General features: G+C 42.3%; 2 protein-coding genes across 3 annotated transcripts; one reads left to right on the top strand and one right to left on the bottom strand.

Moving 5' to 3' along the window:
* Nucleotides 1-19,534: 19,534 nt before the first annotated feature.
* Nucleotides 19,535-22,548, top strand: C7H5orf58 (chromosome 7 C5orf58 homolog). 2 transcript variants are annotated; one of them, XM_032803682.2, is made up of 3 exons: nucleotides 19,535-19,627; nucleotides 21,205-21,298; nucleotides 22,210-22,548. In XM_032803682.2, the coding sequence occupies exons 1-3, from the start codon at nucleotides 19,619-19,621 to the stop codon at nucleotides 22,368-22,370; spliced, it is 264 nt and encodes an 87-aa protein (XP_032659573.2). In that variant the 5' UTR covers nucleotides 19,535-19,618; the 3' UTR covers nucleotides 22,371-22,548. The 2 variants fall into 2 exon arrangements, with proteins under 2 accessions (XP_032659573.2, XP_074924169.1); XM_075068068.1 differs by lacking the exon at nucleotides 19,535-19,627 and adding an exon at nucleotides 20,391-20,462.
* A 1,766-nt stretch (nucleotides 22,549-24,314) lies between these two features.
* LCP2 (lymphocyte cytosolic protein 2) lies at nucleotides 24,315-80,017 on the bottom strand. Its single transcript, XM_075068067.1, has 20 exons — nucleotides 79,706-80,017; nucleotides 75,044-75,106; nucleotides 68,666-68,712; nucleotides 46,437-46,499; nucleotides 44,236-44,267; nucleotides 41,405-41,442; nucleotides 40,144-40,327; nucleotides 39,151-39,251; nucleotides 37,749-37,818; nucleotides 36,499-36,582; nucleotides 36,336-36,361; nucleotides 36,225-36,244; nucleotides 36,016-36,120; nucleotides 34,942-34,976; nucleotides 32,389-32,524; nucleotides 30,528-30,577; nucleotides 29,154-29,257; nucleotides 27,567-27,650; nucleotides 25,985-26,140; nucleotides 24,315-24,987 (listed from the first exon to the last, which is right to left on the bottom strand). The coding sequence occupies exons 1-20, from the start codon at nucleotides 79,781-79,783 to the stop codon at nucleotides 24,865-24,867; spliced, it is 1,599 nt and encodes a 532-aa protein (XP_074924168.1). The 5' UTR covers nucleotides 79,784-80,017; the 3' UTR covers nucleotides 24,315-24,864.
* Nucleotides 80,018-123,913: the final 43,896 nt, after the last annotated feature.

Raw genomic sequence — 123,913 nt, 5'->3', positions numbered from 1 at the left:
CCTCAGTGTATAGCGGCCCCACTTCTTCTCTCTTTGTTTTCTTCTTATTTATGTGGCTGTAGAACCTTTTACTATTGGTTTTGATTCCCTTTGCAAGGTCCAGTTCTACGCGACTTTTAGCCTTCCTCTCCAGGAACTTCACAAATGCTAAAGTCAAATATATGTTAGTGGAAAAACTTCCAAACTATGCATGGCAGACCCGACTTTGCTGTCAGCCACACAGTACAAATTGAGATGTAATCAAAATCAGGCCCATTGATTTCAGCTGCTCAAGCACCCTTTCCCAGAATGCCTCTGTAAATGAGCTTTTATCATGTTGAGCCTGTAGAGTTCAGCTCTTTTGAACTCCTTACAACATTTACTCTCATTTGAAAAGGAATCAGAACAGATTCAAGCTCAATATTAACGTACCTTATTTAACCAAAGATCATGGCAAATCCAAGAGCTTATAATATTTTATTTGAAAAACGAGTTGTTTACTAAATAATTTATGAAGAATGAGTTTTACTTTCTTAATTTTTGCAGTTGAAGGCTTCAGCTGAAAATTCATCCCCCTTAATCACTCAGAGTGTCTTTGCCTCTTACCCTTAACCTCTTAACGCCCCACGGCTCACTCTCCCCCACCCTCACTCTCACTTTCACTGTTGGGGCGGGGGTTGCGGTGAGGGTTGTGGGCTCCAGGGTGGGGCCAGAAATCAGGGATTCATGGTGCGGGAGGGGCCTCCAGGCAGGGGCAGGGAGTTGGGGTGCAGGAGCGGGTACGAGTTCTGGGCTGGGGGTATGGGCTCTGGGGTGGGGTCGGGGATGAGGTGTGCAGGAGGGAGCTCCAGGCTGGGGGTGGGCTGATGGATTCAGAATGTGGGAGGGAGCTGTGGGTTGAGGCAGGGGTTTGGGGTGCAGGAGGGGGTATGGGCTCTGGGCTGGGCGTACAGGGTCTGGGGTGGGCTGGAGATGAGGGGTTTGGGATGTAGAAGGGCGCTTCAGGTTTGGGGGGGGCTCAGGGATGGGGCAGGGGGTTGAGGCTTGGGGCTGGGGCACGTGCTTACCTCAGGCAGCTCTCAGTCAGAGGCACAGTGAGGCCAAGGCAGGCTCCCTGCCCGTCCTAGGCCCACATTGCGCCCTGGAAGCAGCCGGCAGGTCTGGCTCCTAGGCAGCGAGGGAGAGGGGACATATTCTGTGTGCTACTCTTGCCTGCTCCCCAGGTCCCATTGGCTGCAATTCCTGGCCAAGGGAGTGCAGAGCCGGGGCTTGGGTCAGGGACAGCACACGGAGCCCTATGGTCCCCCTGCCTAGGAGCCGGACCTGCTGGCTGCTTCCAGGGCACAGCACAGTACCAGGCAGCTAGCGACTAGCCTGCCTTAGCCCTGCAGCACCGCCATCCAGAATTTTAATGGCTCAGTCGGTAGTGCTGACTGGAGCCACCGACATCCCTTTTCAACCGGGCATTCTGGTCGAAAACTGGACACCTGGCAACCCTACTCTTAACCCCTCAAAAGTCTCCCATTTTATTTTTCAAATATCCAATTCCTTACTGAAGTAGCACAGTATTTGTGAGTAAACAGTTCCTTCTGCATTTCTTGCATCACATTTTATGTTAGTCGAGCCAGGGTTCTTATACCTGCTGAGATAAAAAGCTGCACAGAAGATTGAGGAGGAAGAAAGAGAGAGAATCTGATGAAATTGCTTACCCTAGCTGGAAGGGGAGAAAGGGGAAACTCCACTTGCCTGAGGTATTCATGTTTCTAAATTTCTTTTTTAAATAGAAAAGTTGTATAATGTAGAGTTGTCCTTTTAGCCAGGGCCTTATGTAAAAGACAATTTAAGGGAAGTTCAGCAAAACAGCTCCCCCTTCTGGCATTATTGTGAAATTATTACTTATTACTGTACTTAAAATAATTTGATTTTGAGTTTCATGCAGGGATATTACAGCACCTTCGCCTCTGCCCCAGTCCAGAGGGCGCATTGAATATTTCATTATTACCCAGAATCTAGATGACGCAGAACCTCGCCCAAGGCACTGTAGCATGCCATTTAACTGCATAACTATTTTTCTCCTCAGCAAACTGATTCTTGGATCTTGTAGATAATTTATCATTAGAAATCAAATCAACAAGACTTGTTATTATGGAACATAAATGCTCTTTACTCACTGTGTGTGTACAAAAGATATCTGGATAAAATGCTAATCTATGCTGCATTTTCTGAGGCTTGTTACAGGAGGAGTGTAGGAACCTATGGGCCTAAAACTGGGGAGTGTGACAGACACTGCTTCCTCATTACCACCCATGGGCCCAGGTAGGGTTGCCACCAAGAAGTACTGAGAGGCTAAGCCGTGCAGGAAGTCCTGCCCTCAGCAGCATGAGTGACAGTCCTCCAGGATTCCCTGTTCTGCTGGCACTCCCCATGTAAACCAGGAAGCTATGTCTGGGAGTTGACTGGGAAATAAAAAGCTTCAGTGTGCTTTTCAGATGGACCCTGTCTTGCTGCTGCACACTGCAACTCTCCTGGATCCTAGCCTCTTGGCTCTTGACCTGACATGGCTCCTGACCGTGATCTTGATTTACTCTCTTTGGACTATTGCTAACCCCAGGGCAAGACCTTGGCTTGGCCTGACCCTAAACTTTGCCTCCCACTCCCAATTTGGCATTGGACTTGTGATTTTTAAGCTTCATCTTTGATGCCAATACTGAGCAGTTTGTTCCATTCCTCAGTCAACCCGTGACCTGGCCCTGACAAAGAGCCTGGGGAAACCTTACTTTTAGTGTTGCTTGTCTTTCTAAATGATATTCTCTATTTGAATCCCACATTATTGGGTTCAACGCCTGAATAGCTCAGTGAGGTTCAATGGCCTGCACTATGCAGCAGTCAGATGATCATAATATTGATTTCTGGCCTAAAACCTATGGTTGGGGCTCAGTGCTGCACCACTTAGAGGTGCAGCCAAGAACTCAGTCCAAAGTGATGATGGCTAAGATGGCTTTATACCTTTCCACCTTCCTGATCCTGGGCTGTTATGGGTGTTGGAGAGACCCAGGGCAGAACTGGGCCTGCTGTTGGGCACTGCCTAAATTACAGCAACCTGGGCTTCCTTATGGTCTGCTGCACTGCCCAGATTTTCCTCAGAGCTAAATACTTCAGTCTCATCCTTAACACACTGTTTCTGCCCCCAGACCTACTTTTAGTAAATCTCCCACATCAGAGTTTGGAAGAGAGTCTTCTGAAGATAGTCTTACAGATATCTCTGCAGTGCCTGTGCCAGGGGAATTTTCCCTGGTCTAGGTATATGGCTGTTAGGCCCCATCTTTACTCCCCCACCCGCCCCCCGTTTATACCATTCTGATCCTTCTACCTGGTGTAAAGGGGCTGAAGCAGGGGGGAGGGTCTCACCTCCTGAGTCTAACACCTCTCCTAGTGCACCCATGATTTTCCAGAAACTGAAAAGTTAAAATGTGGGCATGGGGGGTGTCACTATGCAGAAGGCTCCAACATTTAACTAGACTCTATCTAGCAGTTACCAGCCTCAACCAAAAGCATATGTTACCGCTCCCTTTAGCTCCAGAACAACACAATGCTTTGTACAGCACATCCTGCTTGCTTTAGGAACCAGATTAGCAAAACTCTTTACCAGATCTGGTTCATAAAGCAACAGTGACATACGCTATTTATTTAAATCCATTCCCAAGAGCACATATCTGGCCTGCACATTTCCATTCAGGACTCCTGAAGTGTAGAGCATCAGAACCCAAATCTAAAACAATCACATTTTTATCCTCCTCCCTGTTCTCTGAGGTCATAAATCAAGGGCAATAATTGTTGGTTTGCATTGTGCCACCAATATGAGGCGAGTTTGCCATTCTTCTCATATTCTACTCTAATGGTTAGGATTGGTTGGGATGTGTGAACTGGGAGCCACAGATTTTACATGATAGATGGTAGCTGCATGGCTTTTCATTGAGAATCTTGGATTCTGGAGCTCACATTCCCCCTCGCACCTCATTCCAGCACCGTCGGAGTTTGTTGATCTTAAGGCCTATAAATAAACCTATTTATTTAGGTCTGAGGTTCTTTTTTCTTGGGGTGCATGTTTAAGTCCTTTAAGTGACAACAAGTTACCTGATCAATTATTAATGTTGCTTAATTAGCATGTATCTTGTATTATTATGTATGTGCTGAATGATGTGATCAGTTAAATGAATCTCAGACTAACTAAATGAAGAAGTTGGAAAGTTGCAATGCAAACCTAAACAAGAAATTGCACAGTTGAGAAGGAAACAAAGCACATTCTCTTCAGTATCTCTTTAGTAACTTGATAGGCCACATGTTCCTAAGATAGTGGAGAATATGGATTGACTCATTCTATTTCTTCTATACTTAAGGGGAAATTCTGTTATCTCTGATACTGTAGTGTGGCAATGGGGGCATAGCGTGATGTATTGATAGTGGCCACTGGCCCCTTTAAAATATGGTGATGTGTCAAAATAAGGGCTTTGATGAGTATGCTGTACTCCTAACTCTTACTGATGCCTATTGAGGAAAGAGGGTTAAAGCTGGGCCTGAAAGGGAGTACGCTTCCACTGACATTTTCCCTACTCTAAGCATTGGACTAGTGTGTTATAACCTCCCTTCGCAGTGTATGGTTCGTAACTTTCAAAATGCAGTTTTCTTCCTTAAAGTGATTCTAAAATGTGGCGTTCCACATTATTATCTCTCAAGGACTCCACATCAAATATGTTCATCAGCCAGAAGCTGGGATTGGGTGACAGGGCATGGATCACTTGATGATAACCTGTCTGTTCATTCCCTTTGGAGCATCTGCCATCGGCCACTGTCAGAGGACAGGATACTGGGCTTGATGGACCCTTGATCTGACCCAGTATGGCCGTTCTTATGTTCTTATGTTCTTGCAAGTAAAAACATTGTTTTCTGCCCACCAGCCCTGGAAACTCTGACTGGAAAATGAGAGTCAATATGGGTTCTTTTTAGCTTGCACATCACCAACAATAAAGACACTACCATTGGAATTTAATTAATAATTCTGTTGGTGATTCACAAATAAATCCACCTCCTGTGCTGGCTCTGCAGAGAAAAAATTGTAATAAAATGTATTTTAATAACTAAAATGAGTAGATATGACACTGAGTAACTACAGGGAGCACATCTATTGAATAATAAGGTGCAATCTTTGCAGAATAGAACCACGCTTTAGGGGAGTTTTTGTTTGAGCATAGTCATTTGGGATGCCTTGCTGTAATGGGGTTTTAAAAAGTATAATTAACTTCTCACGGTGCCACTAACATAATGCAGATCCTTTTCATCCTTCCTTGCTCTCTCCCTTGAAGAGACAGGTTGAGTGATCACTATTATGCACATTCTTTCAAATACAAGCATGCTAAAATAACTAAGTAGTCTGTTACCATAACCTTCTCTTTCACGAGTGCATAATTAATAGTCTCCCAGAAAGATTTAAGTCCACACCTCAAACCAATACCTTATCTCAACCTTTAACAAGGGTCATAATTTGCCCAAGTTATTAATTTTCATTATTTCTTGTGTTCTATTTAATCTACTTTCTGACCAAAAGTATGGGTGCTTGTATAGATATGCAGACAGACATGCTAAGGAGAACAGTTCCAGCTGCAGTTAAATTAATTCTTGAGCTGTCCAGTAACAGTGCTTCCATTTGCTCATATCTGAGACCTGAAACAAAAATTAGCAATTAAAAAAATATTATGGGATTGTTTATGCATTAAAGAATATGTATGATTGGATAATGCACAATATATTGATTCATTATATATATAAAAACCTCATGCCAAGATTTTGTACAAATTCCAAATTCAAGCAAATAAGTAGAAATATCTTTTCGTCATCTTTACTTATGGCTTCCTCCTTCAGGAACCCAGGACTACCACAAACTTTACCACCTTCTGTTCCAAGCACAAGGTGCATTTCTTTGACCCTGCCTTCTCTGGCATAAACACATAACAACACGTATATTTTTTCTTTAAAAGCCTACCAACACAAAATTGTCCACTACATATGCATCTCAGCACATAATAGTTATTAGCCATAATGCATGACTGGAAGGTGCTCGGATACTATGAAGATAAGTTCTAATGTCATTTCATAGTACTCAATGAGTACATTAATTCCATCATTTCATTTTCTTTCACCTAAGAAACTGTTATTCTTTAATTCTTTCTGATATGTCTTATATGTCTTTGGCTTCTGAAAATCAGAGCTGCATTGTACTGGCTAGCTACAACTATTCTAGTAATTGGAACTGTCCCTTGGGTAGGGCCAATCAGGGCGACTGCTTTGGCCCTGCACTTTGGGGGGGCCCACCAGCTGGTGCGATTGGCTGGCGTGATCAGTCCCAGAAGAGATGAATCCACCACTTCCGCCCCAGGCCCTGCACTCCCTTACGGATGGCCCTGCTAGTAATGAAGTGATAATCCCTCTGCATTCAGTAAAATGATTTATTATTAATAATATTAACCTCCAGGTTGCTGCTCAAATCTTAACCTCATTGATAGTATCCAAAATTACTACCCATCTGACTGCTGTACAGAGGTCTATGTGAAATGAATGTGTGTTATCTGTCTAGTTTCTATTTTATATGATTGTCCATTTAACACTGGGAACTCAAGATATGATGGCAAGCTAAGCACAGAGGCCAAAGATGGAATTCTTTCAGGGACTGAACTACATATCCTCTCATAGTGATGATCCCAACTAGGGAAGCACATTGGAAGGAACAATGAAGTGGCTCCTGCCACTGCCTTACCTCTACTGGGTCTGTGGATAAATAAGACTTAAATTTTCAGTCCTAATCAAAACCTTTGGAAAGCCGTAACTGGTCTATATGCTATAGCAGCAGCAGAAGCAGTTGCCAATGTATCACTGGGGATTTGAGCAAAATATCACAGATGAACAAAGGAATCAAAAGCTGATTCTTGCAGCTCTTTCAAAAAGTGACTAGAGGCATGTGTATTACATAGTAATATGCAACTGCTGATAGACCTACGCATCAGAGAAACTGCTGTGGAGGAAGTCATATGTCATCCTTATGTAAAGTGTCTTTTTGTGATTTGGTGGTTTGGTTTGTGATTACATTTATAGCTCTGTTGGCCAGTCCTCAATGGAATAGGAATGATGTGTGCATAATAGTTAAGAGACAGACTGCTAGTTGTAGTGCAGCCTACTGGCATCGCTAGGAGATGAGGATGATATACATAGACACTGATAAGATATGCTTCTGTACTGAGAGCCAGTCAGTCCTACAAGTAAGGAATTTCTATTGCATTATTACTGATGAGACTTAGGAAGTACTGAGGAATTACATTTCGGCAGTGTAATGAGATTAGGGGAATAGGAGAATCATATTAGGAACTTGCAACCAGGAATGTAGGTAAAGAATACACCTCTACCCCAATACTACGCGACCCAATATAAACGAATTTGGATATAATTCAGTAAAGCAGCACTTTGGGGGGAGGGAGGGCTGCGTACTCTGGCGGATCAAAGCAAATTCAATATAACGCGGTTCACCTATAATGCGGTAAGATTTTTTGGCTCATGAGGACAGCGTTATATCGGGGTAGAGGTGCTTATTAAAATTATAGAAAGGAGTCTTGTATTGGCTATGTGTATGATGACATGCTGATTATTTAGGAGAGGGAGGGAAGTTGGTCATAATAAAGTCTTCAAGGCAAAAGGGAGAGCTTGGGATTTTATACTTTTTGCTTCTGGTTTTTAATTGTATATGTTAAAGAATTGACACTGAAAATGGTCCTGACAGGAAATCTGGGCACCTTTAACATTAATTCCCTCAGAAAATATATTTCAGATATCAAATCCTGAATGTCTTACTTAGAAAATTAGCTACAAAAAGTAGCCATTGAAACAAGGGAGATGGATTGGAAACAGCTGAAGACAAAACTGTCTTCATATGCTAGACAATACAGAGGCCTTAAAAGGTTAAAATATGATAATTTTTCTTCCAAAAGTGCTTTCAGGCCTTTTCAGAGTAGAACCCTCACTCCTTCTATTTGATAGACAAAGTCCATTGAGTAAATAAAAAAAAAGCAGTAAAATGATAAGCAGAGAGCTGGGATATGTAAATTGCTGAAATTCAGTGATAAGCTCTTAATACTGAATGTGGGTAGGAAACTGGAAGGAATAAGATAAAATGGGCTCCATTTTCCCAGACTTTTCAGCAGGACTTCATGCAAAGAGACTGAACTTTGTAATTACACTGAATATTTCTGTACTGAGAGATGTGTAATAGAACAAATATCAGTCTGAGGATATTAGAGCCCACTTCTTAGCCAGAGGTTATGTGAAGCAAGATGCAGTCTTTGTGCCAACCCCTTTGTGGTATGGCATAATACTGCAGATACCCAACCTCTGTTTTCTCTCCTGGGTCTTCAGTGATCCACACAGCTTTCATCACTGTTCAGTTACTTGAGGGATTTAACCCTCCAGACAGTCATGTAGGAGTCCACTCCACTTAGGGTGACCAGACAACAAGTGTGAGAAATCGGGACAGGGGGTGGGGGTTAATAGGAGTCTACAGTATCTGGGTCTACAAAGAAAACAAACTGAGTATCTCAAATCAAGATTAACTAAAATAAAAATAAAAACCCAGTAATCTCCCTGTTTAAAGGAAATATAAATAAAAATATTTAGTAATAGATTAGCCAAAAAACTAAATATTTGACATGTAAAGAATTTGAATCTCATAGGTCACTTTGTTTATATAGACTTAGCTCTTACAGTTATCAACTACAAAAAGCTACTACATTAGTCACAAATTGACAATTAATTAAAAATATTCTTACTATTTCTGTTTGATTTAATTTAAATACTTTCATTTAGCTTTAGGAGGAAATGAACAGAGATGTACATGTCCCAGTAGTGCCAAGAGACTTTAACTGCAGCATGTGTAGTCATACCCGAACTAGCTTTGATCTATCTAGCTCAAACAATAGCAGTGAAGTTGTAGCAGCACAGGCTGTATAAGCCCATGGGCACCTTGGTGTGTCCTCAAGCAGCTAGGCTGTGCTGCTGCACCTTGTCTTCTATCGTAATTTGAGCTAGATAGATCAAAACTTGCTTAAGAACATCTTCACATGTTGCAGTCACATCTCTGAATGCAGTGAAGGCACATCCTCACTGTCAATATCTTGACCAGCTTCAGACATTGTGTAGTTTACACACCATTTTCCACCCTTTTTGCCCAGCATATAATTTATCATGCTTTTGGAACATATATATGCTTTAAGCTCACCTGTCAATTTGTCACTTTCCAGATACCCAAACCTAAGAGGAGAAACTCTAAATACATTAAGCAGGACAGCTGTATGGGTGTTCCAATGAGTGACACAAAGTCCCAGTTATCTGCTGCTGGTGTGGTAATCTGAAGCACACCTTTCTGGGCAAGCAAGCTTCATATTAAGTGGAAGATCAGTAATGAGACTATTCATAGCGTAACCCACCAACCACATCCACTAGTTCTGGTTTGATTTTGGTGGCTTTCTTGGGTCACTGATTTACCCATTTTCAATTATGGAGTACACTGGCTCCCTCAGACAGAGTAGTGGACCAAATTATTGGTACCTAAATTGGTGCATAATGCACTCTTAAACTGGCCTATTCAGTACCCTCAGTGGTTCACTTGAGGACCAGGGAATGTCTCAGTAAAAGGCACTAATGCAATAGCCAGTTAATTTGGCTCTAGTTATGATTGATGCCATTTCCAAATTTTTAATAAGTATAATGATAAAGGATCTTGAGACCTTTCTCTAGGTAAATGTCAGAACAGTCTGACACATCCATGTGAATAGAAGTGGATACTGCACGTAGTGATAGGTCATTGCAGTGTGCTGCATATACATCTGCTTTGTCCGCTCTGTTTTGGTGTGGTTTTAAGGAGACCTAGAAATGTCATGAAGCACTGTTGGAGGCAGCTTAACAAGAGATTTCAGCTGTTTAGATTTTAGAAGAGGAACCCTCAAACTGAGTCCAGGAACATTCTACCACATTGTCCTTTGTGCCTTTTCTGTTTTGCCTTTCTACTGGATAGCTCAGAAAGCTGCAATAGACAAAAAAATACCATTTGACCACAAGAAAAGTCTTTCTAACAATTTTGTTGGAGGAAAAAAATTAAAGCAACAGGAATTGCATAGACTACATCTGACCATAATAACCACATTTTGAGGATGAGCACAACCTTCATATTAATTTTTACTTTATTTAATTTATTGGCCATAATTTAATGTTTTAGGGGATTGTATTAGCATATTGCAAATATTATAAAAATATTGCCAGTAAGTACTTTAATTACTGTCTTGACATCTTAGATTGTGAAGAGACCTCAGGGGGAGCTTAATTGTGACACGTTCAAACATATATTACATGCTTATCTCTACAGTAGTACTCATCAGGAAAGTTTAGAATATAAAGTTAGCTTGTGTATCAGCTATATTTCTGAGTAGTTAATGAGCTTGTCTATCCTTTGCAAAGGAATTAAGACTTGACTAGACTCTTCAGTATTTGAAAGGTCTCATGTGTGTGTAATTATGCTGAGCTTTCCATTGTCATGTTGAAATCCTTGCATGGTAAACAATTTGGCAGACTGCACTCTCAACATACAGCAGACAAACCTAAGTTTTTCACAAGTGATTGAAGTATGTCTGTACAAAGCACACTCATACTGTATACCCAGTGGGAGAAAAATGAGTCCTCACTCTGAGTTTGAAGCAACAAGCCAGAGGTGGCTTTATTTTCGAGCAATTGCAAATGCATGGGAGAGTACTCACGGGCAGAGGTTCCCCTCCTGAGGCAGGTAGGTAAACAATTAGGCAAGCTTTTATACCTTTCATTACATAAAATAATGAGCAACAAATGTGTTTTGTAATACATTTTCTTCCTGATATCGCACTTTTCTCATTAATTTCTGCCACAGTCTACGTTCCATTCTTATTTAACACAACGTCAAAACAGTATCTTACAGTCTGTTCCCATTCGCTTTCTACTCGCCTAGGCCTTCAAGTCTTGCATTATTAGAGTCAGTGTCAGCCTGACTTTGTTAGCCTGACTCTTGCTATATTCCTAGAGACTAAGATCTCTATGTTCAAATTCCCTTTATCCCTTTCTCCACTTCCACACCCCTTTTCACTACTTGTTACCTTACTTCCTCTGTCGCTCACTGAAGATGTGTTTCTGACAAAGATTGACTGCCTTGTTCCTACTAATGTTATAATTTGTACTTTCATGTACTGTATTTGCTACATGTTAACAAGTGAACCATTTATATTTCTCCTTGCAGTATGCCTGGCTTTCTTGAGTTGACTTGACTACAACATTACTGCAGCAGTAACTGAATTCAGATGAATTCAGAATATAAAAGGATCTATCGAAATACAGCTTATAAAATCCTAGCCTTTGGGTTTGCGCAAATGCTAACAAAATGATCACAGCTGTATACTTAATGACTGATTTCATATTAAATCAATGTGTGTGTATGTGTATATATAAAATGTTAAATTCAGTCACGGAGGAACTGGCTTCAGCTGTCCTCTACCCCAATAAGATAAGACTCAAGATTTGTTCCAGATTTCATGCAAGTGTAAGTTCAGGGTGGGATGCCAAAGGACCTGGCAGCTAGATAAGTCATCCCAGTGGCCAGCTAATGATATAATTTGGCACTATGTACTGGAGAAAGAACCCAACACTTTGGCTATGAATGTTTAGCAGTTGTGTGGCATGAAGGCAAAAGGGAAAATTTAAATGCAGAAAGAACTGAACGGAGGTGCAACTGCTAAACATGACATTTTTTACCAGTTTGGGAGTGTCCTGAAAGCCCCTCTCTAGAAATTCTTATTCCAAGGCATGATTTAGTTTCCTCGGTTAAATAAGAGGGAAAACCATGGGAGTCTGATTTTCAGCATTTAAAGAAAAGGAGATCATAATGGGTAGGCACACATTTCCCTGCAAACAAGAGCGAAATAGTAGAACATCACTGAATAAGAAGCAGATAAGATGGTCCTAGTAAGACATTGGCACTACTTAAATCTGATATTTATTACATACTTGCATGATTTCACTTTTGAAATAATTCCCTACATGTTTCATCCAAGCACATTCATGTTGTTCAACATGCTATTACTCAATACATTGTAATTATGGGATAAAGATCCTTTAGTGACTTTTCTTTTGCTATTCAGCAGTTCTACCATTCACGTTTTCAGAGATCACACTACTTGCTGAGAGTGCATTACTTGGAATTTGTGACATTGTTTTATTTACACAGCCAGGATGAGTGTAATTGCAGAGATTATATTTGAGTTATATTATAAATGTATTTATTACTCCCAGTTTATGAGAGATCCTAATTACAAGGAAATGACACAGGGTAATTGCTGAGGAAGAATTGCTTCAGTATCTCATGTTATACCTCCTGTTGGATATTTTATCATTTTACAAAAACCAATTATTCTGCCACTATGGCACAAACAATTACACATGAAATTTAAAAATCATATTGATACCTTCTCACACATTGTTCATTTTAGACAGATTGCTACGTGTACTTTTTAATGATTCAGAGTTATGATATATGTACTGAAGGGTGTAGGGCAGTGAATGAAAAAGTCATGTAACAGCTGGAAGTTTCTGTTCTTTGCAACCTGTAATATATCCAGTCTGTCGTTAGCCATTAAGTACATGGCATAAAATGGATTTTAGCAAAGAGGGAAACACTTGCAGTGAAACCATAACTCATTGCATGGACCCTGGCAAGATCCCCTATCAGTGAATATGCTGTTATTACCATGAATACAATATCATTATAATGAGATTGCTATAATAATTGGGTATAGGGCAAATCTTGAAATGTCCTCAACTCTCTTTGAAGTCCACTGAACTGAGGGGCGTTCTGTGGCCACCAAGTACCATGTGGGATCCAGCAGTAATTGAAGACAGCTAGGTATCTGATGAAAGCTTAGTATGCAGATGAAGGGCATTAAGTAAGATTTCAATGTGATCTAAGAAAAGATTATGGTTCGAAAGAGAACTAGAAGTTGTGCTATTAATTGAACCATGTGGCACTGCTTATTATTTTCCAGAGAGCTGAATTCAAATGGTTGCAAGACCTCATGGGACCTGCAAGATCTCTTCCAATAAGCTTTTTTTTTATTAAAGGTGTGGGAAATAATGATAAAATTGTTCAAAATTTAGTCAGAAATTATGGGGAAAAGATTAACCCTAAGGAGGGGAAGTCTCTTCATGATGGCTTAGTCCTGGCACCATGACTTCCAAATGTATCTGAACTTGACTCAAAAGAACGTGAAGTTGGAGTTGTGCCTCCAGAAACCATGGGCAGGAATTGTGCAATAGAAGTGCAATTTCTGTTTTCCCAAGGCCAGTTAACACTTACAGCCTGCCACAGGAAAAAGGGACATGGCTAGGATGTGATCTTGCTATGTGTTACTTTTTGTATACCCTTGTTTTCTGACCTTAATAAATACAACAGTGTCTTAGTAATCAGAGAAACTGCAAATCCACTGTGAATTTTCATTCTGACTTCACAGCCAAAGGGTTACAGTGGTAATGTGAATTTGGACAATTTTGGGGTATTTGTGAAAATGTTTGCAAATTCTGAAAGTTGTCAGAATTCCAGCACTCATGATTAAGGCTACATCTATACTCTCTCATTTACTTATGCTGCTCAGGCGTGTGAATAAGCCAGTGTGATATAAGTTACTCTGACCTAAGTACTGCTATGGACAGTGCTATATTGGTGGGAGAACTTCTCCTGCCAACATAGCTACGGCCGTTCATTGAGGGCTGGATTACGTTGATGAGAGACCTCTCTCCTATCAGTTTTGAGTGGCTATACTAGAAAGCTTACAGTGGTGCAGCTGTATCGGTGCTGCTGCACTGCAGTAAGCTCTCTAGTGTAACCATAGCCTAAGTATCCAAAATCTCATTCTGGGAGTACCTTGTTGGTTATTAACTGTTCTTCTGTTTAAAAAGTCTGTCATCTGATCAGGGAGCAGAAATAATACTATGTGACTTTGCTATACAACTAAACAATATGAACAGTAAACATCAAATATCTGAAGCAAACAGCCCTTAGCCTGAAAACTGTTCATCTAAGATATTCAAATTCATTCTAAAAAAATCTAAAAATTTGTGGGCCACCAAAAAAAAAGAGCTAAACTTGTATTGATTACTGTTAATAACAAACAGTTTTGCCAGTTTTCATTTTTAGCACTAACATAGCTCAGGTCTGTGTATTATTATTCTTATAGCATTGCCTAAGGACTAACCAAGAATGGAGCTCCATAGTGTTTGGTACTATAGAAACAAAGAGTAATAGATAGGCCCTGCCCCAAGGAGATTACAGTCTACATAAACCAGACACACACAGGATGGAGAAGGGGTAGAACACAGCAGCAGAGTGAAGTATATGAAGGCAGCAAATGGTAGCTCAAGAATTCCTTTGTGGGCTGGATTTAGTTGGAGGGAATCAACTACATGGAAACAAAAGGGAAGAGTGAGAGGACATTGAAGGGAGGATGAAAGGGTCAGAGGAGCAGATATGGAGTGATGCTAAGGTGAAGAGATGGTGGGGGAGACTTGGACCAAACACTAATCAGCACAGAGGAGGTTCAGTCAAAACTACAAACTGAAATGCCTTTGCCAGTGTAAAGCTTCATTGTGTTTAAGAGGAAAGGGTTAAAGTTAGTGGGAACCAATGACATTTGAGAGCCTAAATAATGATTTCAGTATGTCTATGGATTCAGTGGAAAAATAATGTATAATCTTCCTTGATATGGAAGTGCCTGAAGAGGATTAGAAGGTACTAGGGTAGTGAACTCCAAAATTGAGTCCTTTCACAAATATTCTTTAAACAGAAAAGGAGGAAGTGGGAATTGTATATCGAGGAGTTAAATATAAATTTAATACGTGAGGGTTTCTTAAAGCTGTTTTATCCTTTAAATATCTTCTGCTAAATTTAGTGACTTATTAGAAATCATTAAGCTTGTTCAAAATCAAGTAAAGACTTCCTTACAAAACACTAAGTCACATCTATCTTTATTTATTTATTTATTTATTTAGCTGAGATTATAGTATAGACACAATTAATTTGTTGCTGCACAAGTGGAACTCATCTGATTGGTGGAGAGGTGTGAACGTAACACAACATACCAGTCTATGAAGTTAATTTCAGAGGAGTAAAGTGCTCCTATTGCTAAGGAAACAAAGCTTACAGTGGCTTAATACTAAGACGGTTTCCTGTGCAGAATATACTATACTTCCTGCTAATCATGGTGAGCCATAGTTGCTTGCCTGAATTAGTACAAGGTAAAAATGAAGATACAGCTAGCAATGCTACTGCAAAGTAAGTGAGATTATTTCTGTCCTACATAATTTTGTGTAGTTGGCGGAGAAAATATTAGTAGGCATTTTCAACTGAAGATTACACCCATAGTTAAATATTACATCTTTCTGTCTTAAGATGCATTAAATATTTACACATTAGTGCCAGATATTTGTGAGCCTAAATTACAATATATCTAAACTGAAAAGTACAATTTAAAATATAAAAGCAACTTCACAACAGCTTTATATGCAACTGCTGAGGAATCCACAGACTACAGAACATAAGCCTGCGGTACTGATACTGTTTAAAAAATATTTTCATATAAATGAAAACAGTCTATTGTAATGCAGACACAGAATGTTTCTAATGTAACCTGTTTAGGTGGAGGTGCAGAAGTAAATGAAATTGCTACTGATATTGTAAAGCCTGATGTTACTGTGGACTTAGAAACCACCTTTAGCCAGACAGACCGCAGTAGCCAGACAGTATTTGCCTAGCAGTGGGCGGGTAAAGGCTTTGGACAGTCATTTACATGTTTTTTTTCACTCACTGGCCACAGCATATTTTACTAGTGGTTTGTTTGGTCATATCATTCAGATATCAAAATAGAGTCCCAATATTCTTCATCATATACTTTTTTGTTATTGTTCATGGTGTCCTCAAAAAGGAGTTAATGTTCAAACTGGCAGCCAGTTCTCTGTCTGAGGTTGAAAATTAGAACTTTTAATTGCCAATTAGCATGGCAATTAAGATGAGCACCTGGTGCTTGATTTCATTGATCTCAACATGAGTGAGGCATCTAAGTAACTTTGTGAATCCCATCTGTCATGAATAAATGGAAAATCCAGCATGATCTAAACAATTTGTTTTCTAAAAGGGAGCACTTCATGTCAGGAATTCATAATAGCAACATGGGCATTAATGTACCTTCATTTTAATTATGTTGCTGCATTGAACCTATCTGTAATGCATTTTACTCTGGAAGTGGAATTTTTTCAAGTTCAAGCTTTTAAGTGATTTCTGAATGGATTATTATTAGAATGAACATTTTCAGCATTGTGCTATATGTCTTGTTAAAGAAAATATTATAGCTGTAAACCATTAAAAGAAATTTCAGAATCCCACATCACAAATTTGTATTGTATTTGAGGTTTTGCTCACTGAGATCCTCACACATTCTATTTGCACCTATATTTTCTTTGCACACAGTAGATAGCCACACTCACAGACCCTTCCAGAAAAATCACCAACTTCTGTAGAGCCTGAGTTAAGAAGCTGTCTTTTTCCATACAGATCCACAGAAAGGACAAAACTAATTTACTTGCACGAGTGCTTCTGTGGGACCTTTGAGGACTTTGTAAACTGCATGATTGTAGTACCGGAACTGGTGTATATATGAAGTGTTTCCTCTTTTGCATTTCTTGGCTTCAAAGAAACCTCAGGCTGAGCAGTATAGGGTGTTGTCTCTCTCAGTTACATTAACAGTTAACTTGTTCCTCAACACAAAGAAGTGGGGTTCTAACCTGTACTATATTTTAGCTTTCACTGCTGTCATGAAATGTTAAACCTAGGGCACTTTCATTACAAGTTAAAACTTTGTGTAAACATGCAGCAGAAAGAGGAAGAGAGAGAGTAGAAGTGTAAATAAACCACAAACAAACTGCCTTTTCCTCTCATTGTATGTCTATTTACTATACACACGAGAAATTCCACAGGCTCAATCTCCTCTGAGGTGCCAGTGATCCCTCTTCCCAGTAATGCCCAAGCAGGAAGCCTGACATGAAGATGAACATTGATCGGCACTAGTGCCTGACATATGTTGAGCAATACTGCTAGCAACCATTTCTCTTCAAAGTGATTGTGCAGTGTCACCAGCCACAAGTACTACACAGACGATGTTTACCCGTTCTTCAGAGAACAGCAACTATGAAAGGATGAATCGCTCTATACTTAATGTTTCAACACCATTTGCAACGCAATATTGATTGAACCCTCTTTGCTCTGTATCTTCTGCTCTTGTGTATCTGCTTTAGCAATTCTGGCTGTTTTTGGTGGAAGCCAGGTATTTGCTATAACCAGTATGGATAATGTAGCAAAGTGCCTTCCTTGTCCTACTCCAAGCCAGGTCCTTGACAAGGTCTGAAATCAGTATAAATGAAATCTACACACCTCTGTTCATGTGTAGAGAGGAAAATAATTAGTTATCGCTAAGGAGTCAGTTGTTGTACTGTGCAACAACTTCCAAATCTCCAGAGGCCAGTCTGGTTTTCTGTATAAATAATATCTCGATACGATGAGATGAACCCTTTTCAGTAGACATTAGTCTTAACACAGTTCTTTAGTTGCCATCTCTATTCTGTTTACCTTTCCTCCTCCCTCTTTAATCCTCCTGCAAACGATGTTGTATTCATGGTAATAACAGCATATTCACTGATCGGACACAGAGAGTAGGGGACCTTGCTAGGGTCGATGCAATGAGTTATGGTTTCACTGCAAGTGTTTCCCTCTTTGCTAAAATCCATTTTATGCCATGTACTTAATGGCTAACGACAGACTTTAATCCTCCTGCAAAGCTTGTTATTATTTCCCTCCTCTCCAGCCCCTGTAAAACCCCATCTCTTGGGTCATCTGATTTAAGTGAAAATTTCAGGTATTATTTACTTAAAAATAAATGTCTGGCCTTCATGGTTATAGAGAACAGCTTGAAAAGATGTCCCCTAAAGGCTGTGTATGTAGGGCTGTGTTCGGACTCAGCACAAGGTATAAACAGGGTCTTGTGCAGTTTTGGGGAGGGGCAGCTGCTCGGTGCCCAGAGGTCACCAAAACTGCTTAAACAGCTCACCAGGGCTGTCAGCTGAACTACAGTTCCCAGCATGCCTTGCTTTGGGCTCACAGGAAGCCATGGCACTTCCTGTTTCCAGCGGCAGCAGGTTTCTCTTGCTTTTTGTGAGGGGAGGCCCCGGCGTGCTGGGGAGCTACAGGGCTCCAGTAGGGTGTACAAAAGAGTGCAGATTCCGTGGTGGAATGCTGAGGGGCCCTGCACAGCCACCTCCAGAATTTATTTGGTCCAAACTGGGCCCTCCTCAGCGGCATAAAATTCAGGCCTGAGGGTATCTGATTCTGGAGAGCCAGCCCTCAGGGAGTTGTGCTGCACCTTAGCTTCTGCACGTGTGCGGTGGGGTTGTGTCTGAGTTCCCTGCAGCTGCACCTCACTGATTTCATTTGTATCCCACAGTCCTGACTAGGAGACCCCCAAACCAAGACCATACAGGTCTTGAAGGACTCCCTTCAGGCAAACACTGGTGTTAGGGTTTTCGTGTTCATATTAAGCCCTCTGCAAACACTCCACAGGGCTCTCATCTCATTATTGTCTGTCTGCTTCTTGTGACCATCAAAATGGCTGTATGCATTTTGGCTGCCCTGAGCAGATCAAATCCAGGTCCCTTCACCGTGTACAGCCTTTGTGAATCATACAGGCACCTCATGAACATCAAAACAGGCCCGTTCCCCCCCTACAAGATCATGAAACTTTCTGTTTCCAGTGATGACACATGACACAAACTTAAATGTCAAAGTGAGGGAGTGTTGTTTAGTGGTTAGACCAGGAGGTTAGGTATGAGGCAATCTGGTGGTTATTCCCAACTGCCACGGACTTGCTTTGTGACACTGGATAAATTACATAGTCTCTCTGTGCATTAGTTTACCCATCTGTAAATTGGTGATAATTATCCATTTGGGTAAAATGTTTTTAGATTCTTACATGAAAGGTGTCATATAAGCACAGACTATTAGTGTTTTATGATTTTGTAGGAGGAATTGAAGGCCAACCTTCAGAATGTTTGTAATTTTGATCTTAGGGTCCTGGCTGGAACTACTGCAAAGATACCTTTTCAGTAGTTTGTGGTCAGTCCTTAACTTGTAGCACTTGAAAGGAAGGCCAAACATCTAATAGAAACATTTAGATTTAGACAACTAAAAGATTTCTTACTTAAAAAATGCACTCATTCATTTGAAATACACTAATGAAAATAAAAATGTAATCAATGTTACCCAGTCCTACATTTTAATTTGTGTCTGCAATGCAAAGATATTTTTACTTTACTGCAAAAGTATGAGGGACACTTTCCCCCTTCTCTTTAGGATCTCCTTTATCTCTGGTTAATGACGTTTACATGATAAAAAACCCCAGCAGCTTGCGGGAATAAGAAACTGGACAAAACATCTATGTTCAAGGTAAGTTTGATTTTATTGTTGCAACTTATCACCTAAGAAGGCTTAGAGGCATAAACATATTGCTCATTTAGGAAACTTCACAGAGCTTTTCCAAATAAATTATTACACTTTGTTACACTTCCAAGGTGAGTCTCACAAACTATATATAAATTTACAATGACAAGAATAAATCGATGCATCTGAAATTTCTTTTTGTGTATGTTTTTCTGGAAGCAGCTCTGTTTTAAAAGAAATACAGGCAGTTAAAAATTGGAACAGTCTTAAAATTTGCTACTTGCTTTCAAATGATTTAATGCTCTTATTTCTCAAAAAATGCCTCCCCTACCCCCTCACCGCCCCCAAAACTAAAAAAAAGAAAAAAGAAAAGTTTGGTCAGGAGATGAAAAATGATCAGTAGGATCTTAACAATACAATAAGAGAGTACAATTGTCAGGATATTTATATGTATTAATAAGCCTCTGTCATCTGTCATATGGTATAACTTTTCATTAATATATTTAATTTCTCTTTCTATATTAATTTTGTAACGGCTCCATCTTGTGGCTAATATGTATAATTGAGGATTAACTTTGATTAGAAGTTTCAGAGTGGTAGCTGGCTAGTCTAAGGGCTGGTCTACACTTAGGAGGGGGTCGAAGTAAGACATACAACTTCAGCTATGAGAATAGCGTAGCTGAAGTTGTTGCATCGTATTTCGACTTACCTCTCGTCCTCAAGGCGGGGGATCGACGGCCGTGGCTCCCTGGTCGACTCTGCTTCCGCCTCTTGCCCTGGTGGAGTTCCAGAGTCGACGGGGAGTGCAGTAGGGATCAATTTATCACATCTCGATGAGCGGGTAATGTGGATATACCATTAAAAAAAACACCTCAACCAGGGGCGTAGCTCTGAGCCTGGGGCACTGTTTACACTGGCGCTTTACAGTGCTGCAACTTGCTGCACTCAGGGGGGTGTTTTTCACCCACCTGAGCGAGAAAGTTGCAGTGCTGTTAATTGCTGTTAATTGCCAGTGTAGATAAGCTTATGCCCAAATAAATGTATTAATCTCTAAGGTGCCTCAAGGATTTCTCGTTGTGTTTTCATTACAAGCTTTGTTTCAGTGTATTAAGTATCTTTTGGCATTGCATTTTCTCATTCTTCTTTTAGAAGCTCACAATGGGGTGTTTTTAAAACAGACAAATGAAAGTGAAAACCTCATAAGAATCTTGCTGATTTTTAGGTGTTTTTGCTGCTAAGCTGCTTTAATTAAAATAATAAAAAGGAGTATTTTTTTTTCTGAACATTTAAGTTAACTCCATTTAGGGGGAGGAGAGAGAACCCTGGACAATTTTCATTCTATTGCATGCAGTTGTAAAAAGGAATAAAAGAAAAAGTGGTATTGCCTGATGGGAAATAAAAAATAAAACCAACATTTTTGGTTTTGATGAAAACTGGAACATTTAAAAAAAGATTTTTGTATGTCGCTCATTTTCAAAAATGCATTTTTTTAAAAAAAAATTGAATGAAAAATTCAAAACTACTAATGCTCAAAGCTTGCACATATATAATACCAATTCTGATGTTATTTGTCTTTCCTATAGATGTTTAAGAGTGATGTTGCTGACAAGCAGTTTAACCTGGAAACTGCAATTAAAAATATTGATAAAATGTCCAGTGAGTTGAAGAAACTAAATGGTAATTCTGAGTGTATCTATCATCAGACTAAAGGGGAAATGACTGAATTGTTTGATGCAATGTTGTTGTAGATGTGTCAGTCCCAGGATATTAGAGACACAAGGCGGGTAAGATAATATGTTTTATGGCACCAGCTTCTGGTGATGAGAGAGAAGCTTTCAAGCTTAGGCTTTGGCTATACTCACACTTTACAGCGCTGCAAGTTTCGCGCTCAGGGGTGTGAAAAAACACCCCCATGAGCGCTGCAAGATGCAGCGCTGTAAAGCGTCAGTGTAATCAAAGCGGCAGCAACCCAGAGAAAGGGGAGCCAGCGGTAAGGCAGATCACCAGCCTGCAGGGGGCACTCCAGGATGCTGGAAGAGCTAATTCCCATGGACGACCAGCAGGAGGCACCGCAGGGGTGAGTCCACTCACTTACAGGCCACTTCACCTTGAGTGGTCCCTTGAAATATATCTATCTACTTATCTAAACAATTTGTTCTCTTTTTAATTTAGCTCTGAGTACATTTCACAGCTGCTAATGAACTCATGCAGATTTTGTGATTATGTTGTTCCTTCTATATAATGAAACAAGAATTTGTCCCCTTATGGTGAAAAATTAATAAAATCATACTTACTGTGCAAAAAATAGGATCATTTTAGTCAAACATGAAAAAATCCTGCTAGATAACAATTAATTCTTCAGCAAGTACATATCATAGCTTCCTAACAAAAGATATATAGTAATACACTAATAGCAAATTGTATTTAAATGCCTTGGAAAATTGCTATCATCCTTTTAATTTACGGAAGAGTTAAATGTAGATACAGTAAAAAAACCAACAAACCTCTGCAGTAAATTGCCACACATATAATACCAATTATACAGTAAATGTTCATGATTGAAGTTCATATTGTACTTTTTGCAACAGTGAAAAGCCAACTGCTGCTCTGTGACCTTACTTTGAACTTCAGTCATCCTGTGAAGACCACAGTTTCAAGGGAGGTAGAAGAAAAGAAAACAGATTTTGAGGAATTACATAATTCCATCAAGTTCCATGCTGATGCTTCCATTAACAATTCTTCTCTTTGAGCCATTAAAATTTCAGCATGGTTTTCTGCTCTGGTTGAAACTTTTATATTATGACATTTTGTGTTATCAGAGTATGAAAAGTAGTATCTGAAGAATGTATCAATATGTGAAAAACAAATATTTTGAATAACTCAGAAACAACTAAAATAATAAAAAGGCAAATAATTGGTCCATAGTCTATACATTTTCCAAAATCCCCCTTTTTATTAAACAGCTGAGTTTGCTGAGAACAGTGACATGGGAAACTAGTTAGCTCAGGAAATTGTTTATGGAACATGACGTCTTTCATATCAAGTTAACTGATCTGAATCAAGACCAACTGGTAACAATTAGAAATATTTACTACCAGCTAGATCATTGTTTCCCAACTGGGAAAGATGGTGCTAAACCCAGATGAGCTCAAGGGCAAGAAAACAGCACTGGGAGGGAAGAAAATGGCATGACCCTCAATTTGTCCCACTGTCTTCCTCCTACAAACTTATAGCTATGAGTAAAATAGCAGATGACTTCTTGAAAGCCATTCCTCTGCATGTAGTGACCCCCTAATGCAGCCAGCTACAAGATACTAATGGAGGGGTAAGGCTGACAAACTTAGATGCAAGACTCAAACCACGAACATGCCAGAAAATGGAATTAAATATAAGACAGGCAAACAATGGGACCAGTCCTGTTCCTTATTAAGTCAGTGGGAAAAACTCTGGGCCCTAATATTTTTAACTGATTCTGAATTATAGTTTATATTTTAAGACAGAAAATATGCACCTATCCCAGGCCTATCAGCCCTACCCTCTTAGTTATCTGCTTCCTGGGTAATGAGTTGGAGTGTAAAGCAGGGTTTCTCAAACAGGGGTCGCTGCTTGTGTAAGGAAAGCCCCTGGTGGGCTGGGCTGGTGCGTTTACCTGCCCCGTCTGCAGGTCCAGCTGATCGCTGCTCCGGACCAATAGGAGCTGCTGAACGCCCGGAGCAGTGATCCATGGCCAGTGGGAGCCACAATCGGCCGGACCTGTGGATGGGGCAGATAAACACACCGGCCCGGCCCGCCAGGGGCTTTCCCTACACAAGCGGCGACCCCTGTTTGAGAAACCCTGGTGTAAAGCCTGTGGCTTGGTCAGGTGACTAAACATCACATGATGGTAGCCGGGGGTTGTACTTTATATAAAAGTGAGTCTTCTCAGAATGGAAGGAGACAGATCTCCAGGAAGGAGGTTCCTGAAGGCTACCTAACAGCAGAGGGACCTAGGTCTGGGTTTGCTGCATCAGCTAAAGGTAAAGGCCTGACTGGAGCTACCTGCACTAAAGAACAGGAGCAAAATTCCTGAAGAGGGAATTAGGAGGTTCCGAGGAAGAGTAATCCTAGAAGAAAGTAGTCTGGATAGGCCAGTGCAGGTGAGTATTTGAGGGGAGATGCTATTTGCACTTCTTTAGGGGTCCAGCCTGTGGTTCCTACTGATGGTCAGAAGAAGTTAGTTTTCTCTTGACCTGTATCAAGAGAGTACAACTGGTGGCTGAGCCATGTGATCTCACTCCCCGATCAAACGAGGTAAGACCTGATGCTAGGCGTTGGATGTCCGTCTTTGTTTGTTGAGCTCTTTTCATGTACTGGATCCTGGGAGGTATGTTTATTGATATGCACAAAACTCAGGAACAGTTTTTGAGAGCTCTGAGAATAGGGAAACTGAGATAGAGACAGGGTCTATCACCAGATGAGATGAGACCCACTTACACTGCCATTTTCAGAGCCTGTTCTTTGCAGAAAGGAGTGGGTGCAAGGTTATGCATTGTTGGGACCCAATATATGCAGGGACAGATTTGGGAATGGAAATTGTCTCTAGAGGATGTAGAAGAGGGAACATATACCGTATAGACCATTAAACTAACAAGTCACATAGTTCCTACCATTATAATAAATGTAGCCAGAAAGTGCAGGTCTCTATTGAAAAGTAGACTGTGACATATGGCATTTTTATTAACTCAATTTACACAAGGTTTTTCCAATTTTCTATCAACTTACATAAAATATATCAAAGTAAACAATACAATCTTTCAATACGGATAACAGTCACTAGAATTTACTCTGTACAGTACAAGCATTATACAGATATTAATTGATTTCAGTTTGCAGCTTAATGTAATTGGTACCATAAACTTGACATGAACAATAGTTTGCACAGTTTTGCTTTATAAGAAAGCAATGTAATTCTCTGCTATGTAAACCACATGTAATCCTATAATATCGAATGGAGAACACTTCACATGCGAGATGGATGTTGGAGAATGACATGCAGTGTATGAACAATGGAGAGTAATAAATACATTGTAGAAAGTATTTTCCAAATCTGTTTTTTAAAAACAGACTTTAAAATGAGAGAATTATATTTTCTCATTAAAATCAAAAAAAATTAATTCATAATTTCATTTCACTGAATACAAATGGAAATATCATGAGGTTTGTATGCTCTTGTAGACCGTTGATCACAGACATTAAGCTTTCTACTAAGTAGATCCTGCAGCATATGTTAACTTGCATTGGTTTCTTGAACCTCGATCTTTTCCATCAATCAGCAGAAGGGGCATTCTTTGAAAGTAATCAATAATATCTGCCACTGAAGAAAAATCCTGTGGATTAAAAACAAAGGCGGGGGGAGGGGTGTCATCAGGATTCTCACTACTTCTCAGGGTAAAGCAATAGTATTTATTTAGACTGTGACTATATCATGCTCTCTTGTGACTAAGTTTTGGATGAATTGCTGTACTGGAATAGACCGTGAGGTCATCTACCACAGCATCAGCATTTGCTTCCAGTACTGATCTTCCCATCTTGGATATCTCCATGGGACATTCTTGTCCAAAATTTCACCCACCCAATGAAGTTGTGAGGTATTATAAGGCAATCAGTTTTTCTTGAATTTGAGTCACTGGGCCTGATTCTGCTCTTCGTTACAACAGTTTATATCTGGAATACCTTTAGTCAGGGCTGGCTCTGGCTTTTTTGCCACCCCAAGCAAAAAATAAAAATCAGAGCGGCCAGAACGGCAAAGCAAACGAAAATCCTTCGGCGCAGCCGCAGCTGCAAAACAGGGAAAAAAAAAACAAAAAAAAAAACTGTGGCGCAGCCGGAACCAGAGTGCAGGGGGACTCCTTGCACTGCAGACGTGCCCTGGCTAGCGGGGGGAGAGAGAGAAGGGAGGCAGACAAGGCTTCAGCGGGGTGCTTGCCACGCGGCCACACCATCTGCCAGGAGGGCTCCGCGCTGCTCCGGTCGGCGGGGAGGAAAGGACATGGGCTGCCCTGCCAGGCTTGCTGCAGACCTGGCACCAGCAAGGGCAGATGGAGCATGCAGTCCGCTCCCAGCAGGGTGCTCCCCTCCTTCACGCCGCCACCCCCTACAGGGCAGCCAGATCGGAAAACAAAACAAAACAAAAAAAGCAGCCGTGCCGCCCTAGGATTGGGCAGAATGCCGCCCCGTAGACTCTGCCACCCCAAGCACAAGCTTGCTCGGCTGGTGCCTGGAGCCGACCCTACCTTTAGCGAACTAAGCGACATTCTTCTTGGTAAAGCTGCTGGAGATTGGTAAAGGGGGTGGAGGTGATGCAAAGAAAGAAACATACTGTACCTCTTTTCCTTTCAGGCCAGTTCCTAACAAGTAAACTTGATTTTGCTCCTGGTAACGAATCTGAATATTATATACTTTATCTTTGTATAATACCATCAGTACGTATGGATGTGTATTAGTTTTTCTTGAGCTGTTTCTCACCAAGAATGTTCCGTCCTAAGAGAATGCACATGAAAATCAAATCTATTTTTGACCAACCACGTGAGTAGAATGCTGAGTTTGTTTCTAAATGCACATTCATTCTGGGTTCTAATTGTTCAGAAAGAGCACAATTGCAACCACAGCTTTGAAGAACTTGTTAGACTTTCTTAAAGGAAGAAGCAAAACACAAACAAAACCTTGCAATCTGCTATTTTAAATATTCCATTTCAAAGGTTAGTTCAGATGCAGTAATAGCTATTTTAGAGAGAAAAAATACTCTAATTTTGGGACACTTAGCAAAATGTTATGGGTGAAATTCTGGCCTTATTGAAGTCACTGGCAAAACTTTCATTGACTTCAGAGAGGCCAGGATTTCAGCCCGAAAGGTGAAACCCATTGGTGTTTTGGGGATTTTTGTACACAGCTGGAAGGGGTGCATGCAGTCTGCTACACTTAGAGGTTTAGACAATCTTGGAATGTTCTAGCTTGCTGCATAAGGGGAATTGGGGCCTACTGAATCAGAGTGAATGGGAGGGAAATGAGGAAATGAAATATGCCCCTTCCAGTGAGTGCTGGTTTAAAATATCTTTAGGAAAAGTGGTTTAGCTAGAGGGGTGCAAGTTTCTTACATAGACGATCTTGTCTCCTGGAGACAGAAGTTTCTATTGAGCTCCCTACCATGTGAAGCTCTCCCCTCATTACTCCATCTTACATATAAAAGTTATAGTATCACTCTTGTCCCCGTGGTCTGTGCTGTTTCCTGCAGCTCCCATTGGCTGGGAAGTTGAACCACAGCCACTGGGAGCTGCAAGTGTCCGTACCTGCAGATGGTCAATGTAAACAAACTGTCTCGCAGCCAGTCAGTGGATTACCCTGAGAGGCCCCGTGCAGCCCACGTTTGCCCACCAATGATCTAGAGTATGGTTTAATAATCCTTAAGGATCGGCTGAGCCTGGATCTGAGCTGATCTGTGGTTTTTGTTGTATTCTTTGTAATAAGCCACACCCCCAAGAAGTTCAGACTTTGGTATGTGTGAACTGTGGTTTTAGAATACTTTAAGAAAGGTGCCCATTTGTGCTTAGTCTCTTCTATACTGATCCAAGTTTTTAATAGCCTTCTGATAATGCACTGCCAATCTGAACACTGTATGCTTAATCAGGCTGTGTAAGTAATTTTTGTTTGTGTAAGTGTGTGTGTGTGTGCGAGCGTATGCACCACCACTACCTCTCCCCCTCCACACACACATATAGGATGTGCCATGACATTTTGCAGGTACATTGATAGTGGCTTGGAGAAAATCTGGACTAGAATCTCTTTATGCGAAAGTTGTGTTCATTCACTTTTTCTGTATGAATGCAAAGACATTTATCAGGACACAAACCATTTAAACAATGTGCCAAGTATTTTTATATCCATTTAAGGGTAACTGCTAACACTGTACCTTATTTATATTCCTAAGAGCTGCTTCTGCTTCCTGCCGGCTGATGTCTCCAACATACCATTGTGCATTCAGTGAATCTTGAAACTTTTGTTTTATTTTTTGAGGGGGAAAGAGGAGAAAGTTGGCTGTCAGTGAATTAATGTATACAATGTTATAAACATACATGCACAGAAGTAGAGAAGAATTTAAATGGGGGAGGGGAAAGCGAAGTACTGTATTTCTAGATGCAGGGATGAGCATTTTTAGTTCTGACCTTGTTAAGTTGATCTAATCATTCCAATACTCTCTGAAGGCGTTTGCACATGCTGCCACCTTGCAAACCAGAAAAGTGAGGACTCCAGGGTTTTGATAAACATTCTATTTCCTGTGACATTTCTTTGTTATGTCCAGATGAGTCACAGACATCTTAGGTCTCTCCTACTTTTACCATCAGCGGAGCCTTGAACTGTGGCTTGCTGTGGGCTCCCAAGCACTAAACACACGCACACACAAACCTGTCTTACATGACTATTCAGTGTATTAGCAAAAATCAGGTGCTAAGTGGAGGTGGTCTTCAAAGAAATATGGAGTAGAACTGTACTCAGAGACCAAATTTTCTTCTCTCACCCATTTTAGATTGGTTTATTTGAGAGAATTGAGTCCAAAGCATCTGAGGGTACTTCAGGGCAGCTTTACAAGACAGGAAGTGGTCTAGTAAACTTCACCATACCTTCTGACTGTTTCACTGTACGTGTTTTGCTGTATTTTCACTCCTCTTTTGCTTGGTGAAGACCAAGTAAGGAACAAAGGTTGGACATCACAAGGGAAACCAACAGCAAATGCAAGAATATATACCAAAGAATAACTGACTAGAAAACCAATTTAGGAAAAAAAATTGTCTCACATTTAGTTGATTTGCTATTACAGACATTAATCCTAATCACTTTGCACATCATAGATGATTCATTCTTCCCCATATTGGGGGCCACAGTGTAAAGGGGATGACGTGTGACTGCCCCACAAGTCTCCTCTGGCGAGCGAGCACCCCCACCCTGCTCTCCCTGCTCCACCAGCGTTACCTGAATGGGAGAGAGGGAGGGTGCTCTGTCCTTCTCCATTTTGCCTTCCCTCCAGCATGTTTGGCCGCTCTCCCTGGCAACCAGGCCTATGTGAGGAGCAAGATGGAGCTGCTTCTCATGTGGCTGAAGCCAGTCGCTAACGGTCACTGCTGCATGCAGCACGGCAACTGCCTGAGAGACAGCCCATCTGGGAAGTGGGGGCAGTGGTGGGCTGCTCCCCGCCCAGGCTCAGCACTGTGGGACAGGCTGAGTGAGCCAGAAATGGGCTGTGGGGAGAGGGGCTTTCTCTCAGGCAGCCACACTGCACAGAGCAATGAGACCCTGAGTGGACAGTGTGAGAAGTGGCTGGTCCCACTCCTTCTGCTCCTGGCCTGAACTGGCTCTGAGGGACAAGGGCCAAGCATGTTGCGGGGCAGGTACAGCCAGAGAAGGGAGCCCCTCTTCCTCTCCCCCCACAGGCCAAGCAAAATCTGGGGAGGGGGCACTTGACTCCATATACCACCCCCACCTCTGAGTCATATTATTATACCTCATCTTCCTCCATGCTTGGTGGCTGCATAATCTGCCTGTTAGGAATTGGTAATGGAGGTCTGCCATCTGCTGGGCCTTTTGAAGGAGTTCTATTGATGTTACCTTTAAAGTTCCAGAACAAATTTAAATTAAAAACAGAAAGATAAAACTTAGTCTATGCAGCAGATATTAGAGTGTAGTGTAGGACTTTGATTCTCACTTATACCAAGGCCTCTTTATACCACTCAGGCAGCATAAGGGGCCATACAGCGGGTGAAAATTATGCTCCCACTTAGTGTAATTGAGAATCTGACCTAGATTTCTTTATGTAATGGGACAATTCATCCTCCTTATACATGAGGATCACTCCCATGGACCTTAAAGGAACTTCAGTAGCTATGGATGCCTCAAAGGCAACTATATTTGAAATAGGAATTACAGATGATGAACTGTATCTCAATAATTTAATTATGACTGTATCTTCAGTTACCCTAATTACACCTAACCTGAACTTCTACAGTTACAAACCACAAGGTCGCCCTGCTAGAAGTTTATAAAATTGTACTGGAGAGACGAAAAAAATTGCTGCTTTTTTTCCTCTTTGTGGAAACTTTGAACAGTTTAAATGGTAACAGCTACCAGTGTTGAACATTGTTGAATGTTATGCCAATAGATTATGATTTTCAATGTTGCATATTTTTAATTACAGTATTTTTTGCCAATTAAATATGTAGCTGAGACAAACTTAATTTCACCTTGGAAATGTTTTTCATACCAGCCAAGGTATTGGTGTAGTATTATTCATATCTGAAATATTCATTGCTTTTCCCTACCATCACACAAATCATTATTGGAATGATATAATCACATTGGACTTTCAGAATGATTATAGTCAATGGATAGTAATCTGAGACTAGTGCTCTTAAATTGTAGCTCTAGCGAAGCAAATACTTATATCAAATTTTGTCGGTGCCTTAACTAAATAGACAGCAGTGCCAAAATTTAACAAGGCAAAAATCCCCACCTTAAACATAGACTAAATGAACTAAAAAAGTTAACTAACCAATGCTTAAAGTGAAAAAGTTAGAGGTCTATCGTAATCTAGGAGTAGCAGTTCTGGTAAAACGATGCTTAAAGTGTTCCCTCCAGAGACCCTTGTGGTGCTGCTGCTGCAGGAGTAAAGAGACAGACCAGAGCATCTAATATGCAAATAAAATGCATTCTTTACTCCTGGTTGGGTAGGTATGCTCCTCCCCACACCCACCCACTTTAAGCACTGTACTTAATAGTTTTTTATTGCTATTAAATCCAGAAGCTGAACGTCCATGACAGATATTATCCGCTGCAACTTCATTATGTTTGGAATGGAAATCCAGGCTCACAGAATACAAACCTAGCTGAAAGCGTGGTGGTAGTGATCCGCTTGAAGAAAGGCTGGTAGTACTGTTAAAGAAATCAATGAAATTGAAGTTTAGCACACATAGGGTATGTTGCTATAATTATATTATTTAATGTTTATACTGTGGCAGCTTCCAGAGGCACAGATCCATACCATGGTAATTAAGGTCAGTATTAACTCTTCTTGAGACCTGGCACTTGGAGATAAGGGGCAAGGGACAGCCCATGGCACTATTACTCCTATAGGGACCATTTCAGGATCAGTACAGTTGGAACCTAATTTCCCTCTAGAACCTATATCTCTGTTGGATTTCCAGCCCATGACCCTCTCCCAAGCCCTTTCCTCATAAGGGGAGTATATGAAGCAAAATTACAAGCTGTTACTCAGTCTGGAATTTCCCCCAAAGTTCCCTCCTTCTGTGTGTGTTCTTCCCTTCCTCTTGGCTGAAGAACAAGCATCACTCAAGCATTCAAGTTCCAGGAAGTGCAAAAACTTGACAAGAGCTGTACTAGTGACTGAATTCACACTTCTAGCCTCATCTATGCTTAGTTTGTTTGTTCTGCTCTTGCTGAACTATTCAGCCCCTCTTTATAAGCTCTATAGGTGCCTTTTCTGCTTCCTGTTAGAAATTTCTATAATTGAAACCAGCTCTCTTGGCAGTCCCAAAATGACAGCAGCCAAAGGCAACAATGAGTTTATCAGATCTTATCTCTTTTTCCCCAGAAAGTTTCACCTCACTAAGACCCCACTGCCAAGGTCTCCTCTTTTCCAGTGTTGAAATGAACCTCTCTTTGGATGTACTGCAAAAAAGGCTCTGACTAAAATGTATATTACCATAGCGTCTCAGGCTATCCTTTTAAGAAGAGGCATCTAATTTTTGGATGTCCAGCTGTAGACACCTAAGGTCTGACTTTTTTTTTTTTTTAAAAAAAAACAGAGACTGAGTATCCACAATTCCAGCTGAAATCAGTGGGAACTGCAAGTGCTACAGTAATGCCTAGAATCCCCCTTCTGGGATCAGGACCCCATTGAGATAGGCACTATACAGATGTATAATAAGACAATCTCTGCCCCTAAAAGAGTTTGCAATCTCTATAGACAAGGCAGACAAAGAATGGGAGAAATAGATAAATGTCTTTAGTGGGGCACTCAAAAATTGAAGGACCCAAAATTAGAGTCTAATTGTAGTTCATACCAAAGAGGTCCTAATATAGTCCTCTTTTAATGTACAACTAAGAGTATCCTAGTGTATCTGATATGTATTGTCTATATCTTTGGATTATATACAGACTTAAGGCCTTGGGTAAGTTGGCTTTACAGAATTGGGGGATTCCCCTAAAATGGTGGAAACTGCCCCAAGCAAGCAGAAGGGAGCTAAGGTTCTGGCCTGTAGATGATAAACTCCTTGGGTAGTAATCATGTGTTCTTTTGGGTCTTGTACAGCACCATATACACCAGTGTTTCTCAAACTAGGGCTGCTGCTTGTGTAGGGAAAGCCCCTGGCAGGCCGGGCCAGTTTGTTTACCTGCCCCGTCCACAGGTCTGGCTGATCGTGGGTCCCACTGGCTGCGGTTCACCGCTCCAGGCCAATGGGGGCTGCCGGAAGCGGCGCGGGCCAAGGGACTTACTGGCAGCTGCTTCCAGCAGCTCCCATTGGCCTGGAGCAGCGAACCGTGGCCAGTGGGACCCGTGATTGGCTGGACCTGCGGACGGGGCAGGTAAACAAACTGGCCCGGCCTGCCAGGGGCTTTCCCTACCCAAGCAGCAGTCCCAGTTTGAGAAACACTGATATACACTTTCATTCTTTAACAAGTAATAGATCAAAATAAATGAGACAATAACTAGTGCAACAAACCTTTCTGCATATGATCCAGACATACTGTTGGATCCTGAAGGACTGTGTTTAGGTGGTGGCTTGACAGACCTTGAAGGAAATGTGTTGGAGTTGAAGGGAGGCAAAGATAGCTGTGGTGCTGATCTCTGGGGGATTGCTGTGAAGAGGAAAAGTAAAGCTAGCTAAAAATATTGGCATGAGGTTACCATGGGTACTCGTAAAATCAGCTGGTAAAGAGGGGTGAAGTGAACTAATACTATCACATTGCAGAGGGCCATCTAATCAGATGCAAGCAATGGAGCAATCAGTCATTAAAATGACCTTCAGAACGATATACTGGGTCTTAAAATATGAACTTATTGATGGTAGACAGTTTATTCTTGTGCATTCATTTTAAAGGTGGAAAATTCAGTAGAAAATTTGCAGGTTTTTTTAATCTTGTTTGTTTTTGAAACATTAGATAAGCTATAGTCCAGCTTTAGAAACCCCATTACCTAAAATATTACACTAAAATTAAAGACAAAGCCCCTAGTCAGCTTTCTCTCCCATGGCATTGCTGACCATTGGATCTGAGACTTCTTTATTGTGCACCCTTCTCCTCAGGGATTTGTGTTCTGACGCCATCTTCATTGTATGGGTCAGCATACAATTGGGTTACCACGCCAAAGATCCACAGCATGAGAAACTTGCTGTCCTTTGGGACTGCTCTCAGCCTGGGTTGAACTGTCAGTAGGGGTGGAGGTTCAGAATGTGAATTCAAATCAGAATTGTGTAAATGGCCTCAATTTTTAATGGGATGAACCAAAACTCTGATATAGTCAACCTTAGACTTTGGCATGTTGGAAAGCAAGAAGTGAATTTTGCAGCTTTGGTTCATATCCATTATTTTTTTAATAAAGCATTATATAGCATCTCAGGGACTATGAGGTCGGGTAACTTATAAAGGCTGTTATTATTATTTGAGTCAAATACTACTCTCTTTGCTCTCAAGTCATTAGGAGTATCCTCACATGAAGTTGATAGCACTATATGTTGGAAGAATACAAGCAGGGTTTGACCAATTATCTTATAGTAGATCAAGAGGTCACTAGGTTTTCCTTCCTGCTTTTTAGGTGCTCAGTGGAAATAACTGTACAGATATATACTAAGTTCATGGTTATAAAATTGTAATACATTTAGATGCACGTGGGAAATACTGGTGTCTTGTAACTGGCTGACTGGAAGAAATTGTTGATATGCTCCAGCTTCCTGTCTTTTGTAGCCTCATTACTTAAGTTTGTGTGATATTTTTGAAGATTTCTACAATCTGTCAAGTTATGCAGCATTACCTTTTTTATTTTATAGTAGTAACTATAAATAGATCTGCTCAGTGTTTCATTTGAGCTTTTTAACAGAGAGAAAGAATGAGACAGAGAAAGAATGTAAAAGTTTTTAAGCACTTACACTCATCTTCTTCCTGGGGGGAGAGGGGAAAAAAACAACAACAATGAACATTAAGAGGTTTATAATATCATAACTGTTAAAAATATTATCTATTTACAAAAGCTACAATAGAAAAGCCAGTGATTTTTGAGTATGCAGGTAATTCAAAATGGGCTGACTATATTTACCAAATACATTGATATATTTGTCTTTGTGAAACATCAAATTAATTTTTGTAATTGTGGTACTGAGGCAAGGAAATCATGGGTCTAGATTTTCAAAAGTGAGTAGCGATTTAGGTGTATCAATTTTTGGGCACCTAAGTTGAAACAGCTTAAAGAGGTCAGGAGGCAGAACTTCAATGGAGGTAAATTGTCATAGCTTCCAGAGCAGATGTTCAACACTCTCCGAAAATCAGATTCCTTTAAGATATATCAAGTCAGGGAGCTCAAAACTGGGGTATACAAAATCACTAGTAACTTTAAAAATAAAAATCTGGGCCTTGATCTCTGCCTTTTCTTTATAATGCCCCTAATATCTAAAATAACATATCCAGTGATTAAACTGTCCTGGAGAAAATTTGTGTGGAGGAAACTGACTGAAAGTGAAGCTCTGTGGTAAGAAGGAACTACAGGAGAACCTCAGTTATGAATAGCTTGAGAATGGAGGTTATTCATAACTCTGAACATTTTGTAACTCTGAACAAAACATTATGGTTGTTGTTTCAAAAGTTAACAGAACATTGACTTAATACAGCTTTGAAACTTTATTATGCAGAAGAAAAATGCTGCTTTTAACCACCTTTATTAAATAAAACAAGCATAGAAACAGTTTCCTTACCTTATCAAATCTTTTTTAAACTATCCATTTATTTTCAATAGTTTACATTTAACACAGTAATAAACTGTACAATATTTTCTTTTTCTGTCTCTGCTACTGATTGAGTCTTCCGATTCCAAATGAGATGTGTGTGGTTGACTGATCAGTTTGTAACTCTGGTGTTCGTAATTTCGAGGTTCTACTGCATGAGTATTTAAAGGAACTAGTCCATGTAAAACAGAACTACCAGCTTACCAGCAAGTTTTGTAATTCTATTGTAACACATACTTTAAAATCTTCTAACTGTAAAATAGTGTTTGCTCTGAAATATACTTACATCATATCTTCTTTCTGGTGCCCAACTTTGCCTAAAATGAAGTAGGTGAAGAAACCAAATGTGAATTTTAGATGTAGAAAGCGTGGGAAAAAAGTGACACTCTATCCATATGTATAGTGGGCCATGTTTTCAGTTGAGACTTAAGCTGATGTCAGTTTTTGCAGACACAAATAAATATGGGTATCAGTTTTAATCAGCAATTTCTTTTGCTCCTTTAGCTATAAGTTCTTGATTTGCAGCCACAAGAAGGTATTTGGATGTCTAAGCCCTGATCCTGCAATGAGCTTTGCAGAGATTCAGTGGTCCATCTGGAATTTATTGCATGGTTGGGGCTTAATTGATCTACATTTCAAGTGAAATAGTGCACCTGCTGTGTTCGTCACACAGAAATGGAGTTTGAATATCTGGCTTTAAACTTCAACTGAATGATGAAGATATTAATTGTTCCCATGGATATTAATTGTCGCTGTCATAGCTGAGGGCAGGCTTGTATGAAGATATCTGGCCTCCTTCCTAGTATTTTAACTGCTGGTTGGTTAGCAGACCTCATAGTATGTTTCTCTTATATGGTGCACAGCCCTATCAAGAAGCTGCCTAAGAAAGGCCAGCTCTTGCTAAAGATTTTTGCCAAGAATTCAGGGATTTGCAGGGTGGCTGAGCTGGCCTAGTTGTGGGGAATAAATGAAAACCTTCTCCTTCCACCATACCATAAAAGGGATATAGAGCTGGGGGTTGAGTTTAGTAGTCAGGATAATGAGAAAAGAAGCTTTCTAGGAAGAAAGCTAGAGCTGATGGGAGAATCATGGATAACATTCCTCTTCCCTTCTAGAACTTGGCTGAAGTGAGTCATACTTTGGGCCTTAACTGTGGCCTTTTGGATGAGGTAAGCCCTGCTGTATTTGTGTTTGGCCATTAAAAAGGCAGGGCTTTTTCACATTACAATAAAGTAGGCATCTCTGCAACACTCTTAGGCAGTAGTGTCTCTGCTGACATTGACTAATTATGTTTTCCAGATTGTTGTGGAAAATCGTTAAAAATAGTTGTGTTAACATTTAAAAATAAATGTTTACTTTACGGGTGGTGGCTTCCTTCCAGGGACTGGATTGCCTCTTTCATGTTTATCGGCGGGTGGTATGGGAGGCTTCTGTATCTTTGCTAACTGTTCTCCAAGAGATCTAAAATACAAGAGAGAGATGGTTCAGCAAAGGTCAAATGCTCTTCACTGCAATATAATTTGGTAGCACTGATAGTGTATGTCACCCAGAGGCTAATGTCTTACCTTAGTTGTGGTGCCATGAGCTGTAAAACAGTAAGGAAAAGTTACAAGAACATATAAGTATGTTTTAAAATAGATCCAGGTGCAATAAAAACCAACCAAATGGCCTCTTACCTTGTCAGGAAACACTGCCCTCTTCCCTGAAAAGAATAAAAAACAACACTTAAAAAAAAATTAGATAATTAATTATAAGTTCTGTGAAATAGTGGAGGCTCGCCAGGCCTGGCTTTGATACCTTTTCTGGTGCAAAATGAACTTAGCATGAACAGATACTGACCTGTTGCTGGGCTGTCTCTTTCAAACGGCGGCCCAGGACGATCCAGTGTGGGTTTTGTACGTCTGTCTATAGAAGGAGCTGGGGCTAAACATAAATACTGTGTAAAATATTGTGCTAATACAAGTAACACAACTTTATTTTGTATTGTATCTGTCACGATCTGATGTCCCTTCTTAGAGTTGCAAGCAATATAATTAAAGGTCATAAATAGTTAAGGTTGGCTGAATTTTGCCTTTGCTTGTTTATAATGTTGATGGACAATATTAACATTTTAAAGCATTTTAAAATATTTTATTCTAAATTTTCAGTTGCACAAAATTATGGGGAATGTCAAACAATGGTGGGGTCAGACTAATTATTTAATGATAGTAGACACTGACATTCAAAAAGTTAAATCTTTGTAACCATTAAAACACAAATTGTCAAAATATACAAAATAAATATCCTTAAGTCAAACTTTAAGTTCTTAGACAAAGTAAGAAATTCTGCTTATCTATAAATGTCGATTATTATCAATGGAAATATTTTTTCATTGCTTTTGGGGAGTTGGCAAGGGGGGTGTCCACCCCACACAAGGCCTGAAGGAGTTAAGGTGATCAGGTAGGCCAATTAACTGCCTAGGCTGCACCTGGAGGAGGAGCCAGGCAGCGGGGATTAATTAGAGACAAGACTCAGCTGGGCAGGAGTAGAAGGAGCCTGCATAAAGCCCAGAAGACTGGGGGAGATTTTGCAGGGAAGTAATTTGCACTTACTTCCTGTAAGGAGGGAATTTGGGCTGGCAAATCGGGGGGAGGGGGGAATCAGAAAGGTAAGAGAGACCTCGGGGAAAGCAGCATGGTGTGGGATAGGGCATACCTTGATTGCTGATGAGATGACCCCTGGGAAGGAACCTGGAGTAGAAGATGAGATTGGGTTCCCCTCCCAGCCACTGGGGAAGTGGCACAGACCAGGCAGTGAAGAGCGATTTGCCTGGGATAATTTGTGCTAGAAGACTTTGATACCCCAGAAGAATAAGCAGGAGCTCCTGAAGCCAGAGAGGGGCTACAGGCTAAGAGACACAGAGTGCAGCTGCAGAAGGAGCATTGGCCTGGCAGAACAAATTCCCAGCACTACCAGGAGGCAGTGCCATCCAGCGGTGAGTAGAACACCCCATCACAGGGAGATAGAGACACTAACAGCTCTAGCTGGAGACTGTGAAAATATGCATTATGCTATAGCTTAAAAAAACCCAGACAAATATTTTCACTTACGTTTTAAAGGCTTGGCACTTTTATCTCTATTCACATCATTATTGCTTGATGGAGGAGGGTAAGGTGGCATCTAAAACAAATGTTTTTTTCAAGTGAGTAAAGTCTTCTCTAAATATACCTTCAAGGATTTTCATCTTATCCTCTTTGGCCACTGAATACATCACCAAAATCACCTTGCCACAGCTGTCAACGTGTGCATCTGTTAGAGCCCGAAGGGCCATTAGGGTGTCCCCCCACACACACCCATTGCAGAATACTATCAGGTAAAAGGCCTTTTCTGGTAACTGCATCATTGGCTCTGTCATCTCTCTGCCCCTTTGCAGGAAACCCTTAGTGCAGAGTTCATTCCAGGGTGAGTTGGGAGCATGTCAGGGGCAGGAAGGAGGAGTAGCTAGAATAGTCTTGCTTAACTCCTGATGCAGAGTTTTGTGCATATAAATTCAAGGTCAAAAGGGATGCGCAGACCGAGGACAGCACAGGAGCCTAGCCTTGCATTAAGGAGAGGGCTGCACTATCAGGGGCTGTCAAGTTCCTAGTGGCAGGACTGAGACCAAAGAGAGGAATGTGTTGCTGAGTATCTCATGAAAACGAAGAAGGTGATTGCACTTAAACTTGTGTTTCCTCAGACACACCTATTCTTGCTGGAGTTTCATTATATGGTCTTCCAAGTAATGGAGGCGAGAGGTCCAGCAGACTTCATACCACCCAGTAGGTCGTTTGGTGCTTACTGATTAGCTTTACTTGTATCCATGTATAGCTTTCATGCACATTTGTGCTGGAATACAGAGAGTTTGTATAGCCAACTCAGTGCTTGCAAGATCAAAGCCTTAATCTGCCAAATTAGGAAAAGGGTAGTTCTGTTAACTCAGTGGATGTTAACGAATTCTGAATGTATCTAAGAAAACTGTCCAACCTTCAGCAGGGGAGGGCAATGACACTTCTTTATCCTTAACTTTGCTTATTGCCTTTGAGTCATTTCAGTGCTCTTACCTTTCCATCTCATTCAGCACCAGATCCTGTAAACCCTTCCCCCTCCATGGAGAGCTGCCAAATTTAACGGGACGGCCAATGGAAGTGAGGGTTTTCAAGATCAAGCCCTCTTGGGGAAAGCTAGAGTACTGCTTAAACAAGGTGTTCAAAGGCTACACTTTTCCTGAGAATTAGCAAATGGTCACTAATTGCCAGTGTATATGGCAACATTGCAATATGAAACAATTTCCACATATTTGTTTCACAAAAAAAGTCGTCATTTTAACAAAAAATAATTATTCTTACAGCCAAAATAATTTTCCTCCTCTTTCTACACATACAATCATTATGTTGGATATGGAATTATACTTGGGCCTTCTAGGAGATAATGCAAAGGAAACAAATGAAGTATTCTTTAAGAAAAGAAACATACAGGAGTGCCTCTACCCACAGATGATGCTGGTACAGGGGATGGGCCAGGTCGCTGTGGTGGAATAGGAGGCTGGGGAGATGGTCGAGTAGTTGTAGGTCTATCTAAAAAAATAAAAATAAAAATCACAAACTGAACAGTTAAACACACAAAAAAGGTTATTTTCTGTCTCTCTCATTAGATTTTCATTCTTAAGTTTAGTTTATGGTTATGTAATTTTACATTACATGAAGAATCTAATTTTGCTGTGTTACATCTCTGTAAATCCATAGTGACTCTGGCACGTTGTTTTACTTTGTGTCCTTTTTACGCCCAATGACTTGAATGCCACTCTGGTATTACGTGCACACATACCAGGCTCAGTTCTCTGTCGGTCTGCACTTCATGTATTCATTCACACCACTGCACAGTAAGTATAAAATACACCAATCCAGATGGTAGTGTTTTGCACTGAAGTAAATGACCTCACAGGTGTAAGCCAATGGAGAATCAGAACTAGAAAATGACAAATGTATGCACGATATGCTCTGGGACCAAGTCAACTCCACACAGAAGTGGTATTTTGGGTTTTTTGGGGGGTTTGTTTGTTGTTTGTTTGTTTTTGTTTTTAAAGACAAACAAACCTTCTGGCATCTTTCTTTCTATGACTCATTTTTTAGCATGTGCTTAACTTAACATGTATATTCATTAAGACTGCTCATGGGCTTAATTTCTAATAAGGCCTCTATCCAGCAAAGTGAACTCCTAAGTTGTCCCTTCAATATGCCTAAACCTCAGTGTGGTAAGACCAGAAATTTAATGCTTTTTCTCTTAGTTGCCAGTCTTAGAAGACATTCCAGAGTTTTCACAAATTTGTATTTTTCAATACAAATGCACAAACAGGTCTAGTGAATGCACAATACAATGCACAAACAGGTCTAGTGAAAGGCTCTATATTCTATTACCAATTCCCTAAAATATCCCATCCCTTCCAAAATTACATTTTGCACTAGTTACCTATGTACTCAGTGTTGCTCGGAATTGACTTGGCAGGAAATATGACATTATGGGGTGCCACGTCATTGTTGGACGGAGGAGGTTCATAATCGTCACTGTCATGTCCTGGTTCATCAGTTGGTGATTCATAGTCGGCATCTTGTTCCTGTTCCTCATCTGGGCTTTCATAATCATCATCTTCTTCCTGCCATATGCAAATGAAAAACAGACAATTAGATACTACATAACTTAATGCAATGAGATTGTGTTTTTTATATGGTAGTGTCTTTCATCGTGCAGGATACCAAATTTTATCACCAGCGCTCAGGGATTGTTTCATCCCGTCATCAAATGAAATGATGGAGTATGTCAATATTTACATAGAGCATGACACTGCACAGCAGTTTAGGACAGGAAATGAATATCTTTTTACAATAGGAACTCCAGAGGAAGCTTAACAAGAGAGAACGTTACTTAGCTGATTTTTTTATTTTTTTTTGTCTCTCTAGGGTCTCATACCAGACCCATCTCCTAAGCCATTACGATTAAAGAAAGTCAGAGGAAGTACAGGACTTCAGTTTTATATCTCATCCAACTGATGTCAAAAGGTGCCTCCTAGCACCAAGCTGGGGCAATCATTCAGTGGTGCACTCTTCCTTAATGCTCCTTCCTGAGAAAGCAGGTCTTTGTCAGGGGCTTTGGAGCCCCTAATGCAGGCAGTTATGTGGTTCTGACCCAGCCCAAATAGGTATAGCTTGTGAGATCTGATAGGACAGTGATGGGCAATCTGCAGCCCACAGGCCACATGCAGCCCATCAGGGTAATCTGACTGTGGGCCACGAGACATTTTGCTGACATTGACCATACACAGGTACTGCCTCCCGACAGCTCTCAGTAGCCAGGGTTCTCTGTTTCCAGCCAATGGGAGCTGTGGGGAGCGGTACCTGCAGGCAAAGGGGCCGCAGGGATGTGCTGTCCCTGATCTGGAACTTGTCACTGATTTGTAAATGGTGTAATATTCAGTGTAATTTCAAACTAACCTAGAGGGTGGAAGTTTCAAAAATGCTGAGGACTGGGCTAACTCTGCTCCCACTGAAGTCCATGATAAAACTTCCACAGACTTCAAGGGTGTAGAATTAGGCAAGCACTGGATGCTTTTGAAACTCCCAGCACATTCTCTTCTTTCCCCTTCTGTTGGGAGTAGACAGCACAGGAACTGATAGCGCTTAAGGGAACAGAGAATCTGCTTTGAGTGTTAAGTGATCTAAAACATGATTCTTACAAATGAAGACCAGCCTTCTTCCTCTTCTTGACAGTATCCTGTGTAAGAAAACATAACCGTGGATCTGTTAGTACATGTTGGCTTCCGAGTACCAAAGCCTCCTCAGGTAAAAAGGCACTAAGCTTCACAAATAGCCACCATTAGAGAATCAAAATAACAGACCAGTTTGCCCAAGGCGAGGGATGTGTCCAGCTCCCATGGCAGCCAACAGGAATTACGTGCACATATTTGCAGTCACTTTCTGGTTGAAGGGTATTAATTGAACATCGCTTTTGTGTCATGATTTCTGCTGTGACCAAGGCTATGTCTACACTGCCAAGTTTTTTGACCAAAGGTTATATTACTTTTATTAAAGTGTTTTAATTAAACCGCTATTGCACATCCTTGCTATGCTCCTTGTATCATTGTAGTGCATCCACACTAGAAGCTCTTGCAATGACACAGAGCAACGCACTGTGGTAGCTATCCCACTCTGCATCTGGTCTCAGGGTGCTTTGGGAAGGGTTTGTAATGCCTCATGTGGCAGGTACAGCATCACATGAGGCAGGTTTCTCAATCCCATTGTTCCATGGGCATCCTACTAGATTGCTAGCTGCTTTTCAACTGAAGTGTGTGGGAAAGAGTGTGTGACAGAGAGTGTGAGTATGGAGGGGACAAGGAAGAAGACAGACAATGTATGTTGCGGGAGAGTGAGTGTGTTAGTCACTAAGGTGCGGTAAGTACTCCTGTTCTTTGTGTCGGCATGCTGTCTCCTAAATTCAGACAGCTGTCGAAAGCAACCTGTTCTGAGGCAGGGGGAGGGGAAAACCCCAACATCAATCCCCTCCTCCCTCCCTGGCTCTGCACAGCACAGTGTGTGTGTGTGTGAGAGAGACACACACACACACATACATACAGAGTTTGCCTGCCTGCCATTATATTCTTAGTGGGGGAGACAGCAGGAGCATTCCATGTTAATGATTTGCTTTGTGTCCCACAGCAGAACATCACTCCACACCAGCTGTCAGAATGAAGCTTTGAAAGGGGAGGGGTGCATGCCTGCATGGCTGCTGAGTTAAAAACAATGAGCAGAGAGCTCACTGCAGGCATTGTGGAACACCTCCAGAGGCCAATTGCAGCAATAAAAGCAAGCAAGGCATTTACACTGGCACTTTGGAGATGAAATCTTTGCACATACTTGTGGAGAGGGTTTTATTATAGCGCTTTAATTGAGGAGTTTCCTCTCAAAATGTGTACACCTCTGCTGTTTCATGACCAAAAGCTGCCTTTTGGCAAAAAAGCTTGGCAGTGCAGACCAGGCCTGAGATGTGTCCTACCCTTCAAGATTTAAATGCTAGTTGAAGAATAAAGCATTCACAACTGACTCAGCTGTTAACCTCTCATCTCATGCTTTATCTTGTTGCTAATATGGAATATTGGGTGCAGAGCTGGGCAATTTTTTTTCCAAATACTAGTTTTTTTCAACTGAAAAGAATTTTGGGGGTCTTTGCAGATTGGACCTGAATACACAAATACATAGAAATAGTTTTGGCTGAAGGAAAAAAAAATTAATGAAAATTGTTTTGCGTCTGCAAAATGAATTTTGACTTTTTTATTTAACAGAATTTTTGAAGAAAGATTTAAGTTTCAGTTCAAATCTGAATGGATTTTTTTCCAGAATTCTTTCAGTTTGTTCCCTGAATCAAACAATCCATTATTGGCTCAGCTTTAGTTATGTGTCCTTTTTTAACCCATTTGCAATAGGACCAATGGGGGAGTAGTAACCTGTGGAAGTACAGGTGCTCTTGGCCCAGCTAGTAAAATGTTTAAAATGGAAGCTCAGTGCAGAGAAGCCATGTGGAAGCTGCTTAGACCCTAATGAAGTCCAGCTGCAAAGAGGACATTGTGCCTTAGAGGTTCAGTAGTCACATGAATGCTCCCTGATTGCATCTCTCTCTCTCTTTTCTTCCCCCCATTGTTCCTCCATCCCTGCTATTAAAACATCTTTTTGTTAGCTCTCCAGCTTGATGTTTCTCCTTTCATTCCCTCTCACACCTTGTGCTCTCTTGGCTTGCTGGCTTTCTCCTCTTGCTCTGAGCCCACTCATCTTCCCTTCTCCTCACCTTCTGCTATTCTACTTCCCTCCCTCTCTGCCTTTCACACCTTCCTCTTCTTCTCTCCTCACTGTCTGCTTTATCTCCCCCCTTTGTTGTCATTCTCTCCTCCCTTCCCTAACGAGCACTGCAGGTATGGTGGGGGGCAGCATGAAGAGCACTCCCAGCATCCTAGGTAGGCAAGGGGAAATTTGGAGCATCCCCCTGCCAAGAAAATATATCCAAGGACTTTTCTGGCCCAACTGTACCTGTTTATAGATCCTGTTTCACTCAGTCTAAGAACCTTATTGAATTAAGGTATCAACTAGTGTAATGTTCCTTATTTGGTAACAGACACAACCCAAGCAGTTCTAACATGAAATTGCATCACTCTGCACACACCCCACCCACATCCTGCTGGCATGTGCTACTCCCAGGTCTATTAAAGGCACCATCTACAATAGCTCCCAGCATTTGCGTGTGTTTGGATCTAACGTTTTTCCTTCATGCTCATCTCTAATATCAACAATAATTTAGCTCATTAAGTTGCAATTAATCCTGGAAGTTCTTGGACAGATGTATTATTCAATGTAGAGCTAAATTCAAGGTACATGAGATCTATTAGCATAAATATTTATGTGAGAATTTTTGAATGAAGACAATTGGATGGCAATGACAGTAAATAGACTGTGCAAGCAGCTAATTAATATTTTAATCTTTTTTAAATACTATGTATTTAGATAGCAAGTACATATTTACCTGTATTGTCAGCAAACTTCTGTGTCTGGGTCCTGTGATGACATAAAAAATAGGTTTTTCAGTTTTAATGATTGTGAACTAAATGTGTCTTAGTAAAAGCTATAGCGTAATTAGTTGAAGATAGTCTTCCATTATACAAGTGAATTTAATTTTGACCCTCTTCCCTACTAACTCTGCCAATAAGCTAAAAAATAAACTTCCTGAAGTTTCATAAAGCTGATCCTAATCCAGGCTAGATTATTTTGAAAAAAGTTTGAGGCAAATTTGTGTGTGTGTGTGTGTGTGTGTGTGAGAGAGAGAGAGAGAGAGAGAGAGAAATGTTTGAGAAGTTTGGCATCTCATCTCACTTTCTGAGCCTTTGTCTATATGGCCCCATTCTTGCAAAGACCTGCACATAGTTTTAACTGAGTAATTCCATTAATGTCAGTGGGGACTATTCACTGTCATACGGTTAAGTACATAAGTGCTTGCAGGAGTGGGGGCTATTCTGGTTATATTTAATTTTGATCCAGTTTGGCCTAAAAACTCCAGACTTGCTCATGTGGTTGATTGCACAAGTAGTTAGTTACACATATGCAAAGTGGTTGTAACACCATGCTACCCAGATCATAATGGTAATGCTCTATAGTCATTTTGCATAGGTGACAATGACTACAAAAGGTGTAGGGCAATGGGAAGGTAGCAGGGGTGTCTCTATATATTTTGACGCCCCAAGCATGGCAGTCAGATGGCTTTCGGCGGCATGTCTGCGGGAGGTCCACTGGTAACGCGGATTCAGCAGCATGCCTGCAGGATGTCCTCTGGTCCTGCACCTTCAGCGTACCCGCTGCTGAATTGCCTCAGAAACTGCGGGGCTGGCAGACCTCCTGCAGGCATGCCGCCGAAGGCACACCGCCTCCGCCACAGCTTGCCGCCCAGGCATGCTTTTGGTGAGCTGGTGCCTGGAGCCACCCCTGGAAGCCAGGGACTCCAAATGTGTGTTAATCTGTGGGTTTTGGCAAGGACCAGAGCATTTTATTAATTTCAACCAAGGTTTATAGAATAAATAATTTAGTTATTAATAGTGGTTTATGTTTATATTGTGGTGCCTACTGCATTTATAAAATCTGTACTGTCTAAGCGGGTTCAGTGTCAGTGGCTACTCTCATCAGCTGGGGAGCAGGAGAGAGACACCAATATGTAAGGCTGAAGGGATTAGTTTGGGGATTAAAGTTTCCATTGTGAAGTCTGTAGCTACTCTTTTACCTATTGTAGCATAGCAGTTGTGTTTTCATAATACTCCTTTCTTTATGGTGACTGCAGTTCAAAAGGTTCCCCAAATGACCTAATAAGAAACTTTTCCTGAACTTTCCATCCTAAGAATCCCATCGTGGATGTTTAGGGACGGTGACTTGAAAAATAAAATTCAGAGAGAAATTCAACCAAATTTATCATAGTAGCTGAGATTTTTCAGAGCTCTGTAGAACATTTTGACAAATTATCTATTAAAATATTTATAAAATCACCTGAGCAGCTTAGAAAAATCTGAAGCAAATGAATGAGAGATCCCATATTTGATTAAAATAGAACACAGAATCTCACTATATTAATAACTTTGCTAATTTGTGAACCTGCTGATGGTCATTCAAAAATATTCAAAATAAATCTAAAGCAGTCTCATGTCTTTTCTCACCAAAGATTTAATATCAACATCCTCTATTAAGGTCTTCTTAATTTTATCCATCTGAAATATAGTATACTGATATACATATACTTGTATATTAAAATGTATTGTAATTTTTATTTTGTTTTATTCATTACAATTTGTCTTTAAAGCACACCTCTGATAGTATACTAACATTAATATTAGCACTATAAACAGTAATAAATAAATGTAATTAGCTTAACTTGCCAAAACGTAACCCAGTATTATAAATACTTATGCACAGGAGTAAATTTGCTCACATGAGTAGTGTGACTGAATTCAATTGGATTACTCAATCTGAAAGTCACTATAGGTTTGGGCTCTTAATGAAGTACTGCACTAACATGAATAACAGTAGAAAGAAATAAATTGAAATTCCTTTTTTATCATGTTTTCTGAGACGGATTTTGCTATTAAATAACACTGGAGAGCTTCTGTTAGCTCAAATGGAAATCATTCTGAAAAGTTTTGTCTTAAAAGTTTGAAAAAGAAAAAGAGGATTGAAAGGTTTACTTACCGTTTGGGGAAGAAACTTCTTCCTTCATTCCTATTGATTTCTTGACTTAACTTACTTAGAATTCTGTTTTAAAATAGACAAACAAAAAACCTCTTACACAAAAATGACTTCCTTAATACCTATCTGCTCTTCTTTTAGTTCAGTGCTTCTTTGTTTTTTTCACTTATTTGATTTTCCTTTTTTTTTAAAGAAAATTTTCCTTCTCCTTCCTTTTGGATAAATATGTGAATGCAGGGTAGCATATTCTGCTGCATCACTCGAGTGGTTGATATCTATTCTCATCTCCATACCCAATGCACTATAGTATTTTTGTCAAAAACAAAATGGCCAAAAAAATTGAAACTTTGGGATTAATCAATTGGGTGATTCATGAAGAGGTGAACAGCAAATGCTTCTGCAGAGAAACTTGTGGAGGGGCCCCTGTGGCAGAGTGATGGAGTCCTAGAGGGGCTTTCAATGGACCAGAGGAAATAAGAGATGAATGTGAAGGAACTGCTGAGGCTGGTGACATCACAAGAGGTGGGAGAGCCTCTGGCAGGGGTGGTTGGTCCAGGCGAGAGATGGAGAGTGAATCTCAAAAGAGGGAGATCTGGGAATGGTGATGGGGCAGCATAGGGAACAGGGAGCCAGAGGGTCAGAAAGAAGGTCTGGCTGGACTTGCCTGGGGGTAGAGGCTACCTGAGGAAGGGTTAGTAGAGCTCCAAGGAGGGAACCTGAAAAGTCTGAAGAGTGCTCAGATTGCAGTTCGACCCAGAAGCTTCCCACATAATCGATTGAGGTGGGCTTTGGGAGTGCTAACTTTCTCCAAAGAATCTCTGCCCCTCCAAAGACATTCCAGTGACTCAGAAGCAGGGTTTTGGGGGGGAGAGGGGGAGAGAGGACACTGGACATGCACAGGTTGCAGCGCAATATGTATGTATATTTAGAAATAATTAAGAGGCTCCAAGACAGACTTACAAAGTCAGGGTAAGATCAGCAATTTCTGTGTATACAACTATTTCTCTAATGCTCCCAGTTCCATTCTAGATTATATTTGTTCTTAGTGAAAAATAAAAATAATGTATTTATTACAATAACTGACTAAATCTGATAAGGTATTTAGACACCCACCCAACTACCACTTTTTGAAGGGATGCTACCTAATAATTACCACATACAAGAGTGTTTCTCTGGGTTTCCAGTTCCTGGGGAGAAAGGGTTGAAACCTTTTAACTTGAAATCTTAAAAAGACAAGAAGTGAATACTGGAGGGTGGCAGCAAAGGTACCTGATAGACCAGGGGTTCGCAACCTTTTCCTTTCCCCCCAATATACTATAAAAACTCCATGGCCCACCTGTGCCACAACAACTGTTTTTCTGCCTATAAAAAACAGGTCTGGCCTTAGGGGTTAGCAAGCAGGGCAATTGTTTGGGGCCCCACAAAGCTACGCTGCTCAGGCTTAGGCTTCAGCCCTGGGTGGCAGGGCTTCAGCTTTCTGCCCTAGCCCCAGTGAATCTAATACCAGTCCTGCTTGGTGGACTCCCCTGAAATCTGCTTGTGGCCCCCAGGGGACTTTGGACCCTTGGTTGAGAACTGCTGATGCGGACTACATGAAGTTTGCTTGAGTTCTGCCCCCTTCCCTGCTCATAGTGCATAGTTGCCACATATGTATGTAGCAGCCAGGGACGGCTCCAGGCCCCAGCACGCCAAGCATATGCTTGGGGCGGCAAGCCGCGGGAGGTGCTCTGCTGGTTGCCGTGAGGGTGGCAGGCAGGCTGCCTTCGGTGGCTTGCCTGCGGAGGGTCCGCTGGTCCCGTTGCTGCCCGAAGGCAGCCTGCCTGCCATGCTTGGAGCAGCAAAATGCCTAGAGCCGCCGCTGGTAGCAGCAGTTCACCAGAGGGGGAGCAGGTCTTCAAATTGTCGAATAATCTCTCTTGATTCTTCTATCCTCTCCTTTTTCAGCCAGATTCACTTAATCGGGATCCCTTCCACAAGCAGAAGCAGACAGGATAATCTAGCCTATGTCATGCCCAGCATTTTCAGGCTGTGCCAAAAATATTCATATATATTCCATATTTTGGGGACTGAGACACCATGACTTATGTAATTTTTCAGTAGTGCATGTGTGCAGAAGTAGGGATGGGTCACATGAGTGACATTTTACTTGGGAGCAGATATGCAAATATTGCTCGTGATGTAAAGTAAACAATAACCCTAGAATCCATGGACGCCAAGAGACTAATTTGTACTTGCTGCCTTTGCAAGAGGTACCCTGAGACTCAGGGCCAAATTCACCACCAATGTAAGCGGATGCAACTCTGCTAAAGTCAACAGAGCTGTGCTAGCGAACATCAGTAGTGAACCTGCCCTTCAATGTTTTATTTTGTTTTAAAGACAGTTGTACAGTTGTGATGAGTCATGGCCTTATTTTTAATTCCCCTTATGCCTTTGGTCAGGAAATAACCTTAGGAAATTCCCACAAATGCTGAAAACACTTCTTGATACTTGAATTTCGATATAATTTAAAAACATCCAACCTACTTCTAGTTCTTTTTTTATGTAGGTGTCAGATATAACAGTTATGGAAATAAAATATTTGACTGTAAAAAGTCAAGATCCTGTTTGGTTGGTGCCTGACAAAAACAACCCTTCTGACTTCTCTAATATGGTACCATCTTTTCTTACTGTACAATTACACCACAGGCCTTAAGCAGATCAGTGACTTTGGGATCTTTCATATGTCAAATTCATTGATTATGGCTAAGGTGTAAAATAAATTGACTATTTTTATTTTCCTTTTTCTCTGTTTTTTTTTCTCAAAGGAGGACCCTCTAATTCCTTCTGAAACAAGCAATAACATTAAATATGTGAGCTCTTTGGGGCAGGAAATATGTCCATCTCTATGGTCCTAATCTGTAAAGACTTCTGCACAGGCCTCATTTTATGGACTGAGAGTAGTTGCACTAAAATCAAGCACATGCTTAAGCATTTTGTTCAGTTAGGTTAGATTAACTGAAATAAATGCAAGCTATCAAGCACTGCCTATCAAAAAAAAAATGAACTAACATATTGCATCCTGTACCACCCTAGTAATGTTAATCTTATTCTCAGTATTCCTTTCTCTAGCCTCCTTGCCTCTCTTTTCCCCCGGTCCTGGCCCCACAACATAGTGTCTTGCAGTACTCAGTGAAACTAGAAATAATTCAAGGAAAGGATTATGTCCTTACTCACTGTGCAAAGTGCCATGGTGACCTATCATTTTGTAAGCAACTGTCAAATAATAACATAGGATAATTAATATTAACTTTATCTGAAATATTAGAAAATGGAGTCATTTGAAGTCCTGGACACCCAGCCAACCACCCTGCTACAATGGGGAAGTGGGAAGAAGGATTCCAGAAAGCATTAATATTTTCAACCTTCCTTTTCTGCAAGCACCAGTTTGGAGTTCTGATTTTTGTGCAGATTTGACACTTGCCCTTTTTAGAATCCCACAAGCAATATCCTTGTTTAAAAGGGATTCAGGTTGGATGGGTCTGACATCCTCCCTAACATAAGCTCTAAAAAGCAAGGAAATACCAAGTTTCGGAAAACCTCTTAATTATGTCAAACAGCCTGCCTCCATGGAGTGACAGACTCTACATCTTCACAAGCTACTTCCTTCTGCTGCAACTGATAAGGAAACTGACGGCACCCAGCCTTCTGCTCTCCCTTAGCATATAACACATGCAACTTTGCCTACAACCTCAGCAACTATTCGGGGGTATTGTATGTAGACAGGGTAGTTGTGTGTTCGCAGGGAACAGGATTTGAAAACTCATTAGTATGGCAAACTTTTTTTTTTTTTTATGAGCAGTTCTCTTTTTTTATACCCTCTTTGGGAGTAGTTTATATCTTCTACTTCTTTTCAGTTTAAGTAGCAAAACAAAGCATCCAGTCTAGCTCCAATAATCTGTATCCAGTCAGAACATCAAAGGTACTGGGATTTCTGGCCATGGAGAGCTTGCAGCCCTGACCCCCACATTGGCTGCAGAGGGAATTTTCACTGAGCAAAGATTGCAGGACTTGGTGAGCAGTTTGCTCATCTCATCTTGCTGGAATAAATTCATTACTTGCTGCTTCAAACACTTTCTGCTATATCGTTCTTCTCAGATGAAAAATATTTTTCCCTAGATATAATATTGACAGATGATCTTTGCTTCTTTCCTTGTTTCTTTGTAGTCCTCCATCTGTTTGTATCCACCTGCTGTCACTTGTAAACTCTGAGGTAGGGACAGTCTTTGTTCTGAATTTTGTACAGTGCCTAGCACAATGGCCTCTTGGTCCATGACTAGAACTCCTAGGCATCGTAAGAACAGAAATAATTCCTATATCACAAGCCTTCAGCCAAGGCTTAGGAGTGAAATGAGCAAAGCATTGCTTGCTTGCTTTTTCTGAGAACCGTGTGCCCTTAGCAACAAATGTTTTTATAGAACATTCAGGCACGGAGACAGTTGGGTCTGCAACTAGGTAAGGAAGGAAGTATCAAAACCACACTGCTTTTTGAGATGGGAGTAGTGGGTGATAGGACAGGATAAGGCCATGCAGCAACACTTGCAGAAAATGTTACACTCGGACCATTCTCTCTGCCTTCATCACCGGCCGCTCATCTTAGAATCGGAAGGAAGTTGAAATAAAATCCTCTCAAACAAGCTTGTTTGCCTAATTAACTTCAAACGTTGTGGGTATAAGCAGAGTCCACTCCAAGAATATTGGGGCCAGACGTAGGAAGATAATTGAGGGAGCTGGGCGCAAAGTGCTACACTCTGGAAATCCCGTTCCCTGGGTATAGTGAAGGGAGTATCTGATTGTCTTGTGGCAACTGTGCTCTGCCCCTGGATAACAAGTTCTGCAGGGCAGACGCAATAACATCATATTGAGTTCAGAGTTCACTGAAACTCCCAGCTAAATCTCTTCTGTTTCTCCTGCTTCTAGTGAGCATACATGCACGTTCATCCCAGAACATCCATTTTAAAAAGAGATTGGTCTTTTTTGGTCCCTCAATTTTTGGCACTCAACTTCAGACCCTATGCAGGGGCCTGCTTTGATGGACAGTCAGCACTTTCTGAAAATCAGGCCACTTTAAAGTTTCTCAAGTTGAGCACCCAAAAATAGAGGCATCCAAAATTACTAGTCACATTTGACATGTAAGGTATATTTATACAAATATAAATTCACATAGGTGAAGACCTTCTCAGGGATTCTGAAGGTGCTGTGGGATTCTGTGTGTGTTAATTGAGAAGAGACTAAGCTGCAGACTTCAAATCTGGGTTTTGATTCAGCCTCATATAGGGACATCAATCGCCTCCCACCCCCCCCACCCCCCGAAAAAATGTAGCTGCATCTAAACTTCCTCAAACTTCCAGAGTGTTCAGATCTGTGGTGATGGTTTAACCCATTATAGAGAGGAAGGCCAAGTATAAAGTTGGATCTCAGTTCATATTTTGACTACCTGCCAGGGCTTGGAGCTGTTCTGATCCATTTCTTTTTCTGACCACATTGTATTAACCAAGGCATGTTTGCTGAAAGTTTGCCTCAAAATACTATGTAGCATTTACTCACACTTGACACAGAAACAAGAGCCTTGATTATCATTTGTAAGAGTGAACAGAGACACTGAGTAGCAAAATAAAGCAAGTGATAGTGCTGCTCTTGTGACTGAAGCTTTATGATATGAACACCTTGTCCATACTGTATGTTCCTTGCTATTTACTCTGCAGGCACCAGTTGCAGTCCCATGATTAATGATGAGTCGAGTTTGCACTAAAGGAGAGATTCAGCTTCTTTGCTCTGTATAAAATGCAGCATATCCTTCCCAGTCTTACTCTGAGTAAAGAATGCATTTTCTGAGCATTTTCAAGTAAATCTGCCAATTCGTTTGAAATTAATATAAAATCGGTCTATTCACATTATTCTGACTGATACTAAATTTTTTAATTATCTTAAAGAAAATAACACTTCAAATGTCCATATAATTAAAATTAATTGAAGTGTTTATGCATAGGGTATATTCATAGAAATTACTTTACAACTGAGCAAAGTTATTAATGATTTTATGTAATTCTTAGGATTTTACAGGCTACAGACAAAGGTAAGTCAACAGCTTGGAAAACTCTTAAGTAGGACCATCGTGACATCATTGGCAATTGTTTGGGTTGCCTCTCTTCCTTTTCTGTTGATTTGCATGCAACAGTTCTATTCCTTGTAATGAGTTAGTGGCATGAGGCAGACAGAATATGTAGCAAGAGTTCTCACAAGCACATGACTTGTGGCTGACAGTTACTTTTCCTTAAAGGTTCCATGGCTGCATGCTAGCTTAGGTTATCTGCCAGTGGCACTGATGCCTCAGCTTCACTGCCCATTGAGGCACTTCTGCAGGGTAAACTGAGGCAGGACACTAGTGGAAGACGTTGATGTGCTGAGACATTTTAACCCAGGGACTGGTCTCCTACATCTCCTTTCACTTAATACCCGCCTTTACAACATAGTCTTATATACCACTTGGTTATCTTTCACTACTCTGGTGTACCAGAGAATCTGCCCTTAAAAGTTAACATCTTGAAAAAAGATGTAAAGTTGATACTCCATAACTTCAAATCATTAAAAATATCACATGCAACATTCTCTTGGGTTTCTGGTTTAGGGTTCATGTATGATATTTTAAAAAATTATTAAAAAGCCAAGGAAATTCTTAGACAGCAAATTACATTAACATGTGACTATACAAAGGTAACAAAATTATAATTGTGTATATATACATTGTAATATCCCCAAATTGAACATCATAAGCTGGAAATTGAGCATTAAGGTTACTTATAAAAGACATCTAAATATAGTACAGTATAGAAATGCACAGTGAAGGCATCCAAACAACTTTTGCTCTGCCATGTACTGAGGCGGGGGAAGGAATATAACAATAGCTAATGTCTTTAAAAATTAACTTAATCAAATTGGGACCACAAATAGTAAAATACCTTAATCATAATCACATAGTTATTGCATGACATCACTGCAGGCCAGGGTTAAGGTTATTTGAATGCCTCAGCTGAACATTTCTTGCTTTAAAATGTTTTGGATTTCTTTTATGTGTAACCTGAACTCTCAATTTCCTGTTTGGAATACTTGATTTAGGGATGATTACAACATCCCTGTAACTTTTTTTTTTTTTTTAACTGTTATGTTACTAATATGCACTCTCAACCAAGTCAAGTCAGGAAAATTCTCTGCTGAGAATCTTTGACCTCTTTGTAAAGAGACTCAGTACTGCCATAGAATTGGCAGAGGCAGCTTAGCCTTCTCTACCTGCCCAGCATGAGGTTGGCAGGCCTGGAGGAAGTTACCAGGATCAGAGACCTCTGGACTACAACCAGGAGGACTGGATGGATCCCTATGCACTTGGCTGGTGCATGGGGCTGTCTGCCCTTGGCACCCCCCAGCACATACTTCAGGAGGTGGAGGCAGCCTTATTGCCCACTTCTCGGTCTTTCCTTGAGTGGGTCCTGTGAGAGGGTATCCCGCACCCACCCCTCACCTCAGGCCCTCTGGGCCTCTTCATCAGGCCTCTACCCTGTGAGCCTTCTTGGCCCCCACCACTTTGTACCCTGAGCCAGCTGCATGATTTTCATCCGAACCGCACCACAAGACCATCTCTACACGTTCGCACTCCACACTCATTTCCCCAGCCTTGTGTCCCACCCTGACACCAAGTGGCAGGACATTCTACCAGCTGCAGAGGGTGAGAGATCTTGGTGGGCCAGCCTATATTCCACCTTGGTTCCACGTTCTGGCGCTGTTCACCCCTCTTCCTGACACCTGCCCTTTTTGTGGTGTGAGGGAGATCTTGGCATATGTCTATCTGCAGTGTGCCAGGTTGCAGCCCCTTTTCCGGCTCCTCCAGAACCTCTTGTTGAGATTGTGGCTGCACTTTCCCCATACCAGTTTATATATGCACACTCAATACATGGCCCCACAAAATTGCAGAACCACCTCATCAACCTCTTCCTAGCCATGGTCAAAGTGGCCATTTTAAAAATGTTATTAAGATGTTTAAAAAAAAAAAAGTGAATGATACAGAGTTTAAGCATAGAAGTTTCTGGTTATCAGGGAATAATGTATAGATTATCGAGGGTGCAAAGTTTGGCTTAAGATCAGGTGGCATAAGGAAAACATAATCTGCAATATCCCTGATTGGGGGTAAACGGTTGATGGATCAAAGTACAGACATTGAGATATGAGGGTATAAAGTTCATAAAGTAGCTATGTTCAGATGTGGAGTATAATGAGTGGATATGATGATGAGGATGAATTGATATTACATGAGGGAGAGGAGGCTAGCTGAGGGGAGAGGCCTGCAACTGTGGAGCCTATTTTCATTCTTTTATCAGTTCACACATCCAGGCAGAGTTTCTCTGGGCGGCGTCCGGTGGCTCCTTGGACACTTTTGAGGAGCAGTGGGCGCTGTCCATTGTTCTCTGCTCCGTGTCCCCTTCTGGTTCCTTAGTTTTGGCCCTCTGACCCCCACACCTGTTCCTGTTATTTTTTTTTCTTCGTTGTCCCACATATTTAGTTGAGCACTGGGTTCAGTAGCTCCTCCCCAGGCTGGAGGAGGGGCCACTAGCAGTGGGTGGGCTTGCATCTGCCAACTTCCCAGTTGTCAGGAAGGGGTGTGGTGGATGTGAGCACAGCTACACCCAATCCTATGCAGGCATGCAGAACCTTACCCTAGCAGCCTAATTAGAGTTTTGATTCAAGAAGCACCTTAGCCACATCATAGAACTAAGGCATATGTGTCTATGACCATGAGACAAAGGGCTTTTAACAAAGTTAGCTTTTATAAATTATAGAATATCAGGGTGGAAAGGGACCTCAGGAGGTCATCTAGTCCAACCCCCTGCTTAGAGCAGGACCAATCCCCAACTAAATCATCCCAGCCAGGGCTTTGCAATGCCTGACCTTAAAAACTCCTAAGGAAGGAGAGTCTACCACCTCCCTAGGGAACCCATTCCAGTGCATCACCACCCTCCCAGTGAAAAAGTTTCTCCTAATATCCAACCTAAGCCTCCCCCACTGCAACTTGAGACCATTACTCCTCATTCTGTCATCTGGTACCACTGAGACCAGTCTAGATCCATCCTCTTTGGAACCCCCTTTCAGGTAGTTGAAAACAGCTGTCAAATTCCCCCTCATTCTTCTCTTCTGCAGACTAAACGATCCCAGTTCCCTCAGTCTCTCCTCATAAGCCATGTGCTCTCCAAGTCAGGTTTTACAGTAACAAATACAATAGGCTTCAGGATTCTGCAGGGTCCTAAAGTCACCTGATTTTACATTGACTTAAACTAAATATTACATCATTAGAAATGTAAATAGTTTGAAAGCCAATATATATTGGTCTAAAATATATAAAGTTTGAGGTTATCAGCCCAGCAATTCTTCCAATCAAGTACTCAGGATTGCGTTCATACAGTATAATTTGCTTTATATAGTGCCTTTCATACTTATGGTGTCTCATATCATTTTACAAAGCATGGGGTAAGATATGGCAATGGGGCAGCCATAGGTTTGACAATACTTTACAGCTAACCGTAGGTGTTAGAACTTGCTTTGCAAAGAGCTACACTTTTAGCCAGGATGTCTTGGTTATCCCTTGCATACACAAATACCAGGACTATCGTCCATTTTTCCCTGAAGAGCCACCAGGGACAGGTAGAAGGATTTTGCTAGAATAGTTCTCCTCTATTAGTGCATCCCCTAATAGTACAATGGTTTGGTAATCAGGAGGTCAAAGATCCATTTTTAAAAAGAGCCTAGATGCAGCAGGAAATAACAAATATTAAATATCACTTAAGAAGCCTGCAGGGCTTTCAAATGAATAACAAAGCAAAACACAAGAGCATTATTTTAAGTTTGTCTAGAAAAACTTTTTGGGAAGACCACCAGAATTTCTTACACAGCCTTACAAATAATGGGCCAGAAAAGTCTTTGCTCCTTTCAGGGACTAAGGGAGGTATTATTTCTCATGTACTCCAAGTTATTCTGTCTACACAAGGTGGGATTCCTCAGCAAGCATGCTGCATAGTGCACCTTACACCTGCCAGTGAAAGGTATTTTGCCTAGCCATTGCTGTCAGACCCTGGCAGGCATGCAAGCGGGTTGGATGGTGGTCTGGTGAACATCCCTTGAGGGAGGTAGACTAGCCAGCCCATTTAGTGCTCACATAGTAAGTGCCAGAGGTCTGCTGCAGGTGCAAGGGGAGAAAACCTGCACCCTCTTCCCCATAATGTGCATTCCGGAATTGGACTAACACAATGACCTATTGGTACCAATCACTTATTAGTGGCTGAATATTTTAACAAATTCTTGACCACCTAAGGCTACAAACTTGTCAGTACACTACACGCTATGGCCATTAGGAATGTAACATGACAGGGGGTCAAAACTGCACCGGAGAAAGGAGATCTTTGTTAATGCTGTTTGCTGAATAGGGTGACTAGGAGATACAGCTGAACAGTTTCAATTCCATCCAGTAAAGCACAGTGGTATGCATACACATTAGCCAATAGGGTGCATAAGAGTTAATATATATTTACTCAATAGTTTGTTTCATAAAACTATTTTAACAAGGTTTATTTTATGTTTGAAGATGGGCCACTCGAAGACAGATGAAGATATGCCTGGGTGACACAGGAGGTAGATGTTGTTCCCCAAAATAAGAGATTGCCTTGTAACCAATTTCAGTAAATTGCCTGTCATATTCTGTAAAGACAGTTGTGACCTAGTTAGCCACTGCTAAAGTTACAGAAATATCCCAGAGTAATGACCTTGTAATTTTCAAATTTGAGCACGTAGGTTTCCTCAGATGGGTATATTTAGAAAAACCACATGCTCAGCCCATTAGGTTTATATTGCTGTGGCCTGTGGGTGACGAATGTAGCACAGTTACGAGTGTTGGATCACATTTGCTGCTGGTGTAATTTAGTGTAGCTCTGTGATGTTAGTAGAGCTACCCCAATTTTCACCAGCTAAGGGTCTGGCTGAGTACATATAACTTTAGTAGTATGCTTACAAGGCTGTAGACTTGCAAAAATGCATGCTTCATTTAGTGATGAGGCAGGTCAGATTTATATTTGTAGTACATTAATGTGCATTTCTGCTTACAGAAAAAACTTATGGCTTAAAAAATAACAATAATTTAAAAAAATCCACAACTTCATCCCAGTTTTTAAAATGGTCATTATCTCTGCTTCCGCTACTAAACACCAATATCCAGTAGTAAATTGTTGACCTCAACTACTCTGGATTGGTCTGAAATCAACAAAATGAATTTCAATAAAAATAAGAGAAAAGTTGCCATACTTAGTAAGGGCAAAATCAAAAGCACAAATACCAAATGGGAAATAACTGGGCAAACAGCAATACTGCAGAAAAGAATCTGGGGGTTGTAGTACATCACAAATTGAATATGAGTCAAGTCTGATCTGATGCAGTTTCAAATAAGGCTATTATCAAGTGGGGATGTATTACAAGAAGTATTATATGTAGGACATGAGAGGTAAGTCTTCCACTCTACTCAACACTGGTGAACTGTGTCCAGTTCTGGGTTAAGAAAGATGTGAACAAATTTGATAGTCCAGAGGCGAGCAATAAAAACGATAAAGGGTTTAGAAAACATGACCTATGAGGAAACGGTGAAAAAATTAGGCATGTTTAGTCTTGAGAAAAGAAGGCTGAGGGGGGATATAACAATAATAACATAATAACAGAAAATGTGGAAATGGCAGAGATGCTTAATGACTTATTTGTTTTGGTTTTCATCAAGAAGGTTGGTGGTGATTGGACATCTAACATAGTGAATGCCACTGAAAATGAGGTAGGATCAGAAGAAGCTAAAATAAGGAAAGAACAAGTTAAAAATTACTTGGACAAATTGGATCTCTTCAAGTCACCAGGGCCTGAGGAAATGCATCCTAGAATACTCAAGGAGCTGACTGAGGAGATATCTGAGCCATTAGTGATTATCTTTGAGAAGTCATGGAAGATGGGAGAGATTCCAGAAGACTGGAAAAGAGGCAAATATAGTGCTCATTGATAAAAAGGGAATAATACAACCCAGGAAATTACAGACCAGTCAGCTTAACTTCTGTATCTGGAAAGATAATGGGGCAAATAATTAAGCAATCAATTTGCAAACTTCTAAAAAATAATAAGGTGATAAGTAACAGTCACCCTGGCTTTCTTTGACAGGGTAACAAGCCTTGTGGATGGGGGGGAAGCAGTAGACGTGGTATATCTTGACTTTAGTAAAGCCTTTGATACTGTCTTACGTGACCTCTCATAAACAAACTTGGGAAATGCAACCTAGGTGGAACTACTATAAGGTGAGTTCAAAATTGGTTGGAAACCCATTCCCAGAGAGTAGTTATCAGTGGTACAGTCAGTCCTTCAGGGATCAGTTCTGGGTCTGGTTCTGTTCGATATCTTCATCAATGATTTAGATAATGGCATACAGAGTATATTTATACAGTTTGCAGATGATACCAAGCTGGCAGAGGTTGCAAGTGCTTTGGAGGGTAGAATTAAAATTCAAAATGATTTGAACAAACTGGAGAAATGGTCTGAAGTAAATAGGATGAAATTCAATAAGAACAAATGCAAAGCACTTCATTTAGGATGGAACAATCAGTCGCACACATAGAAATTGGGGATTGAGCTGCCCAAAAGGGACTGCAGAAAGGAAATCTGGGTCATAGTGGACCACAAGTAATATGAGTCACATGTATGCTGTTTCAAAAAAGTGAACATCATTCTGGCATGTATTAGCAGGATGTTGTAAGCAAGACACAAAAAGTCATTCTTCCCTTTCTCTATGTTGATTAGGCTCAAATTCTGGAGGTATTGTGTCCATTCTGCGGCACCACATTTCATGAAGATGTGGACAATTAGAGAGTCCAGAGAGACAGACTAAAATGATTGATGAAGGGTGTCTAGAAAACACGATCTTTGAGGAAAGATTTTGGAAAAATTGGTTTGTTGATCTGGAAAGAAAGCGAATGAGGGGACATGATTACAGTTTTCAAGTATGTAAACGGGTGTTACAGGGAAGAGGAAGAAATTGTTTTTCTTAACCGGTTCGAAGATAGGACAAGAAGCAATGGGTTTAATTGCTAGCAGCGGAAGTTTAGCGTTGACATGGGGAAAAAACTTTCGTAATTAGTCAGGGTGGTTAGCACTTGGATACTTGCTAGAGTTTGGGGAATCTCATCCTTTGGTAGAGATTTTAAGAACAGTGTTAGACAAACACTTGTCAGGGAAGTGGTCTAGATCATTAGTTCATGGCACCCGTTGCAGGGATGGATAGATGACCTTGCTCGAGGTCCCTTCCAGTTCGACGCAAGAAAAGAGAATAAAATTCTACTGATATAACCATGAGACAGCTTAATATGTTAACAGGATGAGGATGAGCTTCTTATGTTTGAGCCAATTACTTCCTGTCCTCCCTCAATCGCAACAGGAAGATGGTTTTAATATTAGAAAGAGTTCTAATTTTTAAGAATAGGTAAGAGTTACTGGAAATATGTTGCCATGGAAGCCTACAACTGAGCATTTTAGAAGGTTGGTTCCAAAATATCTGTTAGCTGACCCCAATCTTATCTCAAGTGAGAAGGGTTGGACTAGATTGCTCTGGAGATCCTATTCTAGCGGCTTTAAGTATCAGAGGGGTAGCCATGACTCTGGATCGTAAAAGCAGCAGAGAATCCTGTGACCTTATAGACTAACAGGACTTTTGGGAGCGTGAGCTTTCTGGGTTGAATACCACTTCGTGGTAGACGCAGGAAGTGGAAATTCTGCCAGGGGCAGTATATATATGCTAGCAAGCAAGCTTAGAGATAACGAGGTTAGTTCAGTCAGGGAGGGTGAGGCCCTGTTCTGAGCAGTAGAGGTGTGAAAACAAGGGAGGGAGAACTGGTTCTGTAATGGCAAGCCATTCCGTCGTTTGAATGAGTCCGAGCTATAGTGTCAAATTTGAAAATGAACTGAAGCTCGCAGTTTCTCTTTTAGTCTGTCTGAAGATTTCTTTTGCGGAGGATAGCCCCTTAAGGGTCTGCTATAGTGTGGCCAGGAGAGCACTTCAACCTCCCTGGCACAACATAAGCAGCCTTAGGTGCTATCCTGCAGCAAAAAACTTCGGACCAGATTCAAAGGAAAACTGCTGAGATTCAGTTCATGTGCATTTTGACACCTCAGCTCTGGACTGCAACAAAGACTCGTGATGGCTTGCCATTACAGAACCAGTTTCTCTCCCTGGTTTTTCACACCTCTACTTGTATTAGAAACAGGGCCTTCCCTCTGACTGAACATAACCTCGTTATCTCTTAGCTTGTTGCTAGCATGTTACTTGCCGGAATTTTCCAATACCTGCGTCTGACGAAGGGGGTATTTCACCATGAAAGCTCCGCTCCAAAACGTCTGTTAGTCTATAAGGCCAACAGGATTCTCTCGCTGCTTATCTAGCCCTAGTGCTCTGATTGTAAGGCTCCTATGTAGCATTTATTCCATTCTCTGGTCATAGCGGATTAGTATACAGGGGCACTGCTTCCCTGTGGGAATCACTGATGGAGAAGCAGACGGCAGTACGTGGGAGAATTCTATGGCCTGTTCACTTACGTCGTTTTAACCAAATTAGCGCCTCAAACGTATTTAACCCTGCCCCCGTCCATATCAAACGAAGCCCTTCATCATGATAAAAGAGCTTTTAAACCAATGTCGATGTAACTCTCTCCACGACAAGGGGGAGCACTGAAATCGAGTTATGCATGGCGGATGAGGGTAGTTGGGGCCGCAATCCGATGGCTATGGCTCCGGCGGTATGCCCACGTGGACCATTTGTAGCCTACTTTGGAACAATTTGATAGGTAGCCCTGGCAGGGTAAACAGCGAAAAGCCCCTGACCTTTTGAAACATTTTCCGTGTTTGCAAAGCGTGGAGCTCTGATCAGCACGGGTGGCAATGCAGTGCCAAATCCAAAAAGGGCTCCAGCATGGACCGTACGGGAGATACTGGATCTGATCGCTGTATGGGGAGACAAATCTGTTCTATCAGAGCTCCGTTACAGAAGACAAAATGCAAAGCATTTGAAAAAATCTCCAGGCTATGATACAGAGTCCACAGCACAGTGCTGTGTGACAAGTGTAACGGAAAGCCAAAGAATCAAATGGATGCTCATAGAGGGATGGAGGAGATACTGAGGACTCCAGCTATCCCACAGTCTCCGAAAAGCATTTGCATTCTTGGCTGAGCTCCCAATGCCTGAAGAGTCAAAAACATTTTCCCGAGCGTTTCAGGGTATATGTTGTCAATTTACACCCTTCCCACCCCCTGAAAGAAAAGGGAAAAAAATCGTTTCTCGCCTTTTTTCAATGTTACCCTATGTCTACGCATGCTGCTGGTAGACGGGGTGCTGCAGCGCTAAACACCAGCATCCCGTTCCCGGTGGCAGATGGTGCAATATGACTGATATCCATCTTCATCATCAGCCCATGAGTGCTCCTGGCTGGCCTTGGTGGACGCCTGGGTAAGAATGGGAATAACTCCCGGTCATTCCCAGCAGATGGTACAAAACGACTGGTAACCGTCCTCATCACAGCAACTGGAGGCTTAGCTCCATCAGCCCCTCCCCCTTCATGTCTAAAGAAAAGATTCTGCACTGTCTGGACTATCACAGCAGCGGGAGGCTTTCTCCCCCTCATTTTATCTCACTGAAAAGTCAGTGTTTCTTATTCCTGCATTCTTTATTACTTCATCATACAAATGGGGGAACACTGCCATGGTAGCCCAGGAGAGTTGGAGGAGGAGGGAAGCAACAGATGGGGTTGTTGCAGGGGCACCCCCTAGAATGGCATGCAGCTCATCATTTCTGTGGGATCTCTGGGGCTCTGACACGGAGCGGCTGTGCTCTCTGGTTCTCTAGTACACTTGCCCCATATTCTAGGCAGGACTGACTCTATTTTAGACAAAACATAAAGAAGGGAATGACCCGGGGAGTCATTTCCATTTTTGTCCATGCGCCCCGGGCCGACCTCAGCGAGGCCAGCCAGGAGAATCCATGACAGCAGCAGACGGTACAAAACAACTGATAACCGTCATTTCATCGCCATTTTACAATGGCAGATGGTGCAATAAGGATGGTAACTGTCTCTGCTACCTTGCAAAGGCAAATGAATGCTGCTGTGTAGCACTGCAATACCGCGTCTGTCAGCAGCATCCAGTACACGTACAGTGATAGTGACAAGGCAAAACGGGCTCCATGGTTGCCATGCTATGGCGTCTGCTAGGGCAATCCAGGGAAAAAGAAGGCGCAAAATAATTGTCTGCCGTTGTTTTCACGGAGGAAGGACTGAGTGACGACATTTACCCAGAATCACCCGCGGCACTGTTTTTGCACCATCATGCATTGGGATCTCAACCCAGAATTCCAATGAGTGGGGACAACTGCGGGAACTATGGGATAGCTACGGGATAGCTACCCACAGTGCAACAGTCCAGAAATCAATGCTAGCCTCGGTACATGGACGCACACCACCGAATTATTGTGCTTTGTGTGGCCGCATGCACTTGACTTCATACAATCTGTTTTACAAAACCAGTTTATGTAAAATCAGAATAATCCCGTAGTGTAGACACACCCTATGAGTAGGATGAGAGGTGAATCTGAATAATCCAGAGGAGAGTTTGGCCCCTGCTATCCTGCAGTCTCTTATGTTGGTCTCTCTCAAGTCAAACTGCTTCATTATAAGTGGTAAGATGTTACAAATGCTGCCAAAAATTCCCCTCTCAGACTCTAAATACATGACAGATTACTTAGGTCACCTTCACAACACTGTATTTAGTACAGAATTCCTACTCTGATACTTATTTTTCATTGTGGTCTTGCTCCCTGAGATGATGATTGAAGAAATAGGAAAAACTGAATCGTACCTTCCTCTAGAGCAGGGGAATAACTGCCTAATTTCATAGTGTAGAAGCATCATTAGAACTGAATTAATTTCTACCTGTCTTTCCTTGGCTGAATGGATCACATGCTGCTTTGAACCATCTCCCATTGATGCTAATGTGTCCTTTCACTGACACTGATCAGTGGAACATTTGCTTGTAAACAGTAGGTCAGAGGGGGGAAGGTTGCTCTACTGGTTAGGGCACTGGCCTGGAACTAAGAAGCCCCACATTCAGCTCCCTGCTCTGCCCTGTACTTCCTGTGACACCTTGGGCAAGTGCCGTAGACTCTCTGTACCTCAGTTCCCGATCTGTAAAATGGAGACAATAGCACTGCCCTACATCAGAGGCGTCCTCCTAGAATACAAACATCAAAGATTGTGAGGCAATCAGATATCCCACTAATGGGGGACATATAAGTAACAATGGTAAAGAATATCAGAGGGGTAGCCATGTTAGTCTGGATATGTAAAAGCAGCAAAGAGTCCTGTGGCACCTTATAGACTAACAGACGTATTAGAGCATGAGCTTTCGTGGGTGAATGCCCACTTCGTCAGATGCATGTCAGAGGATGAATGATAGAGAGGCATAGATAGATCTGAAGTAATTGCTTTTGATCTCCTTTGTTTTAAAAGCCAGAAAAGATTTTACACTATTTAAGATGCCACTCAGGCCTGCCTATGGGATTGGCAATCAGAGTTGATTATAATCTACAAGATCTGATTTGGCATTAAAATGACTAGAGTTTGTGTCCTTGCAAGATGGAGATTTAGAGTGTGGGGAAAGGGTTGGAGAGAAGAGGAACTATGGGATTACTTTTAATTTTTATTGTTTGCATAGCCTACTAGGCATTTTTTACAAACAGGTAAGAAGGCAAGGCCACAAGGGATTTGTAATCCAAACAGAGAACAAACCAATGAAGTTACAGTGAAAGAAAGAAATGGAAAGCATTATGACTGAATTACAGAAAATGTAGGTCTGGAAGGGACCTTGAGAGGTCATCTAGTCCATCCTCCCATTCTGAGGCAGGGATTCCATAATGTCCCTTGGTTACATATTCTGGTATTTACCTATCCTTCCAGTTGGAACAATTTTCTTCATATCTAACCCAAATCTCCTTTTTTGCTGCAGATTGAGCTGATTACTTCTTGTCCTACTTTCAGGCATATAGAGAACAACTGATCACTGTCCTCTTTATAACAGTCCTTAAGATATTTGAAGAATATCAGGTCACTGCTGTCTTCTTTACTCAAGACTAAACATGCCCAGTCTATTTAACCTTTCTTCAGAGATCAGATTTTTCTAAAACGTTTATCATTTTTGTTGCTCTTTTCTAAACTCTCTCCAGTTTGTCCACATCTTTCTTAAAATATTGGACACAATACCCTCAGATGAGGTCTGACCAGTGCCAAGTACATCAGAACAACCAGCTCTCATGTTTTACATACAACACTCCTGTTAATACATCCCAAATGATATTGGCCTTTTTAACAACAATACCACATTGTTGGCTCATATTCAATTTTGCTCCACTATATTCCCCTAGATACTTTCTGCAGTATTTCTGCCTAGCCAATTATTTCCCATTTTTGTATCTGTGCATGTGATTTTTTTTTCCTTTCTAAGTGTAGTAATTTATTCTTCTCTGTTAAATTTCATCTGGTTGATTTTTACCAATTTTCCAATCTATCAAGATCCTTTCAATTTCTAATCCTGTCCTCCAACATGCTTGCAATCCTTCCCAGCAAATTTCATAAGTATACTCTCCACTCCATTATCCAACTCATAATGAAAACAGTAATCCTGTCAAAGAAAGAAATTAGGTTTGTTTGGCATGATTTGCTCTTGACAAATCCATGTTGGCTATTTCTTATCACCCAGTTATCCTCCAAGTGCTTACAAATTGATTATTTAATCATTTGTTCCCAGTATCTTTCCAGGTATCAGTTAGGCTGACGGGTATATAATTCTGTGGGTCTTCTTTGATCCCCTTTTTAAAGATAAGTACTATGTTTGCCCTTCTCCTGTCCACTGAACATCTGTCCTCTAGGAGTTCTCAAACATAATGACTAATGACTCTGAAATTGCTTCGGCTAGTTCTTTAAGTACCCAAAGGAGTTTTTCATCAGGCCCTGCTGACTGGAAACATCTATCTCATCTAAATATTCTTAAATTTGTTTTCTATCCTAATATTAATTTCTACCCCATTAATATTAATTGTGTTATGCTTTTTGTCACAATTAAACTTTTAGCGAAGACTGAAGCAAAATAGGTATTAAACACTTCAGCCTTCTTGTTGTTGTCCATTATTAGCTCTTTCCATGCAAAGTAGTGGACTTGCACTTTCCTTCATCCTTCTCTTGTTCCTAATGTATTTAAAGAATCTCTGCTTATTGTCTTTTATGTCTCTTGCCAGACGTAACTTATTTTGTGCCTTAGCCTGAGTTTGTGCCTACATGCTTTGTGCTATTCTTTTCTACTCATCCTTAGTAATTTTTTCATGTTTCCACTTTTTGTAGGATTCCTTTTTGATTTGTAGATCATTAAAAGCTCTTGATGCAGCAATATTGGACGTTTACTGTTCTTCCTGTTTTTCCTTCACATCAGAATCGTTTGCTGTTGTGCGGCACAGACAGCTGCAGCAGCACAGGAGCCAGCAAACAGAGCTGTGAACAGGGGAGTTTGAGTTTGAGTTCTGTTGGAGGAGAAGAGGTTGGATTCAGGTAGGAAGCCTATGACAGATACAAAGTCAGCAGTGGTAGTGACCCAAGCAGTGGAAGACACAAGGGAGACTATGCCAGGCTGGGAAAAATGCTTAAGGAAATTGAGGCTCAGGTGACTTTCTGCCTATTCCTAGAAAAGGGCAACAAAGGTGTGACAAGATTATGACGATCTATGAGAGGCATTAGTAACGTTATACCAGGCACTGGTGAGACCTCATCTGAATACCATGTGCACTTCTGGTCTCCCATGTTTAAGAAGGATGAATTCAAACTGGAACAGGTACAGAGAAGGGCTACTAGGATGATCTGGGGAATGGAAAACGTGTCTTATGAAAGGAGACTCAAAGAGCATGGCTTGTTTAGCCTAACCAAAAGAAGGCTGAGGAGAGAGATGATTGCTTTCTATAAATATATCAGAGGAATAAACACCAGGGAGGAAGAGGAATTATTTAAGCTCAGTACCAATATGGACACAAGAACAAGTGGATATAAACTGACCATCAGGAAGCTTAGACTTTGAAATTAGATGAAGATTTCATTAGAGAAGTGAAGTTCTGGAACAGCCTCCCACGGGGACCATTGGGGGCAAAAGACATATCTGGCTTCAAGACTAAGCTTGACAAGTTTATGGAGGGGATGGTATGATGGGATAGCCTAATTTTGGCAATTAACTGATCTTTGACTTTTAGCGGTAAATATGTCCAATGGCCTGTGATGGGATGTTAGATGGGGTGGGATCTGAGTTACAACAGAGAATTCTTTCCTGGGTGTCTGGCTGTGAGTCTTGCCCACATGCTCAGGGTTTAACTGATTGCCATATTTGGGGCCGTGAAGGAATTTTCCTCCAGGGCAGATTGGCAGAGACTCTGGGAGTTTTTCACCTTCCTCTGCCACATGGGACATAGGTCACTTGCTGCAGGATTCGCTGTACCTTGAAGTCTTTAAACCATGATTTGAGTACTTCAGTAGCTCAGAAATAGGTTAGGGGTTTGATACAAGAGTGAGTGGGTGAAATTCTGTGGCCTGCGTTGTGCAGGAGGTCAGACTAGATGATCATAATGGTCCCTTCTGTTCTTAGTCTATGATTCTATGATTACTTAATATTGCTTCTTTCTGAAACTCCTAGCTTTCCTGACCTCCTTCCATCCTGAGATTTTCTTCCAATGGGACCTCAGCTGCCATTTCCCCAAAATTTAACCTGTTTTTTCTTAATTCTGCTGTCCTTATTCTGTTGCTTTCACTCCTTCTGTTACAAATCTTGTTAATTCTACAGTTTTTGTTTGGATTTATTATTTTCAAGAATTTTTAGCATCAACTTTACTCACTTCTCTGAGCTTGAGCACTGGTGTTCACAGCTCTTTTTCCACTGTTGCCAGATTCAAGTCCTTAGTGAACAGCAGCAAGTGATCATACAAGACAAGTTTGCTCACATTCTATCACAGGTAAAGTGAACAAAGAAAATACAGTGGACATAATTTATCTTTTCAAAATCAATAAAGTTTTAGGGGGATCTGGCAATAACTCCTCCATTTAGGTTGCCCATGTATATTACTCACATAAGACACTAATATATCTGTTTGTATATATCTCCATTATTTTTTTCAAGTCACTCTTAATGACCAATATTTGAAAGAGAATAATCCTGAAGCCCTAAAATATAAAAAATGTGTAATTTAAAAGAAAACAAAAGAAGATGAATGCAAGCCTAGGGGATCAACAGAACACATGAAAGGGAAAGATCATCAAATAACTGAAAACTATTTATTTCATGAGACCAAAAGAATGAGAGGTATCTTACAGAACAGACAAAGAAACTCTTATCTTTCATAGTGACGTCTTGCACACAGCAGAACTCACTGCTACTCAGTGTTAATTTAATGCAAATATAATTTTAATCAATAACTTGCTATGATGAATGGAAAATATATAAATTGGTTCAAATTACCCACAGCTCCACAGGAAAGCTGTTCCAGTCTTAAGTCTGATTTATCTTTAATGAGTATCTAAACATGATAGGGCATGATGAAAAACATTAAAAAAGTAACTAGATTAGATGAAGTGTTCAATTTGACATATTTCACATGTTTTCAGGATGGAAGTCCTCTATCCAACTGAGCAATGAAATCACACTCGGCAGGTGGTACTTTCAAAAGCACTCAGCATTGGCCTAACTGCTTCCACTGAAGTCAGTAATGAGTTCTGTCATTAACCATAGGAGCAAGGTGAGGCCAGTTACAAAGATTTCTGAATATTTCCCCAATGGGTTTTTTAGTCTGTATCTAGTTATCTTCCACACAGTGACAAATGCCATGTTTTCCTCACTTCTTGTTTTTCTCTAGGAATGTGTCCTTTCCTTTCCTGAGATAACACAAACAGCAGGTCTCTAGATCAACATTTTAGAGGCCTCACTATCCATTTTCCCTGTGCATGTCCAGGAGTTATATCTCCAACTCATGCAACATATCCATTTTGAAACACGAGATTTGGTTTGGATTTACTTACGGCACACTCAGTTTGGGAAATTTCTGAATATCATTTTCAGACATGTTCTGCAACAGAAACACACAAGGTATATGTTACAAAATTGTCCATGTGACAGCTTGGGAGATAAGGAAACTTTAATATTCTTTCATGTGTCAAAACATTATAATTAACAGGACTGCATGATAAGTAGAAAACGAATGAAGAACAGGTACAAACCTAAGCCACTGTTCAGCATTTAGGATTCGATTCAACAAAATATTAAGCATGTGCCTAACTTTAAGCACTAACGTGAAGTCAATGGCACTACACATATGCTTAAATTTAGGTGTGTGCTTAGGTACCATGCTGTGCTGTGTTGTAATTGGGTCTCTGCTGGTGCTATGCTGCTCAACTGATACTGTTTTACTGTGAGATTTAAAATGTTGAACTGCTGCACCTAGGGGCAATGTATAAAAACTTTTCATCCAACAGCCTTTTCCCTGTAGCTTGTCATAGTTACTGGAATTATATTGAGCAAACAGGCAAAATTTCAAGCATACACAAGAATGCATTTCAAACTATAACCACGTGACCCAAAGGCTCATCCCATGGTCCCTAGGGAAATGTACAAGCAGCTTAAATCAAAACAAAGATGGACACACATTTTAATGAAAACATTTTCTATTAGTTCTTCTGTCTTCTCCCTTTCTCTCTCTCTCTCTCTCTCTCTGCTTTGCTAGATCTTGATCCTCACTTAATGTTGCCCTAGCCCTGGACGCATCTAGCCCACTAATTAATAAATCTCTGGTGTCATGGTGTCAAGGAAGTGAAATTTCCTGTGAGATAATACATCCCATCTCTATGCACCAATTCACGCAAAGTGGAGATCCACCTCCCCTTGAGACCTAACCCTGATGAGACTTGAACTCCAAACACAGTTCATAGAGTCTACTGATGTCTTCACCCATGGTCATAACACTTTTGTTGGCAATACGTGAATTCTCTGCTTCTCTCAGAGAGCTCTACAGAAAAAGGTGGGGGGTTTTCCACAACATTTTTTTTAAAACCGTTGCCATTTCAAAAGCGCTGTGTATGTGTTTAAATGAAAAGATCTGTTCCTGGTTGTGGGAGGCAGAAATGGGCAATGCTCTGTGGTTTTGACTCTCAAGAGTTCTCTGATTCAAATTGCATTCACACCTTTTTGTTCTGCAATGAGCCTGGGTTGGAACGAACTCAAAAACTCCAGGTTGCCCTCCTTTGAAATCACCCAGTTTCTCCAAGCTGCACAGCAAAATCATGAGAAACTGTAAACTTCACAATGTCAATATGAAACCATGAAATTGGGGCCAGGTTTTCTCAACTGGGTCAGGAGGCTTATGCTGGCAACACACTCTGAAGCCAGGCAAGCTTTGCACTATGGTTTTTCAATGAAGTTTTTACACAGATATATTTGTTACCTGCCATGACCAGATGTTTAGCACAGTCCTAAGGGCACCACTGGTATCATGTGTTTGGAGGACTCATTGAACATGACGTAATAATCAGGGATAGCATACTGTGGGTTACACAAGGAAACTTTAATGTATGCAGGGGTTTAAGGCAAAAACTCATCATGTTTTGCACATTTTAGCTGACTTTTAATTTTTGTGTTTGTTTAGGAAATGGCTCATGGATTTTTTTCATATACTTACAATTAAAGAGCTAGCTTGTCCCTGGCCTAGCTCAAATGTGTGGGGGTGGGGAGGCGGGCACAAGGAGCCTTGCCTTTGCTTCTTTGCACACCTTGTGCAACGGCCAGCGACTGTCATAGAAACAGCTCCCTCCCCTACATTGTGCCAAAGGGGGTAAAGAGGAAGTGAGTGATGTCTTCCCCTCCCCCAAGGAGCTGGCCTCCTGCACCAGGAGAAGCAGATGTATCTTCCTGAAGTGCCCATCCCTCCCATCAGGTGCAGTTCCACGTTACCTCCAACAGGGTCCAGTGTCTCAGTGGCGTAATTTGGCTCAATACGAGGGAAGTGAAAGATGTGAATGTTATATGTGCTTTTAAAAGGACATGGTAAACAACTTTAAAATGGCATTGTGGGATTTCATATATGAGTGTCAGCTTCAGACCATATCTGATCAGTTTTGAAAGTAAAAATGTGTTTTTAACCTGCCAGCTTTCAAAACTCCTCTTGGAACCTGAAAGTCAGGCTGAGATATTCCTGGCTCATCTGAGCAATAAGTGGTCTCTAATTAAACGTAGTGAACAGGGGCAGCTCCAGGCACCAGCACGCCAAGCACGTGTTTGGGGCGGCAAGGCACGGGGGGTGCTTTGCCAGTCGCTGCGAGGGCAGCAGGCAGGCTGCCTTCGGTGGCATGCCTGCGGAGGGCCCTCTGGTCCAATGGCTTCGGCGGACCTCCCGCAGCCACGCCGCCGAATCCACGGGACCGGGAACCTCCTGCAGGCATGCTGCCGAATCCACGGGACCGGGGACCTCCCGCAGGTGTGCCGCCGAAGGCAGCCTGCCTGCCGTGCTTGGGCCAGCAAAATACCTAGAGCCCCCCTTGGTGGTGAACAACTCTATTAAAGAATATTCAGCCTAGAGCAGAATCAAGCTGCTGTCTCCAGGGGTGTCCTTGGCTCTGGAGAACTAACATTAGTGAAATGTGGTGAAATATATATTTCTCTTAGGGAAACATCCTATAGAATCATAAAATTTAAGAATACATTTAAACCAACCATTAGGACTCTATTAAAGGAATGTGGTTGTCTGTTAAATTCAGTAGCTTGGGTTAAAAATTCTGTAGGAAGAACATGTCTCTCCATTAAATTCTACAAAGTTTTAATTTCTAAATAATCCTATTGATTTAATCCCTAATATACTCTGTAGGACTTTTCCATGCAGGTAGTCAGCAGAGTAAAAATCATTACTCAAACTAGGGAGTGGATTCATTGGGACGGTGCCATTTTTTTCATTATCATGTTGCTTGCATGGCTTTGTGAGTGAACACGAAACCCACAAACATTTATTCCGAACAGTATCGGGCTATCCAAATGTAATTTAGCAGTTTCTACATCTTACAAAAGTCGTTAGAAAGACAATTACCCTAAAGAGAAGCAATTAATTTCTTACAAATTGCTCTGCAGGCTAGATTTTTCCTTATCACTTCTTCCCCATTGTTACGCTTGTGCTTTGCATCTGCAGTAAGCAGAAGGTTTTCTAGTATACAATGGCCTAGTAGGCAAAAAGTTAAAAACGAACAAAAATTATATTGGGAGAAATGAGGAAGCAGCAGCTACTGGCCTGCCTAGTAAAGGTCAACCATTGAATCTGCTAGGCCATTTCTGCATAAAAACATTCTAAACTGGTTAGGTATCATAAGCACTTGGTAAACAATGCAAAAGTCAAAGATCCTTGGCCACATAGGTGTTTCAGAAATGGCATTATGCTGCACACCATGATCACTGAGGACTTCACAGTGACAGCGGAGCTAGAACTCAGATCCTCCTTTTCTTAAACACACGTATCTCATACAGCTGGTTAGGAGTTTTGCAAGGAAAAGGTTTTTCATTCATCACAAATCGTCTTGGGGCCAGAATAGAATGAGTAGTTCTGATTCAGAACAGGGGCTTGAACATGTGTCTCTCAAAGCCCAAATGAGTGCCTTGCATTCCAGATTCTCTTTATAGTCAGTGTCTTTCCATATCAAACCAGTCACTAGAAGCTAGCAAATGATGTTTGGAGGAACAGACATTACTAACAGTGAATGCCTGTAGGTGTCACGTTCACTCACGTAGCCATACAAAGAACCCAGCAATACAAAAATGATACCATGTTACTCAACAGATCCAGAGTTATGTTTCTTAATTTACAGACTTATCCTTATCCAACATTATAAGATATTTGGATTCTATATAAATTACTCTAACCACTGGACTACAGAGTTATTTATACAAAATGCAATAGCTTCAGCAGGAGCGACTGTGAGCCTGGTGGTTAGGACACACACTTGGAAGATGATTCAGAGCAGGAATTTAAGCCTAGGGGCTCGTCTACATGGTGTGTTAGTGCACACCAGCTGGGGTGTAAATTTTAGTGTGCACTAGTGTGTTGTGCACTAAAACTTCCCTAATATGCATTGACATAGTCCCAGACTACATCAATGCCAGCAGGCTCCACATTGACAGTTAGTGCACAACATGCTGGTACACATTAGAATTTACTCTGAAGCTGGTGTGCACTAGCCATCAGGCTATTGCCTATTCTGGGTGGGTTTTTTTTTTCCTGTGTATTTTTTTTTTAATGAAAGTTTGAAAGGTCTCAGTTTTGTTCTGATGCACACAACACACTTTTGAAATCTTGAAAATTTTCACAGGATAGGAAGAATGTTTCCTGCCTAACTCTAGTTCTAGTGCTTGAGCGGAATAAAACCTATAATGTACAGTAGAGCAGTTTTCATTCTATCCAGCAGAAGGTGGTATCCTGGTGGAATACTCTTTCATTTTTAGCAGACGTTTTGAATTGCAAAAATTTGATGGATTTTCAAAACTTGTCATTTCAAGCAAACAAAAAAAACTAGAAGCTGGGAAGAACTGTAATGAAATTTGTGGGAAATTTTCCCCTTAACTAATTACAGAGCTAGTCCATAATTAGAATTTTGAAGGGAAAAAATGAATTTTTCAGAGTGGAAAATTGTGAAATTACTTCCTTTTTTCTCAACTAGCTCTACTTGTAGTCAGTTTATTACTTTGTGTACATATGCATATACCCTCACACTGATTTACAGGACTCTGTAATTCCACTTAATGACAGTGAGTAATTATTAGGCTAAAATCTCTGTGTGCTACAATGTATAAGGCACTGAGTGAGTTTCAGGAGACAGAAGTTCTATTCCTGGCTCTATCACTGACCTACTTTGGGTAAATCCCTTCCCTTCTCTGTGCCTTAGTTTCCTTTCCTATCCTTTGTCTGTCTTGTCTGCTTAGATTATAAACTCTTTGTGACGGGGCTGTCACTAAGTCTTTGTGTGCTGATTATCACGTTGGGGCCTCTAACATACATAATTTAAGGTACATTTCCCTAGAACACCAATCTTATACTAATGTTCAATACCCCCCATATTGTGTAAATTTTTTTCTGCAACAAGGTTTTTAATAAGAGCCAGATCCTACCACCAGATCTGGGCTGTCCATCTCTGAAATTTGAAATAATGTATGCACTTAGGGGACTGAGAACAGCCCCCTTGTTTAATGACTGACCCATTACGATTCTGCCATTTCTAGAGAGTCTAGATTTCATCCAGATAATTATGTTTATGATGGGATCGGATTTTCAACAGTGGAGACACTAGGTAGATTATGTTGCTTGAGGAAAAGGCATGACTTTCTAATGCCACTCTTTTACATGAGGGCAGTCACAGTACGTGTATAAAACTCTGTTTCTGCTAGCTAAAAACTGGGACCTGAATCCTGACTACCAGGAGGATCTGTGCATGCGAATATGCAAACATTCAAAGGACAAAATTAGGTTCTGATTCAAGGTTCACTTGCAAAGACCCACTGTGCTTTGAGTCCTGTGCTCTTTTCCATGAAAGACAAGGGCAGATTGTACCTTAGGATCATTTCCAAATTGAGTTTTAAAGAAAATTATGACATTTTTATCAAAATAAAAATGTCAACCTACATGCTGTCAACTGATGTGGAATTAAGACCAGATAATGGTGGCTGTACAAATGAGAAATATGGGTTTGTTTGAGCCAGATGAATTGCAGGGATAAATCGAAGTATATCTATTAATTTCAGTGCAGCAGCACTGAATTATATCCCTGGTGAATCTGGCCTGTTGGTTGTGGTGATTTTAAATACTATTGATTATACATACAGTTTCAGAAAACAATCATTTTTTATCCATAGGGGCTTAAAATGGCAGCCCTTGGCATAAGTAGTCTCCAGCAGAGGGTTAGCTTTTACAGGCAAGTGGGTTGCACTGTTCTGCGAAGGTAGGTGGAGAAATCTGACAAGCTGTAGGTTACTGCTAATGCATGAAAAACAAGCATTTCCTATAAATGACCAGAAAGAAGGTAAGCAAATATTGCTGCTGTGAACCTTCACTTTCTGTTTAAAAAAACAATGTCAAATGGATTCAAGCTAAATGCAGCCATGGGGGTCTTGGTGTTCAGTGTTCATGTTTTAAAACAATGATCTTTGGTGTAAAACCAGGATGTCAATTTTAAGCCCAGATCCTTAAGAGTATGTAGGCATCTTACTCCCACTGATTTCCATAAGAGTTAAGTGCCTTTTTTGAATATCTGGAACTTAATATGTAAGCAACTGTGTAGAGGCACAAAGAACACAAGGAATGTCCTTAATTGCAAACCCAACGGCAGCCAAGTGACGATTTTATTGTAAATATGGAATTTTATTGTTGCACTTACCAAAAACCTTTGTCCACTTATGCTGTGTTTTCTGACGACTTTTTCACAGTCCTTATACTTTAACTGTGAATGGAGAGAAAAAGATTGTTGTTACACACTTGGTTAAATCTAAGATTAACGTTAAGGTTTCAATTCGGCAAAGCATTTGTGCCCAAGCTTAGCTTTAAGCATATGATTCCGTCCCAAAGCAATCTAGCATATCTTGAAGTCTGCACAACCTTGTCTAGAGATTTTAGCTAGACTGTATTAGCTATATTTGTGTCGTAAATAAGACAAAGCTATCAGGGCCAGGCAGAATTGCTGCCCCTATCCTCTGCTGCACCCACTTGCATGGTGCAGATCTAGGCTGCTCCTTACTATGGCCAGCACACCTGGCCCCTTATTTATGTACTGATTTATTTTTCTTGAGAAATGTATGAAAAGGCCCCGTCAGACAATCTCTGCACACATTTTAAAAAAAATACACCACTCCTGCCCTTCCCTGAAAAGAAGCTGAACAAGTTCCCTGCAATCACCTTGTCCAACAAAAGCTTTGGAAAACAGATGAGCTTGACACTGCACTTTCAAGCTGCAGGTATCTTGGACTTGTATGGCACAGAATGTTCAAAGCCAAGGAGTACAGAGCAAGGGTGTCCTGCTCCCAGCTACTAGACATTCAGCATTGTTATAGCTAACACGTCTCCTCTAAGCTGAAATGGCACACCTGTAACTTTGTACATGATCTGTTAACTTTCTTCTCTTCATTATTAAGATTATTGGCAATAAGGAGTTATCTCGGGGCCCACCTAGAATGGGATGCTATTGTGGCAGTTGCATCCATGCACACAATGAAAACGCTGCCCTTGTCTCAAAGAGCGTGCAAATTAAATATAAGACAGGAGATTCCAGGTTAACCCAGCCAACAGATGGGGGCACAAGGTCACAGAGGATTGTGATCATAATCATCAGCAGTTGCAGCTGCCTAGCTATTGTTGAGTGTTTTGTAGGTATCATGGAAGAGGAGTATTTCAGGAAAGATTTGAAAGAGAAGAATGTAGTGGCTTTGTGGATATTTACAGAGAGCTCCTTAAACTTTGTGTTTGAGTATACCTAGGGTAACATGAGAGCACAGCGTTAGATTTTACATGTCCAAAGAGTTAATGCTCAGTTTTAGTTACAGAAGATGGGAGGCTTTCCACTGACTTCAATGGACTCTGGATCAGGTCCAGAGCTGGTAAAGCTCAGATTGGGGGAGCACAAAGGTGGCTTTTTGCTGCCTTTGCACACTCCAAACCATGATTTGGCTAGGGGCTTGTCTGGACTGTAGTAGTCTGCTTTCCGTAGCCACTTATTCTGCCCTGTGCCACTAGGAGGACACTCTGGCACTGGGGAAATTCCCCAGGGAGCATTCTATCGCCTTTATACGGCTCCAGAACAGGGAATATGATCTAAGCTTGTAACTGTACTGTTTTAAGGGCTGATCTTGAAAACACTTATGCATAGGAGAAACTTTACTTGCATCAGCAGGCTCCATTTACTCATGTATTTGCAGCAACGGACCCTAACTCTGGAAAGCATTTTAGGATTCAGGTTGTATTAAAGACTTCGTACAAATGAAGGATCCAATTCTACAAATAATTCCTCCCTGGCATAGTACTTACTACCATGACACTGGCTGCAATGTGGTAGGAAGTGCTATACCTTGTAGGAAGTGTTTTGTATGACAGGGACCTAAGCTGGTTTTCTTTATGATTTTGCCAATGGCTGAAAATTCTATTTTCTGGTTTTAAGTGAGTTTAGACATTTACAATTGTGAACTTTCTTCCTTTTTCTCAAAGTCTGAGAAATTAGTTGTGAATGGTGGCCCTTTATCACTTCCTTCTGAACACAGGATGTTTTGGGGAAAGCCTTTTAGTTTAATAGCCCTGTTAATTAAAAGCTTTAAATGTGGTAGAGTTATGGAGTCAGGAGACCTGAATCTCTTTCTGTTGACCTACACTCTGTGTGGACATTTACACTGACGGAAGTGATTTTATCTGGATTTGGTATTGCTCAGAGCCTTTGAAAATCCTCCCCATGGTATCTCCATTTTGGCAGAGAAAATTAGTGACCGCTTTTGAAAAAGTGGATCTCAACCTTTGGAACTCACTGCTGCAGGATATTTTGAGGTAAATAAATGAGTAAGATTCAAAAGAAGATTTACACATTCCTAAGTATAACAAATAGCATCCTGAATTACAACTCTATATGATACAAATTGTGAGGGCTAATGAAAGAGGAGGTGGTGAGGGCATAGGATTTGAGATACTTGGATTCAGATCTATGCTCAGAGTTTGTGTGACTTTGGGAGAGATCCTCTGCCTCAGTTCTCCATCTGAAGAAGAGAATGTCATTGAGGATTAATAGGCAAAAGAGTGTGAGGTTCTCCAATACTACAGTCATGGGTGGCCATATAAATATGAAGGATATGTATCATATCATTCCTTGCCCCTTAGAGAATAAACTGATCAGTAATTCATACCAGGAACCCATTTCACCCCACTTGGTGTTTCCAGTTAATGGTGATCTAAAACCCTGTGCACCAGTTAAAAAGTGTGTGTTCCTTATTAATCTGCTGAACTAGGATTTAAATAATGTAGTTCTCAATTACGATAAATTCTGTCTCATTTAAGATATCTCAAGATCTTGGTTTCATTCTACTACACAGCTAAGCAGGAGCAAAACAGTTAGGACCAGAGTACTGCAAAGTTGGCGGTTTCACTTCTCAGGCAATCCGGCAAGCGTTTGCTTTGGCTTTGATCTGTGCATCTTTGCTACCCATGAACTTCACTTTGCATTTTGGTTTTGAACTTGTCCCAACTCCCCCAAATGAAACCCAGTGAAAGCTGTTGAAACCATGAATTTTGCATGATTTCAATACTAAATAATAAACTGGCCTAGGTTTCTTTGGCATTAGTCCCATATCCACTTGAAACTGGTTTCCTGGAATGGATTAAAAGCCTTGGCAAACCTTTTGGGTTTAAATTTCCAGACTGTAATGGAAGTTTTAGAATTTGTTGTGAACATGCACTATAGCCAGAGCGGAAACATATGGGAGGTATTGCTGATTATTTAAAAACCTGGGGGAAATTATGGAAAATATAAGTATAAGTGATTAGAGTTAAGATTCAGTAAAAATGAACCAAACTCAGCATTGACACACATCCCTTTGCAGTTTTCTTAGCATCAGTGAGGTTGCAGGGGGTAAATCAACACTGAGTTTTGCCTATTCTTTTAAATTTGTCGTGCCCCTCCTCGTGTAAAATCCTCCATTCTGCAAAATGAAATTTAAGAGCTCATCGGGGCTAAAGAGGTATCAAAAGGTGTGAAAGCCCCAGCAATGTCCAGGTTAGTGCATTAGGGGAAAAGCTACAGCAGGTTAAGGGGGGATGTGTAGGAAGCCTGATGAGACATCAACCTCCTAAGCAGGGGAGAAGAGATGAGGAAATGAGGAGATGGGGAGGGTGAGGAAGAAGGTCAGTTGGGATCCTGAGGCAGGGGGGAGGAAATGGGTAGCAGGATCTCTTTTTTTATTTAAATCTTCCCCTCCAAAGAATTACCGTCACTATTTATATTATTATTGCCAAATGCTTTTAATTTCAAAGATGAGGTGTCAACATGGGCATTCTACAAATAGGAGCAGCTGCTAAGAGGTGGGGAAGGGATAATATTCTATACATTGTATTTATTTTGGAGGAAAGAATGTCTATCATTTCTCTCCCTCCATCTAGCCCTTTGCTGTATCCTGGAGTAATTTTCCTTAGGCATAGATGCTGCCCTCAACCCTGTGGAATCTCCCAAGGAAGTATTTGGCGCTGTTTATGTGAGTTCAGACAAAAAATCATTTCAGGTCTCATTTTGGGGCTAGCATCGGAACTCAGTTCATCATGTCCCTTCAAAAGGCCTGATGTGGCGTCCAAGGCTCGGATTTAAGCACCCAATGCTCATTGAATCTGAGCACCTACTCCCTTTTGAAAACCCCAACTCAGATACTGAAGAACTCTTTTGTGTGTCAACCTAAGCAAGTTTTCATAGCCCTTTTGCTCAAACATCCTTGTTCAAAAGATTGGAGCTTATGAGGTGATCTGTAGATTGAGAATCTGTTTTTCCCTTCTACTAAAGACAAGGTACTGTGGATTCTAAACCAAGCCCTGACATATAACAAGCTTTTGTAACACTAATTAGGAAAGCAGTTCAGTCCAGATCAGAGATCATGTGTGCATCGTGATTAGTAAGGATCTTTAATTTTGAAAGTCACAGGAATTCTCATTGGAGAGGCCTTACAAGACCTGCATATAATGCTTTTCTACCTTAAAAATAGATTTAGAATCCTTAACTTTTACAGATCCAAACCAAATGTTACATCAGCAAGACATTAGTACCAAAGATAAGGTGATTTTCTGAGAAGCCATCACTTTCTCTTCCTATTGATTTAGAATACACTTTTCAGGATTCGTCAAGGGCTTCAGGATAGGTATAATCCCTTTCTGAAGTGGCATCTGCTGTGATTATTCAAAAAGATAATTTTATATTATTTATGCAACAAATTCTGCTCTTGGTGTAAAAGAATATTCTTTTTTTTAGCACAGAGGTGTTAGTGACTTGCTACTCCATCATACTAGGACAAAACACAGCAAAACTTACTTTTCTGAAGTAGTCTGCCAGGTCATCTGGGCTCCAAGCGACCACCACTGAGCGATAGGGAATGTTTTGTAAATCCATTTCAGCTCTTTTTTCCTAAGCAGTTACAGAATCTTCATGCCAGTAGTATTAATGAAACAGGCAGCCATAGATTTCCTGCCTGTGGCTACTTGCAGCAAATTCAATAACCCACTTGCCTATGAAATGTCCAGATCTTTTGTTAAACCGTTTTACTTTTCATTTCTGAGTTATGATGCAAGAATATCCAAGAGAGCAAGTGCTTCCTCTAAGTACAAAATGGTCTCTTCTCAGAAAACTTGTCAGCTATTCAGCCTCACCACTTCCTTTATCTGAATCTAAATAAGTAAACAAGGAAGCACAGCAACATGATTAAAGTATTCTGCCTACTGCATGTAACTGTAATCCTTATGAGCCCTATTTAACAGTATTTAAACTGGAGAGAGTGTTTGTTTACATGATATTTCCATGTAACTATTGGCAATATTTAGATAGACTGGTACATTGGCTGCACAGAATTTTGCACGTATGTGCACATGCATGTGCATGTGTATTCCCACCACCAAAAAAGTCGCTGGCTTTGAATTAAGTTTAATTACTTGCACATCTAGCTCGTTCAATCCCTGAAAACCAAGAAAATGCCTAGTTAAGAAAACCTTTAACATATCTCAGGGCCCCATATGTGATATTGATTCCTGACACTGAAACTCTGCCTTACACTGCTAACATATAAAAATAATACAATGCACACAGATTCCTCTGGCTGCCACCCTTATGCAAACTTTTAGCAATGTCTGTGCAACATTCCCATGTATTTGCTGCATTTTTTTGGTATAAGGAATATGCAGGATTAGTGCTAAGGTTTTGCTTTACAGTATATACAGGAACTCAGATTTAACTATGGAGCTGCAGCCAGCACCTGCATAATACCCCTTATATAGATTGGGGATTTTGGCTAAATTTAGGTTTAAAAAACAGCACCCACCCCAAATTCCACCCTCCCAAAAAAACTTTGATTACATTTTCGCTATTCCACCTCCCCATTTTTCATTAGATCTAGTGATGATAAATTCTAAACTATGGAACTAAGATAAATGAGAAAACCATGTAAAAAACCAGAGACCATAAATTATGCACTTTTGACTAGTTTACCTGCACGCTGCTCATTATTCCACCTCTGCTGAGACTACTTTCAAACTTCCAGCAGCTTCAAATGCTCAACATTAAAAAAAGAGAACTTGACAAACTTTGTCCTCCCTCCCCCCAAAATTAACATGGAATTGACCTCCCGCCCCTGGAAATTATACTGATGGGCAATATTCAGTTCTGGTTCAGAGACAGGGATAAAGTTTACTAGTTTGTGGACTTTCTAGGTTAGAAATAATAGTTCCATACCACTAGAAAGGGGAGTTTCCCATGTTTCCAATGTGATATACAGTCCCTGTAGCTTTTAGTCCTGTTTCAGAGGTCATTAATATAGATACTGTATGACACTGATTATTAATTATTCTTTATTTGTTTGATGGATCCCGTGATCATGAGAAAATATGGACCATGATGACGTCTCACACTAGAGTAAGGTGTTACTATAACTCCACAGTATGCAGAGACAAGGTGGGTGAGGTAATATCTTTTGTTGGACCAACTTCTGATGGGGAGAGAGAGAGTTTTCAAGCTTACACAGAGCTCTTCTTCAGGTCTGGAAAAGAAAGAGGGGGAGGCAGCTATGGGGAGTGTTGTTAGTGGTTTACGGCTGGTTGTAATAAACCATAAATCCAGAGTCTTTATTCAGATTTTTAGGCTATGTCTACACTGTCAATTTGTGTTGACAAAAGTGGTGTTGATGCTCGAAAGTTGACATAATAATAATTGCAGTTTCACGTTCACCATCATCAACAGTGTGATCAATGCACTGTGGGTACCTATTCCACAGTCCATCTGTCACTAGGTGTTGTGGGAAGGCAGAGCGAATAGCAGCACATCTTGGGATCGGGATCAATGTCCCGTAATGCATTGCTTTCTGTCCCAGCACTCGATAGGCTTCTGGCTTTCTTTTGTGGCATTTTTTAATGGCCGTTCTTTGCTATGCACCCTGGCATCTTTGTGAGAAGGGATGAACCCCGCACTATGCTCTGTTAACTATAATGAAGACATCACGATTAATTGCACTGCCAGCTGCAAAGTTCCTAACTGAGGAAGACTTGCAGGTACCTGACATTCTGCGTGATATGGATAGGAGCAACGTTAGATTGGCATTCACAGAGCAGCTGCATAGGGTAGCCTGTCACTTTTGGACTCGGGGAAACAAGCACTGAATGGTGGGATCGTATCGTCATGCAGTTGTGGAATGACTAGCAGTGGCTACAAAACTTTCGGATGAGGAAAGCCACCTTCCTGGAACTGTGTGCAGAGCTCGCCCCAGACCTGCAGTGCAAAGACACTGGAATGAGAGCTGCCCTCTTGGTAGAGAAACATGTGGCAGTTGCTGTGTGGAAGCTAGCAACTCCAGACTGCTACTGGTTGGACGTGAATCAGTATGGAGCAGGGATAGGCAACCTATGGCACATGTGCTGAAGGTGGCATGCAAGCTAATTTTCAGCTGCACTCACACTGCCCAGGTCCTGGCCACAGGTCCGGGGGGCTCTGCATTTTAATTTAACTTTAAATGAAGCTTTTTAAACATTTTAAAAACCTTATTTACTTTACATACAACAATAGTTTAGTTATATATTATAGACTTATAGAAAGAGACCTTTTAAAAACATTAACGTAATATTGGCACGCAAAACCTTCAATTAGAGTGAATAAATGAAGACTCAGCACACCACTTCTGAAAGATTGCCAACCCCTGATATGGAGTGATGAAGTCAACCATTGGAACTGCATTAATGCAAGTGTGAAGGGTAATAAATCGCATCCTGCTATGAAGACCTGTGACTCTGGGAAATGTGCGTGAAATAGTGGATGGCTTTGCAGAAATGGGTTTCCCTTACTGTGGAGGGGTGATAGATGGCACACACATTCCAATTTTGGCACCAGACCCCCTTGCAACAGAATACATCAATAGGAAGAGATACTTCTCCATGCCGTTGCAGGTGCTTGTGGATCACCACGGGCATTTCACTGATATCAGCGCAGGGTGGTCTGGGAACGTGCATGAATCTTCAGAAACACTGGCCTGTGCAGAAACCTGCAAGTGGGGACTTTCTTTCCTGACCAGAAGATTACAGTGGGGGATGATGGGGACCCTGCCTACCCCTTACAGCTGTGGCTCATGAAACCTGGACAGCAGTAAGGAGTAGTTCAACAACATGGTCAGTAGGTGCCAGATGACAGTTGAATGTGCCTTTGGCAGATTAAAGGCACATTAGCGATGCCTTTATGGCTGGCTGGACTTCACTTAGGATAATATTCCTATGGTCATAGTCGTGTGCTGTACATTGAATAATCTCTGTGAAGCTAAGGGTGGCAAGTTTGCTCAAGGGTGGAGTGCTGAGGAAGACTGATGTTGAGCAGACAGATACCAGGGCTGTCAGAGGAGCCAAGAGGGGAGGTATTTAAATCAGGGAGGCTTTGAGGCAGCACTTTGACAATGAGCACCAGTAACATACATCTCCTTCCTAGTTGCTTCAATGTTCCATGACATAGTTTTCCTACGAGGAAATTATGACATTTGAGGCCTTATATTCCAGTAATAAATGCCTGTGCATGTATTGGCAGTGCCTGCAATCTCACCTTGTAGAAAAAAAATGATTTACCATTATAAAACTTGGCTCTTATTGCACAAGAAACAGCACACACAGACGTACAGATGCTTGGTGGGAAAGAAGGAATCAGGGAAGGGCAGACTTTCACAATGATAGCTGGACCTATATGCAGTTGTGAAAGTTGTCTGAGGGAGTGAGTAAGGGAAAACTGAGAAATCCTGGAAAGTGAAGAGGAATGTGCAGGCAGAGCTTGGGGGGGGGCGGGGCACGAAAAAGAGTTCTGAATGTGCTGCAGTGGAGGCTGAGTACTGATCTGCTCAGTCTGCAACGTTATTAAGGACTTCAGCATCTGTGTTTGCTCCTCCATTACTTTAATGATCTGCTCAATTGTGTCCTTAACAAATATGTGATTCTCTTTTCTGTCCTGCCGTTCGGCTTCCCAGCACTCCTTGCATTCCCTTTTTCCTGCATTGGAGCACTGTAGGACCTCCAGGAATAATGTCATCTTTGCTGCATCTTGGGTGCTTTCTTATCTGGTGGAGATGCTCAGCCATTGTGCATGGGGTGTTCCTGAAGGCCACATCTGATGCAGCACAGGGGACAATGCACAGAAGCGGGATTGTTAAATTCACGCACCACATTGAAACATTTCTGTTAAATATAACTTTTGCAATGTCGACATCATGTTTTCACTGACTAGGCACACATCTCTGCAAACAGCCAAAGCCTGGTGAGTGTTGGCGGGGGTGGGGGGCACTCCATATGAGGGAAAAGAGCACACACTCTTTGCAAGGGTCATGGTGCAGCATTCTAGGGAGCAAATACTAAAATTCTCCCATACTTTTCCACAGGTGAGGGTAATTCTAGAAGACATCTCACTGCTAAGGGTAAACAGGGAAACGAGGGTACATCTACTCCACACTTGTGGCTTCCGCCCTGCTCCCTATGCTGTTCACCTATGTGCTGATTTGGTCCATAACAAGTGATTGCCAAATGGCACGGGAAAATTTCCTTCAGTGGGGGAAGGAACAAAGCTTGTCTGCCACGGAACCTTTGGCAGAGGATTAACAAGTACATCCAGGAAACTTTCCTGGAGATCTCTGGAAGATTGGCATGCATTAACACTCTGTTCCGCTGTACTGATTAGCTACACAGAAGAATGTCCAACTCACAGAAACATAGCCAGCCTCCCACGTTTCTGTGCCCTGAACCCACCTCCGCACTACACCAGCCACAGCCACTTGCCAGGTGTCTCATCTCCTGCTTCTTGCTCGCTGCTCAGACTGGCTAGACACCTCTGGGGTGGAGAACAGTTCTTGGCTGCCTGCCCCACCAGGAGCTGCACATCCTCATCTAACTCCACCTCTTCATCAATAACTTGGTCCTCTTTCTGCCACCTGAACTATCCACGGGGCTCTTTGCAATGGAGATGGGGTCACCACCGAGGATAGCATCCAGCTAATAACCAGCAGGTCTTAGGTGAAGCACCTGAGCAACGGTGTGCCTCCCTTGCCTTATGGTACACCTGCCTCAGCTCCTTTATCTTCACTCTGCACTGCAGAGTGTCCTGATCATCCCCTTTTCACACAAGCCTTGAGAAATCTTCCTGTAGGTATCCCAGTTCCTACGGCTCAAGCGCAGCTGGGACTGCAAAGCCTCCTCTCCCCATATACTGATCAGATCCAACAGCTCTGCAGTGGTCCAAGTGGGAGAGTGTTTGCTGTGATAACCCACCATGGTTACCTGGGAAGATGTGATCAGACTGCTCCATGCCAAGCCAGCAGGAGATAGAATTTCAAAAATTCCTGGGCTTCTAAGGGGGAGGGGCAGATAGTTGTTTACCTGGCTGCAGGGCAGTGGAGTTCAAACTGCTGACCAGAAAGGTCAAGAAGGACATTGTGGGACACCTCCTGGAGGCCAATTAAAGTGATGAAATCAAGAGTGGTGTCTACACTGGCACTTTGTTGACAAAGATGTAGAGGAAAAAGACGTAAATCTCTCATGAAGATGGCTGTGTTTTGTTGCCAAAACAGGGCATTTTCCCCAACAAAAGTCACCTTGTAGTGTGTACGAACTCATTATTATGATAACACAGGTACAACAACACTGTATACAGCTATAGCATGCTCACATGTACACTTCATGCTTTTTGCAGTGTCCGTGCTGTGGTTAAAGACATCTGAAGTTTTCCTGTGATTAGGAGTGTTTGTGATAGGTGAATAGCACCTTGTAGCCAAGTAAAGGCAGCTGGACTGGAAAAACATAACTCCTTTATTTGCATATTCATCCATATTTTTGTATCAGTGCAACTGATTTGCATTTAATTTTCTTTCTGTGTGTGTGTGTGTGTGTGTGTGTGTGTTTGTTTTTTTGGTTTTGGTTTTTTAAGAATCAGTGGAAAATGTTAATCACCCACTCCAATAGCATGCAAAGTACTGTCATCTGAAAGCTGGTCACATACACATCTCTCATCTATAATGTGGGAGAAAGCCCATGCTGCACAAGCCAAGGCCCCTGACATAAAGGGACATTATTTTTCCTTTATTACCACTCCTAGAATTCAACCACATTCTCCTTCAATTCTCCATTTCAGTCACCTCATTGCTTAATCTGTTCCCTTTTCTCCTTAGTCACTGTTACCTACAGTCAGTGGTGAAATAACCACTGGGCAATGGGGCCCATGCCCAGGGGTCCTGGCCAATGGGCACACTCACACCTCGACCTGCTCCCCAGTAGGTGCACCAGGTGGGTGGAGTGGGGCAAACCCCTGCATCCTGACATCCGGGGTGGGCAGGGGAGAACTGCAGGCAGAAGGGGTAGGGAGGGGCCTCTACTTGCTCTGGCCCAGGGCCCCACAAAACCATAATCCACCTCTACCTACAGTAGTGACCCTTCTCTTCCAATCATTCCTCATCTTTCCAACCTGCCCCGTACCTTCCAGCATCCTTAGCAGAGAAGGGAGCAGACCAAGTCCAGTCCTAGTTAGCAGGAGAGAAGCTTTGAAGACCACTGGAAGGGGGAATTTAGTTGGTAAGACATGACCTCAAATCCCACCCAAATTGTGGGTGTCCTACAAAATGAAGTACACCGCGTATGCCTATTGCATTGGATTATGCTGCTGAAGGTACAGTCCGTGAAAACAGTGGAGCTACGTTTATCTGAATGTGTGGTGTTCCCCGTGCCTGTTTTGTGTTACACAGATTAAAGGAACATTCTGCGGGGACCATGCTCAGAGTGAGTCTGTGAATTAGGTAGAATTTAGTTACATGTCTCACTAGATTTCTTCAAAAAAGTTGTGATGGGCTGGACAAGAAGTGTGCACTGAGATGCATCAGAAAAGGGTTCGTTGTCCAGCCTGGAGACAGAGCCTTATATCAGCCCTTCCCCACAACACCGGCCAGTCATGTTAAACCAGGAGAGAGGCATCTCCACCTAGCATTTGGTAATCAGTAGGGAACGGGTTATAAAAGGAAGGAGGCAGGACTCTAAGGTGGCTGTTTAGGAGCATCTGTTCCTCTTTCCAGGGCCCTGGTTCCCCAGACTTGGTGACTACAGCTAGCTGGTGAGAGGAGGGCTTTACTTTGGGAAGGAAGGGCTCAATTTAACAGACTATCTGATCACTATGTGAATGGGAGAGAAGAGCCAGATCTCCGTGAGCAAAGAGAAGGCCTAGATGTGAACTAGATTTAGGTTTTTATTCTTTTTGGAGCTGACCCCAGCGTATGCCCAGTTTGGGCAAGGATATTCTATTGACGGATTGTCTCTTTTCAATAAAGGCAAAGTGACTTTTCAATACCACCTGGAAATGCATCTATTTTGGCTTCTCTGTGCCCAGTGGACATTGTAATGAGGGATATCTGCATACATGTCAAAGGTGCTAGGTCCTACTTAAGGCTGAGCATCTGGTATTATACTTTTCTATATGTGGGAGGAGCTGTTGGACACTTTCAGAGCTAAATAACCTCCATCTTAAACTATGAGAGAAAAAAACAAAACACAGTCTTCATGAGATGGCAGCACAAGATACATCTCCTCCATAACACATAGTGTTGCATTGGCTCTGCCTCACAAAATGGCAGATGAAGACCAGCAGACCCTAGAAATGTGGCACACAGAAGGTGGAATCATAACTGTTCTCAGATGTACACACCATGCTTTGTAACTTTTTTGTAAACAGAGTCTGGTGCAGCTGGTATCTCTACTTCACATTAAAGTGTGACTCTTTAAGAACTTGAAAATAAGGGCCAACAATAAAACTGTCTTCTCAGTTTATAACTTCGGTGTGGTCGATATTACTCGAGACTTACAGTTTGGGAGCTGACAGTTTAGAAAGGAAGCACATGCTGCCCACACACTCCAGGGTTAAAGGAGCAGCAACCACTTCCACCCTCTCTTCGCAGCAGACAATTCCATCCACTGTGCCACCTTCTGTGTGGGAGGAAGGAGTCATTTCTAACTGCTTTCAGCATGATTTTTTTTTCTCATAATAGCTTGCTTTTCATATCCACTTTCATAGGTCCATGTGACTGATTACAGTGCAAAACAAAGTTTGTAGAATCGTGGAAACAATCTGAATTTTGTTTTGAAGCCTCTCCCCTTCCCAGTGCAGATATGTTCCCTGTGCTATATTTTCTAGATGACAATTTAGCTTTAAAAGTCCCAAGTAACAGAGCTTCCATCACTCCTCCTGTGGGACTGTTTCATATTCTGATACTATCTGACTAGATTCCTTCTTAATTTCATCCTTTTACTCCTAACTATCCAGCTGCATACCACATTAAAGAATCGTTGATATTTACACCTTTCAAGTAGCTGTATACTGTTCTGATATACTTTTGCCCATCCCTTAGTAATCATTAAGTCACACTTTGTTCATATGCCACTGCATTCAACTTTCCTTATTTGTGGATCTGTTCAGCATTCCAGTCTCTTGTGTTGACCCCTTCTGAGCTCTGCTGTTTCTTGATACTTTTCTGGTAATGTGAAACCCAGAGTTGAATACAAAATATCAAGGAGCCCAGACAAACCAGCAGTTGGGTCATGCAGTTCCCATTGACTTCAGTGTGCATAGGTGACAGGCTAATTAAGTTACAGGTGAGACATAGATGGTGAATGGGGGTCTACATTTTCTCCATTGTATATGCTGATCTCTGTCAAGCTTCACTGTAGATTTTGATTATGTATTTTGCTGCAGTTCCATATACAAACTTTGTGCAGCCTTCAGTAAAACAATAGAGATCTGCAATAAAACAATAGAGATCTGCAGTGCAGATATCAGTGAGAATTTTGCTTGCTTTCCTTTTTGGGAAAAGGACTGTATCCTCCATTTACAGATGGGGAACTGGACAAAGAAAGACTATGTGGCTTGCCTAAAACTACACAGGAAATCTGTGGCAGAGCAAGGAACTGCAATCAGGTCTTCTGTGGCCAAAGGTAATACTCTAATTACTGGACCATTCTTCACTTTAGCATCAAAATTCAGTTTCATTTGAAATGTGAAAATTCCTCCTTTCACAAGACTTTGAAGGTAAAGTAGCCATGTCATTGAAATTGTAAATAAAGCAACATTTTCAGGAACTGTGAGGTTGCACAAAATACTAGTCTGAGGCCCAGACAAGTCTAAAAACAGAGTTTCATAGAGCTTTACTGGAGGGGTGGGGACTGGCTTATACTCCACCTGGTGGCCAAGGTACGTAGCAGCCTGCCACCAAACAGGAAAACCGTTACTATTATTTTGAAGTGCATAGCTGCCACACTGGATTTTATTTGAACATATGTAGGTTTTAAGATGTGTAAAGTTGATGTATACCACCTTCTCGGATAATGTCAGTGCTGTGCACAACAGAAAAAGCATAATGTCCACTGCACAAGAAGATAACGGTTAGAATTAATTTGGTATATTAGATAATGACTTCATAGCCTACTTTGCAAAGAATTCTGCAACCTGTTTAGTGTTTAAATGCAACAGAAACAAAGATACACAGACCTCGAGAAGCAGATTTTTCATTGCCAATGATTTAGATGAGAACCATTAATTTTAAAGCAATTTTAAATCTGAAGTTGCTAAAGAGTGATTTATAGCACACACTTCATGCTGGATGAAGACAAATTGGTGAAAGGATAAAAAAGGTTACTTACAATTGATGATACTCTATGTACAGATAGAAAACAGCAAATACAACTGTGACACATGGCTAGAAAGGGTTAAACATCCTGCAAAATAAAAAACCCTCAAAAGACATGTGGGGAGATAATTTTTGTGTATTTACATATGTATGAGTAGGGTCGACAATGTAATCAACAGTCCCTGTCTATGCTGTATTCTGATAATTCAGAGATCAAAAGAACATCCTAGCATTTAAATGAATTGTAAACATGGGATATTTTTGTATTCATCTCTCTTTGAGATGTATAGAAAATAATCTGTGAATGGTGGAGGAACAAGCAAATTGCCTTATGTTAATTCTATAGCTAAATACTGGTGATGGACCTCCATCAAAGTCATGCTAATTAACTTTTGAACTCCAACTTGTCAAAAAGGACGTGAAATTGGATAAAAGATCCTTGAGTCCTGATTCTGTTATCTCAGATCTGCTTAGGCTTCATCAGGGGAAGTTTGAGTCGCAAGACTGAGGTCCCAGTTATGCTGGTACGCCCTGAATATGATGTTTGGACATTGGACTGTAACATATGAACTATTTCTAGAAGAACTCTTTACAAATAAAGTTCACCATCTCTGCTATGAATCTGAATCTAAAGAATTGAACTCATATCTGTATGTATAGGGACCCTTTAACCATACTTTCTTATTTTTTTAATAAATTTAAGTTTAGTTAATAAGAATAGGCTGTAGTGTGTATTTGGATAAGATCTGGAATATTCAATAACTTGGGAATTAATGTTTCCAATCCTTTGGGATTGGTAGAACCTTTTCTTTTATATGATGAAATAATATTTTCAGAAATCATCATATTTGACTTAGGTAGCTGGATGACGGCCTGAGGCTGGATCACTTTAAGGGAACTGTGTCGTTTGGACTTTTGAGTAACCAGTAAGGTAATAAAGCAGCTGTTTTATGCCGGCTTGGTAAATCTAAGTATTGGAATATCCGTCAGCTTTTTGCAGGTTGTCTGCCCCATTCTTTGCAGTTCACCCTAACTGAGTGACCACAGCTGGCTCCCCACTAGGACCCCGGTCACAACAACTTACAGATCATATTGCTGAAAGAGTTAAAGGACTGGGCTTTCCCAATATGGGGTGGGGTGGTGGTGGTTGTTAATGCCAATTAATAATATTCATTATTTATTTGTATTATGATAATTCCTAGGAGCCCTGGTCATGGACTGGGACCCTATTGTGCTAGGCACTGTACAAACAGAACAAAAAGAGGGTCTCTGCCCCAAAGAGTTTTTATTCTAACTATAACTAAGCAAACTTTCTGCTCTCAGCCACGAGACACATTTTAGATGCAACATGGTATCTTTTCATCTTAATTGTAAAGATCTATTATTAATTGGAGCAGCTCCTTGCAAACCCACAGAGCGGTGGGACACAATAGGCACTAATACTAATATTCTTGGACTGGGGTTGGAAGTGATTTAAGATGTAGTTTTTGATCCAAAATGTTGAAAATGAATGGTTGATTTTTGGCAGGATGTGACACAGGCCGTCCTCTGTAATCAAATGTTCTGCCTAGGGTGACCAGACAGCAAGTGTGAAAAATCGGGATGGGGGTGGGAGGTAATAGGACCCTATATAAGAAAAAGACCCCAAAATCGATACTATCCCTATAAAATCGGGACATCTGGTCACCCTAGTTCTGCCTCTTCCCAAATACAAGAAAGCCTAGCTCAAATGAAAGAGTTGAGGGGTAGGAATTTGGGGTCTTAAAACAGCAATGCTAAAATATTCAGTTTATGACCACTAGAGGGTCCCTGAACTCTATTCGGTGAACAGTGGCCCAAATAACTATTTGAAATAGCAAATATTGTGTCCCCCTCTCTCTCGCTCTTACACACACACACACACACACACACAATCAGTTGGAAAACAAACATATAAGGAAAGATGAAAAGGAGAATAGCGGGCTCAGGAATTATCCCCCAGGAATTATTTCTCTGCCTGACGCTTCTGTTACTTACTCTTTTTTCTGTGCAAATATTTTAACTTTGAATACACCTGTGGTCATAGAATACCTTGCCACTTCTTTTTATTTTATTATTTAATTATTATGATGATTAGTTACAAAACTCCTATTGCCTTCAGCATATTTTATTCCCTGAATAATGGCAGAATATGGCATTTAGGGTTAATTTCTTTCTCTGTCTGAAATTTAAGATTTACGAATAGGAAGGAAAGAAACCCTCCTGTTTTTATGTGCATTATCAAAAAGGTTTGGTGTGCTCTTCCACAGACATTTTTCTCACACAATTACTGTAAGTGTAAGTAAAAATCAGGAGACCGTGCACACAAGAAACTAGGCCTGATCTACACTATGATTTTAGGTTGAATTTAGCAGCGTTACCTCAATTTAAGCCTGGACCCGTCCACATGATGAAGCCCTTTTTTTCGACTAAAAGGGCTCTTAAAATCAATTTCTTTACTCCACCTCCGACGAGAGGATTAGCACTGAAATTGGCCTTGCTAGGTCTAATTTGGGGTAGTGTGGACACAATTCAACAGTATTGGTCTCCTGGAGCTATCCCAGAGTGCTCCATTGTGACAGCTCTGGACAGCACTCTCAACTCAGATGCACTGGCCAGGAAAAGGCCCGTGAACTTTTGAATTTAATTTTCTGTTTGGACAGCGTGGTGAGCTGATCATCACAGGTGACCATGCAGAGCTCATGCAGAGCTTATCAGCATGATGGGCACATTAACGGGTCAATTTCGTGTTTTGATCCAGTCCATCTATCTTTTACATCTTAGGCTGGCAGCAAATGGTGCAGTACGACTGCTAGCCATTGTCCTCTCCTGGGTGCTCAGCAGAAGATGCTGCATTATGATTGCTAGCCATTGTCATCTCCTGGGTGCTTGGCAGAAGATGGGAATGACCTGGCTGAGTCACTCCCATGCCCAGGTGCCCCTGACCAACCTCACCAAGGTGCTAAAAGAGAACCCAGGAGTACAACGATGATGGCTACCAATCGTAATGCACCATCTGCTGCCAAAAGGCATTGAGCTGCTGCTGTGTAGCAATGCAGTCCCATGTCTGCCAGCACCCAGGTGACTTACGGTGATGGTCAGCTGTGCGGGCTCCGTGCTTGCCGTGGTATGGCATCTGCTCAGGTAACCCAGGAAAAAAGGCGCAAAACCATTGCCTGCCATTGCATTCACGGAGGGAGGGAGGAAGGGAGGGAGGGAGAGGGGGGCCTGACGACATGTACCCAGAGCCACCTGCAACACTGTTTTTGCCCCATCAGGCATTGAGATCTCAACCCAGAATTCCAATGGGCAGTGGAGACTGTAGGAACTGTGGGATAGCTACCCACAGCTACTCACAGTGCAATGCTCCGGAAATCGACGCTAGCCTCAGTACTGCGGACGCAGTCGACTGACTTAATGCACTTAGAGCATTTTGTGTGGGGACACACACAATCGACTGTATAAAAATGATTTCTAAAAAACAAGTTCTATAAATTCAACCTAATTTCATAGTGTAGACATACCCCTAGTTACACACTCAACTGACCATTAGCTTAGCAGTTACCCAGTTAGTATGTGCAAGCACAATAAATTGCATGAACATATTAGGTCCACTTTTGCACTTTAAAAGCCTACTTAACTGTTGTGAAACTTAAACCCCATGAACAGATCCTCAGCTGGTGTAGCTCCATTAACTTCACATAGCTATGCAGAATTACACCAACAGAGGATCTGGCCCGGATCATTCTGTCTAGAGATTTGAAATATATATTGTTTTCCTTCTCTCAAGTTAAATGTAATATTTGGCCTATATACAGAATTTGATCCATGTAGCTAAGTTTCATGAGATGTTAGAGCTGTGGCTTAGTCCCCCAAGTGAATAGTCACCAATCTGTTGTAATTGGACCCAGCCTTTGGATCACAAGTGCATCCAAGCCAGCTGGGTCTGAGCAGCATCCAATCACTGTTTCTAACGGGGTCTCTAAGGTTACGTCTACACTGCAATAAAAGAATTGGAGCTGACCAGGGTCAGCTGACTTGGGTTTTCAGGGCTTGGGCTGCAGGGCAATAAAATTGCAGTGTAGACAAACTGGTTTTGTCAAAATGGTATTTTCCCATAGAAAACTGCTTTGGTGAAAATTTTCTCACCAGCTCTAGTCCTTAGGCTTAGTCTCTGTTAGGTCAGTAGGTCCCTTTGGCCTGTGTCTTTTTGTTGTCTGGAGGTGATTTATATGGGGAGAGGGATCACTACTGGCCGGATCTTGGCTTTAAAAAGGTTTCAAAGAGTTCCCTCTGTCATGCAACTACCTGACCATCTTCAGCATCCCAGTCACATAACTGAAGCCCAAGCCTCCTTAGGGACAACTGAGAGAACCAGTTTCCTTTAGCCTGCTCACTTTCTTTAGCAAATCCATTGTTCTGACACTCACCACCAATTACTTTTGTGTTAGTTGCTTCAGGGTGGTGTCTGGTATTACAATAAGATGTCTTGGTCTGCCCTTTACCTCTCTAAGGGCTTGTCTATATGTAAAAATTAATCTGGTATAAAGTAAGGTGTGAATTTAAAGCAGATTAACTATTCATTGGTTTAATGACTTTGGCAACTTTGGAATAAGGCATTCTTATTTGGACATACCTGTTCATATGGAGTGAGTCAGGATTCGCAATGCCAGATAAATTCCCCATATAGGCGAGCCCTAATCAGTCACAGCTACACACTCTAAATGCAAGCCAGTCTTCAAAATGGTGGGAACTGTGTCAAGGGAAGGTCACAATTTGTTACAGGTTTGTACAGACATATACCAACCTGTCACACCTCATTCTCTTAAAATGGAAGCAAACTAAAGCTTCTTTAATTGCTGAGCAATTTGACTACAAAAGAAAAATCGCTGAGCTGAATAAACTGTCTTATTGCTTGGATCATAAACACAGAGTTTTAAAAATAATTGTCACCCTTTTCTTGGGCTATGAAAACACCTTGTACAGCTGCATGGAGTTGCCTTTTAATTATGTAAAACATTGTGCAGTGTTGGACTCTTTTCATTGCTTTCTTACTCCATAAATGCCTCCAGTTATCCCTACCTGACAGAATACCATGTGTCACTATTTCTTTCTAAAGTTATTACCATGCATCACTTGTGATCATTTGTGATGGGTTGTTCTGCTTTGTTGTATAATAATTTGTGAGTTTCATCCTGGTGGAAGGAGCTAGATGGCCCTGAAGGATGCTGTGCTATACCTGTACTGTGGAGGGTGGAGAAGCAGTGGCAGCATAAGATTCTGAACACTGAACTGCCAGTATACGTTAACCTTAACTGGTTTGGGAATCAGCCAGGGCCGGTGCAACCATTTAGGTGACCTAGGTGGTCGCCTAGGGTGCTAGGATTTGGGGGGCACCATTTTCTTCGGCAGCAACCACGGCGGCCGGATCTTCGGCTGCCCTGGTCGCCGCCGGCATTTAGGCGGAGGGAGCTGGGGCAGGGGGAGCATTGGGAGGGCTGCCTGCAGCAAGTAAGGAGGGAGGCAGCACGCAGGGGAACTCCCGCCCCAGCTCACCACTGCTTCCCCTCCTCCCCGAGCACACCGTGTCTGCTTCACTTCTCCCACCTCCCAGGCTTGCGGCGCCTAAGCTGATTGGCACCGCAAGCCTGGGAGGCAGGAGAAGTGAAGTGACGATGGTGTGCTTGGGGAGGAGGCAGGGCAGGGGTGAGCCGCTTCACTTCTCCTGCCACCCAGGCTTGTGGCACCAATCAGCTTAGGCACCGCAAGCCTGGGAGGAGGGAGAAGTGAAGCAGCGATGGCGTGCTGAGGGTGGGGGCTGGGGAGCTGCCGTAAGGGGGGCACCTCAGGGTGGAGGGGGGAGCTGCTGCGTGGGGGGGTGCCTCAGCATCGGGGGGGAAGTGCCACAGAGTGGGAGAGCAGGGGGGTGTGGAGGGCGCAAGGTGGAAGTTTTGCCTCGGGCATGAAACATCCTTGCACCGGCCCTGGAATCAGCTATAAGGTGATGAGATAGGTTAGTCTCCACACTGACTCCATCCTTAATTTCTCTTCTGCTACTGCCAGTTAGGATGGTATGGACACATTTGCCTCCTCTGGAAATTGACTGAAGCCACTAACCTCTTTAGAACTTGCAAGAAAGCAACACATTTTTTTTTCATTTGTTTGAATTTGATTCTCCTCAAATTTCTGACCAATAGTTCCTCCGTCACAGAGCCTTTTAGACTCCTTCCCCCACTATTAGACCAAACCACAAAGATGCAGGGGCAAGCTAAACTGATGGAGGTGCGATGGGGATTTAGATTAGGAGGAGATGTAATGAGGCAGGCCTAGGGTACATTAGGATGTTTCTGTGTTTGGGGGAAGGGAGTCACCCAAAACTGCTGGAGGTCTGGTTAAAACCTTCTCTCCAACTTTCCCTTTTGCCCTCCATTTAACCCCTCTACTGCCAATGTCTTTTATAATAAAATTCTTACCCCAGTACAAACATAACCTGCACAACTCTGCATAGAAATGCTGCATGCTGAAGGTACAGATGCCCCTCTTCCCTCATGCACATTAGAGAGTGGGAAAGCAGACCTCCTCACATCACAGTAACAGCTCTGTCACACTTGTCCTCATATTGCAAACACACCTGTACCAAGCAGGCCCAGCTACTACATCCACCAGTCAGTGTAGGCCCACCTAACACACTGACCACATCTGAAGTGTACCCAAATTACTCCTGTTGGCTACTGCCAGCTCTAGGGGAACAAAAGGAAGGTGTCATGAACAACCGCTTGTTTTCTGTTTGTTTGGTTGAGTTTTTTTGCTTTGTGCCCTTTAACTGTGTTAGATAGAATCCTGTGGGAGAGAGTGGATGTGCTATAAAGGGAGGTGATGAGCTTGTACATGCCAACAATGGTGGGGTTCACAGAGTAGACGTGTGTTAATAGGCATAGGGCCATTGCTGAAATAAGGCAGAATTAAGGTGGCATGGGCAGGCTTTACTCTGCGTTTCCTGGTTTTCAGAACTTTTGAGTTTTGCTCAACTCAGCGTTCTGCAAGGGGACAACCTACCACCAAGCAACCTTAACTCTGCATTAACACAATTTTTTGCCAATGAATATATTACAGCAACTACTAATCTTTGCCTTATGTGGAGCTCAGAATTCCTCCTTCCAGCGTTTTTTCCTTACCCTGTCCCCTGCTGGAATGGCTAGGGATAGCTGATTAACTGGTGACCTCTGTCAGGGTCTAATGCAGGGGTCAGCAACCTTTCAGAAATGGTGTGCCGAGTCTTCATTTATTCACTCTCATTTAAGGTCTCGCGTGCCAGTAATACATTTTAATATTTTAGAATGTCTCTTTCTATAAGTCAATAATATATAACTAAACTATTGTTGTAAGTAAAGTAAATAGGATTTTTAAAATGTTTAAGAAGCTTCTTTTAAAATTAAATTAAAATACAGAGCCTCCCAGACTGGTGGCCAGGACCCCTGTAGTATGAGTGCCACTGAAAATCAGCTCGCGTGCTGCCTTGGGCACACATGCCATAGGTTGCCTACCCCTGGTTTAATGGCATGTATCCACTGAGCCCCCTCTCTTCGGTCCCAGCATTCCCCAATAAATATCACAGTACTCAGTCCTACAACAAAATTACCCATGTCTTAGTTACTCATCTACTAATTCCCCCACCTCCAAAATTAAGGTGTCTTCCATCTCCACTAATGGGTTGGTTGTTCTAGTTTGGGCAAAAACAGAATGTTAACTCCAAAGCCCTCTGCACTGACAGGCAGAGTCTGGCCAGTGCTACTGCCCTAAACAAGTAGATGAGGATTCCCCTGGGATGGAGGAGCCACCTCCTCTGCAACTTCTCAGGGTAGCGCACATGCTGGGTCATACTCATGGAGGGAATGGGGTCAGTCTGGAGCATATTATGCTCCAGTGATTGCCTAGGTGGTTTCTGGCCCTGGAGGCTGTTACAAATTGGCATAAATCACAACAATCCTGGGGCTGTTGTAATGTATACAAGGAGCTACCTCAATAGCACACAAATGGCTCACAGCCACATTCCGCCTGCACACCACATCCTGCATTGAGCAGAACTCAGCTGGCTTTGAAGAAAGAAGCCAGGTTGGGGTGTTCCTTTGCTCTAAGGCTACATGTACAGTATGAGCTAGGAGTGTGTTTCTCCTGCTCAAATACACGTATTCACGCCATCTCTCATTGAGCTAGCTCAAGTAGAAATAGCAGCGTAGCTGTGGTAGCACGGGTAACAACAGCAACACCAGTTTCAGAAGGGTTTGTACATAACTTGGCTGGGCTGTAACTCAGTTGCTGCTACCTGTGTTATGCTGCTCTTTATCCTTGTGCTAGCATGAACATGTGTACACTAGTAGGCAGGGCCGGTGCAAGGATGTTTCGCACTCTAGGCAAAATTTCCACCTTGCGCCCTCCCCCCCTGTGCCCCCGCCCTGAGGTGCTCCTGCCCTCTGCCCTGAGGCACTCCCCTCCCGCAGCAGCTCCACCCTCCACCCTGAGGTGCCCCCCTTACGGCAGCTCCCCCGCCCCCACCCCCCCCCCAGGCACCCCCCCGCCCCAGCTCACCCCTGCTCCATCTCCGCCCCGAGCACGCCGTCGCTGCTTCACTTCTCCCATCACCTCCCCAAGCACGCCGTCCCCGCTTCACTTCTCCTGCCTCCCAGGCTTGCAGCGCCAATCAGCTTAGGCGCCGCAAGCCTGGGAGGCGGGAGAAGTGAAGCAGCCACGGTGTGCTCAGGGAGGAGGCGGGGCAGGGGTGAGCTGGGGAGGGGAGTTCCGCTGCGTGCCACCCTCTCCCCCCTTACTTGCTGCAGGTGGCCTTCCCCACGCTCCCTTGCCCCAGCTCCCTCTGCCTAAATGCCAGTGGTGACCGGGGTGGCTGAAGATCCAGCTGCTGCAGTCGTTGCCGAAGAAAATGGCGCCCCCCAATCCTAGCGTGGTCGCCTAAATGGTTGCACCGGCCCTGCTAGTAGGGGAATCACACCCTTAGCTCATAGCATAGACATAGTTTAAGTGAGATAGATTAAAATTAACAAATTTTATGAACAAATTAGGACCTGCCATAATAAAAAGACCTGGGACTGTCCCATGTAGGGCCACAGAGCCACTCTGGATCAGAGCAATTTGTTCACATTCTTCCATGGTATGAGGATAATTACTTGAGGAGAGTCTGGCTCAAAGAATTTGGAGAATTTATGCTTCTTTGCCATTCAGTTAATTCTGAAACAAACATTTAAGATTCCATTTGGATACTTTGGAAACAAACAGGAGATTGACAGCTTCAGTTCGTTACTTGTTCCTAGAAATAGTGAAGAAAATACTTTATCACTATAATTTGGAATGCAGCCATTATGGGCCAGAGCAACCTATCCCTCAAAGGTCTTGGATTTTTTTCCATGTGCCTAATAAGTGCTTGGAAGAAAGCAGGATGTAAAGATTATTTCAACAGAACAGAATGGGGCAGATTCTGACCTCGGTCACCCTAAAAAAGTATTCACTCTACAGTTACTCCTGATTTACACTGAAGTTACTGAGATCAGAATATGGCCCACTGTAAGCAAGTCATCATTACTATGGAACTTCATTTTTATTTATTACCATCCCAGAATATCGTAAAAGGAACAACAGATCTCAGCTTTATATACAATATAGGTGACTGCAGGGGTCTGATTAAATCACACACCATGAGTGTGCTGCAAGAGGGTCTGTTTCCCAATGATTAAATTAAATTGATTATATTGGGGTGTTGGTAGTATGTTGCACATCAAAAATCCATTAGACATTGCTAACTGAGGCCATGATTCTGCAATTAGCTATGCAGGTACACCCATGTACTTTCATGGAACCCCACCTCCAGGGATAGAATAGCAGTGTCAGGCCCTGGAGCCAAAGCACAGCCACCAATAATCATGAAACTCCTGGTTTAAGAGCTGATTATGGAATCAAACTACTTTTACCAATAGCAAGAAAGCTTTCTAGTAAGTGCAGTTAACAAATTTGACCAATGTGTGGCTTCGGGTTAAAATCATGAAAAATTCAGTTTTGCTGTGAATTTTAGATTTTTTTTAAAACTTCAAAATGAAAAGGGAAATGTGGGGTTTCAAATCCAAGTGTACAGAAAGTTAACAAATGTTTGCATGAACCACTGTGATGTTTCATATATCTGTAATGCTCACTTCCATTTGTAACAAGGAAAAGGTTTTGAGTGTGACTGCTTTAAGACCACTAGATGGGGCAAAACTCCAATAAATATTTCTATGTTTTACTTTTTTTTCCCCCCTCCTGGATGTCAGTACACAAAAGAAAAGTGCAAGGAATGTTAATATTCAGCTGAGCTGGCTGAATAATGAGAAACATATTTATGAAAAAAGTATTTGGATAGAATATTTTTATTTAATAAATAACATGCTTAATATTATCCAGCCATCTATAGAGCTGAATGAATGAGGTCCAAACTATTTGCCAATAATTAATTTTTTAAAAATGCAAAAATGTGCCTAATGAATTCTTCATGCCAAAAAAATTGATCAGCTCTGGTGATGACTATTAGAGGGTTTCTTGTTTAATACCAATAGATGGAGAGGATTATTTTCTTATGTAAACAGCCTTCCATGATACTGTGGCACTGTTTTAAGTTCTGTGCAGTTGACTGATGTCAGATGCTGAACATTCTACAATTGACATGAAGGAGTTTGTAACAGCCACTAACTCTCCACAGTTTTGCAGCTGTGGTCAAGAAGGAAGAAAACAGTTTCAACTGCAGTCAAATCTGAACTCTCTTCAACTGTCTCAGTGCTTCAAATGCACACTAGCCCGTCCGTGCATTAGGGAACAGGGATTACTGTCCTAGCATAGTTTCAATTCTCTAAATATTTAAAAAGCTTGCTCAGCAATACAAAAACATTAATGATTTTGCAATGCTGCAAAAAAAAAAAAATTACTGAACTAGCTTAGAAAAATACTTTGTATCTGACACCTGTGCATTCTGGAGTCTCATGGAAATCCCCTGATACCAGCCTTAAAGTCTCCACAAGTCAACTGGCAATTCATCTCACTTGAAATGTGGTACCCACAAGAGTGCTTTGAGCAGAATAGTAATGTTTCAGCATCTTAGTTACCACATCAGAAGACACTGGCTTTAAGACATCTGAAAGCAGCTAGAGTCCTTAGTGCAGCCCATTCCCGCAGCTGAGCTACCTGGCACAGTCAGAGCTCACCCTTAGGGAGAAGAGGATAACTGGGATTAAGATGACTTGTCTCTCTCTCTTCTCTCCCCCACACTGCAAAAAATTAATAGTTGAAATAAGTAGGATCCCCCATCATTTGGTGTCTTCGTTGACTGAGCTTCGGTTAAACAGGGTTATGGTGTCTGTAGAAAACAGCAATATTGTCTGTTGCCAAGTGCTACCATCAGACTACTTGTGGTTCTCCAGACACTCATGCAACCGTGACACAAATAGCAGCAAGAGGAAACACAGCTCTTGGGGAAAGTTTTCAATGCTGAAAGAGGTCTAGAAGGAGACCTTGTGGTGGCCTGGGAATAAGGAGCGCCCACCTCCTTGTTTTTATTTGGGGACCATTAAAGGAATAGTCCTCACAGTACTTGAACCCCAGCAGTTTGAGAGGTGGCCTGATAAAGCATAGCCACATCTTCCTTTTCAAGGGCTCCAAATCATCCTGTGCTACTCCAGAGGCACTTCAGGAACTCAGGTGACTCAGGGCAGAAAGGTACGTAGCAAATGAGGTCCAGGAATCTAGGTGGAGAGGCTCCTGGTGAGAAGATGGGCTCCTGTGAATGTGGTGCCACCTCCTCACTCGTAGATCTCCTGATTGGTCCAAAATGCACAGATGTCCAGAAGAAACAAAGAACCACAGCTGATAAAGGGCCCACCAACGATGAGGCATAAAGAATTAGTTGGAGCCATTCAGTGTATCTACCTGCCAAAGATGAGTTTACTAGGTGGTAGCTACTCCTTGAGCTTACCAGAGTGGTGCAGGCCAACACGCTATTTAGGATGTTTTATTTTTCATGTTCTTCTCCTGTGATTAGCTAAGGCTTTCCAGAGAGGTGACTGAATAGATACTATTGCTTGTCAATATTGTCTGGTAACTTCCTTTGCTGATCTAGTGGCACCAAATAAGAAGTAGGAGTTTCTCCTTCTTAATGGGCTCTTTTCACTGATTTTGGACCTGTATACATTTAATAGCATTACTGTACATATAAATGACTCCTATTAATCTTATGGCTAATTAGTTTTGACCTGTGTGGTCACTTTCACTTAATTACCCAGATTGGAATAGACCTCATCAGGTGGCTGTCTCACTCCAAGCTATATTATAAGACAACAAAGAGGAACTCTTGTAGATTACTTCCCCTCCCCCAGCCTCCCAAGAACTACTTGACTTTGGGCCTGAAGCTACATGCTGCTGCTATCAGCTGGCATTTGGGGGCAGGCAAAATGCAGGATCAGCCCCTTTAAGAGGAAAGCCTTTACAACTGGAACTTCAGTTTTCCCACTGCAGTACAGTGAAGCAATTTGGGGCTTTCTTTTGCTTCCTTTCAAAAGCGGGTTCCATTGGGCCAAGCAGTTCTTCCTACAAACACGTGAATCCCTTTCATTTTAACAGTGAGGGTAGCCTCATTCTAGCCCCCAACAAATCTTTAGCCCTCTTGTTTCAGCCAATGCAGTCTACCAATATGTCTCATTCATAACTTATATTTAACATGTTTTAAACAAGTGGGTAAAATTTTCAAAAGTGCCTGAGTGGCTTCGGCACTTAGAAGTCTGAATGTTCCTGAAAAGTCTGTTAATTGCTTTAGAAAATTTAACTCATTCTTTTTAACTTACAAGGGGCAGAACTTAAACCTCAGTTATTGGTAACCATTAAAGTCAATTTTATTATTAACAATGAAGAAGAATGAAGGCATATGCTCAAATTACTGAGCTGTGGCTGTTCCTTCTTACCCCAGCTCTGTCAGAGCTGAAAAGTTCCTACTTAATAGCCATCTGATCTGCATCTTTTCCACAGAGTCTCTAGTTGTTTCACATCCCCAAACATAGCCCTTTTATTCCTAATTTAACTTGCACATAAGACATCTGCCTCTACATTTCATCCTGGGCTGCTTGCACTGGTCCTGTAGGTATCCACCGCTAAAGGACCTCCCCCCAGCCTAAGGGGAGTATCCACAGGTCCGTGATACGAAATAATTACGGGAGACAACTAATGAGATAACAGGAACAGGAGTGAGGTCACAGGGCTAAATGAAGGGAACCTGATGGTGACACCAAGCAGAGAACCCTGGACAGAGCCCATTGCTCCTCAAAGACGTCAGGGGAGCCAGTGGACACTGCCCAGAGGAACTCTGCCTGGATGCGTGAACGGACGGAGGAGCAGAAATAGGCCCCACAGTCACAGGAAACCCCATCGGCCAACCTCCTCTCCCTGGTTTTGTAGATGGCTATTTTGGCCATGGCTAGGAGGAGGTTGACAAGGAAGTCCCATGACTTTGTGGGGCCATGGATGGGGAGTGCATAGATGAACAGGTGAGGGGAAAAGTACAACCAAAAACGTAATAATATATCCAAGAGGAGCTTCAATAGGGGCTGCAACCTGGCACATTCCAGATATGTGTGCCAGGGTCTCCTTCACGCTGCAAAAGGGGCAGGTGTCTGGGAGAGGAATGAACCACACCAAGTACATGCCCGTGCTCACGGCTCCATGAAGGATCCACCAGTTGGCATCCTCGGTGGACCTTGGGACCATGGTGGACTATAGGCTGGCTCAACGGGCTCCTTACCCTCCAGAGATAGCATAAGATCCCGCCACTTCATGACAGAGTGGGACGTGAGGGTGAGGACATGAAGGGTGTGGAGCATGAGTGTGTACAAATGTTTTCATGGTGCAGTGTGGAACTGGACCAGCTGCAACTAGGTAAAGGGGTGGGGTGGCCTGGTAAGTCCATAGGGAAGAGGCCCAATGAAAAGGTCAGGAGGGCCTGGGGTGGAGAGTGGGCGGGGCATGCCCTCTCACAGGATCCGGTCGAGGAAGACCTGAGCAGTGGGCGGTGAAGCAGTCCTCACCTCCTGAAGTATGCACCGGGGAGTACGAGCGAGCATCAGGGGATCCAGCCAGTCTCCCTGGTCGTGAGGTCTCCAACTCTGGGGATATCTGCCAGGACCAACCTCTGGTGCACCAAGGGGGACTCCGCCACCTTCACGTGGAGCTGGGGGTTGTGTAGGAGATCCACCCCCTCGGCATCTGCCACAGACCTGGTAGAAGACCGGGGACAGAAGGGCAAACAGACCATCCCCTACACCCAAGCTCTAAGATATCCCGGACCAAATAGAGATTATCAAAGATGGTACAGCCCAGGATGGTGTAGGTCTGGTATGGATGGACCACGTCTGCCAGCATGGACCCCAGCCACAGTGAGATGGCCTTCGCTACGACTTTATAGTCCGCGCTGAGGAGCAAGACAGGATGCCAGTTATGAAGGTTGCGGGGGTCTCCCTTCTTTGGGAGCAAGGTGAGCATGACAGGGAGAGTACCCCGCTCTCCAAGGGCTTGGCCTAGATCGTGACAAGGTCCGGGCCGAGGACATCCCGAACACGTGTTACAACTCCATGGTCAACCCATCCATGGCGATTCATTGATGGGCATGCAGCAGAGGGCTTCCAAGAACTCAGCCAGAGTGAGAGGCAGCTCTAGCCAGTCTCGGTAGCCCGCACTGACCGTCGGGAGTCCATCCCAGAGCACTTTGCAAGCATCAGAATCGGTCAGATCTGGGGAGAAAAGGCCTGCATAGAAGGCCCTGGCCCTCTTGCACATCTCCGTTGGATCCGTGAAGGGGGTGCCGTCCTCTGCCAGAAGGCAGGTGACGTGCTTCATGGACCCCTCTTTTTCTCTAGGGTGTAGAAGTGGGAACCGTGATCCATCTCCCAAAGGAGGCGGATGCAGATCGAACAAAGGCATCCCAGGCCTGATGGTCCTCAAGAGCCTGGAGCTCCTCCCATTTCTCCTGGCATGCTCCGCAGAGGAATGGATCCTCGGGGCTGGCGGCCAGACGCCTCTCCAGCTCCAAGACCTCCCATTCCAACTGCTCTATTGTCGCATCCCTCTGTCGGCTGGCTCCCCGAGTGTAGTTGTGGCAGAAGAGCCGGGTGCGCACCTTCCTCACGTCCCACCACCACCACCGTGTTGAGGGAAAGGCGCTCCTCCGTCCTCACCAGGCCAGCCAGAACTCTCAGAGGGACACCACGAAGCCCATATCCTCCAACAAGCTGATATTAAAGTGCCAATAGGCCAGCCCTGGCCTCTCCATGCAGAGAGAAGCCGTCATGGTCACAAGGTGGTGATCCGAGAAGGGGGCCAGCTGGATGCTGGAGGAGTGGGCCTGTGAAAGGTGACAGCTTGAGAGGTAAATGTGATCCAACCAAGAGCGGTGCTACCGATGGGCCTTCACCCGGACGAAGGTGAACGTCAAGACGTTGTCCAGGTGGTGGTCATGCCAGATGTCCACCAGAGAGTTCCACTGCTCGGTTCCTCGAGGGTGATGTTAAAGTCTCTGCTGCTTGCACTGGTGAGGGGCTCTTCCTCTGGCTATGTGAAGTAATAGATCTGTTCCTGTTTGTACTTCTAGCTTCCTGCTGTAGCAAGAATCCACAGTTTGTGACTAAAGTCATTGCTGTGGATAATTGTTTCTTTTCTCACCTCATTACCAATCTTCTCCCTCCTTGAAAGTCTGTGGCTTTCTCTGAGTAAATTGGGGCTTTTCCAGTATTTATCCTGAGAGCTTTAATTAAGAGAGACAATTAAAATCCCACTCCTCTACGTCTTTTGGCTCCCCCGGTGGCAGCACCATCTTATTGCATGCTCACTTTTCCCACTGTTCAGTCCTATATGTAAGAGCTCTGTGCTCTTTATTTCTCACAATATAGTGCTCTGTGTGATTATTTTCTCTCTCTGTTCTTTACATTCATGTTCAGAGCACACTAGTGGGTCCTTCAGTGTACCCATGATGCTTTTTGCACAGTGGGAAATGCCTGAACTTGTCAAAAGGACCAAAAACCGTTCCATAGATGAGAATTTACTACCTCTACCAGTATGTCTGCAGGGAAACTTGCTGACTGACAGTAATGAGGAGTTAACTTACCTGTTGTTTCCAGTTGGAGTGGGAGTATTTCTCTTGGTGTTAATCTCTCTGGCCAGACTGAGTTCCTTGGGGTTAAAGAGCTCTTATATTTCAAAAGCACTTAACATGCAATAAATATTAGCAGCTCTACACCATCTCACTAGGCATCTCTGCTCTCCACAGCAGTTCATAATGAAACTGTGTTAGTCCCAAGTTCCTCAGTTGAATGTCATTAGCGGCGTTTGTCCTGTTCACTGTGGCATGCAGGGCTGAATTGGCTGATGAGTCTTTCATTACTGGGTTTTTATTCTTTGTTTCAGCTCTCTCTGATTGTGATTTGGAGAAGCTGGCAGGGCCTGAAAACGTAGTTTTATTAGTTTGAGATTGACTTAGCAGCAGCTGCTGGCCAACAGTTCCTGTTCTGTTGACTGATTCCTTCCATTATTCTATTTTCACACTTTAACAATGCTGTTAGGCTAGGAGATTCACGTCTTTTCTTGTAATATGCATCCCATCAACTCCTTTTCTAGATCATAGAAATTTAGGGCTGGAAGAGACCTCAAGGTCACTTTGTCCAGTCCCCTATAAACCTAGACCATCCTGAACAGGTATTTGTCTAATCTTTTCTTAAAAGCCCTCAGTGTCGGGGATTCCACAACCTCCCTGGGAAGCCTATTCCAGTGCTTAAATATCTGTAGTTAGAAAGTTTTATCCTAATATCTAATCTAAATATTCCTTGCTGCAGATTAAGCCCAGTACTTCTTGTCCTGCTTCAGTGGATATGGAGAACCACTGATCAGTCTTCTTTATAACAGCCCTTCAACATATTTGAAAACTGTTATCAGTATCAGTCTTCTTTTCTCAAGACTAACTATGCCCAGTTTTTTTTTTTAACCTTTCCTCAGAGGTCAGGTTTTCTGAATTTTATGATTTTTCTTTCTCTCCTCTGACTCTCTAATTTGTCCACATCTTTCCAGAAGTTTGGCACTCAGAACTGGACACAGTAGTCCAGCTGATATCTGCTCAGTGCCAAGTAGAGTGGGACAATTAACCTCCAGTGTCTTACATATGATATTCCTGTTAATACACCCCAGAATGATATTAGCCTCTTTCACAGCTACATCACATTATTGACTCATGTTCAATTTGTGATCCATATAACCCCCAGATCCTTTCAAGCAATATTATCACCTACCCAGTTATTCCTCAGTTTGTAGCTGTGCATTTGATTTTTTCCTTCCTAAGTGTCAAAGTCAGTTTGAATTCTAATACTCCAAGGTGCTAGTAACCCCTCCGAGCTTGGTGTTCTGTGCAAATTTTATAAGCATACTCATCACTTCGTTATCCGAGTCATTAATTAAAATATTGAATAATATTGGAACCAGGACAGACCCCTGAGAAACCCTACTAAATATGCCCTCCCAGTCTGACACTGCATCATTGATAACAACTCTGAGTAGGGTATTTCAAGCAGCTTTGCACCCACATTCTAGTAATTTCTTCTAGACTATATTTCTTAGTTTGTTTATTATGATGTCATGTGGGACTGTCAAAAGTCTGCTAAGATAAGAAATATCCCACCTATTGTTTCTTCCCTGTCCACTGGGCCAGAATTAGATTGGTCTGGTGTGATTTGTTCTTGATAAACGATGTTGGGTATTACTTATCATCCTATTATCCCCTAATCCCCTCGATTACTTAATAATTTGTTCCAGTATCTTTCCAGATAGTGAAGTTAGGATGATTCCCCAAGTCCTCTTTGTTTCTCTTCCTAAAGATAAGTAATGATGTCAACAGAAGAGATGTTTCCATAGCTGTAGTTAATTTCTCTCTCCAACTAGTAGTAGCTGGGCATAACTAATTTTATGCCTTAGCCATCTGATTTTGTCCTTACACATTCTCGTAATAGAGATACTTGCTAGAATAACAAATTCCTTTGTAGACTTGAATGTAAAAATCTTGAAGATTGGGGAAAAAATTCTCAGATTTGCTCAGGATCTCCAACTCCAGTTCAAAGGTGGGGGAATTGCAGGTGCTCACGACATGTCAGCTTTTGGCCCTAAGAGAAGAATGATTTAAGAATCCCAGTGAGGTCAGAAATTGGGGTGTAAGATTAGCAAATCAACTTCCCTGTTATGAATTTCCCATCCCCACTTCAATTTTTCTGCTTCCTTTTTGTTTTTCTCTCACCTGTGATACATGTTGGTGGCTGTTCATTTTTGCTTCTGCTACAATGTGCAGAGAATGAAGGAATAAGGCATCTTTCCTTTTTTAATTTTGTTTTTGCCATGTATTAAATAGTGTGCTTAGGAGTATAGTCTCCATTTGATTAGCATTACAATGGGAGTAACGAATAAAAATACTCAGGAGGCTACACCTCTTCATGTTACTTGAACTAAGTTCTTTATTTAGTACTTCTGCCCACTTTTTGGTTGTTAAACCGACTTCGAGAAAGGGGTGTGAAATGGTTCTGGCACCGGGAGCTTTTGACTCAGAGAAACAGAATTCCCTTTCCATGGAGATCTGTGCTATTAAACTTGTGACCAAGGTTCGATGCCACTTTCCGTGCACTTCAAGGAACTGTACTTTTTCTCTTCACTGTTGATAAAGTAATGGGACTGAACCTCAGCTGGGGTAAAATACTGTGCGAAAGCAGATGGTGCTACATCAGCTGAGGAGCTGGACTAATGAGTATCATTTGCCAGTTTATTAAGTGTCACTACCTCAGTTTCTAGTGGGATGAAGATATTTGGAGCATTGTTTGCTAGCACTTCTGTAGCATGTTTCCATTTCTTGTATAAATGCAGTGTACGTACACCATCATGCATGTTGCTTTTAGTGAATTTAGGAGGTGATTCTTCAAGCAAATGTTTGAACATTTGTAGCCTTCTCCTGCACACAGATTAATGCGCATATATTGTCTCTTGGCTGTTGAGCGCATTCCCATCTATTAGAATGGCTGCTCCTAAACTGACTTTATTCACAGCCTAATGCATCAGGCCCCAGCAATAATGGGTCTAGCTAAGCAGTTTGCATAATATTACAAATGTGCTTCCTTCTACCAGATGTCTTTCCTCTGTACCAATAGTGAAGGATTAGCATCATGTCTCACCTTAGACTTGATAATACTGTTCACACTTGCATGTCCCCAAAAGAGGAACTGAAACGTGGAAGATATGGTAGTTTACAGGTACTTTCAGTGATTGGCCTAAGACTTGCCTGCATCTTGGAAACCCTATCCCAAGGTAAGAGGCACAAAGGCAAACCCACAGCAGACAAGGCAACCCAGAAAAAATCCATCTCTTAAAGGTGTGTGGTGAGGGAGTGCCCAACAGACCCAAATCAGGATTGAGTTCCTGTTTTGTCCAAATACATAGGAAGACAAGAGCCCTTGGGTTTACAGTCTACAAAAGCAAGTGGTCAAGTTGATGATCAATAAGCCTCGGGTATTTGTGGGAGGACACTTTATGGGGAAAGTCACCCTCTCTTAGTTGTTTTGTGTGCATTTGCTACCTTTGGCTTCCTCTTCCTCAATCTTTTGTATGTGATTATTTTTGGTGGTGGGATAGGGCTCCTTTCAAGGGCTAAGAGATGTCTCTTGAGGCAAGTTCCCGTTTATTTGGACAGGCTTGGTCCCAGTGACTAATTGAGAATGCTTTGGAGTTTTTTGAGTGAGAAGCCTTACTCATGAAATGAGACAACAATCCAAAAAGAGCAACCATTCTCTGGTCTGAGAACTACAAACCCTCAAATCCTTTCCTTTTTTATTTTATAAATAAGGCTTCACAGCTATAGAACTAGATGCTGCTCTGAGTACAGCTGTGAACCAAAGTCACCGTTGCATAGGTGTCATTCAGAGCAGAATTTGGCTCATTGTTTTTTCCCCTTAGAAATAGCTTGAGATTATTTCTGTCAAAGACTGCACACTTTCAGTTCAAGTGAAACAAACTCTGACTTCTCTCTGTGCCATGTATTTTAGAGCATGAATGCAGTCCCCTCAAAATCAAATTGCTTGATGAGAATTTGGCTTCAGATGACTTGCTTTGCCCTAAGCCAACCAAGACTGCGTTGCTTAACACAAGGAGAGTGGGCTCCTACCTTTTGGAGGCTGATTTGGTTAGGAATCTTGGATTCATTCGACCCCATCCCCCAGAGGTCTCATTCTAAGACAAATTATTTCTGTTCAGGTGGGATGTGGGTACAAGTGGAAGGTTTTCCTTAGGTGCAGTTCAGGTTATGAGCCATTAAACTGCACAGCCACCTTAGCTGGTTACATATGTGCAGCAAAAGCAGAGAGGTGGAGGCAGCTGGCACATGCTGACTTAGCTGAGAACTTGTGTATCCTATACACACCAGCTAAGCTCCAGTCCTGTTCTTCTCATGGATATACACCATTGACTATTCATGATTGCTTTAGTATAGGTAACACATTTCTTATGCTTTTTGCTGTCTTTACTAGCAAATGTTTTAGGCAGGAAAATTCATTTGTTCAAATGAACTCAAGTTTCCATTCACTCACACCACCAAGTCATGCCACATCAATACATCAATCCCTTTAAAGTGAATATATAACCACACTTTCCCTCCATAAGAGACTGCATTAATTATACACTATAGTAATAATGATTTCAGTCTTCCCTGGGTCCTTCAGAGTTCAGGCCACAATTTTTGAACTAACAATCTATCAAAGTGCTTCTTCACAGGAGCTGCAGATTAGTAAAATAAAAGCAATCAACTCTAATTGTTTGGTAAGTGTATTGCTGTGCACATTCAGGCACTGGTATTAGAGCACAAATAAATGCTCCCTCTATCCATATGTGAAAGGAACCCTCTGTGTGAGACTCTCCCAACCCTGTGCAGCAGAGATGGGGGACAGATATCAGCAGGCATGGCTGAGGAGTGGGTGAGCAGGCTGGGGGTGAACAACACACATCATCATCTTGTCCAGCATTGTGGAGCTTAGAAAAAAAAGATAATACAGTGTGGACTATTGCTGAAGACAGCTATGGCCAGAGGGGGACCCTAGCAGTGCAGCTTCAATTAAGCTGTTTTGCCAGGGCTGGGGTGGGAGTAGACAAGCCTAGGTAGGAGTCACAGGTATTCTCCATAAATGAACCTAACCTGCCTATTATCCCTGGGCTTCCCTGGTGTTTGCAGACAGGCCTATGGGCTCTTTTGTTGTGGTGGGAGACAAATCCCCCCCTAAATGAATGTGAGTGAAGGAACTCTGTACGGGGGCAGAGAAGGTGGAGGTGGTGGATGGGCTCACAATGATTTCCCTTCCCTTAAGCTATCAGAGGGATAAATACCAGGGAGGGAGAAAAGTTATTTAGCTGAAGTTAACCAATGTTGGCACCAGATCAAAAGGATATAAACTGTCCCTCAACAAGTTAAGGCTTGAAATTAGATAAAGGTTTCTAAACTCTGGAGGAGTGAAATGCTGGAACAGTCTTCCAAGGGGAGCAGTGAGGGCAAAAAACCTAACTTGTTTTGAGGATGAGCTTGTTAAATTTATGGAGGGGGTGATATGATGAGACTGTTTATGCTGGCATGTAGCCGATCTGCGACTGATTGCAGCAAATATCTCCAATGGCCAGTGATGGGACACTAGATGGGGAGGGCTCTGAGTTACTACAGAGAATTCTTTCCCAGGTATCTGGCTGAGGGGTCTTGCCAAAATGCTCAGGGTCTAACTGATCACCATATTTGGGGTCAGGAAGGAATTTTCCCTGGGGTCAGATTGGCAGAGACCCTTGGATTTTTTTGTCTTCCTCTGCAGCGTGGGGCAGGGGTTAGTTGCAGGTTCTAGTATAAATGGTGGATTCTCTGTAACCTGAAATCTTTAAATCATGGTTTGAGGACTTCAGTAATTCAGCCAGAGGCTAGGGGCCTATGTCAGGAGTGGGTGGGTGAGGTTCTATGGCCTGTAATGTGAAGGTCAGCCTAGATCAGGGATTGGCAATCTTTGGCACATGGCCCATCAGGAAAATCTGCTGGCGGGCAGGGACGGTTTGTTAACCTGCAGTGTCTGCAGATTCGGCCGATTGCAGGACCCACTGGCCATGGTTCACTGTTCCAGGCTAATGGGAGCTGTGGGAAGCGGCGTGGGACAAGGGATGTGGTGGCTGCTGCTTCCTGCAGCCCCCATTGTCCTGGAATGGCAAACTGTGGCCAGTGGGAGCTGCGATCGGCCAAACGTGCGGACGCTGCAGGTAAACAAACTGTCTTGGCCCGCCAATGGATTTCTCTGATGGGCCATGTGCCAAAGGTTGCCAATCCCTGGACTAGATTATCATGATGGTCTTTTCTGACCTTAAAGTCTATGAGTCTATGAATCTGTAGTGCAGTATCTACCACACGAGGAGATCATCCAGGGCAAAGCACAGGCTTTGACAGGCTCCAGGGAAATGCAATTTGCTGAAAACACTCACTAAGAAAGTGTTAGAAATAACAACTTTGTATGGAAAATAGAATGAACTTTATGCTGTCCTCTGCCATCTAAGGCCTGCTATAAATTATTGAGCTAGACAGGCCAAACAACAGCTCATAGAGCCAAGAGTACTAGAGCACTGTTGAGGCAGAGAGTCAAAGGGCTGCAGGTGGATGGGGTGGACAGATATGGGATGCAGTGCTGTACTGCTGTACCCAACGACCCAATATTTTTACGACGACTCTGAAAACTACTTCCGCATTGATTTTAGCAATTATACTTTCACCTTGCTTACCTGATTCCCTCATTTGTCGGTCTTTCCATGAAAGAGACTAAGGACCTGATCTAGAGCCACTGGACTGAATAGAAAGAATTCTGTTGAGTTCAATGGGCTTTGGAGCAGGCCCTGAGCAACTATTGTTTTCTCAAGAGGAATTAAAGCTGAACGCTCTGGAAGAAGGAGTAAATTGCCTCTCACTTTCATGTGTCTGGTGGTGGTTAAACTCCCTCTGCCAAGCTGGTCTGGTGGAGTGATGTTTGCGGGAAGGACTTGCAAGGAGCTGATTGTAGGCGATAGACAGATGAACAGCAAGGTGCCTCCCAAATCCATGAGTGAAGGGCATGTATTTAGTTGGAGAAGGCAAAGGGACAAAGCCACTGACATTATTGTGCTGATGAGAATCAGCCACACCTACAGCAGGAATATGGAGAGAGTAGAGCAGGTTGTGGAATAAAGGAGCCTGCTAGTCTATTGGTTTCCCTTTCACTGAGCTCTTCCTGGAGAGGAAGAGATGGTTTTAAATGGTTCTTTAAGTTATAAAGACACCGGCTGATGGAAAACAACATTATGTTGTAAGCAATGTAATATCATTGGCTAGGAAGTCTGACAGAAAGCTGTTAATCCTTGTGATTTATAGGGGAGCAATTTCATCCTAACTAGTAAATTTCAAAATAAATTTGTGAAAAAATAGTAAACAAACTATAGATTTGTGAGGTGAACCAAAAACAAATCAAATTGTAATTTCAGGAAGTGCTGCTACATACACAGTTAGTTACATTCCTGTCTTCACATCTTCCATCTTCTGGTTTTAGAAAGAGCTCAGAGACCCAAAAGGAAAAGCTGAATATTAAAGGGGGAAAAGATACCCATAATGGAGGGGAACAAACAGAGCAATTGCTCAGTTCCATTTCCCCTCAGGCTGCCCACTGTTCACTCAGTCCCAGTAGTTAATATTCATAAAGTACCTTTGTCATAAACAGATTGTTAAGGGTTAATGTCTCTTTTACCTGTAATGGGTTACAAGCAGGGAACTGGAACACCTGACCAGAGGACCAATCAGGAGACAAGATACTTTTAAATCTGGGTGGAGGGAAGCTTTTGTGTGTGTTCTTTGTCCATTGTGTGTTCTTCTCTTTGGGGTCTGAGAGAGACCAGACATACTACAGGCTCTCTAATTCTGTTCAAATGGTAAGAACAGGGGTTTAGTCTTTTTGATTGTTTTTCTCTATTTGCAAATGTGGATCTGGCTGGTTAACTTTTATATGTGTAGTTGCTGGGATATTTAATTGTATTGGTACTGGGGGAAAAGTTTTCTCCTAGTGTCTGTAAGCTATAGGACCCTGTATTTTACATCTTGAAGTTACAGAGATAATTCTTTATTTTTTCTTTTTATTAAGATTTCTTTTAAGAGAACCTGATTTGATTTTTTTTTGTTTCCTTGTTTAATCCAGGGGATTGGGTTTAAACTCACCAGGACTGGTGGGGAGACGGGAGGGGGAGAGGTGGAATCTCTCTCTGTTTTCCTTGAATCTGTTTGCCTCTTTGTGGAGGGAAGGGACATGCTTCTCTGTATTGTGATTAAAGAGTTTGGATCAGTAGTCTCTCAGGTAGCCCAGGGGGAAAGGAGGGGGGAATGGTTTATTTCTCCTTGTTTTAAGAACCCAAGGGATTTGGGTTCTTGGGGTCCCCAGGGAAGGTTGGGGAGATCAGAGTGTCCCAAAACACTATATTTTTGGGTGGTGGCAGTGCTATCAGATCTAAGCTGGTAATTAAGCTTAGAGGATTCATGCTAGTATCTCATTTTCTGAACTCTAAGGTTCAGATCTGGGAAGGAATACTATGACAACCTTGGAGATATAAATTGCTACACAAATTCTAAATTATATTGTCCATCTAACTAACTAATGGTAAATTACTTCCCTGATTTTCAAGCAATCAAAGTCTGAGAGGATCTGATCTACAATATTTTCTTGTTCTCATTTTCAGACTCCTGTTTGTTAGGCCAATATTGTGCTTGAATTAAAACAAGTTTGATTAATGAGCTGGCTCAGTATACGTATACCTAGCTTCCATCACACATACTGTACTCACCACAGCTTCAAAAAGCAAGTTGTTGAGAACAAGGCTTATATATACAATGCATATATAGTCCCTGAATTAGTTCTGAAATGCAGCATGTTGCATTTTCTCCAAGGATCCTACTTGCAGAGAAAGCAAATTGCTGAGATTATTGCTAGTCAAAGGTCAAGCAACACTAAACTTTACAGGGAGAGGGACGTATGCAGCTCAGTGCCCTCTTCACATAAACAATGTTCTTCATTACATTACTTCCGAGCTCTGCATTATGGATGGAGGATGTACATCTAAAGATAAGATGAGTATGTTTTGTTCCAGCTAGCACTGAAGAGGACTTCAAATTACTACTCTTACTATTTATGTTTCAATACTGCTTTGATGTCTCACCCAAGATCAAAGCTCATTCGGGTAGGTGCTGCACAAACAGTAAAAGCTAGCTTTTCTGGGAGAAAACTTAGTGTCTAAAAAGACTAGGCACCTGAAAGAAGGATATATTCTTACTCTCATTTTACAAATGAGGGACTGAGTTCTAGTCCCAGGCTATGGATTGAGCTTTCATAGGAATTAAGGACCGTTGCAAACATCACCACTTCCACTTTAAGTGCAAGTTGAATTTCTTTGACCTCACTAATGTAAAGATGCAGCTGTGTGTGTGTTTATGTAAAAGAAATAAATAAATAAAAAGAATCCCAAACAAAACATTTTATTTTACACACTTCCCTTGCTGCGAGGACGCCTGATCAAGCACGTTAAATATTCATCAAATTTCTTAATGTGCTACTGAAAGGTGCTCAGATGCAACAATGATGAACACAGGACAAGAACCTATATAGAACAGAACTTGCCCAAGGTCTCACAAGAAGTATATAGTGGAGCAAGTTTCCAGTTATTCTGAGTTGCAGTCCAGCACATTAACCATCAGGCCATCCTTTCTCTTTGGTTGTCTTTATTGCTTTCCTGTGAGTTCTATTTATTTGCCAATAAAAGTATGGCAAACCTCTTCTGTTCCTTGAACAGTGGTTCTTGTGGGGACCAGGACCACTATGATTTGCCAGCAGTTATCCAGGAGAGGGAAGAGGGTGATGAGCTGTCCCTGTTCTGTTTTTTGCCTCTTTCAGAAGAGAATTTGCTCAGTCACTTGCCCATGTGGATTCACAAAAGGATTAGATGTTCATATGGAGAGAAAGACCGTGCAAACCTCATTGACAGGGATCGTAGAAATCTGTTTGCCGTGGAAAAATGGGGAAAAAACACTGATTTTGTGTTTTTACAGAGAATCTTTAGTTTTTACATTGTGTGAAAAAATAAAAACATATTAACTATTAACTAAATTTTACTGAAAGCACCAGGCTCACCTATTCCCTCCTGTGGTTGATTTTTAGAATGTGTTTTACATTTACAGTGGAACCCCGTTTACCCAATCTGATTGGGACCAGGGCCAGATCGGATAATCAGAAATTTGGATAATCAGGAGAACTGGCAAAAGAGCTTTCGATCCCTTATTTTAAGACGGGGTGGAGGCTTGCGCGGTAAGTCCATGGTGGTGGGGGCTCAGGCAGTCAGCCCCTGGTGGGGCTGACTGCTGGAATCCCAACCACTGTCAGCTGCAGGCGGCTGCTGGTTTGGTTGATAAAGTGAGTTGGACAATGGCTAAACTTGGTTCTACTGTAGCTCAATAAGACATTGTGTTCAGCTGATACCTATACATTGTGGCTAGGGAAACTGAAGTTCAGCCTTTCATTTCAATTGTGGAAAAATGCAGATTTTAAATCATGAAAAACTAGGATCCCTGCTCATTAGAAAGGATGGAAAATTACAAGTGAGATACACCTAGCTCATAGAACTGGAAGGGACTCTGAGAGATCATTGAGTCCAGCCCCCTGCCTTCACTAGAAGGACCAAGATTCCTAAGTGGCCCCCTTGAGGACTGAATTTATGCCCTGCAGGCCAATGCTCAAACCACTGAACTATCCCTCCCCTCAAAGTGCTAGAAATACTTTGTGCTTCAGAGTATAAATCGGTGACTAGTTGGCTGGGATTAGGATGAAGCCTCCCACACTAGCAGTTTATTACATAATTCTCCTTTTTGAGAGTTTTACAACTTCTTATGAAGAATCCACTGCTGGTGCTCATCAGACAGGACCACAGCCTATATGGACTAATCCATTGCATTTGCTAAAGTGGCTTCTTTTGCAGCAGCATCCAAAAACTTCTTTGAAGCTCCATTCAAGCAAACGTAGAGGATTCTGGGGTGCACCCCTGGATCATCTGGAAATGACTCAGTGAGGATATTACAGTATTAAAGCACAAAGAACCCTGGTCTGAGCACAAAGGACAAATTCATAGTCAAACATGCTTTAGGCACCTGTGAGAGATAAAAATAAGCACATTAAAGTAAAAAAGTGATCCTGAGAATGCAAAGAGATGTAATGTGAAAGTTAGATACAGAATAAGGTTGAATAATACTAGTATACAATAGCTATTTGTACTCTATCAGAAACCAACCTTAGGAAAATAAAATAGTAAATACAGAAGCAGCAATTGATCTGGTTAACTAAACAAAAACACTAGCTATCTTCTTGTCATGAGACACTCTATGCCAGTGGTGGGAAACCAGCTGCCCGGGGCACTGCACGTGGCCCATCAGGATAATCTGCTGGCTGGTCGCGAGACAGATTGTTTACGTTGACCATCTGCAAGCACAGCTGCCTGCAGCACCCAGTGGCTGCGGTTCACCATTCCAAGCCAAAGGGAGCTGCAGGAAGTGTTGGCCAGCACATCCCTGCAGCCCGCACTGCTTCCCGCAGCTCCCATTGTTTCAGAAACAGCGAACTGTGGACATTGGGACTGCGGGCGGCCATGCCTGCAGATGGTCAGTGTAAACAAACTGTCTTGTGGTTTGCCAGTGCGTTACCCTGAAGGACTGTGTGCGGTGCTGCAGGCCACAGATTGCACAGCACTGCTCTATGCCCAGCTTCCCTGGGATAGTCTTAGCTCTCAGTGGTTTCTCTGAGGTCATGGTTAAGTCAAGTTTTTGTCCCAGTTTTGGTACATGAGGAATGGGCTGCAGTTGGGCTCCGCTACTCTACTCTGGAGTGGGCAGGTCCAACAACTGTAGAGGTTAGGTCAGTACACTGTGTGTGCATATTTTAGTCTGGTAACATTCAGATGAATTTTTAAGCTGTGGTTCATCCCAGGATGGAAATAAGGCTGAAGAGTGTATCTAATTATTTGAGTCTGAGCCAGGGAGGGGCTAAGCTGAAATCACTAAGAGGTGAGGGGACTCTGTGCATCCCAGCATGCTGCATGATAAGGCCCCCAAGGTCCATGGAAGTTAAGGGTGCTCAGTACTTTGCAGGACCAGACCCTTGATAACCACCTCTTCCCCCTTCCACTCCCAAAGCCTTATGCATGTCCATGGTCTCTGGTTTTTGAAGAACACACTCTGCATTCAAATTGGTGGAGAAATGGCAGGTCTTCAGAATGCTAATACATGCTTTATTGTTTGCTGTGCTTCATTCTGGATTGCTATTTAGTTTTCTTGTCCATCCCACTTCCTCACCTTGGTGAAATGAAGGATCCATGTGCTACAGTACATTGAATAATGTATCTCCACTAATTAAATAGCCTGATTATTGAGCTTGTCACGACTATTTATTTATTTATTTCTCAAACACAAAGGGCCAGATCCTCATCCGGTGCATAGTGGTGTAATTCCATTGACATTACACCAGCAGGGGATATACACCACAGTTGGATTTTGAACATGGAACTGGCTTCTGATAGGTCAGGTTTAAAAGGAGTTCAAATGACATATCATTCACCTACATTTGGCTTTCATCTTCACAAAAGAACAATTCTGAAAAGCAAAATATGCTAAGAAATTGAATTAGGTGTCCTGTTGCTGGAAGCTTATGAACTGCCGCCCTAATGTACTGTAAGCCTGCTAATGAGGATGGAGTGCAATACTAGTGAGGCCTTGACATAAAAGGGGGAAAGCAAATGATTCTGCAAGACTGCTGGTGTTGTGAACAAATGATCTATATTCAAAAGAAAGCATAGAGCAAACATTAAACTTTAATGGAATAATCTCACGGGGGAGGTTATTTTCATGCAGCCGAACATTTTTCTTATTAACATAACACATGGTCACTTTTGCAACATACATAATATGCTGTTCATCATCCAGTTGTTTTCTGTAAAGGTTAAACCTGTTTGGAAGGATAATCAAGTCAGTCAGGTGTACTGTTCACTTTAGGGTGAAATCTTCCCATGGGCAGAGGGCCGGCTTAAGGTCTATGAATCACTTAAATCCCATTTTAGGCCACTAATGATATTTCTAAAGATTCAGAAAATAAAAAGCAGCCTTAATGTTTTGCATTAGCAGCATGTGTTTGGGGATCTCAGAGTTCTTAATGTATATTCATGAATTAAACACCATAATCTCCTGTGAGCTAAGGAGGAATTCTCATTCCATTTTACACATCGGAAAACATGAGACAGAGAGAGGTTTAGGTTCATCATTTCAAACTTTGCTGCCTCAGGACAGGCACCTCAGTCCATAGGTAGAAGTCCAGATGTTCTGAAGTCAGGGGGTGCTGTGCATGCTCAACTCCTCTGAAAATCAGATCATTGCTAGTAGTTGCCTTGCTGTAACTTGGGATGCCGCTTGGGTTCCCCAAACTTGGGATGCCACTTGTGTAGGGAAATCCCCTGGTGGGCCGGGCTGGTTTGTTTACCTGCCGCGTCTGCAGGTTCGGCCGATTGCGGCTCCTACTGGCTGCGGTTCACTGCTTCAGGTCGATGGGAGCTGCTGGAAGCTGTACGGGCCGAGGGACATACTGGTTGCCGCTTCCAGCAGCTCCCAGCAGCCTGGAGCAGCGAACCTGCGGACATGGCAGGTAAACAAACCGGCCCAGTCTGCCAGGGGCTTTCCCTGCACAAGCAGTGAAAAAAGTTTGGGAAACACTGGCCTAAGGGATTGGCCATGTCACACGGGGATAGACTGGGATCCTATCATGAGCTGTGAGCAAGGGTGTTTTGCTGTTCCAGGAGCAGATGAGGACCATTGTGACTGAGTCACAACATGGCCCCTTTGTTCTCCCCTTATTCCAGGGAGAAATAATCTGACCCAGCCCTTTACTTAGTGCAGGTTACTGCCATCTCTGCACTAGGTTAGCCGTGTTTCTGGCACACTGGGTGGCAGAGTTGAGGCTCCACCTGCCCCTTGTCTCTGCCCACCCACTCTCTGCCCATCTACGTGAGATGGCAAGTAGTGGCCCCACAAGGCTGGTTCCCTGATACACTATGCCTTGCCACACAGGTGGCCCGTACAGAGGAATTCAGTTGGTCACAGGTAAGTAGCAAATGGAATAAGAAATCAGCAGGTCTGCTGCTCTGACCACTAGGGGCTAGAAGTCAGCATAGCTCCATTATACCAGTGTAAATAGGGGAATGCTCCTGCTACTGTGGGGAAATTCTCCTGGCTTCTGCACTACCCTGGTGAAATGGGCTAGCGGAAGGATCTGAGTCCTCACTGCCACTTCCTTTATCCAGAAGCCTCCCTGCCCTCGAGGACTCCTCTTCCACTCTCCTGTCTGGCAGAGTTTCTCATAACCTCAAGAAGGCTGGGCTCAGGATTCATGGAGGGCTCAACCCCCAACCTTGCTGTGGTCACTTAGGACAGAGGCTAGGGTGTCCCACTCCGGGGTGCTCTTCTGCACTGGACAATTCCCTGACCCACTGATCATTACATACGATTTAAAGCAAATACAATTTGTTTAATCAGCAATTAATTTTAAAAAGAATAAGGAAAAATGGGAAAGGTTAAAGGAAAGCACATCACCTTGCTCTGTGGCAGGGAACATTACAAACTGTGTCTCTGGAATGTCAGGGCAGTTCACAGTTTGTTCCTTGTAGGTCCCAGGCCTCCTTCTCAGGCCCTGGCTGTGCTGCAGGGATGCTGCGGGTTGGACACTTGCTCTGGTGGTGGCCACACATCTCTGGGCTTTGGGTGGTGGGACCATTCTTCCCAGCGTCAGCACCCCCGTCAGGTTAAGATCTCCCTCCCAGCCTGGCCTGGAAGGACCCTTGGCTGATGGTGTCTTTCTGTGCTGGGCCCTTTGCCCAGGCTACCCCCTAGGTTGGCCCGAGTTGCTCACCACACCTGGCTCCAGACTGCTCCAGCCCCAGCTCCACTGTTGTAACTCCGGCTCCATTTGGCCTCAGCGCTGCTGCTGCTCTGCCTCCAGCCCCCTGGGCTGCTTCTCTGGCCCCTGACTCTGTGGCTGCAGCCCTGCTCCCAGCACAGGATCTGCTCCCTGGGCTGTTTTTCTGGCCCCTCTGGCTCTGGCAGGGCTCTGCTCCCCAGTTCAGTTCAGGACCCTGCTTTCTCCTTAGCTCAGCCCCACTCTGGGGCAATTCCAGCTGGCCTCCTGACTCCCTCATTAGACTGCCCACCCTGTCAATCAGGCTGACCTGGAGCATTGGTCTTTCCCCATTGTTCCTGGGGACTGTCAGTCTCAGGGTCCTGATTGCCCATTGACCCTTCCCCTTTCTTTTGCTGCTGTGAGCTAGCAATCAAAACACCCCACTGAGTTTTAATAAGGGGACAACACTCCCCTTACACAAGCAGAGGATTGGTCCAAGATAACTGCCCTCTAAAAGCCAAATAGTCGTGGCTGTCACGTTTTTTCTAAAAATATCCTTTAGCTCACCCCACTATTCTCAGCTATATGCTTCCAGATTTTAAAACATGTTTTATTAAAAGCTAGAATGTGTGAGCTGTTACTTTTCACTTGATCAATAAACCCAGTCCTTTCATTTTCCTCTCAATAACTCTTATCCCTGTGAGTGACAAAGCTCCTGACTCCTGGATATTGAATCCACACATGACCTTGCCATCCTCTGTCTTCACTTCCTCCTGCAATCATAACTGCTTTTTCTTTATTAATATTAAAATAAACCCGATCACTCACACTGGGAGTGCAGTTCGAATGCTGGATTTATGCTTCCACCCTCTTTCTCTCCACGAGCACTTGCGGTTTTTAAACATGTGTTTCAAAGTGCTGGTTTCAGTCTTTTAATGCTGATTTCATACTTCCCCTATTACTTCCTTCTCTGTCACTCATGCACACACCTAGGGTGACCAGACATCCCAGTAATATTGGGATTGTCCCAATATTAGGGACTTTGTCCAATGTATGTAACTATATCCTCCTCCCGCGCCCACTCCAAAAAGTCTGGATTTTTCACACTTGCTATCTGGTCACCCTACATGCAGCACAGTTTGTCCTCAAAAGCCACAGACCAAACATACACAGGATGGTCATCTGAGCACACGAGTGATAGGGATATATTCTGCAAGGAGCTGAATATCATCAGCACCTGCTCAAGTCCAGTGGGGTTTCTGGTTTTGGAAGCTACTCAACCCCTCCTAGCAGGCCTGAGACCCTTGTAGAATCTGGTTCTTAATTAATGAAATGTGCTATATGAGTACACAACACTTCATTGTTGTTCATTATGCAACATAATATATTTTCATTGCTGAAATAGGCTGTCGCTAACACATTTGTAGCTTTCCTGCTTTATGTCTGGGAATAACAGATGGTAAGTACATTTTTTGTCAAAACATCAGAGGGGTAGCCATGTTAGTCTGGATCTGTAAAAGCAGCAGAGAATCCTGTGGCACCTTATAGACTAACAGACGTTTTGGAGCATGAGCTTTCATGGGAGAATACCCACTTCGTCAGATGCATGTAGTGGAAATTTCCAGGGGCAGATATATATATGCTAGCAAGCAAGCTAGAGATAACGAGATTAGTTCAATCAGGGAGGATGAGGCCCTGTTCTAGCAGCTGAGGTGTGAAAACCAAGAGAGAGAAACTGGTTCTGTAGTGGCAAGCCATTCACAGTCTTTGTTTCAATCCTGAGCTGATGTGTTCATATTTGCAGATGAACTGAAGCCTCAGCAGAGTTCTCTTTGAAGTCTGGTTCATGAAGTTTTTTTTGCTGCAGGATGCCACCTTGAGGTCTGCTATAGTGTGGCCAGGAGGTTGAAGTGCTCTCCTACAGGTTTTTGTATATTGCCTCCTAATGTCTGATTTGTGTGCATTTATCCTTTTCCATAGAGACTGTCCAGTTGGCTGATGTACATAGCCGAGGGCAATGCTGGCATATGACCCCATCGGCTATATTACGCGGCGCCTGTGCGCGGTGTTGCAATAACAGATAGCTAAGATTAAGTGTTTCTTTTCAACCTGTAAGGACGCGCGCCAGCCGTTAACAAAGGGAAGCACACACGCCGCAGCCCCTGACCAGATCACCAATCAGGAAACCGGATTTTCAAAACGCTCGGAGGAGGGAACTATTTGTGGGTGTTGCATCTTTTCCCGATGTCTTCGTGCTCTCTGGTTAACTTTCTCTCGCTTTGAGAGTGGAACCTGTCTCCGCTCTCAAAGCCGTTTCATAACATCTTCGTTCGCAGTGTAAAGTGCATCAGAACGGTAAGAAGACGAATAGTTTTATCTTGTTTTTGTAAGCGTTTGACATGTTGTGTAGTTTTTGGAATGTTTTTAATTGTATAATCTTTTGAATAAGGCGTTCTGGCATTCATGGTATCTGGTCAGAGCCAATTGACGCGCCTGACCTCTGATGTGTCAACCCGTGATTAAGAGAACAACGTTTTATGTCTTTTCTTTCTTTATTATAAAGCTTTCTTTTTTAAAAGACCTGTTGACTTTTTTTTGTTTAGTGGGGATGTCAAGGGGATTGAGAGCCTGCAGCTCACCAGGGAATTTGTGGAGGGAAAAGAAGAGGGGAAGGTAAATTGGTGCCTCGTCGTTTTGTTATGTACGATTCAGAAGGTTTAATCCAGTATATCTCCTAGGGTACCCAGCGGCGGGAAACGGACGCCTCGGAGGAGAGGGAAACAAGAGAGATAACGGGGTCAAACGCGGGGATGGTTTAGTTCTACCTTTTTTAAGAATCCCCTAAGGATTTATAGGGTTTATTGGGGGTCCACGCATAGGGAGGTTTGGGGAGACCCAAGTGAGGCAAGGCACTGTAATTTTCACGTACCAGCCGGGTGCTGTCGCAACGCTATTCAATATCCAAGCTGCGTAATTAAGCTGGAGGTTTCATGCAAGCACCCACATTTTGTGACTTCTAAGGTTCATTAGATTAGAATTATTGCTTTTGGACAGGTGGATGTGCAGGTGGAATGAATGGTGATGTATGGGCGATCGTTAGCGTCCTGTGATGGGTCGCCGGTGTAGATAGTGGGCCAGAGTTGGCATCGAGGTTTGTTGCATGGAATTGGTTCTGACTGGAGTTACTATGGTGGGTGTGCAGTTCGCTTGGTGAGAATACGTTCAGGTTCGGCCAGGTCCCGTCGGTAGTGACTC

This window comes from Chelonoidis abingdonii, chromosome 7 (assembly GCF_003597395.2).
Source record: "Chelonoidis abingdonii isolate Lonesome George chromosome 7, CheloAbing_2.0, whole genome shotgun sequence".
Taxonomy (NCBI): Eukaryota; Metazoa; Chordata; order Testudines; family Testudinidae; genus Chelonoidis; species Chelonoidis abingdonii.
This window is presented reverse-complemented; position numbering and strand designations above follow the sequence as displayed.

Coding starts and splice junctions, on each gene's coding strand:
- LCP2 (XM_075068067.1), bottom strand. CDS start 79,783: ATGGATTTACAAAACATTCCCTATCGCTCAGTGGTGGTCGCTTGGAGC. Junction 41,443..44,235: donor GAAGTTTGCTGACAATACAG/GTAAATATGTAC, acceptor TTTCTTACACAG/GATACTGTCAAGAAGAGGAA. Junction 34,977..36,015: donor AGGAAGCCACCACCCGTAAA/GTAAACATTTAT, acceptor ACTTCATTTTAG/GCAAAGTTGGGCACCAGAAA.
- C7H5orf58 (XM_032803682.2), top strand. Junction 21,299..22,209: donor TGAGTTGAAGAAACTAAATG/GTAATTCTGAGT, acceptor TTTTTGCAACAG/TGAAAAGCCAACTGCTGCTC.